Source organism: Arachis ipaensis, chromosome B10 (assembly GCF_059453495.1).
Source record: "Arachis ipaensis isolate K30076 ecotype BB chromosome B10, ASM5945349v1, whole genome shotgun sequence".
Classification (NCBI taxonomy): Eukaryota; Viridiplantae; Streptophyta; class Magnoliopsida; order Fabales; family Fabaceae; genus Arachis; species Arachis ipaensis.
This window is the reverse complement of record NC_142435.1, coordinates 87,596,333-87,740,511: the sequence shown is the minus strand read 5'-3', so window position 1 is coordinate 87,740,511 and position 144,179 is coordinate 87,596,333. Positions and strand designations below refer to the sequence as shown.

The 144,179-nt window shown below is 38.2% G+C and overlaps 4 non-coding genes and 1 pseudogene across 4 annotated transcripts; 3 read left to right on the top strand and 2 right to left on the bottom strand.

The window, feature by feature from the left end:
* Positions 1–4,041: 4,041 nt before the first annotated feature.
* On the bottom strand, positions 4,042–4,145 carry LOC148580766 (small nucleolar RNA R71). The gene has a single exon (XR_015899325.1). It is a non-coding gene; the product is annotated as a small nucleolar RNA R71 (small nucleolar RNA).
* A 10,501-nt stretch (positions 4,146–14,646) lies between these two features.
* LOC148580765 (small nucleolar RNA R71) lies at positions 14,647–14,753 on the top strand. Its single transcript, XR_015898551.1, has one exon. It is a non-coding gene; the product is annotated as a small nucleolar RNA R71 (small nucleolar RNA).
* Positions 14,754–40,411: 25,658 nt separating this feature from the next.
* LOC148580762 (uncharacterized) lies at positions 40,412–105,675 on the bottom strand (annotated as a pseudogene).
* On the top strand, positions 62,593–62,700 carry LOC148580764 (small nucleolar RNA R71). The gene has a single exon (XR_015895836.1). It is a non-coding gene; the product is annotated as a small nucleolar RNA R71 (small nucleolar RNA).
* LOC148580763 (small nucleolar RNA R71) lies at positions 84,132–84,239 on the top strand. The gene has a single exon (XR_015896840.1). It is a non-coding gene; the product is annotated as a small nucleolar RNA R71 (small nucleolar RNA).
* Positions 105,676–144,179: the final 38,504 nt, after the last annotated feature.

Below are 144,179 nucleotides of genomic sequence, written 5' to 3'. Positions count from 1 at the left end.
TCGGGCATTATCTTTTTGAGCTTGATCCGCTTAAATTCTCGTTCATGGAAGGCAGTTTTGAATCTCTTCTCATCAAAAGGAATGCTCTCCATTGGTTCCTTCCTCTTTTGCCTCTTGGAGCTTGATGCTGCCATGAATGAAGTTAATGCGAAAATGGTGTAGTGAACGGAAGAAATGTAGGATTTAGAGAGTGGGAAGTTGGAGAACTAGTTGCTGGAAAGTGAAGTGCAAGGGATAAGAATTTCGAATGTGGAGATGGTGCGGATTAGATCCACTTATATAGAGAAGTGATGAGTGGATCAAGGGTGTGGATTAATGGAGTGGTTGCTTGATGGACGGTTGGGGTTGTGCATGGATAAAGGTCAAGGATCACCACTTTATGATGGAGATTGCTCGGTCTTCAAGGGTCTCATTCTTTTGAATATTGCATGTCAACATTTTCCAATACATTTCCTTTTTAGAACAAGTGTGTAGTCCCTCCTTTGGTGGTGTCCGAGCCCTCTTCATTTAGTTGTCCAATCAATCCCCTTCAATGCTCCTCTCCTTTTCCCTATAAAATAAGAAAAATTAATGTCCTAAAAAGTATTTAAACTTTACGACTAAACTAATAAAAAGAAGAAAAGATTTTGTTTATTCATGAACTCCAACTAACTAACTAACTGTGTATCCTTATATGCACATTGGTGGCACCATGGGGTGACACCAAACTTAGTTTGGAGCACTGTGATGAAAAGTTCTGTTCAAAGCTCCAAGACTAGCATGCTCTCAGTTGCATGATGCCAAGGCATCATAGGCTAGTTTCACTAGCATTTTTCTGTTAGTTTTAGTTGTTTTATGCATTTTCTTGAGCTTAAAGTAACCAAAAATGGTTAAATGAAGAACAAAGTAATGAACCATCCAAACAATGTGATTTTGATGCAAATTCCATGAGTTTTAGTTATATTACTTAAATGCTATGAATGAAAGATTTCTCATGAAATTTTGCAAGACTTTGATGCAATTGTTTGGATGATTTCAGGGAAGAAGAGGCTAAGCAAGGAAGCAACAAAATCAATAAAGGAAGCTTGAATATCACATGTGGAGTTTAAGTTCCAGTTTAAGCCTAAACTGGAGCTTAAACGCCAAAATCATGAAGGATAAGAAATACTGGGATTGAAGTTTAACCTCCAGTTTGACCTCAAACTGGAGGTTAAACGCCAGAATGAAAAGCCTCACTTAAGGAGCATTCCACGTTTAACCTCCATTTTGACCTCAAACTGGAGGTTAAACGCCAGAATGAATATGCCACCCAGGGAGGAGTTCCACGTTTAACCTCCAGTTTGACCTCAAACTGGAGGTTAAACGCCAGAACCAGGAAGAGTACCAGGGAGCCATTCCACGTTTAAGCTCCAGTTTGACTCAAACTGGAGCTTAAACGTGTTCGATAGCTTTTCAACTCCAGGGTTGCTCTCTCCATCTCCACGTTTAACCTCCAGTTTGACCTCAAACTGGAGGTTAAACGTGTTCGACACCTCCAGGGCCACCATTCCAAGCTTCCACGTTTAACCTCCAGTTTGACCTCAAACTGGAGGTTAAACGTGTTCGACCTCCAGTATGCCTCCACCCTTTTCCACGTTTAACCTCCAGTTTGACCTCAAACTGGAGGTTAAACGTGTTCGACCTCCAGGGCTGCCTTTCCTATCTCCACGTTTAAGCTTCAGTTTAACCTTAAACTGAAGCTTAAACGTGTTCGACTACATGACTCTCCAGGGCTACCTTCTTCCATTTCCACGTTTAAGCTTCAGTTTAACCTTAACTGAAGCTTAAACGTGCTTCTACAAAAGGCCTCACTGGAAGTGTCTGGCGTTTAAGCTGCAGTTTAAGCTTAAACTACAACTTAAACGCCACTCTTGGAAAAGGTTTCTGGGCCAAAAATATTGTGATTTAAGTTAGTCTTTGAGCACAAATATTAACTTAAACTTACTTTGGTATGAAACCCAATTGAATATCATGGTTTATGGGATTGGGCCTGAAGGATTGATGAGTTTGAAATCTCAATTTATTGAGTCATGTGTCATTATTTGATTATCACTAAATTGGCTCAATAAATGTTACAGGATTTGGATCAACAACCTCATCAAGGTTATGGATCATAAACCCAAGTCAAAAGGAAAGCAAGGAGAGGCCTCAAAGCCCAAGAAGCACAACTGAAGCTCAATATAGAAAGTGTATAAATAGGATAGAAGTTAAGTTAGAGAGGACTTTTACTTTCACTTCTAGCTAGTTTTCCTTTTCTTTGTAATTGAATTCAGAGCTATGATTCACTAAACCCCCTTTCATTAGGTTAGGGAGCTCTATTGTAATTCAATGAATCAATAATAGTGTATCTTCTTCTTCAATCTTTTCTCTTGAATTTTGTTAGAAAGCTTCTCGATCTAATTCCATTGAGTAGTTGTCTTGGGAAAGAAACTACTCATACTTGGAATCCTTCGGAGCCTTGGGAAAGGAATGGAGGATTCATGCTAGAGAAGCTTTCTCACAGTGGATTGGATTGGGGTTTGGATGGATATTGTGACATGTAATCCTACCAAATTGTGGTTCATGAAATTGTGTGGTATAATCAGTGATCAAGCATCATCTCTTCTTATGAACATTTAAACCAAGGGATTGGGAATTTGTTTGTTTTTAGAGAGCATTGGTGAGCCAAGGAATTGGGATCCAATCATATAAGATTGCCAAGCAAAATTTAATGAACGCATTGGTTGAGGAAGAGATAAACATGTTTTGATTCGGAGATTTCAATATCTCCTAAACCCAATGAATTCCCCATTTCTGACTTCCACTTTCTATTTACATTCTGCAACTCCATTCTTGCAATCACCCCCATTCCCTTTTAATTTCAGCAATTTACATTCTGCTCTTTAATTCATGCAATTTAAGATTCAGCCATTTAATTTTCTTGTCATTTACTTTTCCCGCCAAATTTACATTCCGCAATTCTCATCTCAAATCTTGATTCCGCTCAACTAGAACACACTTCTAATCCGAATTGCTCACTCAACCAATCCTTGTGGGATTCGACCTCACTCTATTGTGAGTTTTTACTTGACGACGATAACCGGTGCACTTGCCGGAAGGAATTTTGCCGATCGTGCAATTTCCTAAATCGTAGCATAACAAGTTTATGTGCATCAAGTTTATGGCGCCGTTGCCGGGGATTGGTTTTCGATTGACAATTCTCAAATTGGAAGCTAACTAGATTGAGCAATTTTCTCTTGCTTTGTTAATTCTGTTCAAGATACTTGTTGAATTTTAATTCCTGCACTTGGTTACATGCTTTCCTTCTTTATGCCTTTAAACTCATGCAACTAACTCACTGACTCACTAACTGTTTGAATTAATTCCTCAATTGAGCTAACCATACTCTTCCATTAACCAAGAGTATTTCACTTGTTTGTGTTTGAGCTGTGTTCTTGTATGACAGGTAGGAGAGGAGAGACATCAACTCCTCCATATACCGAACCAGAGAGGACCCTTCATAGACTTAGAAGGGAAGCAAGAGGGAAGAGAGTAGTGGGAGAAGAGGAATCTGAAGGAGAATCTGAGGACAATTTTGAGGAAGCTTTAGATCTCAACATGGATAGAGAAGTTCACAACCATGAGAGAGCTGATGGAAACGATGCCATCCCTGAGAGGAGGGTTCTTAGTTCATACATAAACCCAACCTCTGGGAATTGTGGTAGTAGCATCCAGAAACCACCCATTCAGGCCAACAATTTTGAGCTCAAGCCACAGCTAATATCACTTGTGGAAAATCATTGTTCCTTTGGAGGAAGTGCTAATGAAGACCCAAACCAACATCTCACAAAATTCCTGAGAATTTGTGACACTGTGAAGTCCAATGGAGTCCAGGAAGATGCCTATAAACTGCTTTTGTTCCCATTTTCACTTAGGGACAAAGCAGCTAAGTGGCTGGAATCATTCCCAAGGGAGAGTCTAACAACATGGGATGAGGTGGAAAGCAAGTTTCTGGCACGTTTCTACCCTCCACAAAAGGTCAATAGGCTTCGATCTGAGGTTCAGACTTTTAGACAACAAGATGGTGAAACTCTCTACGAGGCATGGGAGAGATTCAAGGACTTGACAAGGAAATGCCCACCAAACATGTTCCATGATTGGGTGCAACTGCACATCTTCTATGATGGGCTCTCTTATGAATCAAGGAAGGCTGTAGACCATTCATCAGGAGGTTCATTGAACAGGAAAAAGACTGTGGAAGAAGCCATTGAAGTGATCGAGACAGTGGCTGAGAATGAGTACTACTATGCATCAGAAAGACACAACACTAAGGGAGTCATGGAGCTGAACCATGTTGATACAATTCTAGCCCAAAACAAGGTGTTTTCCAAGCAACTAGCAGAGCTTACCAGGCAATTAGAAACAAAGCAAGTGGCTACAATACACACACAAGATCAAGAGGAAGTAGGCATTGAAGGAGGTGATTGGGATGAGGCTAACTATGTGGGAAGGCAATCATATGATCCACATTCCAACACTTACAACCCAGGCTGGAGAAACCACCCAAACTTTGGGTGGGGAAACCAACAAACCCAACCACAAAACCACAAACCTTACAACCACAACCAACAAAACAATTCCACATACCAAAACTCCAACCAAAGATCATACCAAGCCACACAAAACACTTACCCCCAATCATCATATCATGGCCAAGATAATCAACATACCCAACCTAATCCGAACCAACAATTTCAAGATCAATTAAACTGAATAGAAGGAATTATGGCAACCATGAGTCAAGACATCATTGAACTGAAGAGCTTCAGGGATGATGTGAGAACTACCTTAAGAAACCATGGTGAAAAACTCAAAAGGATGGAATCTCAAGTAGGAGAGCTATCTCAACAGGCACCCAAATCAACTGCAGTGTTCCCTAGTGACACAGAAAAGAATCCTAAAGGGGAACAAAAGAGAGTAAGATGGGAAGAATGCAAAGCCATCACCATAATGAAGGAAGTCTCAGAAGAAGAAGGAATCAGGCCCTCAGAGCAGGAACCAGAAATCTTGAAGGAAGGTGTGGAAGAAGTTAAGCAAGAAGGTGGAACTGAGCAAGCCAAGGAACTGCAAAAAGGCATGATGGAAATATACCAACCAAAAGCACCTTTTCCTGAGAGGTTAGGAGGAGGTGAAAAAAGGAAAACCTACTCAAGGTTTCTAGAGACATTTAACTCTCTTCATGTCAATATTCCCTTTCTTGAGATTCTTCATCAAATGCCCACACACATCAAGTATTTAAAGGAATTGTTAAGCAAAAAAAGAGTTTTGAAGGGAGGACAAACAGTAACAATGAACAAAGAATGCAGTGCTCTCATCAAGAAGGACACACTCTCTAAGAAAACGGACCCAGGAAGTTTTCATATCCCTTGCATCATAGGGGAAACAAAAATTGACAGAGGATTCTGTGATCTAGGAGCTAGCATAAATGTGATGCCTCTAACTCTTATGAAGAGGCTACAACTGAATGAGGTGAGATCCACTGATGTAATCATACAACTGGCTGACAAAACTCAGAAGCAAGCTGAAGGGGTAGTTGAAAATGTGCTGGTGAAAGTGGGGGATTATTATTTCCCCACAGACTTTGTCATTGTGGACATGGAGGAAAGCTACTTACACCCTATCATTCTGGGCAGACCATTTCTAGCCACTACTAGAGCACTCATAGATGTAGAACAAGGAGAGCTAATTCTGAGAATACATGATGAACAGCTCATTTTCAAAGTCTTCAAACCTGCATCTGAGCCTGAACCAGAACCTGAAAAGCCTAAAGATGATAGTAGCCATCCGTGTTTGGAGGAAAGTAATCCAGCAGCTGAGACTCTAAAACAGTCATTGGAAGGCAAACAAGAGTTGCAAGAGTTAGAGCCACAAGAATCAGTGGAAACAGATCAGAAGGATCCTCCTGACATAAAGGTCAATGAAGAAATCCTCAAGAGAAAGGGAAGAGTGATAGGGAGATTGCCAAGAGGATGGAGAAACAAGAAAATTCCCACTGAAGGTTTTTCTCCGGGAGATAACGTGATATCAAGTCATTATCTGCCAATCCCACCTGGCCTCAAAACCATTCCTTCCCAGCTCCCTCAAGTGTTCACAATCAGGAAAGTTCTTTCTATGGAACATTTAGAGGTCATGAATGAATCAAGTGGGGACGTTTTCATAGTGAGAGGAGAGGACGTCAAGCACTACAATCCACCCTAACAAGGGACAACCGTCAAGCTAGTGACGTTAAAGAAGCGCTTCATGGGAGGCAACCCATGTTTTTAGTATCCTTAATCTTTAGTGCTTTGCTTTTCATCTAATAAAGCATGGTTTCTTATGCATGAACTTGAATCCTCAGGACAACTATTGATTAAGTGCACTAAACCTTGCATGTAAATTACGATGGGTCTCTAAGTTTGGTGTGCTTGATGGCACTCCCAAATCTTACTCGAATTGAATTCCATCTTTCATTCAAGGTGCACAACCAAACATTAAGTTTGGTGTTCTTTTTGAACACAGTTTATGAAAAGCAAGAAGTTCCTCTGGATCTCAAAATTCATGACAAGTATACCATTCACATGTTTTAATACTTTGGTTTCAATTACTTAGGTTAGTCACTTTGTTTAGAATCAAAGAGCCAAGGTGACTATGATTTATTAGAATTATGCACACTCATTAAGGACAACCAATATGGATTTCATGTCATCAGGAGACTTAACCAAACACTAAGTTTGGTGTCCAAATAATAAGTGTGCATACATGTAGAAGTCACGGCTATAAGCTCATAAAGACAAGCATTGATTTACATGTGCAAATACTATTCATAATTCACATGGACCGAAAAATGATAGCAAATTTGTTTGTTTGTGCAGGTACAAAAGAAAAGACAAAAATGGAGGAAAAAGACAAAGGGAGGTACGTGCTTGGTCAAAAAGAAAATTCACAAATCTTTGAAACTAACACATGGGAAAAGGAAGTTCTGCAAGAAAAGAAAGCTACATGTACAACCTAATGCATCCAGAATACTTCCAAGAAAATGAAAAGCCAATCGTCCTTATCTACAATTCATATATTTACCATCAAGCCACCCTTCACAAACCACCCTAGCCGTTCATTTTTCACTCTTGGGCACTATAAAGAACCACTTGGGGAACGAGTCCCACACCACCAATTCTCCTTCATACACATTTTCCTTCATCACAGCATAACTATCTCTTGCCGAAAACAACCTCACCACACCTCCAACAACACTTCTTGCTTCACCTTGTCAACTTTAGCTTGTCACTTACCAAAACTAAAAAAAAAAACCAATGGCAGCTTCATCTAGCCACAAAAGAAGAAAAGACAAGCAGCCAATGGAGGAAAACAGGGAATTCGATGCATGGAGATACAGATCAGTGTTCCATGAGATTCAAGCCGAATGGATGAGACCTAAAACGGTACTAGCTGAGGTTCCCTTTGACCTTGAAAAGGATGAGTTCCCAGGTGTTTGGGAAAAGATCAAAAAGAGGAAGTGGGAGCTCCTAACTAAGCCAATCACTAGAATCAACATCAACTTGGTGAAAGAGTTTTATGCAAATGCAGTAAGGGAGGATCAAACCAAGAACCCCACATACAAAAGCTATGTGAGAGGGGTGGAAGTTGACTTCAGTCCTAAAGCAATCATGAAAACTCTTGGCCTGAAAAACATACATTTCAGCCAAGCAAGTTATGAAGAAAGGATGATAGGAGAACCTGACTATACAACTATTGCTGAAGACCTTTGTGCCATCAGAGCTGAATGGGTGAGAAAAACAAGAGGGGCTCCAAGAGTCTTGAGAAGGGGAGACCTAACACCTGAAGCTAAAGGGTGGTATGCAATAGTTAGGAGATCCATCCTACCCACTGCAAACTCTTCAGAAATAGTCCCTAAAAGAGCCATCTTGCTACATTGCATTATGGTTGGAGGAGAGATCAAAGTTCATAAACTCATTGCTGAACAGATACAAGAGTTTAGTGAGAAAAGTGACCCTGAATCCTGGCTCCACTTCCCTAGCACTATCATTAGACTATGCATCGATGCCCAAGTACCACTTGAGGATGAAAGACCTAATTGGCTATATCCTGGACTGGCCATAACTGCGCACAGAATGACTCTTGGCCCAACTCCTCCAAGACATACAAGAAGAAGAAATGAAGAAGGGCAACAAGTGGAAGCCGAGCAAGAAGCAGAACAAGAAAGACAGGAAGGAGAAGATAGAGAAGAAGAGCAAGAAGAGCAAGCAACTCCTGAAAGAAGACAATGAATTCCCAGAGACCCCATGGATATGAGCAGAATGCAGGAAATCATGGAAGGAATGTCTCAACAATACATGAGGTCTCAGGAGAGACAAGAGGACTTTCATCTAAAAATGATGGATATGCAAAGGAACTTTGAATCAAGATTCTTCGATCTGCAAAGGGAACAAAATTTACACTTACAGGAATCCTTCAGCCACATATGCCAACACCAAGATGCCAATGTCTTGGCAATCAAGGAAGCCACCACTTTACAGAATGCAAGATACTCAGTCCAAGCTGATTACAACATCAGTTCGCAAATCAAGCTTAACTACATAGGGGAACATCTACACAAGATGGACCCAGCATTCCCAGCTTATGATGAGTATTTCAAAGGGAGGAAAGAAGGAGAAATAAACAAGGCAATGATCCTTGAAAAAGGAGTGGAAGAAACGATGAAAAAAGCTGGATTCTGGAAAAAGCTCATAAGAAAAGACAAGGGAGGCACAAGTGGTCAAAAAGAGGCAGGAAGCAAGAAGAAGCAGGATCCCAAGAATTAAGAAGAACCAAGCAATAAATAAGAGGTGGTCTCGTTCCTTAATAATCAAATGATAATTGGTGAATTGTCTTTATGAACGAGTTTTCATCATGAGTCATTTAAGTGTTATGTGGAGTTTTTTTTATGAGTCGTTTTTTTTAGTATGTGTGTTTGTTAATTGCTTTGAATAAAGTGAATGCCTAGATGTTTGGATATAACTTCACCTTCTTAAACAAGTGCGTGCCATGCTTGTTCTGTTTCCAAAAATAAAAGAAAAGTTTGAACAAAAGTAACTTGGCTAAATTAGTGACAATCAAGTAGAATTAAGTGGTGGTATGCATGCTTGATTGTTTAGTCAGATCACTAAAATTAGAGTGTAGAATTATCATTTTTTTTTATGTAGAAAGTGAACATTGTCTATGGATCTTGATGAATAAATGTCTTTGGCCATGAAAAAGAAAGAAAAAGAAAAAGAAAAAGCCACGGAAAAAGGCAACCAAAAAGCAAAAAAATTGAGAAAATAAGCTAGGTACCAATGGTTTGAACTTCTGAGACAAATGCCTGTGGTGTTTATGTATTAAGGATATGCTTGGATGAATAGGTTCTGAGGAGTGTTTCAACACTTGGTAACTTGGGTTAACTAACCCGGGATTATCAACCAAAAGTCCATTATCAAGAGCAACCTAAATACAAAACATTTAGTCACACAAAGAGGTGCTGGGCACCAATGTCTCAAGAAGAAATGTGAACTAAAATACCTAAGGTGGATATGTGTAGTGCACTGATAAGAAAAAGAAAATGCCAAAGGCTTGTGCAACACATGACACTAAGCAAACAAGGAGCAAAAGAAGCTCTAAGAAAAAGAAAAGAAAAACAAAGAAGAGAAAAGTGCAATTTTTGATAAGATGCAATGAAAAAGTGATAATCCTACCTGATAAGTATGAAAAAGTGATGCTGCAACTTTCTGCATAAAACCCTTCTGATGAACTTCAAATGCTTGCTAATATAGCCAATGTAATTGCTTTCTGTTTCATACTTTCTTCTCAAATAACTCAGGACTTGCTTAGGGACAAGCAAGTATTAAGTTTGGTGTTGTGATGCCAAGGCATCATAGGCTAGTTTCACTAGCATTTTTCTGTTAGTTTTAGTTGTTTTATGCATTTTCTTGAGCTTAAAGTAACCAAAAATGGTTAAATGAAGAACAAAGTAATGAACCATCCAAACAATGTGATTTTGATGCAAATTCCATGAGTTTTAGTTATATTACTTAAATGCTATGAATGAAAGATTTCTCATGAAATTTTGCAAGACTTTGATGCAATTGTTTGGATGATTTCAGGGAAGAAGAGGCTAAGCAAGGAAGCAACAAAATCAATAAAGGAAGCTTGAATATCACATGTGGAGTTTAAGTTCCAGTTTAAGCCTAAACTGGAGCTTAAACGCCAAAATCATGAAGGATAAGAAATGCTGGGATTGAAGTTTAACCTCCAGTTTGACCTCAAACTGGAGGTTAAACGCCAGAATGAAAAGCCTCACTTAAGGAGCATTCCACGTTTAACCTCCAGTTTGACCTCAAACTGGAGGTTAAACGCCAGAATGAATATGCCACCCAGGGAGGAGTTCCACGTTTAACCTCCAGTTTGACCTCAAACTGGAGGTTAAACGCCAGAACCAGGAAGAGTACCAGGGAGCCATTCCACGTTTAAGCTCCAGTTTGACTCAAACTGGAGCTTAAACGTGTTCGATAGCTTTTCAACTCCAGGGTTGCTCTCTCCATCTCCACGTTTAACCTCCAGTTTGACCTCAAACTGGAGGTTAAACGTGTTCGACACCTCCAGGGCCACCATTCCAAGCTTCCACGTTTAACCTCCAGTTTGACCTCAAACTGGAGGTTAAACGTGTTCGACCTCCAGTATGCCTCCACCCTTTTCCACGTTTAACCTCCAGTTTGACCTCAAACTGGAGGTTAAACGTGTTCGACCTCCAGGGCTGCCTTTCCTATCTCCACGTTTAAGCTTCAGTTTAACCTTAAACTGAAGCTTAAACGTGTTCGACTACATGACTCTCCAGGGCTACCTTCTTCCATTTCCACGTTTAAGCTTCAGTTTAACCTTAACTGAAGCTTAAACGTGCTTCTACAAAAGGCCTCACTGGAAGTGTCTGGCGTTTAAGCTGCAGTTTAAGCTTAAACTACAACTTAAACGCCACTCTTGGAAAAGGTTTCTGGGCCAAAAATATTGTGATTTAAGTTAGTCTTTGAGCACAAATATTAACTTAAACTTACTTTGGTATGAAACCCAATTGAATATCATGGTTTATGGGATTGGGCCTGAAGGATTGATGAGTTTGAAATCTCAATTTATTGAGTCATGTGTCATTATTTGATTATCACTAAATTGGCTCAATAAATGTTACAGGATTTGGATCAACAACCTCATCAAGGTTATGGATCATAAACCCAAGGCAAAAGGAAAGCAAGGAGAGGCCTCAAAGCCCAAGAAGCACAACTGAAGCTCAATATAGAAAGTGTATAAATAGGATAGAAGTTAAGTTAGAGAGGACTTTTACTTTCACTTCTAGCTAGTTTTCCTTTTCTTTGTAATTGAATTCAGAGCTATGATTCACTAAACCCCCTTTCATTGGGTTAGGGAGCTCTATTGTAATTCAATGAATCAATAATAGTGTATCTTCTTCTTCAATCTTTTCTCTTGAATTTTGTTAGAAAGCTTCTCGATCTAATTCCATTGAGTAGTTGTCTTGGGAAAGAAACTACTCATACTTGGAATCCTTCGGAGCCTTGGGAAAGGAATGGAGGATTCATGCTAGAGAAGCTTTCTCACAGTGGATTGGATTGGGGTTTGGATGGATATTGTGACATGTAATCCTACCAAATTGTGGTTCATGAAATTGTGTGGTATAATCAGTGATCAAGCATCATCTCTTCTTATGAACATTTAAACCAAGGGATTGGGAATTTGTTTGTTTTTAGAGAGCATTGGTGAGCCAAGGAATTGGGATCCAATCATATAAGATTGCCAAGCAAAATTTAATGAACGCATTGGTTGAGGAAGAGATAAACATGTTTTGATTCGGAGATTTCAATATCTCCTAAACCCAATGAATTCCCCATTTCTGACTTCCACTTTCTATTTACATTCTGCAACTCCATTCTTGCAATCACCCCCATTCCCTTTTAATTTCAGCAATTTACATTCTGCTCTTTAATTCATGCAATTTAAGATTCAGCCATTTAATTTTCTTGTCATTTACTTTTCCCGCCAAATTTACATTCCGCAATTCTCATCTCAAATCTTGATTCCGCTCAACTAGAACACACTTCTAATCCGAATTGCTCACTCAACCAATCCTTGTGGGATTCGACCTCACTCTATTGTGAGTTTTTACTTGACGACGATAACCGGTGCACTTGCCGGAAGGAATTTTGCCGATCGTGCAATTTCCTAAATCGTAGCATAACAAGTTTATGTGCATCATTGCATTCATGCTTTCTTGGCACGCTTTGAACACCAAACTTGTTCTTCACTATATATTGTAATATAAGGATTTCACCAAGTATTTGTCAAGTTTGGGTTGGAATTCATGAATATTGACTTATTCACTAGTAAAAGCTAATAAAACATGGGTTGCCTCCCATGAAGCACTTCTTTAGCGTCACTAGCTTGACGTTTCTCCTTCATCAGGGAGGTTGATAATGCTTCAAGTCCTCCCCTCTTGCCTTGGACTTATATCCATTGGTTGTATCAATGATCTCTACATGTTCCAAGGAGAGAACTCTGTTGATAGTGAAGACCTTAGGTAACTAAGATGGTACAGTGGAGAGATTAGGGGGGATATCTGGGAAGTAAGCTGAGATCACTTTATCTCCTGGAGAGAAGTCTTCCGTAAGGATCTTCTTGTTCCTCCACCCCCTTGGTACCTTCTTCTTTGTCCCTTTTGATGTTGCCTTGCTCTTGGTGACTTCTTCTTCTAAGAGAATTTTGTTGTTGTCTTCACATGTCTCTGGTGGTTTAGGTTCCTCCAGCTTTTCCTTGAGTTGTGACAACTGCTTATTTCCTTGTTCATCAACCAAGGGCTTTCCCAGATGGGCTGGTTGTGCTTCAGTGCTTGCTTCCTCTGTCAGCTCATTATGATCTTTGCTTGGTTCTTTGTTTTCTTGGTCTGCTTCTTGCGAGAGTTTGAAGACATTAAAACTGAGTCATTCATCATGGATCCTCAATATTAGCTCCCCTCGCTCCACATCTATGAGTGCTCTGGCTGTAGCTAGGAATGGTCTTCCCAATATGACTGGGTGCGTGTGACTCTCTTCCATGTCCAAGATGACAAAGTCTGTGGGAAGAAAGTATTTCCCAACCTTTAACAACACATTTTCCACCACCCCTATTGCTTGTTTTTGAGTTTTGTCAGCCAGCCTGATGACTACATCTGTGAGTAATATCTCATTGATCTGCAGCCTCTTCACCAGGGATAAGGGCATTAAGTTGATGCTTGCTCCCAAATTGCAGAGTGCTCTATCAAACATTGTTTCCCCTATGGCACAGGGGACATGAAAACTCCCTGGATCTTTTCTTTTCGTAGGCAACTGTGGTTGAATGAGGGCACTGCACTCCTTGTTCATCACTATAGTTTGGCCTCCCTTGAGTGAGCTTTTCCTGGGAAGCAGCTCCTTCATATACTTGATGTATGCAGGCATTTGTTGAATAGTCTTGATGAATGGTATGTTAACATGCAGAGATGCAAACAAATCTAGAAACCTTGAGTATATTCTCTTCTCCACAGCACCATTGAGCAGTTGGGGAAAAGGTGCATAGAGTCTCAGCAGCTCCTGTTGTGAGATTTCTGGTTCTTGATGATCTTTTTCCTTCTTCTCTAGTGAGGTATCTTCAGGTTGTTCTGACAGCTTGCTTGGCTTGTCGACAGTCTCCTTATCACTTATAGTGACCATCTTGCAATCTTCCCATCTTACTTTCTTTGTTTCACCTCTCGGATTCTTCTCTGTGTCACTTGGGAATCCATCTGTGGGTTTGGGAATTTGTTCAGAGAGATACCCCACTTGAGATTCCAACCTCTTGATTGTGTCTCCCTGGTTCTTGAAACTGGCTCGCACTTCCTCCTTGAACACCTTGTTGTCTTGAATCTCCTTGCCTATGCCTTCAAGTAGATTCTCAATCCTTGATATTCTGTCATCTAATGATGATAGGTCAGGCTTAGGAGGGTTATTTTGGCCTTGATATGAATGTGGAGAGGTGTTGTTATGGAAGTGTTGATATGGTCTAGATGTGAAGTGTTGGTGGGCTGCATTGTTGGGATTTGGGCATCTTTGATCAAGGCTTTGGTCTTGTTGATTTTCCCACCCAAAGTTTGGGTGATTCCTCCATCCAGGGTTGTAGGTCTTGGAGTATGGATCATGGTTTTGTCTAGGTGAATTCCCAATGTAGTTGGCTTGCTCCTGACTTCCCTCTGCTTCTTCATTCACTCCTTCTTGGGTTGTTGATGAAGTGGTGATTGCTGCTACTTGGTTCCTCTCTATCTTCTTGGTGAGGTCAGCCAGTTATTGGGTAATGAGCTTGTTTTGGGCCAGCAGAGCATCTACATTATTTAGCTCCATTACTCCTCTTGTGTTCCCTCTTTCGGTAGCATAAAAGTAGTCATTCTCTGCTACAGTTTCAATGACATCTATGGCCTCCTCAATGGTCTTCTTCTTGTTCAAAGATCCTCCGGATGAATGGTCTATGGCCTTCTTTGACTCATAAGAGAGCCCTTCATAGAAAATGTGCAGCTGCACCCATTCATTGAACATATCTGGTGGGCACCTCCGTGTTAGGTCTTTAAACCTCTCCCATGCTTCATATAGAGTCTCACCATCTTATTGCCTGAAAGTTTGGACCTCAGCTCTCAGCCTATTGATTCGTTGAGAAAGGTAAAATCTTGCTAAGAATTTGTTCACCACATCTTCCCAAGTTGTCAAGCTCTCCTTTGGGAAAGACTCCAGCCACTTGGCTGCCTTATCCTTGAGTGAGAATGGAAATAAGAGCAGTCTATAGGCGTCAGGATGAACACCATTAGACTTCACTATGTCACATACTCTCAGGAAGGTGGTTAGATGTTGATTGGGGTCTTCTTGGACACTTCCTCCGAACAAACAGTTGTTCTGAACAAGGGTGATGAGCTGTGATTTTAGTTCAAAATTGTTGGCATGGATGGTTGGCTTTTGAATGCTATTTCCACAGTTTCCTGGGTTTGGATTGATGTAAGAGCCTAAAACTCTTCTATCCTCCCCAGCATGATTTGCTCGTCCTCTTCCGCCATGGTTGTGAGCTTCTTCTTCACGATGGTTTTCCATGTTTTCTTCCATGTTTGGTTTAAAGTATTCCTCAAAGTGTTCCTCTTCTTCTTCAGCACCAACTACACGTTTTTCTCTTGCCTCCCTCCTTAGTCTAAGGAAGATTCTCTCAGGTTCAGAATCAAAGGAAGTTGAAGCCCCGCTTCTTCTCCCTGTCATACAACCAACAAGTACAAGCAAAGAGAATAGGTGCAGAAAGTATATCTGTCAGAATTATTGTTAGTGTGAGTGATGCAATATATCAAACAGTTAGTGGGTTAGTGAAATGAATTGTAAATAACAAAGAAAAAGTAGGGGGAAGGGAAGAAATTAACTAAAACAAAAAGTACACTACTCAAACAGAAAATTAGATCAAACAAAACAAAAATGCTCAATCTAGTTATCTTCCAATTTAATCATTGTTGATGCACAATCAATCCCCGGCAACGGCGCCATAAACTTGATGCATGGAAAACTTGTCTCATAACAAATTTCCTTCGGTAAGTGTACCGAATTTGTCGTCAAGTAAAAACTCACAATAGAGTGAGGTCGAATCCCACAGGGATTGATTGATCAAGCAACTTTAATTAGAGGAATGTTCTAGTTGAGCGAATCAGAATTTGAGTTGAGAATTGCAGAAAATTAAATGGCGGGAAAGTAAATAACAGAAAAGTAAATGCTAGAAATAAAAAGCTGCATGTAAATGACGGAAAGTAAATTGCAGAATCTTAAATGGGAATGGGGGAATTGCTCATAAAAGTAAATGACAGAAATTAAAGAGAATGTGTAAGATCAGAAATGGGAAGTTCATTGGGCTTAGGAGATGTTGCAATCTCCGGATCAATTTCATTTTCAACTCTTCCTCAATCAATGCACTCATTGATCTCCTTGGCAATCTTAAGTGATTGAATTACAATTTCTTGTAATTCAATCTCTCAAATCTTGATCAATAGCCAATTCCTTGGTCAATTGCTTATGAGAAGAGATGAAGTATGGTCATTGATTATACCACATGCATTTCCCAAATCAAGTGGTGAGAGGATTATAGTCACATATCCATCCAAACCCAATTTGGTCCAGCATGAGAAAGCATTTCTAGCATGATCTCTTCATTCCTCTTTCAAGGTTCAGAAGAGATCCAAGTATGAATAGCTTCTTTTCCAAGATAACTATCCAATTGGATGAAGATCAAAAGCTTTCAAGTAAAATCAAGAGAAAATATAGAAGAAGAATAATGAAAACTAGTATTGATCCATCAAATTACAACAGAGCTCCCTAACCCAATGAAAGGGGTTTAGTTGTTCATAGCTCTGGAAAATGAAAACAAAGATGGAGAATACATGATGAAACTAGAAGTGCAGAGAAAGTAAAATACAGAGAGTAGTTCTATGCCAAGAGGCTCCCTATAATTTTCCAATTCCCTAAATAATTCAAAGCTACTCCTATATATACTACTCTTCTACTCTTCTAGTTGGTTCTTCAAGTCTTGGGTCTGGGCCTTTGGATCTTGAGTTTGAAGCAGTTATCTTCTTCATTGGGCTTGGCTTTACTTGCAGAGAGAAAGTGTGAAGTGGGCAGAGACTTTAGCTCAGGACGTTAGTGGTGTTAACGTTCAGTGAAAATATGGGTTCGAGAACTTTAGTGACATTCAACTTTTTCACTAACGTTCCTCACCCAAGTAAGAGCCACGTTAACCTCAACGTTAGTGGCACAAACGTTGCCACTAACGTTGCCTCTTTGTCCATCGCGCACGTTATTGGGACTCAACTTTCCCAATAACGTTGAGAAGCCTCCCCATTCCCTACGTTAGAGTCCATGTTAACTTAGTTAACGTGGCTCTTTTAACGTAGGCTTGACAACCTTCGAGAACGTTAGTGACACTTAACATTGTCACTAACGTTCCAATGTGCCCCTTAGCTCCCACGTTTGAGTCCACGTTAACTAGGTTAACGTGGCTTCTAACGTGGCTGTGCTAGCCATCTCCAACATTAGTGACAAAGTTGAATGTCACTAACGTTGGCTCATCATCCCTCTCCTCACGTTAGCTTCCACGTTAACTAAGTTAACGTGGAAGTTAACGTGGCTCATTGTGGCTTGTGTTGGCTCCTTCCAACGTTAGTGTCAATGTTTGGTGTCACTAACGTTGTCGACAATCTTTCTTCTTCACGTTAACTTCCACGTTAACTAGGTTAACGTGGGAGTTAACGTTGCCTCTTGGGGATAGTGTGTGTTCATCCCAACGTTAGTGACAATGTTTGGTGTCACTAATGTTGTCGACCACCTAGTTTCTTCACGCTAGCTTCCACGTTAACTAGGTTAACGTGGGAGTTAACGTGGCTTCTTGGACTTGGCTAACGTTAGTGAGAATGTTGAATAACACTAACATTGGCGTCCCCCTTTTCTTCTTAACGTTAGAGGCCACGTTAACTAAGTTAACGTGGCAACTAACGTGGCCACTTATGAGCTTGGTCCAACGTTAGTGATAATGTTAAGTGTCACTAACGTTGGCTCCATTTCCTTTCTTCCACATTAGAGTTCACGTTAGCTTAGTTAACGTGACTCTTAACGTGGGCAATGATGGCTTCGAGAGCGTTATTGGCAATGACTTTTCTCATTAACTTTGCAACTTACTCCCATTCCACGTTAGTGTTAACGTTAGTGTAACTAACGTAGCTACTAATGTGGTTCTTCTTTGCTTCCATTGTTATGAAATCAAGCAATAAAGTGCATCAAAGTTCTAGTCCAAGTCATGGGAAATGCAACATCCAATTTGTCATTAAATTCATACAAAATCCTCATGAAATCATGTAAAGTGCACAATGTATGCTTGAATCAAGATGTAAATGAATATCTACCCCCAAACTAGCTTATTTTCTAAGGAAATGCATGAAGCTACCCTAAAAACAGTAAAGAAAAGGTCAGTGAAACTGGCCAAAATTCCCTGGCATCAACTACAGACCCTATGAAACTGCCTAAGCTAGGCACAAAACTCGGAATCAACCAAAGAGACACACATAAGAACCATTGAGTCCACCCAATCGGCCATGCCCTCAAGAACCTGGGAAGACATCTCTACAATGTTATTGCGAGAAGACATGAGACCAACTAATCCTACAATAAGAAAAGAAGAATGGATTACTAAAAAGCATCTTGGACAAAGGGTGAAACAACTCGACTAATATGATACAGAAGAACAAAAAGGAAAGGAAAACCCCAAGACTCAAACCAAAGTCCTGGGGCATCCTTTGGAGGCAGTAACAAAGCACCGTTTCAGGAAAAAACTACCACTTACATTCCAGCATCTCTCAAACAAGAATAGAAGACCTCAAACAGCGAGCATTTTCATAGGAGAAAGACAAAATGCAAAAAGCACAGAAAGTCATCAAAACCACTATTTTCCTACAGTCTATCAGTAAAGAACAAGCATGCATCCCCAAACATCAAAGCACGACAAGTAGAAAGCGTTAAAGATACTTCCTTTTTTAGGATCAAACAAAATTATCACTCAAAGCTTCGAAACCAAAAGCACTAACAATAGGCAGAAGCCCTAAAAACAGCAACCAACAGGAAAAGCGAAAAATCATGCAAAGAGGCAAAGAAACTACAGAACACACCACGATCAGGCATAAGCAAAGATAGAAAGATCCAAACTTTCTCCAGCCAAAATCAAAACTTTCTCAAAATAAATGGCGTAAAGGAAGGAAGGAAGAAGAACCAAACGTGGAAAATGGGAGAAAAGCTGCAAAAGAAAGCAGAAAAACGGAAGGCAAAATCCAGAATCACCCCTCTTCCACGAAAACAGCAACAAAGCAAGCATCGTAGGAAGGAGCTATGGACTCAAAGCCAGAAACAGAAAGCGAGAGAGTAAAGGGAGAAGTTACGAAGAAAGAGTGAAGAAGAGAAACCGTTTCCTGAGTGTAAAGTTCAAAAATAAAGAAGTTAAGGGAAACGGGGCAATTAATGCCAAATTAATTGGGGCATTAAACCCTCGCACGTTCCCCATAACAAGGCGCTAATACAAAAGCGTGCGCTTTTAGAGGAAAACGTTCTACATTCAAAAAGGTTCTACAAAAGAGGAAGTCGACAAAATGCTCGAGTTCGGTTTCACCCGAGAAGGATCGAAGTCCTAAAACCAAGACTCGACCTCCAAAAGAAAGACCGAGCTCGAGCAGGGGCACTGATCATACCCTGGGTCGAGCTATCCGACCCGGGATGATCGACGACAAAGCGACCGACCTCTTCAGGTCAGACTATCCGACCTCTTTCCAAAAGAGCTCGGCCAAATCGACAGGAAAGCCCAAAAAATGGGCCCAATTCAAGGAATACGACCTAGATCCAAAGGCAGTCCAAGCCTATAGAGATAAGGGCAATTCCGTTGAAGATAAGCTGACCTCACCCAAAGATAACATAACTAACTTATCTTATCTAGAAAGGTCACTCTACAACCATTATAAATACACTGGAGCACCCAGGTATAACTCATACTCTGATTCTACAAAAAACTTGCTTAATACCTGTGCTAACTTAAGCATCAGAGTCTCTTGCAGGTACCCCCCACCCTCTAGTGACCAAGGATCAGCAGTGCAGCAAGTCCAACAAGTCGGACACAACAGCTCTGGCTGCCACCAGCCAGCCGGACACGCCATCTCCGACCAGTACAGAAGATCTCATCCGAGATCGACCTCCAGTTTCAGGTAACCCCTGGAACACGTACGCATCGCCATGAGCTCACACTTGTGCGTACGCATACATCACTGTGTGTACACACGGATGTTGAAACTTCTAAACTCCATTTCTTCATGGTTTCTTTTCTTTTGCATGCTCATTTCTCACTTCTTCAACCTATACTTGCCTTAGAAACCTGAAATCACTTAGCAAACACATCAAGGCATCAAATGAAATTAAAGTCAATAAAATTTAGCAATTATATGGTCTAAAAAGTTTGTTTTTACTTTCAAGCCCAATTTAGGAAAAAATCATGAAACAATGATATTTCAATAGATAAATGCAAAAAAATTTGATTAAATCTACCCATATAGAGCAAATAAATATCATGAAATGTGGATTCGTCTCCCATCTAAGGGCACGAACTAAATGTGGCTACCCCAGGGATACATCACCCCAAGGCCAACAAAATAGATATCCAAATATCAAAATGGATATCCAAATAAGTAAACGACTACCCGAAAATTGATCACCCCGAGGCCAAAAAATAGATATCCAAATAACAAAAAATGGTGACCCGGGGATCGATCACCCCAAGGCAAACAAAACGGATATCCAGATAAGTAAACGACTACCCAGGGATCGATGAACCCGAGGCCAACGAAACGGATATCCAAATAACAAAACGAATATCCAAATAAGTGAATGGCTACCCGGGGATCGAGCACCCCGAGGCCAACGAAACGGATATCCAAATAAGTAAATGGCTATCTGGAGATCGATAACCCGGATGCCAACAAAATGAATATCTAAATAACAAAACGAGTATCCAAATAAATAAACGGCTACCCAGGGATCGATCACCCCTAGGCCAACAAAACATCCAAATAACAAAATAGATATCCAAATAAGTAAACGGCTACCCGGGATCGATCACTCTGAGGCCAATGAATCAGATATCCAAATAACAAAATGGATAACCACATAAGTAAACGGCTACCTGGGGATCGATAATCCCAAGGCCAACGAAATGAATATCCAAATAACAAAACAGATATCAAAATAAGTAAACGGCTACCTAGGGATCGATCATCTTGAGTCCAACGAAACGGATATCCAAATAACAAAACGGACATCCAATTAAGTAAACGGCTACCCGGGGGTCGATCACTCCGAGGCGAACAAAACCGATATCCAAATAAAAAATGGTGACCTAGAGATCGATCACCGGCGAAGCCAACAAATCGGATATCCAAATAAGTTAAACGGCTACCCCCAGAAACCGATCACCTCCGAGGCCAACAAAACAAATATCCAAATAAGCTAAATAAGCAAAGTATGGAAATCGGCCCACCAAGAAGCCTAAGAAAAGTTCACAATAATGGCTCAGAAAGGCCACACAAAACAAGCATGAGCTGACGGTCTTCCAACTCGCGGAAAGCCAAACTCACCAACATCCCACCAATCGGTACAAGATGAGGTCACGCCCTTTCCAGGCCGCTCATGGCATCCCAATAATAGAAAACCAAATTCGTCAATAAAAACGACGTTAAGGTCTAAGCTAATGACTTTCCAACTCGTGAAAAGCGGAACTCACCAACATCCCACCAATTGGGCAGGATGACGCCACGTCCTTTTCAGGCCCCTCACAGTCTTCCGGACTACAGAGAACCGGGCTCTCCAACAACTCAGCATGGAGACCAAGCAAGCATGCTCTCATGCTCCGGGGGCAACAATGTACTAGAAGTCTATTGTACGGGTTGTGAGGTGGATCGGGGACTTGCAAGTTGACGCAATTGTTGGATCGTCTTTTTGGAGCGGCAGGAGGTGGTACCTACAAAGACACTCTGACACTCAAGTTAGAATAGATATGAGAGATTTAAGGTGTGTGGAACGATTAAGTACCTGAGGGGCCTCTGGCTCCCCCTTATATAGTTTTTGGTAGTTATTTTATCTTATCTTTGTTTAGCTAAGATAAGGGATGGATTTGAATTTTAATGTTGAGTCATGATATTGGAAGTTATTGATCCGTTTTGGATATCGGAAGTTATTGATCCGTCTTTGGGTCGTGAGGATGGCCAATCTTAGAATTGCTGAGTTCAGTGACCGTTTCGAAGAAGGATTCGGAGATCGAATCTAAAACATATATTTTAAGATTTATATTAAAATATATTTATATTTTATCTATTTATTTATAATTTATATATTATTTCATTACATAATTTGATTATTTTGATTAAATTACGGTTAAAACGGTTGAATCCTTTGGTTGTTAGCATCCCTGGCCTGTTGCAGTTCTAATCTCCATTTTGGTTGTTCTTGTGCCCTCGTAGTGCCGTCTTATTTCTACTTCTCCATGTGCCCGCGTTAATTATTGGACCATTTGTAATTTCTTTAATTTTGACAAGTGAAATGTTTGACAAATAAAAAATTCACATTATTATCGCTATAACTAAATAATCTTTTCACAATGGTAATTTAAAGGTATAAATTTTTTTTATAAACATACGTATATATAAAAATCACAAGTTTATCACCAAAGGACAATAATCATTGGAATGGAATTATTAATTATGCTAAACGAACAATCAAGTAATGTGAAATTAGATCATTGCAGTACTTGCAAAATTGATCGATTAGGTATTATTTATTTGATATTAATTCTATTTATTAAAATATTACTCTATTTTTATATATTTTATATTATAAATAAAATAATCTATATATATTTTTTATAAATTGATTATATTAGTTTTAAGAGCTATAAAGATTGTTTCATAACTAATTATAAAATTTTAAATTTTTATATTTTCCTTTCAGAACATTAAATTTTCATATATGGTGCAAATCTAAATCTAATTACTATTACAAATATTTTCTACATACAAGTAATTATTCCATACAAGTCTATACAAGTCTCTTTAACCTAATTCACCACACGCGCCACTATCTAACAAATTTTTCAATCATCGCGCAAATATATAACTGCCTTTTTCGAAAGGATTTTGTTTCTATTTTCGAATTTTTTCAACGTTTTTGATCAACGTTCTCTTCCATCTTTGCATTCTCTCGTTTCTCTTCGTTCGTTCTCTACGTTTTCAAAATTAAACTCTAAAATCAGTTTTGAACAATTATTTCGTTGAAAATAATGAATAATTCAAGTTCAGATTGTCAATTGAACCAGAACAAAGTTGATTATTGTTTTGAATTCAATCAAGTGGCTGATGTGTGGTTCAATTCTAGTTAATATTTTCATTAGTAGTTTATGATTCTGTAGGTGAATAATGTTGTTTTTGTTTGTGAAAATTGTTATTTATCGTTAATGGTTTAAATTGAATGTAATGTAAGAGTTTTGCATGTATTTGCAGCAAATTTTGGTATAATAAGAAGATATTTAAGTGTATTGTTTAAGATTTTTTAGTGTATGTGTGCTGATAAGTTCTACATAATTCAAAACTCTTCTTCTCCCTCCTCCACATCTTCTGCTACTTCTTCTTCTTCTTTTTCATCATCATCATCATCTTCTTCTTCTTATTTTTTTCTTATTCGTCTTTTTTTCTTGTTTTATCTTCCCAAGTTTCTTCTTTGTTATACTCTCTTAATAAGAATAAAAGTAAAAAAATCAAACAAAGTAGAAGAAGAAACACATAATGTTACGAAATTACTTGGAAGAGGATAAACTTATATTCATTCAGCTAAAAGAAAGAAAGAAATAAGAAAAAAAGAAGAAAAAAATGCAGTATTAGAGGAAATATTTTTCTATATTTGCAGGATATTTAAGTGTACTATTTAAGATTTTCGGTATTTTTGTACCGATAAATTCAGCATAATTCAAAACTCTTCCTCTTCATCCTCCTCATCTTCTGCTGCTTCTTCATTTTTTTCATCATCAGCAGCATCTTCTTCTTTTTTTCTTATACATATTTTCTTTTTTGTTTTACCTTCTCAAGTTTCTTCTTGTTTTACTTTCGTAACAATAATTAAAACAAAAAAATCAAACAAAGAAGAAGAAGAAACACATAATGCTACAAAATTACTTGGAAGATCATGAACTTCTTTTCATTCAACTGAAAGAAAGAAAGAAATAAGGAAAAGAAGAAGAAGAAAAAAAATGCAGCATTAGCGGAAACGTTTTTCTGTATTTACAGCAAATTTTGATGTAACACAAAGATATTTAAGTGTATTGTTTAAGAATTTTCGGTGTATGTGTGCTGATAAGTTCTACATAATTCAAAACTCTTCCTCTTCCTTCTCTTCATCTTCTGCTACTTCTTCTTCTTCATGTTCTTATTTCATTTTCTCATAATTCTTTTCGAATTAGGCTTTGTAACTTCCTTCATTTTTCGCGACGATTTTGAGAGATTTTTGAGAGATTTTGATCCTTGTTTGAATTTTGAGGGGTACGGTTTTGATTGAGGGAGAAGAACCGTTTGTGCTATTCAAGACTTAGGGAAGCGCGTATTTATACGCAATCTAAATTGAGAATTGTTTTTGTTGAGTTTGGCCCAACTTGCATGAACTTAGGTAGCGTTTGTTTTGAGGTACTGACGTTAGGATTTTTGCCAGTAAAGAAGTTCATAAAAACAGTCGCGTTGTAGATATAGTCTCTAAACCGACAAAAATCCCTTTGTACAAACGTTTTGGTTGTCACAAGTAACAAACCCCTAAAAAATTGATAACCGAGTATTTAAACCTCAAGTCGTCTTCTCAAGGAACTGCAAGGAAGTATGTTCTTATTATTGGTTATGGAGGTTGTAAAATCGGGGTTGAGAGTGAAGAGTAGATATGACAAATAATTTGAATGGCAATTAAAATAAATAAATACTGTAAAGTAATCTTTTGGCAAGGTAAGAGAAATTAGAGGTCCAACATGGTTATCTCTCTCAACAATAACGAAAGTTGAATCTAAATTCCACTTAGTTAACCTTTACTAAAGTAAAGGAAAGTCAAGGGACTAATTAGTTTGACCTTCGAATCCTATTTATTTCCTAAGAAAAAGTTGGGATTATTGAAGTTCAGTTCAATTAGCAAGATAACGATTATCAATTATGCTGAGTTTAATAATGTTGAGTTACTGATTTCTTAACCAAGACCAAAAAGAGAAAAAGTAAATTGTTGGAATAGAATATCTTCAGATTGGAAACAATGGTAACACAAATTAAGGAGAAATCAATCAATAACTGAAATACCTCAAATAATCATGTATTCAAATCATAACATGGGAAGGATTCATAAGTCAAGTTGGCAACATTTATAGATACGAATAAAAGTATTAAAGTAAATATTAAACCTGGATCGAGAGTCACTCTTACAAACTAAGAGAAGTCCTAAATCCTAATCCTAATCCTAAGAGAGAGAGGAGAGAACATCTCTCAAACTAAATCTAAATCATGGAAAGTGAAAATTGGCGAGCTCTCCTTGAATGGATGCGTTCCCCCACTTTGTAACCTCTGGTCTATGCCTTCTGGACTTGGATTTGGGCCAAAAAGGGCTTCAGAATTCGCTATGAGCGTTTTCTGCAATTTCTGGTGCGTGGCCTCTGTCACGCGTCCGCGTGGGTCACGCGGTCGCGTCATTCGGAGCATTTCCTTGCCACGCAGTCACGTCAGTCATGCGACCGCGTCATGTGCGTTCTGCTTAAGGTGCGCGGTCGCGTCAGTCATGCGGCCGCGTCGCTGCTAATTCACGCTTGGCACGCGATCGCGTCGTCCATGCGATCGCGTGGATGCCAGTTTCTTCAGAAGCTCTGTTTTGTGTTTTCCTTCCATTTTTGTATGTTTCCTTTCCCATCCTTTAAGTCATTCTGCCTTAGAAAATCTGAAACTACTCAACACACTAATCAGGGCATCGAATGGAAATAAAGGTAATTAAAATAATTAGTATTAAAGCTTAGGAAACATGTTTTTCACATACATCACATAATAAGGAAGGTAAAGTAAAACCATGCAATTAATATGAATAAGTGGGTGAAGGATTGAATAAATCACTCAAACTAAGCACAAAATAACTCATGAAATATGGGTTTATCAGGTACTGAGACAGAGACTGAAAGACTGAGACTCAGTATCATGTTTCTTAGTTCAGAAACTGGTATTAAAAATTCTGTCTCTGTCTCTAAAATTTCAGTATTTCATACCTCCAAAAAGTGATGGGGACACAGGAGACTAAAATTTTTAGAGATGGAAACTAAAATTTTAATAACATTTTATACCTAAAATACCCTCATTTCAATTAATTAATTCTAATTTTATCCTTTGTGCAAATTAAATTAGAGTTTCATTCTTGTTTTAACTTCTATCTCCCATTTTACACTAAATAGAATACTAAAATTTATTTCAATTTCTATCTCTTAGTCTCTGTCTCTCAGTCTCAATCTTTCTGTCTCTGTCTCTCTACCAAACGCTACCTTATATATAAACAAAAAAGACTTGTATGTGTAGCAGCCCTCTTATTATTATTTTTATGGAAAAGTATAGGTAACCGTGTGTAACTAGCCAAGAATTACATAACTCAATCAATTATAATTATTAATAATTAATTTTAAATTTTTTAAATTCAAAATTTAAATAATCAAAAACTGATTAAGTAAACCTAATTAAAAACTATAAACACCTTCTCTTTCCACATCTGTAATACAAAAAATTCGAAAAATACATTCAAAAACATCTATTTAATATGAAAAAGAAACATCATAATCCTTAACAAAAGAAACATCTATATTTATCAACTTACCTTTGTTATGACAGATTTCAAAATCTAATTTATTAAAAAGTTGGCAGAAATTAGTTGAATCCTAATTGACTCCCTAGCAAAACTCTATTTTTATTCTTGTTATTTATGCATAGGATGGAAACTGTGATTCCACCTCGTCAGCATTAGTAGGGTACGCATTGTGTACTTCCACTTTGTTTGAAAAAGTTAATTAATTACAACTTCATTAGCATACATTCGTCAAAATCCATTAGTATTATTAATTCTTCTTTGAGGGAAAAAAATTAATAGGGAATAAAAATAGTTCCAGTTCTTGCTTTATGATCATGTAACAGAATATTTATCATGTCTGCCACTGCGTCATCATCATGAATTCATCATCCGCACTACTAAACAAAACACTGTTTTTATGTGAGTGGTGGATATTCGTGTTTGATTCAATATACCGTACGCGGAGAGTTATTCGTGTTGATTCAAGTGTTGTCAACTGTATGTGGCAATAAGCACCTGGTTCTTTCGTCATCAATAATCTTGATTTTTTTTTCAAAAAAAAAAAAAAACTCAATTAAAAAGACTCATAAAATAGAGCAAAATTTGTAAGTACCAATATTATACACCTAACATTTAACATAAAAAAAAAAATTAAAATTCTTAAAAATTAGAATATTTAAAATTTGATTTAAAAAATCTAAAATCTAAAACTCAACAAAAACTAAAATATTTGATAATCTACTAAAATATTGGCTGAATGGTTTCTGTAATATTAGTTTCCTAATAGAATGCAACCAAACAAAACCCCTCTTTCTTTATTTTGTAAAATGATATGGATCTTAAAAATTTAGCTAATTAGGACAAACAAGATGTACGAATAAGGTGGAAAGCTGCACGTAATTATATATAATAAAAACACAAAACAACAGAGTGTCTGGTTAGACTTAAGAATATTATTTTAAGAACATTTCAATATGGACCGGGGTGATGAAACTAAATAAAAATAATTTCAGAATATATATAAAATCAGAACCCAAAATTAGCACTATGATGAGTAGTAGAATTGGAAAATTAAGGTCCATGAGTTTTTAACTCTAGATGGATAATTATCCAAGAGTGAGACTTACATATAAACGCATCTATTATAGTGAAAGATAAAGTAAAAGATAATGACCACTTAACAAATCCACTCTCCTTAGTAGGCCACCGGTGATTTGATTTTGCTTTTTAGGTTTGGAAATGCCGTGTATGTATTTTTCGAAGATTGCACTAAAGCACATGTTTTCTTAGGAAGAAATATTAGTATATTCTTCTCGAATTAGTTACCAGTTGCTGTATCCTTTTGGAGGAATCTTATAATGTCAAGTGAATTAGCAAGCATTATCGATATGATAATGATTTATAATTAATAGTGCAGCGACGACGGTATCGACTTTTGCAAGTCTAAACCAACCAACCTGTCATTCATGAACTCATTCCTCTAAAACATTAAGCTATTGGGGATATTATATATATACTACCAATATTATACGGACATCAAATTATACAAAGGCTGTTAGAAAAAATAACTTTTTTATGTTAATTATATAAATAATCATAAAAAATAAATTTGATTGAATGATTGTTAAAAATATTTTGTATTATTAGACTTCAAAATAAACTTATATATAAAAGTTTAAAGATGTGAACGATGCATGAATCCATATCTTTATTTATGCTAAAATTTATTTATATTTTTATTCAAAAAAGGGATACCAAGAATTAAATCTTAAATCCTTCGGTAATGATGGTTCCAATATCACGTCTCTCCCAAAAATTTTCATTAAATTATTAGATAGTGACACTTATATATAATTTTGTGTGTAATATAACCCTAATAATCCTTCTTTCATGTACGTATGTATCTTTTTAAGTTTTACATAGGTGGCAGTCTATATATGGTAACCGCTTGTTTGAATGAGTTCTCTGAGAAAAAGTTCAAAAAGATTTTAAAAAGTAGAAGTTATTTTTGTTTTCTCAATTTTTAACAAATTGATGGTGTTCGATATCTAGTGGTCTGGGAGCGAAACCTACTCCTCTTTGCATGTATCAATTTTCTAAAAGTGCATTAAAATGTCTTCGATTAGATGGGATTTGGGAATAAAGACAAACTAAAATCTGTAATTCAAGATAAAAGATGAAAAAATAAAGTTTTCGAAAAGAAAATGTTAACTGGAATTGGAGAAATTGCGTTGAAATTAAACAAAGTAATAAAATGCCTTCAACTGAGTCAAAGGGCTTTAGCATGAAAAGTAAAAGTACTGAAATGTAAATTGAACATGGAAATTAAAGGTTGATTGAAGGATAATTTTACTTGAAAAAATAAAGTCTATAGAAAATGTAAATGGAAGATTAAAAACATGGAAGGAACCCTACAAAAATTGAACTCGAATGCAGACTCAGGAATTCTCTGAGGATGTGAGTGTGCTTGAGTGTATTTCTGAAACGAAGTTTCAACCCTAATCCCCTAAGACTTCCTAATATTTATAATCTACTTTTGGTAACTGAAAATTAATTACAATTAATTACAAATTTACAACTTTGAAATGCCTTCTCCTTGGTAACCGTTCCTGCTTAAACGTTTCCCATGATTTTCTCGTGTGATAGAAGCCACTGACTTCTCCACTTCCACAATTACTTGAATCACTTTATTCAAATAACTTATCTCGATTACCTGACTCGAGTACCTTGTTCGATTTGACTTGCTGGACTTATCGAAATGTCTTAAAATCGAATCTGTGTCGAGAATCTCCATCTAATGCTTGCGCGTGTGTCTTTTCAAAAATTGCTTATGTTTTTGACCGCTTTACCGATTTTAACAATTTACCTTCATCGAAAATATTTTTTCGATCAATAAATTGCTCCTTGGATTAATGTGTTTGTCTTTGATAACTTTGTTGGAAGATAAAACACTTGATCCAAGTTCAAACTTCAATTTTAAATCAGTAATAACTATAATTTAACTTCCCATTAATACTGACCCACTCGACACGTTTTCCGAGACCCACGCTTCTTCTTCCTTTCACTTCAACTTTCACGCGAAGTTATCCCTTTTCGCATTCTTTCTATAGTAACGGCTACAGTAACACTTTAAATTCACCAATCTCACCCTTATTCAAACTTTTCCTGAACTCATTGTTCCCTGCATCCCTTTTATATTACAAAATCTCTAACCTTTCATTTTCTTTCCTTTATTTTACAATGGCCGCTTCCTCTTCTTATGACACTGTTCAAGACAAAGGAAAAAGTCCTGCGGTAGCACCGCCGGCTCCACTAGCCCTTCGCATATTAAATCAAGTCAATGATGAAGTCATTGACAACCCTCGACTGCAAGCTAATGATACTAGAATCTTAATCCCCTTCACAATAGGCACAAATACCCATTGTTTCCTCGGACCGATTGAATCCCTAGAGAGGGCACACAAGAAACTTTCTTTCTTCCCTAGTGCCGAAGGAGAAGATCTGTTGATTAACCAAGCTTTCAACATCTCCCATTTCATTGATCAAAAACCCTTCAAAAATAATCCCAAGATTAATCCTCGTGGATTCAAATTCACAGCCTGGTACCAATGCCTTGAACCCACGAAAAACGCTGACTGGGGGCTTTAGGAAAACAAGAACTGCTAAGGCTCTCCCATTTCTAACTTATAACACTCCCTTGGATGATTGGGGCTGTAACTTGTTTTTGGAACCGAACAACTAACAACTTTCACCTCCCTTGTGGAATGATTGGAATGTCCCTTTTGGACGTAGCTACCATCACAGGGCTCCCAATAAATTCTCCAGATAGTACTCCTAACATGCAGCCTGAGCGCCAATACAACGTTACCTTAACCAATTCTTACAGTGATTTCATTGCTCACAATATGGGTGTAGAAGGCACTGATGTTACAAATAATGAACATGTAGCCTTCTTGTTCTACTGGCTGAATGTAATCATTTTCTGTTCTCGAAGCGTCCAGATGTACAAGCTCTTTCTTCCCTTGGCTGCTCTGCTTCACGAAAGGAAAGTTCTTAACCTGGCCAAGCTTCTCTTAGGGCACATTTTCGAAGAACTTGGCCAATTTGTTCAATGCCTCCAAGACAATAGTATAATCAGCACAGGTGGCCCTTTTTGGCTCCTCTAACTATGGCTCAATGCCATTTTCGAAAAGTTTATGACAAAACCTGGAAGTGGTGGCACTGATAAAGAGCACATCGAAGGTTTTTGATTAGCTGGTTATAAGTCCAACTCATTCAATTCATCGAATATTGCATTCCAGTAATCATCAATTGGTAAATCATTCTGCTTCGATATTCTTAAAGTATTTAGATTTACTTCTAATGGTAGCATTACATCATGACCATACACCAACTTATATGGCGAAGTGCCTGTCAAACCCCATGGTGAGTTTCAATAAGCCCACAATATTTGGCTTAAAGTTTCATGCCACGTTCGAGGCTTATTCCCGATATGCTTTTTGATCAAACTTATCAAAATTTTATTTGCTGCTTCTACTTGCCCATTAGCTTGCGCATAATAAGGAGTCGAAGTAACCATATTGATGCTCCTTGAAGCTGCAAAATTTTTAATTCACTGACCAGTAAATATTGCTCCTTGATCAGTACTTAATGTTTGAGGAATTCCAAATTGATGAATAATATGTTCCTCAATAAAATCTTTTATCTCACTTTGACTCACTTCTATCAGGGGAATCGCTTCGACCTATTTTGTGAAATAATCAATTGCTACCAAGATAATCTTGTGTTGTTTTGATGAAGGAGGGTGAATTAATCCAATTAAATCAAAAGCCCAACCTCCAAATGGCCATGGTTTTATTATCGAATGTAATTCGGATGCTGGGATTTGTTGAATCGAGCCATGTTTCTGGCATTCTAGGCATGCTTTTGCATAATCGATGCAATCTTTTATCATGGATGGCAAGTATACATGATTGCGATATAACACCCATCTCATTTTCTTTCCAGCCTGATGGGCACTGCATATCCCATTGTGAACTTTACCCAAAGCAATATTTTGGTGGTTTTGACCTAAACATCTCAATAAACTCCCATCGATATCTTTCTTATACAACTCATCAGCCATTAAAACAAAGTTCATTGCTCGCAATTTCATCTTTCTATCGACTGGAATATTAGGATCTTTCAAATACTGAGCAATAGGCTTCCTCTAAGCAATATCTTCCCATTCATCGATGCACAAAACTTCCCTTTCACTTGCAGGTACTAAAATCTGATGAATACTGGCCAATTTCTTAAGAGTTCCTAGGCCAAGTTTATACTTCGAAGCAATTTGGGCTAATTCATTAGCCATTTTATTTTGAATCCTTGGAATGTGAACCAAAGAAACTTTTTGAAAAGAAGTTAACAACTCCCAAGCAGTTGTCAAATACTTCTGTAACCTCTCATTATTACATTTAAATTCTTTCAATAACTGCTTCAAAACCAACAGGGAATCCCCTAATATCTGAACTTCTGAAACTCCCTTATCAATTAAGATTGCAAGGCCCAAAATCAAAGCTTCGTACTCTTCCTCATTATTCGAACAAAGATATTTTATTTCGAATAAAAATTTTGACAGAATTTCCTCTGGTGAAACAATTAAAATTCCAACTCTTGCGCCATCTTTATGTTTTGACCCATCAAAATATAACTTTCTATAACCGATTTTTACTTCGATTACATTTGCCCCCTGGTCATTCAGATCTTTCGAATTATCCACAAGAAAATCTGTAATGACCTATCCTTTTACAGCCTTGGCTGGGACATATTGTAGATCAAACTCTGTTATTGCTAGCATCCACTTTCCCAATTGCCCACGTAACATTGGGAAGCTTAACATATATTTGATTAAGTCAGTTTGCGCAATAACTTTTACTGATTTAGCCACCATATAACACTTTAATTTCATACAAGCATGATACAAAGACAAACACAATTTCTCTATCGGGGAATACCTTGTTTTGATATCCGTTAGAACTTGACTTAGGTAATAAACAGCCCATTCATGCCCGTTTTCATCATCTTGGGCTAACATACACCCAATGATGCTTTCAGATGCTGCAATATATAATTTCAGAGGCTCATGTGGATAAACATTTGCCATAATTGGAGCCTTAGACAAATAAGTCTTAATCGAATCGAACGCTAATTGATGCTCCTTTGTCCATTCGAACTGTGAATCGTTCTTTAATTTTACCAAAGGGGCAAACACCCGAGTTCGATCCGAAAGATTTGAAATAAATCTTCGAAGGTAATTTACCTTGCCCAAGAAAGACTGTACTTTTTTCTTCGATTTGGGTGCGGATAATGCCAATATTGCATCTGCTTTATTTTTATCAATTGCAATTCCTTTTTTATGAACTACAAAGCCCAAAGAATTTTCAGCCGATACACCAAAAGCACATTTTAAAGGATTCATTTTTAATCCCTTCTTTCTCATGGTAATAAACGCTTTTCTCAAGTGGTCGATATGTTGACTCACCGAAATCGATTTGACCATGACATCATCAATATAAACTTCCATAAATTTTCCAATAAACTCAAGGAAAATGGCATTCATTGCCCGCTGATACGTTGCACCAGCATTTTTCACGCCAAAGGGCATAACCACCCACTCATAAGTACCTAACGTCCTAGGACAACGAAAAAGTAGTTTTGGACACATCATCCTCTGTAATAAAGATCTAATTATATCCTGAATAACTGTCCATAAAAATAAAAATTTCATTTCATGCTGCAGAATCGATTAACATATCTGCAATCGGCATAAAGTATTCATCTTTTTAAGTACTATTATTCAAATCTCGAAAATTGATGCATACTCTTAAATTTCCGTTCTTCTTCATCACTGGGACTATGTTCGAAACCCACTCAACATATCGTGCAGTTCGAATAAACTTCACTTTAATCAAACGTTCTATTTTTCTTTAAGTTTCTCGTTTATCTTTGGAGCAAAATGTCTTGGAGTTTGCTTCACAGGTCTAGCATTTGGTTTTAATGCTAATCGATGTTCCACAAATGAACGATCGAGACCAGGCATCTCATGATAATCCCAAGCAAAACAGTCTTTAAACTCATGTAAAAGATTAAAAAGTTCAGTTCAAAAAGGGTCAACAAGATCTTTACATATATATGTAATTCGAACATCCTCAAGAGTCCCCAAATTTACTTCCTCTAAAGGATCTTGAGATTCAAACCCTTTATAATGATCATAATCTTTTACCAAATATTTCTCAAAACCTAATGGTTCTAAATCATAGATGCAATCAAAAGTGAAATCAATAATATCATGAGAAATAGAACATACTGAATTACTTATTTCATTAATATTACTTCGATTCTCAACACAATGCGCTTCTGCTATCAACTCAGCCATTGTACTCGAAGTACTACTTTCATTACATACATTTAAAATATCTGAACAAGACTCGACTGAAGAAATTGAGCTAATACAATAATTATCAGAATAACTAATAACCCTATGTGATTCAACTTCATCAGAAAAACCATCTTTATTTTCTACAAGATGAGAATTATTTAAATAATTACTTAAAGTTACCAAGTAATCAGAAACTCCCTCAATTTGGTCCATAGTTCTGCCTTCAAGAGATCTTCAAGACAGACAGTCCCAACCGGTTGGTTCAAATCCCAACTCTGGGTAACGCAACTTTATTGAGAGGCCTTCAGAGGACAGGTAGCAACCTTCACAATTATAAGAATTTAGTGTCCGATCAACATTCAGAGGTTTCAATTTAGAATTGTACATGCTGAAATCAACGTGCAGTTGTTCGACATAAAGGTTCAAATCTGCCTTGATGACTTCAGGTTTACCATCTTTTGTCTATAGAAGAACACTCTGATGCATAGTAGAAGGGACTGCACCTACACCATGAATCCAATCCCGCCCCAGCAAAGCATTATAGCTTGCTCTCGATGGAACCACCACAAACACAGTGTTGCGTTCAGACGAGCCAACCTTCACAGTCAGAGTAACCAGCCCTCTAGCCAGAGTCGAAGTCCCACTAAAATCTATCACAACAATACTTGTAGGGACTAAATCATTAGGATGCTTACCCACCTTGATTAACATCCTTTCAGGCAAAAGACTTATCGCTGCACCACCATCGATCAAGACTTTGTTTACCTTTATCCCACTCAAAGTAGTTGTTATATGGAGTGGGTGGAGATGAGACATTTGTTTTTCAGTAGGCCGCAAGAAGTACCCCGACTCATCTTCAATTCGGATGAAGGAAAAGACCTCTTCATCCTCCGAATCATAATCTTCATTGAGGTCACCTTCATACTCCCCCAGATATTCAGTTGGAATGATTGAGATCGTTCCCACCATATCATCATCCCCTTCATCAAAATACTCTTCATCGACATCAACTTCTTTATTCTTATTAACCCCAGAAGATTCGGCTATTGCTTTACCCTTTTTCATCTTCATGGGAGAAGGAATTCTTTTCGAGCAAGTCTCTCCATCAGAAGGGAAGACAATTCGAGAATGCACAAAGGGAGTTACCCCCTTGCTCACTTCCATCTGAGGCATCTTTTGCTGATTGGAATTTCTCCTGCCTCCTCTTCCTCTCGGATACCCTCTGGCCTGACCACGATAATAAGGGTACTGATTTCGAGGAGGCCCCCGATGTCCCAATTGTGGATTACGCCGATACAGATGATCTCTTTTCTAAAACTCCTGACAGTTTCGAATCCACTGAACACGTATAGCTTGAGATCGGCTTAAAGGTGTAGCAGTGCTCTATTGAGGGGTCTTAGAACTTTGACCCTCAAAATGCCGGATAGGTTGTCTCTGGCGCGCCTACTCTTCTTTGTGAGCCAATTCTTTCTTCATTCTCTCCTTCTCAAAAATTTCTGCTGCCTCGGCATCAAAGACGGCATTACACCGTCGACACAGAGATACGTCCCGGTCTTTGATCCTTTGCTGAACTAGAAAATCCAAGAAACCGTCTCTTGCTCGGGGATACACAGACCTAACCTGTGACTCAAAATCATCAAGAGCCACATCAAAATCATAGGACATGCCAACCATGTTAACCCCAAAACATGGTTCCACAAAGCTTGCATCTGCTTTGAAGGGATCAGTATCAACCTTTCTTTCCTTCTTGCCATCATCAAATTTCAACCGTCCTTCCATAATTGCTTCCTGAATTAAGTCCCTGAAACGAACGTAACTATTAGTCGAATGACTTGTTGCTTGGTGAAATTTACAAAAAGGCTTTCCTTTCAAATTTTTCACCGAAAGTAATGTTTTACCCTCAGGTAGAATTAACTGTTTATCTTTAAGCAACACATCAAAAATCTGATCAGATTTTGAAATATCAAAACTATATTTCTTTCCACTTTTTAGTTTTGAATCATTCGACTTCTCATTACTAGGAAGATTTTTGAGTAATGAACAAATATAAGGAAGGCCTTTCTTAAGTTCAGCCAAATCGACTTCAGTTTCGAAATCGAATTCCTCTTCGGAGGACTTCATAGTCACATAAGCAACTTTTTCTTTTCGAATAAAGAGTTTACGCTTCGTTCATTGCTCACTCCTATACTTCTCTTTCTCCTTTTTCATAAGTTCGGTTTGACGAACCCTTTCAGCCAAATGGGCTAAATCAGGGATATGGACATTAAGTAACTTCCTGTGCATATAAAATCCTAACCCCATAGTTGTTATTTTCATCACTTCACTTTCTGGTAATGAAACATAGCATCTGCTCCTAGCATTCTTGAAACGTATCATGTAATCATCGATGATTTCACTATCTTCGAATTTCAAGGCTACTAAATCAGTAACTACTACATTCATTTCTCCTCGATAAAACTGTGCATGAAAAGCAGTTTCTAATTGATTACATGTTGTTACCGAATTTGGTCGAAGATTCGAAAACCAAGTAAATGCATTCTTCGTTAACGACGAAGGGAAAAACTTCATTTTCAAATTTTCATCATTGGCTAAATTTCCAATCTCTACCAAATATCGGGCAACATGTTGAGTAGTTGATTGTCCGACTTCTGCAGCAATTTTTGTGATAATCTTTAGATTCTTCACCCCTCTTGGCACTTCAGCCATTTGAACAACTTGGGGAAAAGCAGACACCAAATGGGGTTGATTCATAAAACCAACATTCAAACTAATTCGGTTCAACACTTCTTCCACAATTCTGGTGACTTGATAACGTTCACCGCTATGCTTATTACATAATCTGGCTAAAAAATCATCAGCATTTTGATTCCAGGGAACTACATGAGGAATCTCTCTATTACCAACAACATTTTCATTTTGAAAAATATTTTCAAACCCCTCAATATTTCCCCTGGCATTATTCCTTTCACCATAATCATAATCAACAATTCGAGCAATTCGTTCAACGTCTCGAGCAAGGCATTCGAATTTCGATTCGTGATCAGCCATCATAGGGTTCAGAATTGTAGTCATTTGTTGAGTCAATAAATTAACTAAGTCATGATGACTTTCCTCTACTTTTTGTCGATATACTGCCAATGAATTCGCAGCATTCGAAGTAGAGCCCAGGTTATAATCACGAGAATACACGGAATATTGTTGTGGGTTTTGGGAATTACTCCCTCCATTTGTACTCCCAAAACGAATAGGTGGAACAAAACCACCCACTGGTAGTGTATAACAAGAAGGAAGACCATATGGAGGCCAACCAACGGTTAGTGGAGGCTGAAATGGTGGCAAAGTGCCACGTGGATAAGTATTATGTCCAGCATTTCCAGTTTGAATAGTCGTAACTGCTATACTCTCTATTCCGATTGCACTTTCCGAACATGAAGTTACGTCCGCTTGTTGCACAGACACTAGTATACTATCACTGGTGGTTGAACCACCATTCACATTTGACATTTCATCAGTCACGTGAAAGATCTTTCCACTTCGTAATTGCATACACTGAATGACACCACAAAATACTTATTGACACACTTCAAAATTTTTAAAACTGTGCCACCGGGCCTGCCAACTTGTTTTGTCGATTTTTAGCAAATCGATGATGGTTCGATATCTAGTGCTCTAGGAGTGAAACCTACTCCTCTTTGCAGGTACCAGTTTTCTAAAAGTGCATCAAAGTGTCTTTGATTAGATGGGATTTGGGAATAAAGACAAACTAAAATCTGTAATTCAAGATAAAAGATGAAAAAATAAAGTTTTCAAAAAGAAAATGTTAACTGGAATTTGAGAAATTGCGTTGAAATTAAACAAAGCAATAAAATGCTTTCAACTGAGTCAAAGGGCTTTAGCATGAAAAGTAAAGGTACTGAAATATAAATTGAACATGGAAATTAAAGATTAATTGAAGGATAATTTTACTTGAAAAAAATAAAATCTACAGAAAATGTAAATGAAAGATTAAAAATATGGAAAGAACCCTACAGAAATTGAACTCGAATGCAGACTCAGGAATTCTCTAAGGATGTGAGTGTGCTTGAGTGTATTTCTAAAATGAAGTTCCAACCCTAATCCCCTAAGACTTCCTAGTATTTATAATCTTCTTTTGGTAACTGACAATTAATTACAAATTTAAAACTTTGAAATGCCTTCTCCTTGGTAATCGTTGTCGCTTAAACGTTTCCCATGATTTTCTCGTGTGATAGAAGCCACTGACTTTTCCACTTCCACAATTACTTGAACCACTTTATTCGAATAACTTATCTCGATTACCTGACTTAAGTACCTTGTTCGATTTGACTTGCTCGACTTATCGAAAACCCTTAAAATCGAATCTGTGTCAAGAATCTTCATCTAATGCTTGCGCATGTGTCTTTTCAAAAACTGCTTATGTTATCGACTGCTTTACCGATTTGAACAATTCACCTTCATCAAAAATATTTTCCCGATCAACAATTTCATTTTATTTTCTTTTTGAATGAAAAAAATAAGATAACTTAAAGAAATAAATGGCTCCTGATCAAACATTAAGAAATTTAGAAAGCAATTTTTTTTTAGGTATTAGCAGCTCAATGAAAAAGAAGATCAAATTGCAGTGAAAGCATGCAAGTGAACAGAGAGAACAGAGAGAGAAGTAGAGAAGAAGAAAGGAAAACAGCTTTGCATTGTTGATAGAATGTGCAAAATTATAGTGATTGAAAAAAGTAAAAGTGGAAGATTACAATGCTGATATATATAAACAGAAGCTAAGTGACGTGTGAAAGGTGCGATGACACAAATTGGTTAAGGGTTTAATTAATTGAGGATGAGCTGGCATAACTATTTTTCAGTTTGCACAACTACTTTTCAATTTGGAGAAGGTTCTAGGAGGTACACTTCACTAACATGCCTCCTCAAGACAAGGGCCTTCTAGGAAGTATACTTCACTAACATGCCCCCTCAAGACCAGGGCCTTCTAGGATTCTACATCAAAGGCTCTTAGCAAGCTCCTAAACTTAAGAAAGGCTGCAGCTGAGACGGGTTTAGTTAAGGTGTCAGCTAAATGATCATGAACTGGGATGTGCTGAACAAAAATTTCTTTTCTTGTGACATAATCACGAACAAATGATTGGTTGAGGACAAAATATTTTGACTTGTTGTGAAAGATTGGGTTGGCAGAGAGGAGAACTACACTCTAGTTGTCACAGTACACCACAAGCTTAGTGGAGCAAAAACTCTGATTTTAGTCAGTAGATTTTGCAGCCAGATAATTTCTGTAACAGCATCTGCTATTCCTCTAAATTCAGTCTCAATACTATTCTTTGATACTGTTGTTTGCTTCCTGCTGGCCCAGGAAACTAAATTTGTTCCAAGATAGATACCATAACCATTGATTGATTTGCAATCATCAATGTCACTGGCCCATTCAGAGTCACAAAACCATATATTCTAAAGCTTGTAAACTTGCTGAACCTCAAACCATATTGTACAGTGCCTGCTAAGTACCGAAGAATTATTTTGACTACCTTCCAATAGGACTCAAAAGGTTTGTAAAGAAATTATGCCACCTTATTCACAGAAAAAGATATTTCAGGCCTTGTGATTGCGGCATATTGCAGACCACCTACGATGGACTTGTACAGGGATGGATTGCTAAATGAACCATCTCCAAAGGCAGACAGTTTCAGTGAGGAAGTCATAGGGGTGGGCACAGGATTTGCATTGCTCATTTTAGCTCTTATCAGAAGATCCTTGATGTACTTTGTCTGCTTGAGAGTGATTGATCCATTTGGGGTTATAACTACTTCAATGTCAAGAAAGTAGTGCATCTCACCCAGCTTTTTCAAGGAGAAGATGTTGTGATGTTGAGTCACGGGCTCCTTGTAACTAGATGAAGAGGAGGTGAATCTATGGTCAACCCTCCTTAAAATCGTGACCATAGCCCTATCTATGGTCACGGTTTTTCACCGTGGCCAAAGCCTCTATGGTCACCCTCCTTAAAACCGTGACCATAGCCCTATCTATGGTCACGGTTTTTCACCGTGGCCATAGCCTCTATGGTCACCCCTCCTTAAAATCGTGAGCATAGCCTTATCTATGGTCACAATTTTTTAAAACGGTGACTATAGCCTGTTGTTGTTTATAAGATTCAAGTTTTTTAAATTATAATCACATCCCAAAATGATAATAATCACAAAATAAATCTAAAAATAAGAAATTCAAGAAATCTAAATCATAAAATTTTCATTATAAGATAGATATGTTTAATTTTTAGTCTAAACAACACAAATCAAAATAGAGTGTAATTTTTCCAATTACATGTAATACCTCAAAAAAGTACATAACACATCAAAATATTACATTTACATAACTAAGGTCATTGTAAGACCCATCCCATGTGATATTTGTATGGAACATATTTTCTTCATCACATCATGCTTTCCTGCACATAAAAGAAATAAACATGTTAGATATCTTGCAAAAATGCTTTTGATGATACAATACATATGCAGCAAAAGAAGGGAAACATTCATCCACAACAACACTCAAGAATTATTCACAACCATCATTCACTTCAAACAGCAGCTATTGCAAGAATGCAGCAGTAGTGATAGCTTAGACTCAGAAATTCATCAAAGTTATCACTACTGCACAAATAATTCAGAATTTGTTCATTCCAGCAGCAGCTAACACAAGAATAAGGCAGCAATAATACTATGCAGCAGCATCATATAAACCAGTTTAGCACAAAAGTAAATCAATGAAACAGCAATATAGTATCAATAACAGTTTAAACCTAATCAATAGCACCAAGCAAACTAATTTAGCACAGGGCAGATCAATGAAGCAGCAGCAGAAAACTAAATTAGAACAAGGCAAGTCATTACCAGCACAGGAAAACCAATTTCAGATAGAATAAACATCAAAGTTCAAACCTAAATCCACTACAAAATCAATTGACTACCTAACCACCTAATTCAACTAAGCTAACCTAATCAAACAACAACCTAATCAACTAACACTAACAAGGAGTTTAATCAAAGGAAATTTTTAATAGAAAAACTAATTCCACTCAACTTTGTAAACTCAATCCCATTATTCTTGCAATTAGCTATCACTACGACAATTAAGTTCTCAAAAAAATACCAAGTGACAAGCAATTGAGACATATTCTTAATATATTCTTTCATTAACATAGAATAGAGAGCAACATATATACAGCCAATATCCATGCATAATTATAAATGATTCACAATCCTAAAAACTTAACTTTAACTCAAATTCATGATATATCATTTACCAAAAGCATACTATTAATTTAACTAGAAGTTTTGAACAATACTTCCTTCCATATCCTTTGATACATGGTTCGATCCAAGTGAAGGAGGAATGCTTCGCCGCGCATCATTTGGTGCACTACTCGCGTCAGGCGGAGATTGTTGGGCGGCTTCTATCATTACTTGCACTTGTTCTGCACTCATACCAGGATTGACTTGTTGCAACAACATTTTAATCAAGTTTGTTAAACCATCCAACTTGGAAGTTAAGTTATTTTGATTTTTCTCCATAGTTGAAACCACTTCATTATGTTGTTGCTGTATTTGTCGGATTTCCTTCTCCTTTTTAAGAGAGGATTTTATGACTGATCGACCATAGAAAAGAACTCTTCCATGTCTCTCTGACGATGCAGAAATTGGCAGATTAAGAAATTAATATAAGAGATACGTTGCAAGTACAGTTCTTAACCAACAAAAATCCGCTTATCAATTTAGAAGGGTTGTCACAAAATTAGAATTAAAATACTGGGAGTATGAATCCCAGGTCGTCTCCCAACGAGTTGCAGAAAGATATGCTATTTTATTAATCAGATGTTTTCGAAAATGGTTTTGAGTTTGATAAATAGGAAACTAAATCAGAGAATTTATGTAATTTAAATAAAAATCTTGACCGGGAGTAAATTAGTCGGAAAGTCTATCCTTGTTGGAGTTCTCCCAAGATTAATTTATAATTGAGGGTTGCTCTGCTTAGTTATCCTTTACCAGATAGAGGAAAGTCAAGAAAGTTGGAAGTCTATTTCTATTCATAAGTTCTAATCCTCTCCCTTGGGAAGGATTAGTGTCAGTGACTAGAGGACGATCCAACAATAAACCCAATTACAATTTTACTCTTGAGTATTCCAACTCAAGGTTCTCCTTTCAATCAACTCTCAATCAAGTGATGGAACTACTCGCTCATTATGAATGTAAACTTCACAAAATAAGAAAGGGAAATAAAGGAAGACATGATAAATAATAATCCAAAAGACCAATTAAAAATAAAAATAGTTCTTGTATTAATAAATTCTAAAAATAATCCAATAGTAACTCTGAACAAATTAAGGATATGAAAGAGTAAGTGACAAGTAAGGAAAACAAACTAGAGTGATGAAGTCTTGGCAGAGGTAATAACTCTTCTCAATATTCCAATCCAAAAAGCAATAAAAACAAAATCCTAAGAACTATGAATGTGTAGAGAGAAAACCTAGAGGAGGAGTAAATTCAGATCTAAAAACTTAAAATTATGTAGAATGAATGTCTCTTGGTCTCTGCATGTTCCCTGGCTCTAATCTGCTTTTCTGGGCCGAAAACTAGGTCAAAACATGGCCCAAAATCGCCCCCAGCGAATTCTGCAAATTCTACAGATCGCGCACGTCACGCGATCGCGTCATCCACGCGGTCGCGTCATCCAGCATTTTGCCTTGCCACGCGTGTGCGTCGTCCACGCATTCGCGTCATCCGTGCAGTTTCCAATCCATACGTTCGCGTCAGGCACGCGAGCGCGTCACTACGATTTCTCCGTTTCGCGCGGTCGCGTGAGCCATGCGTCCGCGTCGCTTCTCTCTGGTCATCTCCTTAATTTCTTGTGTTCCTTCCATTTTTGCAAGCCTCCTCTCCGATGTCCAAGTCATTCATGCCCTATAAAGCCTGAAACACTTAACACAGGGATCACGGCATCAAATGGAATAAAGGAGAATTAAAATACATAATTAAAAGTCTCTAGGAAGCAAGTTTTCAACCATGGAGTAATTTTGGGAAGGAATTGTAAATACATGCTAACCATATGAATAAGTGGGTAAAGATTTGATAAAACCACACAATTAAACACAATATAAACCATAAAATAATGGTTTACCAACCTCCCCACACTTAAACATTAGCACGTCCTCATGCTTAGTTGAAGGAGATAAAATAAATGAGTAGGAACATGTAAAGCTCATGCAATGCAATGCAACCTATATATATGAATGCAACTATATGGTTCTTGTCCACTTGGTTAAAAGTAAATAAGCTCTTCAAGACAATCACAAATCAAATTCCACTAACTCAATTCTTATACAGTAAGAACAGATAAAAATGCAAGAAGGTAGTTCATGAAAGCAGGGAACATAGAATTTAAGCATTGAACTCTCACTAATGATGTATGTACACTCTAATCTCTCTAGTGTATAGGGTAATCACTCTATCCTTCTCTAATCATGCTTTCTAATTTTTTTGTTCTTCACCTAACCAATCAACAATATTTAATGTACCAATACAAAATCATGAGGTCTTTTTAAAGTTGTGATGGGGCCAAGGTAAGGGTAAGGGTACATATATGGCTAAGTAAGCTTATAAATTGAATCTTTAATTAACCTAAGCTTTCACCTAACACATACATATATTTTATATAACTTTAAATTTCATACCTAGCTACCCAAAATATCCCTTTCACATTCCATACTCATGTATCAATTGTATTTTAATTTTATCATATATGCATTGATCTTTGAATTTTAACTTAGCATTGGAGTAATTTTGTCCCCTTATTTATTTATTGAATATTTTTGGATTATTATTATTTTTTATTTTTATTTATTTATTTATTTATTTTAAAACATGAAAATAAACATAGCTTACCAATGCACATGGATTTTTAATTTTTATAAGTTCACATGAGTAGGTACCCAAATTCCCATTATGTTATCATGACACATTCCCTTATTATCTTTTGTTCCCACAATCTTCCCATACTCAATTAACATATAATTCTATCTCAAGCTAACCAAAGATTCAATTGGGATATATAATTGTTTCTCTGCTTAAGTTTAGTAATGTGGTAAAATACAGAACAAATGGGATTTAAAGGCTCAAAGTGGCTAACAAAGGTAACTTAAGGGGTAGGCTTAATTTGGATAAGTGAGCTAAACAAATAATGGCCTCAATCATATGCAAGCATATAAATATATTAAACATTTGACATATAGGATGAAACAAAATATAGATTACAATCATAGAGAAGTAAACACACAAGAATTAAATATTTATGGTTAAATAATGTAACCATGTAACTAAGCTCAAATCTTACGGGTTGTGTGTTCTTAGCTTTTTGAAACTATGTTCCAAATACAACTTCAAGCAAATTTAAGATAAAAGTTTTGATTAAAATTAGTGAAATTTTTGTTCTAAAAAAATAGGGTCTTAGAAGAAACTTATTATCTTTTCAATCAAGTAGAACATGCATGCAACTAACCTATTACTATACAATTTATCCTATTATAGAAAAGAAAAACTAACTAAATATCCTATTTTATTGGTGTTAAGGAAGAGAAATTACCTTTGGAAGTCAGGTACTGACCGACCTCCCCACACTTAAGGCTTTGCACCGTCTTTGGTGCCATCTGTCAGGAAAAAAGGTGGGTTGGTAGCAGTATCTCCACAGTCGGGACCGTCGTGGCTCCCTGTGCTGGTAAAGGAAGTAGAGTCCGGGGTGTCTGGGTCTTTGTAGTTTCCCATAAGTAGCTCCTTGAGGATTGTGAATCGGCGCTTGTTACGGCGCTCTCGTAGCTTTGCTTTGTGTTCCTGCCGATCTAACCTTTCAAGTATCTGATAGAGCAGTTGGTTTGTTGTAGGTGCTTGTGGTGTTGAAGGAGGAATGTCTTCAGCCGGTTCAGTATATTGGCTTGTAGTGGCTGCTGGAGGTCTGATATACTTTCCGTTAGGGACGTATTGATCATCCCGTGGAAGCATGGCTTTGGTGTCTCTAGCTCTGTAGGAGACTCCGGCTGCTCAGACGAGATCTGAAACCAAGGCGGGAAAAGGTAAGTTGCCCGCAATTTGTACATGTCTCATGGCATTCCGGATGTGTCTTGGTAGGTATAGAGGCTAGTCTGTAAGGATGCACCAGAGTAAAACAGCCATGTCTGCAGTGAAGAAGGACTCGTGAGTGCTCGGAAAGACATAATGGGACATGATCTGTGCCCATACGCGAGCCTCCAAGGTAAGTGCAGAAGCTGATATTCCCTTAGGACGGGAACGATGGTATCCATAAATCCATCTGCTGCCAGGTAGTGCGATAACTCTAAGAACAACGTCCAAGTCAAATTGGTACGTCTGGCGCTTGAGTGCGGCCTCTTGAAATGCGTCTAGTCCTTCTGGAGTAAGGGGAAGATCTAGAGCTCGTTGAATGGCCTCTTCCGTAATGGGGACTTGCTTCTGCCGAACGTAGACAGACTGCAGGGTTGGCAGGTGGAAATTAGAGTAGAACTCGACTATCCAGGAAAGATTTACCTGCCGTGGCTGTCTTTGTAGGAAACCCCATTGTCGTTGCTCAATTCGTGGCTCAACAAATTCAGCAATATGGTTCGGAAGGATAAGAAGGTATTCGTTGTTGTAACTCCTTTCTGCCAGGATAGGGAACATCTGCTCACAGTAGTGGTTGGTAAAACGCGCAGTGTCCTTTACTGGGAAGGCTTTCTCTTTTTCATCAACCTTTATAATCCTCTTAATTCTTTTTGTTGAGGGCTTAACTGCAGTTGAAGATGGCTCTGCCACTAATGCTCTTTTTGTTCCTCTTCTTGCTGGTAGTTTGGGAGTAGCTTTTTCTTTTCCTTTCTTGGTGGCCATCCTAAAAGAAAGAAAAGAGAAAGTATGTTAAAATGTCAAGGGTTAGGGCAACGAAGAGGGCGGGAAAGGTGGTAATCAATGCACAGCAAGGAAGAATGACGTTAACACATGGTCATGACTACATGTGAAAAATCATCAATGGAAATATAGCAAGTGCATATGTTGACAATTAAATGCAAGGTGTTTATTGGCATGCTGGCAAAGGCATGAGTAGCATAGATCAAGCATTCAATGTCCAAGTTAGATTACCAAGCCTTTCAAACTAATAACCTGTTTGTAATAACAATTATATTTGAATAATATAATATAAAAAGGGTTTTGTGAAAAGCAAGCATTTAGAGTAGTAGAATAAAAGATATCGAAAAACAGTGCACAATGCCATACGGACGTTTTCACAAACACATAGCATGCATGGTAAATAAGCTATTGAAAGTATTAAATTGAACATGCAAGTAACCCTATAAAATTAATATATAATTGTCAAACAATTCCTTAACAATCCACAAGCATATCATAAGAAATAATAATGACGTAAATAAATTTCCAACACCAATTAAAAGAAAAAAAAGAAAAAGAAAACATGGATAATGAAATTAAAAAGAAAAAAGAAAAGAAGAAAACATAAAAACAAGAAGAAGAATAGAAAAGTAAGGAGAGAAGACGAAAAGGAAAACCTTGATAATGGTGGTGAGAGAGAGAAAGTAGAAAGTGACAAAGAAGGAAGAAGGAAGAAAGGGAAAGAAAGAAATAAGGAGGGAAAAGAAAAATAGGATTTGGGGAAGAGAAAGATAAGATATTTTTGGCAAATATGGATATGTTGTGCGGCGCTAGCGACGTGGACGCGTGAGGTACGCGTTCGCGCGAATGGCGCTTAGATGAAATGATGCAGACGCGTCAGTCACGCGGACGCGTGACTCGTTCTGTGCTACTGGCGTGAGGGCAGCCTCGCGCTCGCACAACTCTCTGTTTGAAACTCATTGTTGCCAAATTCCAGGGTGACGCATTCGCGTAGTGGACGCAATCGCGTGAATGGCCAAGATTGAGAGACGACGCGGACGCGTGGGGCACGCGTTCGCGTGGTAGGGCTTGTGCGTCTAGCGCCATTCCAGCCCTACTCCTTCACAACTTGCTGCCATGCACCCTTTCTTACGTCGATTTTTTGGGCACGCGTTCGCGTGGTTGATGCGGACGCGTGGGAGGCATTTTTCCCACATGATGCGGACGCGTCGACGACGCGGTCGCGTGGGTCAAATTGTGCCAAAGGCACGCCTCCAGCCACGCTCTCGCGTGACTTTCTGTTCGATTTCTTTTTCTTCCTTATGCATCTGTGACGCGGCCGCGTCAGTGATGCTATCGCGTCGCATATATATATATGCAAATGAAGATGCAAACTAAATGTGCTAATAATGAGAAGAGTTATTGAAAGAGAAAACTAAGAAGAAAGAAAGGAACGATCATACCATGGTGGGTTATCTCCCACCTAGCACTTTGCTTTAACGTCCTTAAGCTGGACACTCCACTAGCTCAGTCTTCTGCTGTTGGTGGATCCTCCACGAGGAAGATTTCTAACTCCTTGTTTTTCGTCGCCTTCTCACCATGATATAGCTTTAAGCGATATCCATTAACATTGATGAATTCAGAGCTTGAAGGATGACTCAGGTGGAAAACTCCGTATGGCTCAGCCTTCTCTACTCTATATGGACCTTCCCATCTTGATCTCAACTTGCCTAGCATGAGCCTCAGTCTAGAGTTGTAAAGGAGGACTAAATCCCCAGGTTGGAAATCTCTCCTCTTGATGTGCTTATCATGCATAGCCTTCATCTTTTCCTTGTACAGTCTTGAGTTCTCATAAGCTTCTAGGCGAAGGCTTTCTAATTCTTGCAGTTGCAAGTTCCTTTTAGCTCCGGCTTTCTCAAATCCCATGTTGCACTCCTTCACTGCCCAAAAGGCTTTGTGTTCCACCTCAACTGGGAGGTGACAAGCTTTTCCATAAACTAAGCAGAAGGGACTCATCCCAATGGGTGTTTTGTAAGCCGTTCTGTATGCCCAAAGTGAATCTCGTAGCCTGGTGCTCCAATCCCTTCTACGAGGCTTGACTATCTTCTACAATATAAGCTTTATTTCACTATTTGACACCTCGGCTTGCCCATTAGTCTGAGGATGGTAGGCTGTTGCCACTTTATGAATTATCCCATACTTCTTCAGTAATCCTGTTAGTCTCTTGTTACAAAAACGGGTGCCTTGATCGCTCACGATTGCTCGTGGTGATCCAAAGCGACAAATAATATGGTTTCTAACAAAGGAAACAACAGTGTTAGCGTCATCAGTGCGGGTAGAAATTGCTTCCACCCATTTAGAAACGTAATCTACAGCTAACAATATATAAAAATAACCATTAGAATTTGGAAATGGACCCATGAAGTCAATGCCCCAAACATCAAAAATTTCACAGAAAAGCATAATCTGTTGAGGCATCTCATCCCTCTTGGATATATTACCAAACCTTTGGAATGAGGAACAAGATTTACAAAATTCAACAGCGTCTTTAAAAAGAGTAGGCCACCAGAATCCACAGTCTAAAATTTTTCTAGCTATTCTTTGAGGGCCAAAATGTCCTCCACTCTCAGATGAGTGGTAGGCCTCTAAAATGGACTGGAATTCTGATTGAAGCACACACTGTCTAATTACCTGGTCAGTGCCACATCTCCATAAATATGGGTCATCCCATATATAATATTTGGACTCGCTTTTCAGCTTATCTCTTTGATGCTTAGTAAAGGTTTGAGGAAAAGTGCGGTTGACTAGATAATTAGCTACAGGTGCATACCAAGAGACTACTTCAGATACTGCTTGCAGGTTATCAAATGGGAAATTATCATCTATAGGAGTGGAGTCATCCCTAATATGCTTAAGGCGACTCAAGTGGTCTGCCACTAGATTCTGGTTACCACTCCTATCCTTAATTTCTGAATCAAATTCTTGTAGTAGCAGTATCCAACGTATAAACTTTGGTTTGGATTCCTTTTTAGCTAATAAATACTTTAGAGCTGCGTGGTCTGAGTACACTACTACTTTAGCACCAAGTAAATAGGCTCAGAATTTATCCAGAGCAAAAACAATAGCAAGAATCTCTTTCTCAGTAGTAGTGTAATTAGACTGAGCGGCGTCTAAAGTCTTAGATGCATAAGCAATTACAAAAGGATCCTTACCTTCACGCTGAGCCAGCGCCGCTCCTACTGCATGGTTGGAGGCGTCGCACATGATTTCAAATGGCTGGCTCCAGTCTGGTCATCTCACAATTGGAGCTTGAGTCAAGACGGTCTTCAGCTTATCAAATGCTTGTTTGCAATCCTCACTGAACTCGAACTCAATATCTTTCTGCAGTAGTCTGGATAATGGTAGTGCTACCTTACTGAAGTCTTTAATAAATCTTCGGTAAAAACCTGCATGGCCAAGGAACGAACAGACTTCCCTCACAGAGGAGGGGTAAGGTAAACTAGAAATAACATCCACCTTTGCTGGATCTACAGAAATGCCAGTATTAGACATAACATGTCCTAGTACAATCCCTTGTTTTACCATAAAGTGACATTTTTCAAAATTCAATACAAGGTTCGTACTAACACATCTATCTAATACTCTAGATAAACTATCTAAGAAAAGGCTAAATGAATCACCATAAACACTAAAATCATGCATAAAAACCTCCATACAGTTCTCAATAAGGTCAGAGAAAAGACTCATCATGCACCTTTGAAAAGTAGCTGGTGCATTGCATAAGCCAAAGGGCATTCTCTTATAAGCATAAGTTCCAAAGGGACATGCAAAAGTAGTATTTTCCTGATCTTCAGGGGCTATATGAATTTGAAAATAGCCTGTATAACCATCTAAAAAGCAATAATGGAATTTACCTAATAGGCAATCAAGCATCTGATCAATGAATGGCAAGGGGTAATGATCATTGCGAGTGGCTTGGTTGAGATGCCTATAGTCAATACAAACTCTCCATGAATTCTGCACTCTAGTTGTCAGAAGCTCTCCATGCTTATTTCTTACTGTTGTGATTTCTGACTTTTTGGGCACCACTTGTACTGGACTGACCCATTCGCTATCAGAGATGGGGTAAATGATATCTGCTTCAAGTAGCCTGGTCACTTCTTTCTTGACAACTTCTAAGATGGTGGGATTCAGTCTTCTTTGAGGTTGATGGATAGGCTTTTCTCACTCTTCTAGGAATATTTTGTGCTCACAAAGTTGAGGGTTGATGCCTACTATATCTGCTAGGCTCCATCCAATTGCTTTCTTGTGTTTTTTCACCACACTGAGTAGTTGTTCTTCTTGTTGAGAAGTGAGCTCCCTTGCAATGATAACTGGAAACTTCTGCTTGTCCTCAAGGTAAGCATACTTGAGGTGTGGAGGGAGGGGTTTTAATTCTAATTTCTGCTCATAGCCAGGTTCTGGATCATTTGGAGCTGGTGATAATGGTGAGGTGCTCTCATTATCCTCTGAAAATGTCCCCACACTTGGACCTTGTCCTATGTACTTCTCTTCTAATTCCTCCTGGTGAACTTCAGCCACGGTTTCATCTATGATGTCACACTGGGAGCTAGAATGATCATCCGGAGGGTGCTTCATAGCTTCATTTAAGCTGAATTTCACTATTCTGTCATCTATTTCAAAAGAATAAATTCCGGAAAATGCGTCCAGCTTGAACTTTGAAGTCTTCAGGAATGGTCTTCCAAGCAGGATTGACGATGGCCTTCCTGAGTCATTAGGGGGCATTTCCAGGATATAGAAGTCAATGGAAAATGTGAGCCCCTTAATGCTCACTAATACATCTTCAGCAATTCCAACCACTGTAATAATGCTTTTATCTACTAACACAAAACGAGTTGCCGACCTTTTTAAGGGAGGGAGCCTCAAAGTATCATATATAGACAAAGGCATTATACTAACACACGCTCCTAAATCACACATGCAGTCAGAAAATATCACACCTCCAATAGTACAATTAACCATACATGGACCTGGATCACTACACTTTCCAGGTATACCTCCCATTAAAGCAGATATAGAACTACCTAAGGGACTAGTTTCTAATTCATTAATTTTGTCTTTATGTATACATAAATCTTTTAGAAACTTTGCATATTTAGGTACTTGCTGAGTAACATCAAAAAGGGGAATAGTTACCTCAACCTTTTTGAATATTTCTACAATTTTGGGATCAAGTTCCATCTGCTTCCTGGGCTTCCTAGCAATTTGTGAAAATGGAATAGGAAGGGCGTTTCTACAGCGTCGGCAACCTTTGGTGCTTTTTTCTGTGGTTGAGCTTCTTCTTCTTCAACCATGTCTTGTACATCCTCTTCCTCTTCAGCATCTTCTACCTTCACTACCTCTTCAAATGAGGCGTGTTCTGGTAGGTTTGGCTCCTCCTGATTCCTCTCTTGCAGTGTGGTTCCGGACCTTAGGGTGATGGCATTGATGCCACCCTTTGGATTGGGTAGTGGTTGAGAAGGAATTCCACTGGAGCTTGCATGTTGAGTATTTGAAGTATTGGATGATCCTGACGTCGGGTTTTTCTTTGCCAGTAAAGAATGTCATAAAACCAGTCGCGTTGTAGATATAGTCTCTAAACCGACAGAAATCCCTTCGTACAAACGTTTGGGTGTCACAAGTAACAAACCCCTTTGAAATTGATAACCGAGTATTCAAACCTCGGGTCGTCTTCTCAAGGAACTGCGAGGAAGTGTGTTCTTATTATTGGTTATAAGGGTTGTAATCGGGGTTTAGAAGGTGAGAAGCAAGTAATTTAAATGACGAGTGAATTAAATAGCAAGTAAAAATAAATAATAACTGTAAAGCAACTTTTGGCAAGATAAGGAAAATTAGAAGTCCAACTTAGTTATCCTTCTCAACAATAATGAAAGTTGTATCTTAATTCTACTCGGTCAACCTTTACCAGAGCAAAGGAAAGTCAAGGGACTAATTAAATTGACCCTTGAATCCTAATTATTTCCTAAGAAAAGGTTGGGATTATTTAAGTTCAACTCAATTAGCAAGGTAACGATTATCAATTATGTTGAGTTTAATAACTGTTGAGTTACTGAATTCTTAACCAAAACCAAAAGGGGAAAAAGTAAATCGCTGAGATAATAAAAGTGTCCTTAGATGGGAAGCAATGGCAACTTAAATCAAAGAGAATAATCATAAACTGAAAGTACCTCAAATTATCATTAATTCAATTAGAAATCTGTAACATGGAATAATTCGTAAATTATAATAATCAATTCAAATGTTGGAATAAATAAATAAAAGTAAAACTAAAAGAACATTAAACCTGGATCCAGAGTTACTCCCAAAACAAGAAGAAATCCTAAATCCTAAAAGAGAGAGAGAGAAGATCTCCCTCTCAACTAAATCTAAATCATTGAAAGGTGAAAATATGCGAGCTCCCTTTGAATGGGTGCATTCCCACACTTTATAACATCTAGTCTATGCTGTCTGTACTTGGATCTGGGCCAAAAAGGGCTTCAGAATTCGCTGGGGGCGTATTCTGTAATTTCTGGTGTGTGGCCTCTGTCACGCGTCCGCGTGGGTCACGCGGTCGCGTCATTCAGAGCTTTTCCTTGCCACGCGGTCGCGTCAGTCATGCGGCCGCGTCGCTGCTGACTTGTGCTTGGCACACGATCACGTCATCCATGCGATCGCGTGGATATCGGTTTCTTTAAAGCTCCGTTTTGCTTTCTCCTTCCATTTTAGTATGTTTCCTTTTTCATCCTTTAAGTCATTCTGCCTTAGAAAATCTGAAACTACTCAACACACTAATCATGGCATCGAATGGAAATAAAGGTAATTAAAATAATTAATTTTTAAGGCTTAGGAAACATGTTTTTCACAACATGACATAATAAGGAAGGGAAAGTAAAACCATGCAATTAATGTGAATAAGTAGGTGAAGAGTTGAATAAATCACTCTAATTAATCACAAAAGAACTCATGAAATATGGGTTTATCAGATCCCATCTGAGAGATGAGAGCTTGTATAGCGGATGTTAGACCGTTAAGTAAACTTTCCATGTTCTTTTGTCCTTGCGCAATGGATTGAAACATCTCGTCATTCGGAGAGGAATTAGAGCAAGTGATCTGAGAAATTTGTTGTTGGTTGTGCTGTGGTCCTTGGGATTGCCTCAGGTGGGGTGCTCTGTAAGGCTGGTTCTGGTTCTGTTGCCTGTTGTTGTTATTATTCCACCTCTGATTTCCCTAATTTTCTCTGCCTCCTCTGTTATTATTGTCTCTCCAGCCCTGGTTAGAATTATCTCTCTAACCTTGGTTGGAATTGTCCTGCAATCCATAGTTGTAGCTACCAGCTTGATTGTATCCTTGATTGCGGCGGTCATAAAAGTTATGAGTGGCTGCTACAGTATTGTCTTCCTGTTGGAGGTGCGGACATTCACCAGTATAATGACTATAATCAGCACAGATTCCGCACACTCTCTGTGGAACCAACTGTTGGCTTTGCTGTGGTGGAGAAGGCTGAGCTTGCTGAGCTTGTTGTTGACTCAACTGCATCTGCTTCAGTAAGTTGGTCATTTCACATATACTCTGAGTTAGAGCAGCAGTTTCTCTGCTAGAGGATACCTCTGCAACAGCTTTTGACTGGCTTTGTTTCTGCCTGTGATTCCGAGTAGATTCAGCTAAGTCGCTGATCAATTGCCATATCTCATCAGTGGTCTTGTACTTTTTCATAGACCCATTGCTAGCACTTTCCAATGTGGTCTTATCTTGAGGCCTCATACCCTGTGTGACGTAGCCGAGCAACACTATCTTGTCAATCATATGGTGGGGCATGCTTCCAGAAGATTGTTAAAGCACTCCCAGTATTCGTATAGAGTCTCGAATTCGTCCTGAACAATCATGGAAATGTCTTTCCTCAGTTTATCAGTAACTTCAGCTGGAAAGAATTTTAATAAAAATTCTCTTTTTAGCGTATCCCAGTTAGAAACAGTTGCTGCGAGTTGAGTGTAGTACCACTCTCTCGCCCTTCCCTCAAGAGAGAATAGGAAGGCTTTTAACAAAATAGAAGTTTCATCTGCACCATCACGCCTGACAGTAAAACAGGCTACTTGGAAATCCCTAAGGTGCTTGATAGGCTCTTGAGCAGGTAAGCCATGAAACTTAGGCATCAAGTTGAGTAGTGCGGTCTTGAGTTCAAAATCCATAGCCACCGCTGGGTGATGTGCTTGATATGGTTGCAGTGAAAAATTAGGGGCTCCAGCTTCTTGGATAGTAACTCTCCTAGGTGCTGCCATATCACCTGCACGTAAATCAACCGAATCAGTAGAAAGGGAACTTGTTTCTTCCTCAAGTGACGTTTTAGATTCGCCCTCGGAGAGGACTAACTGACGCCGAGCTTGCCTTATACATGAAATAGTTCTTTCAATCTCAGGATCAAATACTGGCAAGCTTGGATAAGGAAGTGAACGCGTCATTTAATGAAAGAAACATGCAGCTCATAGTAGCAAAATAAAATAAAATGCAAATAAATAAATTCCAATCAATAACTTAGCACTCTACTGCACCTCCCCGGCAACGGCGCCAAAAATTGATGATGCGGAAATTGGTGGATTAAGAAATTAATATAAGAGATACGTTGCAAGTACAGTTCTTAACCAACAAAAATCCGCTTATCAATTTAGAAGGGTTGTCACAAAATTAGAATTAAAATACTGGGAGTATGACTCCCAGGTCGTCTCCCAACGAGTTGCAGAAAGATATGCTATTTTATTAATCAGATGTTTTCGAAAATAGTTTTGAGTTTGATAAACAGGAAACTAAATCAGAGAATTTATGTAATTTAAATAAAAATCTTGACCGGGAGTAGATTAGTCGGAAAGTCTATCCTTGTTGGAGCTCTCCCAAGATTAATTTATAATTGAAGGTTATTCTCCTTAGTTATCCTTTACCAGATAGAGGAAAGTCAAGAAAGTTGGAAGTCTATTTCTATTCATAAGTTCTAATCCTCTCCCTTGGGAAGGATTAGTGTCAGTGACTAGAGGGCGATCTGACAATAAACCCAATTACAATTTTACTCTTGAGTATTCCAACTCAAGGTTCTGCTTTCAATCAACTCCCAATCAAGTTATGGAACTACTCGCTCATTATGAATGTAAACTTCACAAAATAAGAAAGGGAAATAAAGGAAGACATGATAAATAATAATCCAAAAGATCAATTAAAAATAAAAATAGTTCTTGTATTAATAAATTCTAAAAATAATCCAATAGTAACTCTGAACAAATTAAGGATATGAAAGAGTAAGTGACAAGTAAGGAAAACAAACTAGAGTGATGAAGTCTTGGCGGAGGTAATAACTCTTCTCAAAATCCCAATCCAAAAAGCAATAAAAACAAAATCCTAAGAACTATGAATGTGTAGAGAGAAAACCTAGAGGAGGAGTAAATTCAGATCTAAAAACTAAAAATTATGCCGAATGAATGTCTCTTGGTCTCTTCATGTTCTCTGGCTCTAATTTGCTTTTCTAGGCCGAAAACTAGGTCAAAACATGGCCCAAAATCGCCCCCAGCGAATTCTGCAAATTCTGCAGATCGCGCACGTTACACGATTGCGTCATCCACGCGGTCGCGTCATCCAGCGTTTTGCCTTGCCACGCATGCGCGTCGTCTACGCATTCGCGTCATCTGTGCAGTTTCCAATCCATGCGTTTGCGTCAGGCACGCGAGCGCGTCACTACGATTTCTCCGTTTCGCGCGGTCGCGTGTGCCATGCGTCCGCGTCGCTTCTCGCTGGTCATCTCCTTAATATTTTGTGTTCCTTCCATTTTTGCAAGCCTCCTCTCCAATTTCCAAGTCATTCATGCCCTATAAAGCCTGAAACAGTTAACACAGAGATCACGGCATCGAATGGAATAAAGGAGAATTAAAATACATAATTAAAAGTCTCTAGAAAGCAAGTTTTCAACCATGGAGTAATTTTGGGAAGGAATTGTAACTACATGCTAACCATATGAATAAGTGGGTAGAGTTTGATAAAACCACACAATTAAACACAATATAAACCATAAAATAATGGTTTATCACTCTCCTTTTCGAAAACTGTTTGAATTGCTTCATCATCATTGTATCCTGCTTCTTTCAAATTTTGAAGATGTTCCTATTACACACAAATAGGATCAAAATAAATGCATGCACCCAACAGCTTTAGAATAAATAAAAATAGCTAACACATTTCTTGTTTGGTGTACTTTGCTAGGAGACCAGGAAACTAACAATTGTCTCTTGTGTTCCCGAATCAATCTCTCTTTTTTTGCTCGTATGAGTTACAACAAACATCTCAGATTGTGATGGATCTTTATTGTCCTCCTTCTTTGCACGCTACAAAGAAACCACCAACATGTGACTAAGTAAACACACATAACATGAAAGATGCAAAAATACTTAAAATAAAAAGCACAAAAAAATACCAATTCAGCACGTACTAATTCAAAACTAACTGGACCCATTCGATGATTTTATTTTTGCTTGGATCTGTTTTCATGATTTTTGTCAGAAATAACCTACATTTGTTGCAATATAAAATTAGATAGAGTTAGTTAAATACACGATACCATCATTAAAGCCAAGAGAGTTGTGAAAATAACTTACTTTGATGATATCAAGCCTCCAAAATTGAACTAATTTTTGAAAATGCAGTTCAGGTACAGTCATTAGACGATTTTTTATCATCTCTCTAAATGAGTTGTACGGTGTATAGTGATATTTCTTTATGCGTTTCTTAAATTGCTTTCATGCCTCTCCAATGGTATCTATCACCCAAGGCTCAGCATCACTAGGAATGTTATATTTAGACTACAAATTGGTGCACGAAATTGTGATCTCTGGTAATGGCTTCTTAGGCCAGATACTCTGATCTAGTTTTACAGTCTGTCACAACTTCGATACAACTAACCAGCAAGTGCACTGGGTCGTCCAAGTAATACCTTACGTGAGTAAGGGTCGAATCCCACGGAGATTGTTGGTATGAAGCAAGCTATGGTCACCTTGTAAATCTCAGTCAGGCGAATATAAAACAGTTATGTGGTTTTCGAATATTAATTAATAAAATAGGGATAGAGATACTTATGTAATTCATTGGTAGGAATTTCAGATAAGCGAATGGAGATGCTTTTCGTTCCTCTGAACCTCTGCTTTCCTGCTATCTTCATCCAATCAGTCTTACTCCTTTCCATGGCTGGCTTTATGCAAGGGCATCACCGTTGTCAGTGGCTACATCCCCTCCTCTCAGTGAATAATATGCTCATGCACCCTGTCACGGCACGGCTATTCATTTGTCGGTTCTCGATCATGCTGGAATAGGATTCACCCTCCTTTTGCGTCTGTCACTAACGCCCAGCAATCGCGAGTTTGAAGCTCGTCACAGTCATTCAATCATTGAATCCTACTCGGAATACCACAGACAAGGTTTAGACTTTCCGGATTCTCTTGAATGCCGCCATCATTCTAGCTTACGCCACGAAGATTCTGGTTAGGAGATCTAAGAGATATTCATTCTAGCTTAATTCATGTAGAACAGAAGTGTTTGTCAGGCACGCGTTCATAAGGGAGAAGGATGATGAGCGTCACACATAATCATCACCTTCATCACGTTCTTGGGTGCGAATGGGTATCTTAGAAGCGAAATAAGATGAATTGAATAGAAAACAGTAGTACTTGCATTAATCTTTGAGGAACAGCAGAGCTCCACACCTTAATCTATGGAGTGCAGAAACTCTACCGTATGAAAATACATAAAGGTCCAGGCATGGCCGAGATGGCCAGCCCCCAAAACGTGATCACAGGATCAAAATACAATCCAGGATTTCTAATACAATAGTAAGAGGTCCTATTTATAATAAACTAGTCACTAGGGTTTACAAGAGTAAGTAATTGATGAATAAATCCACTTCCGGGGCCCACTTGGTGTGTGTTTTGGCTGAGCCTGAGTGCTGCACATGCAGAGGCCATTTGTGGAGTTGAAAGCCAGTTTTTGTGCCAGTTTGGGCGTTCAACTCTGGTTTTGGATCCTTTTCTGGCGCTGGACGCCAGATTTGGGCAGAAGGCTGGCGTTGAACGCCAGTTTACGTCGTCAATTCTTGGCCAAAGTATGGACTATTATATTGCTGGAAAGCCCTGGATGTCTACTTTCCAACGCAATTAAAAGCGCGCCATTTCGAGTTCTGTAGCTCCAAAAAATCCACTTTGAGTGCAGGGAGGTCAGAGTCCAACAGCATCAGCAGTCCTTTTTCAACCTCTGAATCTGATTTCTGCTCAAGTCCCTCAATTTCAGCCAGAAAATACCTGAAATCACAGAAAAACACACAAGCTCATAGTAAAGTCCAGAAATGTGAATTTAACATAAAAACTAATGAAAACATCCCTAAAAGTAACTAGATCCTACTAAAAACATACTAAAAACAATGCCAAAAAGCGTATAAATTATCCGCTCATCACAACACCAAACTTAAATTGTTGCTTGTCCCCAAGCAACTGAAAATCAAATAGGATAAAAAGAAGAGAATATACTATAAATTCCAAACTATTAATGAAACATAGCTCCAATCATATGAGCGGGACTTATAGCTTTTTGCCTCTTGAATAGTTTTGGCATCTCACTTTATCCATTGAGGTTTAGAATGATTGGCATCTATAGGAACTTCAGATTTCGAATAGTGTTATTGACTCTCCTAGTTCAGTATGATGATTCTTGAACACAGCTTCTTTATGAGTCTTGGCCGTGGCCCTAAGCACTTTGTTTTCCAGTATTACCACCGGATACATAAATGCCACAGACACATAATTGGGTGAACCTTTTCAGATTGTGACTCAGCTTTGCTAAAGTCCCCAATTAGAGGTGTCCAGGGTTCTTAAGCACACTCTTTGTTTTTGCTTTGGACCTTGACTTTAACCGCTCAGTCTCAAGTTTTCACTTGACACCTACACGCCACAAGCACATGGTTAGGGACAGCTTGGTTTAGCCGCTTAGACCAGGATTTTATTCATTTAGGCCCTCCTATCCACTGATGCTCAAAGCCTTGGGATCCTTTTTATTTGCCCTTGCCTTTTGGTTTTAAGGGTTATTGGCTTTTTCTGCTTGCTTTTTCTTTTTCTTTCTATTTTTTTTTTCGCCTAATTTTTTTTTTCTGCAAGCTTTGTTCTTTGCTGCTTTTTCTTGCTTCAAGAATCATTTTTATGATTTTTCAGATTATCAAATAACATGTCTCCTAGTCATCATTCTTTCAAAAGCCAACATATTTAACATTCTTAAACAATAACTTCAAAAGACATATGCACTGTTCAAGCATTCATTCAGAAAACAAGAAGCATTGTCACCACATCAATATAATTAAACTAAGTTCAAGGATAAATTCGAAACTCATGTACTTCTTGTTCTTTTGAATTAAAACATTTTTCATTTAAGAGAGGTGATGGATTCATAGGACATTTATAACTTTAGGACAAAGTTACTAACTACTAATGATCATGTAATGAAGACACAAACATAGATAAGCACATAACATAGAAAACGAAAAACAGAGAAAGTAAGAACAAGGAATGAATCCCTAAACGAAAAACAGAGAAAGTAAGAGCAAGGAATGAATCCACCTTAGTGATGATGGCGTTTCAATGATGTTCTTGGGCTCTTCTATGTCTCTTCCTTGTCTTTGTTGCTCCTCCTTCATTGCTTTTTAGATCTTCTCTGATTTCATGAAGGATGATGGAGTGCTCTTGATGTTCCACCCTTAGTTGCTTCCAATAATTGTGTGGAAGAAAATGTATCCCCTGAGGTATCTCAGGGATCTCTTGATTTGCAGTCAAATGTTCTACCACTGAGCTATAGACCCTTGATGGAAGCTTTTGTCTTCCCTTTCCTCTTTCTATAGGTTTCTCTGGCCTTAGTGATGATGGCGTTTCAATGATGTTCTTGGGCTCTTCTATGTCTCTTCCTTGTCTTTGTTGCTCCTCCTTCATTGCTTTTTAGATCTTCTCTGATTTCATGAAGGATGATGGAGTGCTCTTGATGTTCCACCCTTAGTTGCTTCCAATAATTGTGTGGAAGAAAATGTATCCCCTGAGGTATCTCAGGGATCTCTTGATTTGCAGTCAAATGTTCTACCACTGAGCTATAGACCCTTGATGGAAGCTTTTGTCTTCCCTTTCCTCTTTCTAGAGGTTTCTCTGGCCTTAGGTGCCATCAATGGTTATGGAAAAAAACAAAAAAGATATGCTTTTACCACACCAAACTTAGAATGTTGCTCGCCCTTGAGCAAAAGAAGAAAGAATAGAAGAATAAGAAGAAGATATGGAGGAGATGGATGGGAGTGTGTATTCGGCCATATTGGTGGGATTGGGTGGGAGAGAGAGATGTTGAATTTTTGAAGGTAGTGGGTGTATGGATGTGAGTGGTAAATGGAAAAGAAGAAGGGATGATCATGAATGGAAAGAGAGCTGATGAGGTAGGTGGGGATCCTGTGGGGTCCACAGATCCTTAGATGATCCTGTGGGGTCCACAGATCCTGAGGTGTCAAGGTATTTACATCCCTGCACCAATTTAGGCATGTAAAATGCCCTTGTACACAACTCTGGGCGTTCAGCGCCAGGTTGGTGCCCATTTTGGGCGTTCAACGCCCCTTTGCTGCCATTTCTGGCGTTGAACGCCAGAACCATGCTTGTTCTGGGCGTTCAGCGCCAGGATGCTCCCATTCTGGGCGTTCAGCGCCAGAACTATGCTCTGTTCTGGCGTTTGAACGCCAGACAGATGCTCCTCCAGGGTGTGATTTTTCTTCTGCTGTTTTTGATTTTTTTGTTTATTTTGTGACTCCACATGATCATGAACCTAAGAAAACATGAAAAACAATAAAAATAAGAATTAGATAAACATTGGGTTGCCTCCCAACAAGCGCTTCTTTAATGTCAATAGCTTGACAGTGGGCTCTCATGGAGCCTCACAGATGTGCAGAGCTTTGTTGAGACTCTCCAACACCAAACTTAGAGTTTGGATATGGGAGTTCAACACCAAACTTAGAGTTTGGTTGTGGCCTCCCAACACCAAACTTAGAGTTTGACTGTGGGGGCTCTGGTTGACTCTGCTTGGAGAGAAGCTTTTTCTGCTTCCTCTCCATGGTTGCAGAGGGAGATCCTTGAGTTTTAAACACAAGGGAGTTCTCATTCCATTGAAGGAATATTTCACCTCTGTCAACATCAATCACAGCTCTTGCTGTGGCCAGGAAAGGTCTTCCTAGGATGATGGATTCATCCTTTTCCTTTCCAGTATCCAGGACTATGAAATCAGCAGGGATGTAAAGGCCTTCAACCTTTACTAACACGTCCTCTACTTGTCCATAAGCCTGTTTTCTTGAGCTGTCTGCCATCTCTAATGAGATTTTAGCAGCTTGCACCCCATAGATTCCCAGTTTCTCTATTACAGAGAGGGACATGAGGTTTATTCCTGAACCAAGGTCACACAGAGCCTTAAAGATCATGGTGCCTATGGTACAGGGTATTATGAACTTTCCAGGATCTTGTCTCTTCTGAGGCAATGTCAGTTGATCCAGATCACTTAGTTCATTGATGAACAAGGGAGGTTCAACTTCCCAAGTATCAATGCCAAATAATTTGGCATTTAGCTTCATGATTGCACCAAGAAACTTGGCAGTTTGCTCTTCAGTAACATCCTCATTCTCTTCAGAAGAGGAATACTCATCAGAGCTCATGAAGGGCATAAGGAGGTTCAATGGGATCTCTATGGTCTCTAGATGGGCCCCAGAGTCCTTTGGTTCCTTAGAAAGAAGCTCCTTATTGATCACTGGACGTCCCAGGAGGTCCTCCTCCTTGGGATTCACGTCCTCTCCTCTCCTCAGAGGTTCGGCCATGGCGCTTATGTCAATGGCCTTGCACTCTCCTTTTGGGTTCTCTTCTGTATTGCTTGGGAGAGTACTAGGAGGGATTTCAGTGATCCTTTTACTCAGCTGGCCCACTTGTGCTTCCAGATTTCTAATGGAAGACCTTGTTTCATTCATGAAACTTACAGTGGCCTTAGATAGATCAGAGACTAGATTTGCTAAATTAGAAGCATTTTGTTCAGAGTTCTCTGTCTGTTGCTGAGTTGATGATGGAAAAGGCTTGCTATTGCTAAACCTGTTTCTTCCACCATTATTAAAGCCTTGTTGGGGCTTTTGATCCTTCCATGAGAAATTTGGATGATTTCTCCATGTTGAGTTATAGGTGTTTCCATAAGGTTCACCTAAGTAATTTACCTCTGCTATTGCAGGGTTCTCAGGATCATAGGCTTCTTCTTCAGAAGATGCCTCTTGAGTACTGTTGGATGCAGCTTGCATTCCATGCAGACTCTGAGAGATCGTATTGACTTGCTGAGTCAATATTTTATTCTGAGCCAATATGGCATTCAGAGTATCAACTTCAAGAACTCCCTTCTTCATAGGCGTCCCATTACTCACAGGATTCCTTTCAGAAGTGTACATGAACTGGTTATTAGCAACCATGTCAATGAGTTCTTGAGCTTCTGCAGGCATTTTCTTTAGGTGAATGGATCCACCTGCAGAGGTGTCCAGTGACATCTTTGATAGCTCCGATAAACCATCATAGAATATATCCAATATGGTCCATTCTGAAAGCATGTCAGAAGGACACTTTTTGGTCAACTGTTTGTATCTTTCCCAAGCTTCATAGAGGGATTCACCTTCTTTCTGTCTGAAGGTTTGAACATCAGCTCTAAGCTTGCTCAGCTTTTGAGGAGGAAAGTACTTGGCTAAGAAAGCCGTGACCAGCTTATCCCAAGAGTTCAGGCTGTCTTTAGGTTGAGAATCCAACCATAATCTAGCTCTGTCTCTTACAGCAAAAGGGAAAAGCATGAGCCTGTAGACTTCAGGATCTATTCCATTAGTCTTAACAGTATCACATATCTGCAAGAATTCAGTCAAGAACTGAAAAGGATCTTCAGATGGAAGTCCATGAAACTTGCAGTTCTGCTGCATCAGAGAAACTAATTGAGGTTTCAGCTCAAAGTTGTTTGCTCCAATGGCAGGAATGGAGATGCTTCTTCCATGTAAATTGGAATTAGGTGCAGTGAAGTCACCAAGCATCTTCCTTACATTATTATTATTTTCGGCTGCCATCTCCTTTTCTTGTTCGAAAATTTCTGAAAGGTTATCTCTGGATTGTTGTATTTTAGCTTCTCTTAATTTTCTCTTCAGAGTCCTTTCAGGTTCTGGATCTGCTTCCACAAGAATGTTCTTATCCTTGCTCCTGCTCATATGACAATGAAGAAGGCACAAAAATAATAATAATAATAATGGAGATCCTTTATACCACAGTATAGGGATCCCTGTGTGAGTGGAAGAAAAAGGGGGAGACAAAGAATGTGATGTAAAGGAAGAAACACAACTGTACGGATGGAAGAGATGTGAGATGAGATGTTAGGATATGAATGAATAAATAGAATAGGATGGGGGAGGGATAATTTTCGAAAATTATTTTGAAAAAGAGTTAGTGATTTTTGAAAAATGGTTTTTGAACATTGTTAGAAATTTTCGAAAAATTTTAAAAATTTAAAAATAAAAATAATTAGTTAATAAAAAAGAAATTTTTTGAAAAAGAGGGAAGATATTTTCGAAAATTAGAGAGAGAGAGTTAGTTAGGTAGTTTTGAAAAAGTTAAGAAACAAACAAAAAGTTAGTTAGTTAGTTGAAACAAATTTTGAAAAGATAAGAAGTTAGGAAGTTAGAAAAGATATTTTGAAAAGATATTTTTGAAAAAGATAAGATAAGAAGATATTTTTGAAAAGATATGATTGAAATTAGTTTTGAAAAATATTTGATTTTTAAAATCACAATTAATGACTTGATTCATAAGAGATCACAAGATATGATTCTAGAACTCAAAGTTTGAATTTTTCTTAACAAGCAAGTAACAAACTTCAAATTTTTGAATCAAAACATTAATTGATTATGTTATTTTCGAAAATTTGGTACAAAAATAAGAAAAAGATTTTTGAAAAATATTTTTGGAATTTTCAAAAATAACTAAGAATTTTGAAAAAGATTTGATTTTTGAAAAAGATTTTGAAAAAGATAAGATTTTCAAATTGAAAATTTGATTTGACTCATGAGAAACAATTTGATTTTAAAAATTTTTGAAAAAGTCAACTCAAATTTTCGAATTTGATGAGAGAAAAAGGGGAAGATATTTTTTTTGATTTTTTTGAATTTTTATGAAAACATGAAAATTATGCAATGCATGAAATTTTTAGATCAAAACAATGAATGCATGCAAGAATGCTATGAATGTCAAGATGAACACCAAGAACACTATGAAGAACATGATGAACATCAAGAACATATTTTTGAAAAATTTTTAATGCAAAGAAAACATGCAAGACACCAAACTTAGAATTCTTTAATGCTTACGCACTAAGAATTCAAGAATGCATATGATAAACATGAAAAGGCACAAAACAAAAAATCATCAAGATCAAACAAGAAGACTTACCAAGAACAACTTGAAGAACATGAAGAACACCATGAATGCATGATATTTTCGAAAAAATGCAAGATGCATATGCAAGTGACACCAAACTTATGATATGACTCAAGACTCAAACAAGAAACACAAAAATATTTTTGATTTTTATGATTTTCTAATTTTTTTTTTTTGGATTTTTATTTTATGTTTTTCGAAAAATAATTTTGAAAAAGAAAATAAGGATTCCAAAATTTTTAATATGAATTCCAGGAATCTTATGCTCTAAAGCTCCAATCAAAGGGTCAGGCATGGCTTAATAGCCAGCCAAGCTTTAGTATGTAACTCAGACATGACACGCCTGACATTCCTTACATTCAACAGCCAATTGACTAAGAAAGATAAAGAAGCTCTTCTCTTGAGACATGGCTTTACAGCCAGCCAGGCTTCAACATGCTCCATGAAACACTAGAATTCATTCTTAAAAATTCTGAAAGGAAAATATATTTTTGAAAACATTTTTATTTTAAAAAATTTTTTTTTTTTTCGAAAACAAAGGAAGAATTTTTGAAAAATTTTTTGAAAACAAGACAAAAAGAAAATTACCTAATCTGAGCAACAAGATGAACCGTCAGTTGTCCAAACTCAAACAATCCCCGGCAACGGCGCCAAAAACTTGGTGCACGAAATTGTGATCTCTGGTAATGGCTTCTTAGGCCAGATACTCTGATCTAGTTTTACAGTCTGTCACAACTTCGATACAACTAACCAGCAAGTGCACTGGGTCGTCCAAGTAATACCTTACGTGAGTAAGGGTCGAATCCCACGGAGATTGTTGGTATGAAGCAAGCTATGGTCACCTTGTAAATCTCAGTCAGGCGAATATAAAACAGTTATGTGGTTTTCGAATATTAATTAATAAAATAGGGATAGAGATACTTATGTAATTCATTGGTAGGAATTTCAGATAAGCGAATGGAGATGCTTTTCGTTCCTCTGAACCTCTGCTTTCCTGCTATCTTCATCCAATCAGTCTTACTCCTTTCCATGGCTGGCTTTATGCAAGGGCATCACCGTTGTCAGTGGCTACATCCCCTCCTCTCAGTGAATAATATGCTCACGCACCCTGTCACGGCACGGCTATTCATTTGTCGGTTCTCGATCATGCTGGAATAGGATTCACCCTCCTTTTGCGTCTGTCACTAACGCCCAGCAATCGCGAGTTTGAAGCTCGTCACAGTCATTCAATCATTGAATCCTACTCGGAATACCACAGACAAGGTTTAGACTTTCCGGATTCTCTTGAATGCCGCCATCATTCTAGCTTACGCCACGAAGATTCTGGTTAGGAGATCTAAGAGATATTCATTCTAGCTTAATTCATGTAGAACAGAAGTGTTTGTCAGGCACGCGTTCATAAGGGAGAAGGATGATGAGCGTCACACATAATCATCACCTTCATCACGTTCTTGGGTGCGAATGGGTATCTTAGAAGCGAAATAAGATGAATTGAATAGAAAACAGTAGTACTTGCATTAATCTTTGAGGAACAGCAGAGCTCCACACCTTAATCTATGGAGTGCAGAAACTCTACCGTATGAAAATACATAAGTGAAGGTCCAGGCATGGCCGAGATGGCCAGCCCCCAAAACGTGATCACAGGATCAGAATACAATCCAGGATTTCTAATACAATAGTAAGAGGTCCTATTTATAATAAACTAGTCACTAGGGTTTACAAGAGTAAGTAATTGATGAATAAATCCACTTCCGGGGCCCACTTGGTGTGTGTTTGGGCTGAGCCTGAGTGTTGCACGTGCAGAGGCCATTTGTGGAGTTGAACGCCAGTTTTTGTGCCAGTTTGGGCGTTCAACTTTGGTTTTGGATCCTTTTCTGGCGCTGGACGCCAGATTTGGGCAGAAGGCTGGCGTTGAACGCCAGTTTACGTCGTCAATTCTTGGCCAAAGTATGGACTATTATATATTGTTGGAAAGCCCTGGATGTCTACTTTCCAACGCAATTGGAAGCGCGCCATGTCGAGTTCTGTAGCTCCAAAAAATCCACTTTGAGTGCAGGGAGGTCAGAGTCCAACAGCATCAGCAGTCCTTTTTCAACCTCTGAATCTGATTTCTGCTCAAGTCCCTCAATTTCAGCCAGAAAATACCTGAAATCACAGAAAAACACACAAGCTCATAGTAAAGTCCAGAAATGTGAATTTAACATAAAAACTAATGAAAACATCCCTAAAAGTAACTAGATCCTACTAAAAACATACTAAAAACAATGCCAAAAAGCGTATAAATTATCCGCTCATCACAAATAAACAACGAATTATGTTATTTTACCATACATGCTAAGCGTATTTGTAAACAATTTAAAAAGGGGAATGATCGACTAACCTTTGCATAATCTAACATTGAAGTTTTAGTCTCAATGGACACAACTTGCCAATTAGTATATAACAATGTGACCAAATTAGAGTTTCTTGCAAGTGTTCCCAAGAACCGACTAAACAATTGAATCTGTGTCTTTGTTGGGCCTATGGGTTTGTCATTGTACCATGTTAACTCTATTTGTGTCTCCAAAGCATGAATATGCTTGAGTTGGGTGGGACCACGAATTTTTTTCTTTTTGCTACCTATTTCCAATCTCAATACTAGAAAATATTAACAAGAATACTAATCTAATGAATAAAAGAGTAATCTACTAAATACAAGATTCAGGTTGGTGCCTTTCACTATTTGCTATTGAAGAAAGGGATAAAGGCATTACCGAGTTGACTGTCACTACTATCACCAATGGTTGGATTGAGCTCATCATAATCATATTCATATTCTTCATCATTTTCATCTAATGATATCCCATATTTTTCAAAAAAATCGTCTAAAGTCATAGCAGGGATAAGAGGCTCAATCTTATATTCTTCTTCGTTGGCATCTTCTTCATTCGATTCCTTCATCGGTATTTTATTGGTCGGCTTCTTGCTTTGACCCTCAGCGTCATTGGTATTTATCACAGCTTTATCAGTCTCCACCTTTGATTTTTTCATTGGTACCTTCTTCCTAGACGGCTTCTTCCTACCTTGATCCTCATGTTCAATGGCTTTCATCTTGACTAGATGATTTTTTTCGTTGGAATTCTTTGTTGGCATCTTGATTTGATCCTCACCGTCTTTGATGTTTATTATCTTCTTGATTACCATTTTGCTTTAACCTTCATCGTCACCTCTTGTCAGCACCTTTTTTGACATCTTGCCCTTTTTCCTTGTCTCATGTTTACTACTATTAGCCCCACATGCAGCTAAAATATGTTCCCTTTCTATTTGAAATTATTTTAGCAAGGAATAAGCACTTGTGAATTGAATTTTTCCTAATGCTAAGTCTAACAAATTGGTGTATGAGGCAAACTAATTTGCCACTCACACACTGCCTCGGCCACACTATTGGGCTTTAATTGTAATATAAACTTAATAGTAAGCAATGATGCTTCCCACGGTGTCCAAATTGAGCCCAGTCCACTGTGGCACTATCATAATTCTTTATTCTTATTCTTGCCCACAAGCATTAATTATTTCTCTTGTCAAAACTCAAAAGAAATGCCCTCATGCACTGAACAATTCCTCCACGCAGCAAATTTGGCAAAGAATCATGTTATTTTTATTATAAAGTTAACTATATCTTCACATAAAAGTCATAACTAGGACAATAACATATATTAAGTATATCAAATTATCAAACTATTGTGTTTATATTAAAATGTTTACATTTTTATTATTTTATTACCGCACTTAAAATTTTGATTCGCTGCACCATTTATATATTGAATTATAACCCAAAACGGTAATACATGAATAGACTAAACATAAAGCTGATTCACCTTCTTATTCTGCTCTCTCACCTCAACTTTAATTTCTTTATCTACATCTATCACCATACTTCAACATTGGCCGTTATTCCGTTAATAAACTTGAATATCTTGTGATTTAAAACTATTGGCCAGAACCAGATTCACTTCTAGAAAATTTTATCATTCTAGAAAACCTTAATTGTGTGATTATAATAGTTAGATATTCTTAAATCTTAATCATAGACTCATAGTGATGAAAGTTGTGAGATTATGATAAACGAAAATTACTATAAGTGAGATCTTTAGAATATTGATTACCTAAGGAATGTAAAATAAGCAATTTAACTTCACAAAATAACCAAAACACAAGCTCTATAAACTGTTAGAAGTTCTCAATACCTTGTACCATAGGCACCATGACCTTTGAGAAGACTCTGTGTGACCTGGAGTCAAGTATAAACCTCATGCCTCTCTCTGTAATGGAGAAGCTAGGGATCATTGAGGTACAAGCTACAAGAATCTCACTAGAGATGGCAGATAATTCAAGAAAACAGGCTTATAGACTTGTAGAGGATGTCTTGGTAAAGGTTAAAAACCACTACATCCCTGCTGATTTCATAATCCTAGACACTGGGAAGTGTATGGATGAATCCATCATCCTTGGCAGACCCTTCCTAGCCACAGCAAAAGCTGTGATTGATGTTGACAGAGGAGAATTGGTCCTTCAAGTGAATGAGGACTCCCTTGTGCTTAAAGCTCAAGGATCTCCCTCTGTAGTCATGGAGAGGAAGCATGAAAAGCTTCTCTCAATGCAGAGTCAAATAGAACCCCCACATTCAAACTCTATGTTTGGTGTTAGGAGGCCATTATCATGCTCTGAGTATCTGTGAGGCTCTATGAGAGCCCACTGTCACGCTATTGACATTAAAGAAGCGCTTGTTGGGAGGCAACCCAATTTTATTTAATCATATCAATTTATTTTCTATTGTTATTTTATGTTTTCTGTAGGTTGATGATCATGTGAAGTCACAAAAACCAACTGAAAGAGCAAAAACAGAATCAAAAACAGTATTAAAAATAGCACACCCTGGAGGAGAAGCTTACTGGCGTTTAAACGCCAGTAAGGGTAGCAGAATGGGCGTTAAACGCCCAGTCTGGCACCATTCTGGGCATTTAACGCCAGAAAGGGGGCACAGAGCTGGCGTTAAATGCCAGAAATGGGCAGCAACCTGGTGTTTAACGCCAGGATTGGCAATCAAGGGGGTGTTTACGCGCCAATATGGTGCATGGATGAGAAATCCTTGACACATCAGGATCTGTGGACCCCACAGAATCCCCACCTACCTTATCTCTCTCTCCCTTCTTCACACCTCAATACCTCTTCCCCAAAAAAACCCCTTACCTATCAAATCCTACCTTCTTCTCCATAATCTCTTCACCAATCCACATCCACCCATCATAAAACCCCACCTACCTCACCATTCAAATTCAAACCACTTTCCCTCCCAAACCAACCCATACATGGCCGAAACCTGCCCCTCTCTCCACTCCTATGTAAACACATCTTCACTCCTTCATTTTCACACAACGTAAACACTCCTTCTCCCCCTTAGCCGAACAACTAAACCCCCTCCATCTCCTCTATTTTTTCTTCTTCTACTCTCTTCTTTCTTCTTTTGCTCGAGGATGAGAAAACCTTCTAAGTTTGGTGTGGTAAAAGCGTTGCTTTTTATTTTTCTATAACCATTTATGGCACCAAAGGCCGGAGAAGCCTCTAGAAAGAGGAAAGGGAAGGCAATTGCTTCCACCTCCGAGTCATGGGAGATGGAGAGATTCATCTCAAAGGGCCATCAAGACCACTTCTATGAAGTTGTGGCCAAGTTATCTGTACCCTATGCAATTCAGCTGGAATTGACATAGAGGAGACATCCTCATTGAAGAGGACAAGCCCATCACTAAGAAAAGGATGGAGCAAACAAGAGAGCCCACTCATGGACCTCAACAAGAGCATGAGGAAATTTCTCATCATGAAATCCCTCAGATGCCTCAAGGGATGCACTTTCCTCCACAAAATTATTGGGAGCAAATCAACACCTCCCTAGGAGAATTAAGTTCCAATATGGGACAACTAAGGGTGGAGCACCAAGAGCATTCCATCCTCCTCCATGAAATTAGAGAAGACCAAAGAGTCAAGAGGGAGGAGCAACAACGGCAAGAAAGAGACATTGAGGAGCTCAAGCACTCCATAAGATCTTCAAGAGGAAGAACAAGCCGCCATCACTAAGGTGGACCCGTTCTTTAATTTTCTTATTCTTTATTTTTCTATTTTTCGTTTCCTATGCCTTATGTTCTCTCTATGTTTGTGTCTTTACTACATGATCATTAGTGTCTTAGTGTCTATGCCTTGAAGCTATGAATGTTCTATGAATCCATCACCTTCCTTAAATGAAAAATATTTTTAATTGAAAAAGAAAAAGAAGTACATGAATTTCGAATTTTAAAATAGTTTAATTATTTTGATGTGGTGGAAATACTTTTTGTTTTCTGAATGAATGCTTGAACAGTGCATATTTTTTATATTATTGTTTATGAATGTTAAAATTGTTGGCTCTTGAAAGAATAATGAAAAAGGGGAAATGTTATTGATGATCTGAAAAATCATAAAATTGATTCTTAAAGCAAGAAAAAGCAGTGAGCACAAAGCTTGCAAAAAAAATGCAAAAAAAAGAAAGAAAAAGAAAAAGAAAAAGCAAACAGAAAAAGCCAATAGCCCTTTAAACCAAAAGGCAAGGGTAAAATAAAAAGGATCCAAGGCTTTGAGCATCAGTGGATAGGAGGGCCTACAGGAATAAAATCCTGGCCTAAGCGGCTAAACCAAGCTGTCCCTAACCATGTGTTTGTGGCGTGAAGGTGTCAAGTGAGAAGCTTGAGACTGAGCGGTTAAAGTCATGGTCCAAAGCAAAAAGAGTGTGCTTAAGAGCTCTAGACACCTCTAATTGGGGACTCTAGCAAAGCTAAGTCACAATCTGAAAAGGTTCACCCAGTTATGTGTCTGTGGCATTTATGTATCCGGTGGTAATACTGGAAAATAAAATGCTTAGGGTCACGGCCAAGACTCATAAAGTAGCTGTGTTCAAGAATCAACATACTGAACTAGGAGAATCTATAACACTATCTGAATTCTGATTTCCTATAGATGCCAATCATTCTGAACTTCAAAGGATAAAGTGAGATGCCAAAACTGTTTAGAAGCAAAAAGCTAACAGTCTCGCTCATCTAATTAAGACCGATCTTCATAGATGTTTTTGGAATTCATTATATATTCTATTTTTTTATCCCACTTTGTTTTTAGTTGCTTGGGGACAAGCAACAATTTAAGTTTGGTGTTGTGATGAGCGGATAATTTATACGCTTTTTGGTATTGTTTTTAGGTAGTTGTTAGTATGTTTTAGTTACTTTTTAGTATATTTTTATTAGTTTTTAAATAAAAATCACATTTCTGGACTTTACTATGAGTTTGTGTATTTTTCTGTGATTTCATGTATTTTCTGGCTGAAATTGAGGGACCTGAGCAAAAATCTGATTCAGAGGTTGAAAAAGGACTGCAGATGCTGTTGGATTCTGACCTCCCTACACTCGAAGTGGATTTTCTGGAGCTACAGATACCGAATTGGCGCGCTGTTAATTTTGTTGGAAACTAGACATCCTGGGCTTTCCCGTAATATATAATAGTCCATACTTTGCCCGAGATTGGATGGCCCAAACCGGTGTTCCAAGTCAGCATAAAAATTATGGCGTCAAAACGCCAGAACTGGCATAAAAGCTGGAGTTAAACGCCCAAATTGACACAAAAGCTGGCGTTTAACTCCAAGAAAAGTCTCTACATGTGAAAGCTTCAATGCTCAGCCCAAGCACACACCAAGTGGGCCCGGAAGAAGATTTCAACATTAATTACCTATTTTTGTAACCCTAGGCTACTAGTTTTCTATAAATAAGACCTTTTGCTATTGTATTTCATACTTTTGATCATAGAATCTTTCAAACTTGTATGTTCATCTTTGGAAGGCTGGCCATTTGGCCATGCCTAGACCCTTTTGTTCTTATGTATTTTCAACGGTGGAGTTTCTACACACCATAGATTAAGGTGTGGAGCTCTGCTATTCCTCATGAATTAATGCAAAGTACTATTATTTTTCTATTCAACTCAAGCCTATTTCTTCTCCAAGATATTCATTCGCACTCAAGAACATGATGAATGTGATGATTATGTGACACTTATCACCATTCTCACCTATGAACGCGTGCCTGACAACCACTTCCGTTCTACATGCAAACAAGCTTGAATGTGTATCTCTTGGGTTTTTAATCTCAGATTAGAACCTTCGTGGTATAGGCTAGAATTATTGGCGGCCATTCCTGAGATTTGGAAAGTCTAAACTTTGTCTGTGGTATTCCGAGTAGGATCTAGGAAGGGATGACTGTGACGAGCTTCAAACTCACGAGTGTTGGGCGTAGTGATAGACGCAAAAGGATCAATGGATCCTATTCCAACATGATCGAGAACCGACAGATGATTAGCCGTGTGGTGACAGTGCATTTGGATCATTTTCACTAAGAGGACGGGAAGTAGCCATTGACAACGGTGATGCCCAACATACAGCTTGCCATGGAAAGGAGTATGAATGATTGGATGAAGGCAATAGGAAAACAGAGGTTCAGGAGGAACAAAGCATCTTCATACGCTTGTCTGAAATTCTCACCAATGAATTACATAAGTGTCTCTATCTTATTTTATGTTTTATTTATATTTTAATTATCAATTCTCCATAACCATTTGAATCCGCCTGACTGAGATTTACAAGATGACCATAGCTTGTTTCAAGCCGACAATCTCTGTGGGATCGACCCTTACTCACGTAAGGTTTATTACTTGGACGACCCAGTGCACTTGCTGGTTAGTTGTGCGGAGTTGTGACAAATAGTTGAGATTACAATTGTGCGTACCAAGTTGTTGGCGCCATTGATTATCACAATTTCGTGCACCAGTCTCAACAACAGTGTAGCATGATGAATGAACAGGAACAAAATTCAAAGCTAATTAAAGAATTTAAACACAAGGCAAGGCAAATACCTGGTGCTTAGTGAGCCTCTACGAATGGCTTTGGTCTTCTTACTTCTTAGGGTGGAGATTAAGAGCTTGACGTGTACTTCTTCTTCTTATAAACTTCCCTCAAGATAGCCTTCTACTTTTGAGAAATCACCGTCAACACTTGAGCAAAGGACAACCACACAACCTTGCTGCAAAAAAAACCCCCAAAATAAAAATGGCATTAACACAAACACCTGATATGCATAACAGCATAAGAAATCAAACTGTTAAAGAAAGAAAGCAACCCATCAAAGTAAATAGAGAAAACTCAGAAAGGCAACCCGCCGTAGACCGTACTCACCTCGCCATTGTTGTAACTGAAGCCACCGTAGTTAGGATTACATTTATAGAGAACTAAGTCATCATCTTCATATGGGATTACTTTTATAGAGAACTAAGTCATCATCTTACTTATCTTGATGTATATCTCAATACTTAGATATTTTTCAATCCATTCTACAATCTACATTCATCTTACTTATATTCTTACTTATTTAGACATCAAAATTTTCTGCAAGTATCTTTAATTCATTCATTTACTCAAAAACTGACGTGAACCCACTTCAAAGTTTTTACCACTGTCTATGACCTCTTTATAAAGCCCATTTACACATATACTATCTGTTTTAGTTGTAGGTACATATAAAAACATTTTAATCAAATTGAAAATAAATAAACCCGAAGGACAAAGCTGTTACTTTCTATTCCCCTTCAACGTGTTCTTTTTACTCTCTTATTTTTTTAAGTTCTTATTGCATACCCCACATATATAATATATGCTACTTGTTCTGATATAGTATAACCTAATATTGTTAATTTATACCCTAATAACCATTACCTGATTATTATCATGTGGCAAATCCAGAGAAATACTAAACTAAGAGCATAAACTTAAACTAAGGTATGTTGAATATATTTTACCAGGCCGTGGCTGAGAGCTGTGATATTATAACTTCTCCCACTTCAATACCAGTCTCCTCCCATGTTCTCTTCTCACATGCAGCTTCCTCTAAACTTTCTCCACCCTAAATACAACAAGTGGATACATGCAAATTAAACTTCTACATGTGTGTACAACTGATTAAAACTATAAAAACTAGGAAATGATCTATGCAAAACTAGGCCAATGAAACCTGGTTCCATTTCTGCCAATCCAATATGCTTACCACTTAATAGCATCAAAGGTATTAAAACCCTATTGCTGAACCTGAAAATATTTACATGAGCACCCAAACCCTATTGCTTCTGTTGAACTTGAAAAGAATACACAAGGTGAGCTCACGGTGACAGGGAGCTCGCAGTGAGGCAGAGACACGACGCAAAGCAGTGACAGCGACACACGACGCGAAATAGGGAAGCAACAGCAAGCCTCGTGAGGACGCAAAGAAGCAGCGACGACCCTCGGCTCACACAGTGAAGAGAGACAGAGTTCAGGTCCGCGATGGTGGGATTTTTGCCTTCGGCGATGGCTGGAGCTGGGAGAAAGGGAAACGGCGCAGTGGAGAGAGACTGAATTGAGCTCCAAAGGAGGTAGAAGAAGAAGAAGAACGAAACAGTGCACCACCACACACAGGGGTTTTGATGGCTAGCTAGGGATTTCTTCTTTTTCTTTTTTTCCTAAGTTACCAGCTAGGACTAATGGGGATTTTGGGAGGGAAGGGGGGATTTTGAGAGGGAGGAAAAACGGCCACGTTTTGGTTTTGGGGAGGGATGATAAAAATAAATGATAAAATGGGATTTTATCTAAAGAGAAGAAACGACGCAGTTTTGGGGATACCTTTAAAAACAAAATTAAAAAAACCGTGACTATAGGGTACTTTAGGCCACCCTCAATAACTGTGACTATAGATACTCTATGGTCACCCTTTTTCAGAAAACCGTAACTATAGATTCTTTTAGGTCGTCCCCCAAAACTGTGACCATAGATACCTTTAGGTCACTCAACAAAACCATGACCATAGACTCTTTTAGGTCACCATTTTGAAAAACCGTGACCATAGACCTTTTTAGGCCACCTCCCAAAATCGTGACCATAGACCCTTTTAGGCCACCCCAAAAACCGTGACCATAGACCCTTTTAGGTCACCCTTTTTTGAAAAACCGTGACCATAGACCCTTTTTGGTCACTGTAAAAAACCGTGACCATAGACCCCTTTAGGTCACCCCAAAACCGTGACCATAGACCTCTTTAGGTCACCACAAAAAACTGTGACCATAGACCCTTTTAGGTCACTCTTTTTTGAAAAACCGTGACCATCAATCCTTTTTTATCACTGTAAAAAATCGTGACCATAGACCCCTTTAGGCCACTCTTTTTTAAAAAACCGTGACCATAGGTACCTTTTTTAAAAAACTGTGAACATAGCTTTTTTTTGTCATGGTAAAAAATCGTGGCCATAGAAGGTCTATAATCATGATTTTTTACCGTAAAAAAAATCGTGTCCATAAACCCAAAATGTTGTAGTGGATAAACTTATACATACATATATATCCCCGTAAGACACATTTAATACTTGCTAGAAAATTTTGATAACTACGTAGGTTGGTTTAAAATATTAATCCTTCGATCTTAAAATAATTGTTCGAAAACAAGAACATACACCCATATTAAAAGAATGTTAAATGAATTTAGTAATTTCACAATTATACGAAAAAAAATACATTTGAACGAGTGGACGTATATAATTAATGTTTATTGTACTATCAAAACAAAATTAAAGAATGTTATTAGAATAAAATAATTGATCTCATCTTAAATTAAAAATTGACATTTATTTTAAAATAATTTTTTGGGATAAATATCCTGAAAAACAAAGAGTTTTGGATGTGATATAAAAGAATAATTGTTATGTACGCTCACATAACATGAATGCTTATAGGATTTAATAAGTTAACTTTTCTTTAAGCTAATATTGGCCAATATTTTTAATTCTAAATTTTATTAAACCTAAGCACTAAATTCTCTTAAAAGATAAAAGTTGAAAAATGATTTTATAATAAAAAAATTAAATAATATTACATGTCCAGTACATATTATTATGTTTGGCTAATACTTAGTCAACAATAATTTGCACTCATATTTACAGGTATTTTATATACAAAAAATATATAATTTACAACTATATTTATTAGAGTTTTACAAACATAAATCAATATATTTTGTACCTATGAAATCAATATAATTTGCATCCATATTTTTTAAAATTTGTACACATGAATTAGTAAAATGATAATTTAGTATTTTTTGCTAGTCAAATGATAGTCAAAAATAATAAAAATTGCTGACCCCAAGAGTTTTTCTAAAAAAATTATTGACGGTTAAAGATATAACCATTAATGTTGTCTTCTCTTATTAGTTTAAGTTTTTGAGGTAAGTAATTTTATAACATAGTATTAAAACTTCATGTTCAAAAAATATAGAATTTAATTTTTGGTGAATGTCAAAAATAAAAATTAGTATAAGGTAAATAAATGAAAAAATAATATCTACACAAAAATTAAACAAACTAAAAAAAAAATTGCTTAAAAAATATTCAAATATAATTTTCTTCTATTAACTTACTTTAAGATGGGTGATTTTATAATCATAACTACCTAAAATTAATATCCTGTAAATTGTTTTTGGGATGTATTATTTTTTCACATAAACAATTCATGACCGGAAAATGGTTATCCAAAATTAATATCCTGTAAATTGTTTTTGGGATGTATTATTTTTTCACATAATAAACAATTCATGACCGGAAAAAGGTTATCCAATTTATTGTTTCGTTCTCAGTATACATAAATTGGGACAACCAACTTGTATTGTTATTGATAATGGTGAAGTTCAGATGTTGCATGCTGATTGGGAATCAACTAAATCTTGGAATGTAGGAGAATATAAAAATATATAACTATATATATTAAGTAGAGGATGCTGAATTAATTAGGTTTCTGTTTTGGTAGCCCTAAGCTCTTTGCTTTCGTAGATTATTCTTTTTTAATTTTCTGGTGATTGTTTTAGCAGAGAAGCAGGGAGGGACAACGGGGGAGAACATACCCAACAATTACATATCGTTATATATTTATATGGTTAATTTTCTATATATATACTATATTTAGTGGTCTTTTATAACGTAAAGCAAGTTTTGTTACTCTTTATACCATTTGAAAGATCTAAAGTCAAGAAAAAAAAATCACCAACTCGTACTAATTTAGTAATTTTTATTTTAATAAATTAACTTTTACGTTATTGACTCATAAATTAAAAGATCAACGAATAAAATCTAAAACAATTGGACATTATTATCGTGTTAACTTATTTATTGCTACAATTGACACTTAATTGTAAGAATTTGATAATAGATTTAAAGACAATATCGTGGAATAGTTTTATAGCTATGAAATATTGTGAAAAAAAATAAGGTAGAAGATTAATTTCTTACCAATTATCTCATAATAAATATTAACAAAAATGGCAAGCTTTATGTAGGGCATCACCGTTGTCAATGGCTACATCCCATCCTCCTGTGAAAATGGTCCAATGCGCTGTCACTGCATGGCTAATCATCTGTCGGTTCTCGATCATACCGGAATAGGATTTACTATCCTTTTGCGTCTGTCACTACGCTCAGCACTCGCGAGTTTGAAGCTCGTCACAGCCATCCCTTCCCAGATCCTACTCGGAATACCACAGACAAGGTTTAGACTTTCCGGATCTCAGGAATGGCCATCCATGGGTTCTAACTTATACCACGAAGACGCTAATAACTCGGACTCGGTCCCCTGTATTAGATATTCAAGAGATATCCATTCAATCGAAGATAGAACGGAAGTGGTTGTCAGGCACGCGTTCATAGGGGAATGATGATGACTTTGTCACGATCATCACATTCATGTTGAAGTGCGAATGAATATCTTAGAAGCGGAATAAGTTGAATTGAATAGAAAAATAGTAGTACTTTGCATTAATCTTTGAGGAACAGCAGAGCTCCACACCTTAATCTATGGTGTGTAGAAACTCTACCGTGGAAAAATACAGAAATGAAAGGTTCAGGCATGGCCGAATGGCCAGCCCCCAAACATGATCTAAAGATGAAACTAAAGATGAAAACTCAATAGTAAAAAGTCCTATTTATACTAAACTAGTTACTAGGGTTTACAAAATTGAGTAAATGATGCAGAAATCCACTTCTGGGGCCCACTTGGTGTGTGCTTGGACTGAGCTTGAAGTTTACACGTGGAGAGGTCATTCTTGGAGTTGAACGCCATTTTGTAACGTGTTTCTGGCGTTGAACTCCACTTTGCAACTTGTTTCTGGCGTTTGACTCCAGAATGCAGCATGGAACTGGCATTGAATGCCAGTTTACGTTGTCAATCCTTATTCAAAGTATGAACTATTAAATATTTCTGGAAAGCCCTGGATGTCTACTTTCCAACGCAATTAAAAGCGCGCCATTTGAAGTTCTGTAGCTCCAGAAAATCCACTTTGAGTGCAGGGAGGTCAGAATCCAACAGTATCTGCAGTCTTTCTTCAACCTCTGAATCTGATTTTTGCTTAGGTCCCTCAATTTCAGCCAGAAAATACCTGAAATCACAGAAAAACACACAAACTCATAGTAAAGTCCAGAAATGTGATTTTTAATTAAAAACTAATAAAAATATACCAAAAACTAACTAAATCATAATGAAAACATACTAAAAACAATGCCAAAAAGCGTATAAATTATCCGCTCATCACAACACCAAACTTAAATTGTTGCTTGTCCCCAAGCAACTGAAAATCAAATAGGATAAAAAGAAGAGAATATACTATAAATTCCAAAATATCAATGAAACATAGCTCCAATCAGATGAGCGGGACTTGTAGCTTTTTGCCTCTTGAATAGTTTTGGCACCTCACTTTACTCATTGAAGTTCAGAATGATTGGCATCTATAGGAACTCAGAGTTCAAATAGTGTTATTGATTCTCCTAGTTCAGTATGTTGATTCTTGAACACAGCTACTTTATGAGTCTTGGCCATGGCCCTAAGCACTTTGTTTTCCAGTATTACCACCGAATACATAAATGCCACAGACACATAACTGGGTGAACCTTTTCAGATTGTGACTCAGCTTTGCTAAAGTCCCCAATTAGAGGTGTCCAGGGTTCTTAAGCACACTCTTTTTTTGCTTTGGACCTTGACTTTAACCGCTCAGTCTCAAGTTTCCACTTGACACCTTCACGCCACAAGCACATGGTTAAGGACAGCTTGGTTTAGCCGCTTAGGCCAGGATTTTATTCCTTTAGGCCCTCCTATTCACTAATGCTCAAAGTCTTGGGATCCTTTTTATTTACCCTTGCCTTTTGGTTTTAAGGGTTTTTGGCTTTTTGCTCTTGCCTCTTGGTTTTAAGAGCTTTTGGCTTTTTCTGCTTGCTTTTTTTTCCTTTTTTTTCTATTTTTTTTCGCCATTTTTTTTTCGCAAGCTTTCTGTATTCACTGCTTTTTCTTGCTTCAAGAATCATTTTTATGATTTTTCAGATTATCAAATAACATTTTTCCTGTTCATCATTCTTTCAAGAGCCAACATATTTAACATTCTTAAACAACAACTTCAAAAGACATATGCATTGTTCAAGCATTCATTCAGAAAATAAAAAGTATTGTTGCCACATCAAAATAATTAAACTAGTTTCAAGGATGAATTCGAAACCATGTACTTCTTGTTCTTTTGTAATTAAAATATTTTTTTATTCAAGAGAGGTGATGGATTCATAGGACATTCATAACTTTAAGGCATAGACACTTAAATACTAGTGATCATGAAGACAAAAACATAAACAAACATAAAGCATAAAAATCGAAAAACAGAAAAATAAATAAACAAGGGGATTAAGGAATGAGTCCACCTTAGTGAGGGTGGCGTCTTCCTCTTCTTGAAGAACCAATAGTGCTTTTGAGCTCCTCTATGTCTCTTCCTTGTCTTTCTTGCTCCTCCCTCATAGCTCTTTGATCTTCTCTAATTTCATGGAGGATGATGGAGTGCTCTTGATGTTTCACCCTTAATTGTCTCATGTTGGAACTTAATTCACCTAGGGAAATGTTGATTTGTTCCCAATAGTTTTGTGGAGGAAAGTGCATCCCTTGAGGCATCTCAGGGATTTCATGGTGAGGAATTTCCTCATGCTCATGTTGAGGTCCATGCTCTCTTGTTTGCTCCATCCTTTTCTTAGTGATGGGCTTGTCCTCTTCAATGAGGATGTCTCCCTCTATGTCAATCCCAGCCGAATTGCAGAGGTGGCAAATGAGGTGAGGAAAGTCTAACCTTGCCAAGTTGGAGGACTTGTCAGCCACCTTGTAGAGTTCTTGAGGTATAATCTCATGAACCTCCACTTCCTCCCCAATCATGATGCTATGGATCATGATGGCCCGGTCTATAGTAACTTCAGACCGGTTGCTAGTAGGAATGATTGAGCGTTGAATGAACTCCAACCATCCTCTAGCTACTGGTTTGAGGTCAAGCCTTCTTAGTTGAACCGGCTTACCTTTTGAGTCAATTTTCCATTGAGCTCCTTCCACACATATGTCCAAGAGGACTTGGTCCAACCTTTGATCAAAGTTGACTCTTCTAGTGTAGGGGCGTGCGTTCTCTTCCATCATTGGTAGGTTGAACGCCAACCTTACATTTTCCGGATTGAAATCTAAGTATTTCCCCCGAACCATGGTGAGCCAATGCTTTGGGTTTGGGTTCACACTTTGATCATGGTTTCTAGTGACCCATGCGTTTGCATAGAACTCTTGAACCATTAAGATCCCGACTTGTTGAATGGGGTTGGTGAGGATTTCCCAACCTCTTCTTTGGATTTCAAGTCGGATCTCCGGATACTCATTCTTTTTGAGTTTGAAGAGAACCTCAGGGATCACTTTCTTCTTGGCCACAACTTCATAGAAGTGGTCTTGATGGACCTTAGACATGAATCTCTCCATCTCCCATGACTCAGAGGTGGAAGCAATTGCCTTCTCTTTTCTCTTTCTAGAGGTTTCTCTGGCCTTTGGTGGCATGAATGGTTATGGGAAAATAAAAAGCAATGCTTTTTACCACACCAAACTTAAAATGTTTGCTCGTCTCCGAGCAAAAGAAGAGAGAAAGAAGTAGAAGAAGAAGAGAAATGGAGGAGAGGGAGAGATAGTTGGTTTCGGCCAAGGGGTGAAGAGAGGGTTGTGTTGTGTGAAAATGAAGAGGGAATGAGGGGTTTATATAGGAGTGGGAAGGGGTTAGGGTTCGGCCATTTAGGGTTGGGTTTGGGAGGGAAATTATTTTGAATTTAAAGGTAGGTGGGGTTTTTGGGGAAGAGAGGATGGATGTGAGTGGTGAAGAGGTGATGGGAAAGAGTGATTGAGTTGATTGGTGAGGGGTATTTGGGAAAGAGAGTTATGAAAAGGTGTGAAGAGGAGAGAAGAAGTAGGTGGGGGCTCCTGTGGGGTCCACAGATCCTGAGGAGATCCTGTGGGGTCCACAGATCCAATGGGGCCAAGGACTTTAATCATCCCTGCTCCAATTAGGCGTGTAAACGCCCTCTGTAGGCAATCCTGGCGTTTAACGCCAGACTGCAACATGTTTCTGGCATTGAACGCCAGTATGGTGCATGTTTCTGGCGTTAAACACCAGTCTGATGCTTGTTTCTGGCGTTTAACGGTAGCTTTCCTCTGGGTGCAATCCTGGCGTTTAAACGCCAGACTTCTGCTTGTTTCTGGCATTTAACGCCAGTTTCATGCTCTGTTCTGGCGTTAAACGCCAGCCAGATGCTCCAAACTGGCGTTTAAACGCCAGTTAGCCCTTCCTCCAGGGTGTTCTGTTTTTAATGCTATTTTTCATTCTGTTTTTGATTTTTCAGTAGTTTTTGTGACTCCACATGATCATCAACCTAATAAAACATGAAATAACAAAGAGAAAATAAAATAAAAATGATTAAATAACATTGGGTTACCTCCCAACAAGCGCTTCTTTAACGTCAATAGCTTGACAGTGGGCTCTCATGGAGCCACACAGGTGATCAGGTCAATTTTATAGACTCCCAACACCAAACTTAGAGTTTGGATATGGGAGTTCAACACCAAACTTAGAGTTTGGTTGAGGCCTCCCAACACCAAACTTAGAGTTTGACTGTGGGGGCTTTGGTTGACTCTGCAGTGAGAGAAGCTTTTCATGCTTCCTCTCCATGGTTACAGAAGGAGATCCTTGAGTTTTAAACAAAAGGTTATCCTCATTTAGTTGAAGGATCAATTCTCCTCTGTCTACATCAATCACAGCTCTTGCTGTGGCTAGGAAGGGTCTTCCAAGGATGATGGATTCATCCTCCTCCTTCCCAGTATCCAGGATTATGAAATCAGCAGGGATGTAAAGGTCTTCAACCTTTACTAACTTGTCTTCTACTAGTTCATAAGCCTGCTTTCTTGAGTTGTCTGCCATCTCTAGTGAGATTCTGGCAGCTTGTACCTCAAAGATTCCCAGTTTCTCCATTACAGAGAGGGGCATGAGGTTTATCCATGACCCAAGGTCACATAGAGCCTTCTCAAAGGTCATGGTGCCTATGGTACAAGGTATTAAGAACTTTCTAGGATCCTGTTTCTTCTGAGGCAATCTCAGTTGATCCAGATCACTCAGTTCATTGGTGAGCAAGGGGGGTTCATCTTCCCAAGTCTCATTACCAAATAATTTGGCATTCAGCTTCATGATAGCACCAAGGTACTTGGCAACTTGCTCTTCAGTAACATCTTCATTCTCTTCAGAAGAAGAATACTCATCAGAGCTCATGAATGGCATAAGGAGGTTTAATGGAATCTCTATGGTCTCTAGATGAGCCTCAGAGTCCTTTGGTTCCTCAGAGAGAAACTCCTTATTGATCTCTGGACGTCTCAGGAGGTCTTCCTCACTGGGATTCACGTCCTCCTCCTCTTTTGTGGTTTCGGCCATGATGGTCATTTCAATGGCCTTGCACTCTCCTTTTGGATTTTCTTCTGTATTGCTTGGGAGAGTACTAGGAGGGGTTTTAGTGATCCTTTTACTCAGCTGGCCCACTTGTGCTTCCAGATTTCTAATGGAGGATCTTGTTTCATTCATGAAACTTAGAGTGGCCTTAGATAAATCAGAGACTATGTTTGCCAAGCTAGATGGAGTCTGCTCAGAACTCTCTATCTTTTGCTGAGTGGATGATGGAAAAGGCTTGCTATTGTTAAACCTGTTTCTTCCACCATTATTAAAGCCTTGTTGAGGCTTTTGTTGATCCTTCCATGAGAGCTTTGGGTGATTTCTCCATGAGGGATTATAGGTGTTTCCATAGGATTCACCCATGTAATTCACCTCTGCTATTGCAGGGTTCTCAGGATCATAAGCTTCTTCTTCAGAAGATGCCTCTTGAGTACTGTTGGATGCAGCTTGCATTCGATTCAGACTCTGAGAAATCATATTGACTTGCTGAGTCAATATTTTATTCTGAGCCAATATGGTATTCAGAGTATCAATTTCAAGAACTCCCTTCTTCTGAGGCGTCCCATTACTCACAGGATTCCTCTCAGAAGTGTACATGAACTGGTTATTAGCAACCATGTCAATGAGTTCTTGAGCTTCTGCAGGCGTTTTCTTTAGGTGAATGGATCCACCTGCAGAAGTATCCAATGACATCTTAGCTAATTCAGACAGACCATCATAGAATATATCCAGGATGGTCCATTCTGAAAGCATGTCAGAAGGACACTTTTTGGTCAGTTGCTTATATCTCTCCCAAGCTTCATAGAGGGATTCACCTTCTTTTTGTCTGAAGGTTTGAACATCCACTCTAAGCTTGCTCAGCTTTTGAGGAGGAAAGAACTTGGCTAAGAAAGCCATGACCAGCTTATCCCAAGAGTTCAGGCTATCTTTGGGTTGAGAGTCCAACCACACTCTAGCTCTGTCTCTTACAGCAAACGGGAAAAGCATAAGCCTGTAGACCTCGGGGTCAACCCCATTGGTCTTAACAGTATCACAGATTTGCAAGAACTCAGTTAAGAACTGAAAAGGATCTTCAGATGGAAGTCCATGAAACTTGCAGTTCTGTTGCATTAGAGAAACTAATTGAGGTTTCAGCTCAAAATTGTTTGCTCCAATGGCAGGAATGGAGATGCTTCTTCCATGTAAATTGGAATTAGGTGCAGTAAAGTCACCAAGCATCCTCCTTGCATTATTATTATTTTCGGCTGCCATCTCCTCTTCTTGTTCGAAAATTCCTGTAAGGTTGTCTCTGGATTGTTGTATTTTAACTTCGCTTAGTTTCCTTTTCAGAGTCCTTTCAGGTTCAGGATCTGATTCAACAAGAATGTTCTTGTCCTTGCTCCTGCTCATATGACAAAGAAGGGAATAACAAAGAAAATATGGAATCCTCTATGTCACAGTATAGAGATTCCTTTGTGTGAGTAGAAGAAGAAAAGAATGTAATGTAAAGAAGAGAAGAGGGAAAACTCGAACACAGAGAGGGAGGTGGTGTTCGAATTTTTGGATGGAAGAGAAGTGTTAGTAGATGAATAAATAAATAGAAGGAGATGAGAGAGAGAATTTCAAAATTTAATTAAAATAAAAATTAAATTTGAAAGTTAGATTTTGAAAATAAATTTTAAAAAGGAGTTGATGATTTTCGAAAATTAAAGGAAGAATAAAATTCAAATTAAAATTTAAAACAATTAATTAATTAAAAAGAAATTTTGAAAAAGGGGAGAGGGAATTTTCGAAAATAAGAGAGAGGATTAGTTAGGTAGTTTTGAAAAAGATATGATTGAAACAAAAATATGAGATTGATTGAAAAAGTTTTGAAATTTGTTTTTGAAAAAGATATGATTGAAATTTAAAAAGATATGATTGAAACAAAAAGATAAGATTTGAAAATCAATTTTAAAAAGATAAGAAGTTGGAAAAGATTTTGAAATTGAATTTGAAAAAGATATGATTGAAATTTTAATTTAAAAAAGATTTGAAAAGAAAATTAAAAAGATTTGATTTTGAAAACTAAAGTTGATTACTTGACTAACAAGAAACTAAAAAGATATGATTCTAGAGTTTAAAGATTGAACCTTTCTTACTAGGCAAGTAACAACTTAATATTTTTGAATCAATCACATTAAATGTTAGTAACTAATTCAAAAATCATGAACTAAAATTAAGAAAAAGATTTTTGAAAATTAATTTGAAAAATTTTCAAAAATATTAGAAAGAAATTTAAAAAGATTTGATTTTTGAAAAAGATTTTGAAAAGATAAGATTTTTTAAATTGAAAATTTGATTTGATTCATAAGAAACAATTAAATTTAAAAACTTTTTGACTAAATCAAATCATATTTTCAAAAATTTTGAGTAAAATAAGGAAAAGATATTTTTTTATTTTTGAATTTTTAATGAAGAAAGAGAAAAACATGAAAAAGACTCATAACATAAAAATTATGAATCAAAACACACAATGCATGCAAGAACACTATGAATGTCAAGATGAACACCAAGAACACTTTGAAGATCAAGATGAACATCAAGACATATTTTTGAAAATTTTTAATGAAAGAAGAACATGCAAGACACCAAACTTAGAAATTTTCAAACTTCAGAAACTAACAAATTAAAAATGCATATGAAAAACAAGAAAAGACACAAAAAAAGAAAATATGAAGATTAAACAAGAAGACTTACCAAGAACAACTTGAAGATCATGAAGAACACTATGAATGCATGAATTTTTGAAAAATGCATAAATTTTTTTGAAAAAATGCAATTGACACCAAACTTAAAAATTGACTCTAAACTCAAACAAGAAACAAAAAATATTTTTGATTTTATGATTTTATTAATTTTTTTTATTTTTGTATATTTTTATTTTTTTGAAAACATATAGGGAAAAGGAAGCAATGAATTCAAAGTCCTCAATCAAGATTCCAGGAATCATACCAGGTTAGTTTAAAGCTTGATGGCCAGCCAAACTTCAGCATACCATTTTGAAACTTTAGAATTCATTCTTAAAAATTTTAAAATAATTTTTGAAAAGAAAGGGAATTTTTTTTTTGAAAAGAAAACGAAAAGAAAGTTACCTAATCTGAGCAACAAGATGAACCGTCAGTTGTCCAAACTCGAACAATCCCCGGCAACGGCGCCAAAAACTTGGTGTACGAAATTGTGATCATTCCATTCCTTGGTAACGGCACTAAAAACTCAATACGCACGTTCATAATCTTATATCTATTTCACAACTTCGTACAACTAACCAGCAAGTGCACTGGGTCGTCCAAGTAATAAACCTTACGTGAGTAAGGGTCGATCCCACGGAGATTGTCGGCTTGAAGTAAGCTATGGTCACCTTGTAAATCTCAGTTAGGCGGATTCAAATAGTTTTAAGAAATTATAGTGGATGAAAATTAAATAAAATATAAAATAGGATAGTGGTACTTATGTAATTCATTGGTGAGAATTTTAGATAAGCGTACAGAGATGCTTTCGTTCCTTTGACCTCTACTTTCCTGCTGTCTTCATCCAATCAATCCTACTCCTTTCTATGGCAAGCATTATGTAGGGCATCACCGTTGTCAATGGCTACATCCCATCCTCCTGTGAAAATGGTCCAATGCGCTATCACTGCATGGCTGATAAACCACTATTTTATGGTTTATCTTGTACTCAATTGAGTGGTTTTTATTAACTCTTTACCCACTTATTCATACTATTTGCATGGTTTTATATTTCATTCCTAATTATGTGTTTTGATTGAAAACATGCTTCTTTGATCTTATATTTGCTTATTATTAGTCCTCTCTTATTACCATTAGATGCCTTGATATGTGTGTTAAGTGTTTTCAGAGATTATAGGGCAGGAATGGCTCAGAGGATGGAAAGGAAGCATGCAAAAGTGGAAGGAATACAAGAAGTTAGAGAAATTGCTAAGCTGTCCAGCCTGACCTCTTCGCACTCAAATGGCTATAACTTTAGCTACAGAGATCCAAATGATGCGTTTTCAGTTGCGTTGGAAAGCTAACGTCCGAGGCTTCGATTTGATATATAATATGATATAGTTTCCTTGATGCTAGGCGATGCGACCGCGTGATCTATGCGGCCGCATCGCAGTGACGGAAATCAGCGTGTTTGAATTCTTCTCCAGCGATTTCTGGGCTGATTTTGACCCAGTTTGCGGCCCAGAAAATACAGATTAGAGGCTATAAAGTGGGGGAATACATCCATTCATGAAAAGGCTCTCAATTCATAATTTTAGGAGTAGATGTAGTTTTTAGAGAGAGAGGTTCTCTCCTCTCTCTTAGGATTAGGATTTAGGATTTCTCTTAGTTTTAGGAGTGATTCTCAATCCCAGGTTTAATATTCCTTTTACTTTATATTCCTCTTTTTACTTTCAGATGCTTCAATGCTTGTATTAGATATGTTGCCCAATTGCCTTATGAACTTTTCATGTTAAGATCTGCATATTTTATTTAATATTATTTGAGGTATTTCAGATTTAAGATTGCTTTGCTTTATTTATATTAATGCTTTTAATTTAATTTAGATATTTTTCTCCCTTTTGGCTTTGTTCAAGTGATTGGTAATACTTGAGTTATCAAACTCAGCAAGTGATTGAAATTGGAAGATTTTGCTTTAGCTTGGATTGCTCTAACACTAGTCTTTCCACAGGAGTTGACTAGGACTTGAGAATCAAGCTAATCAGTCCACTTAACCTTCCTTTGTTTAATAAAGGCTGACTAAGTGGGATTAAAACCCAATTCTCTTCACACTTGATAAGGATAACTAGGATAGGAATTCCAATTCTTATACCTTGCCAAGAGATTTTGTTATTATTATTTTATTTTATTTGTCATATAACATATTCCCACCTTACTTCCTAAACCCCAATTTACAAACTCATAACCAATAATAAGAACATACCTCCCTGCAATTCCTTGAGAAGACGACCCGAGGTTTAAATACTCGGTTATCAATTTTAAAAGGGGTTTGTTACTTGTGACAACCAAAACGTTTGTACGAAGGGATTTTTGTTGGTTTAGAGACTATATCTACAACGCGACTGTTTTTATGACATTCTTTACTGGCAAAAATTCCGACGTCAAAATGGCGCCGTTACCGGGGAATTGCAAACGTGTGCCTTATTATTGGTTATTGTAAATATTTTTTTTGATTTTTGCTTGTTTATTTGTTTTTATTTTTATTTTTATTTTTGCTTTTCCATAAATTAAGAGGTTATTTATTTTTATTTAGTTATTAAAAAAAAAATTTCAAAAATTTGTTCTTAGTGTTCATCTTGATCTTCAAGTTGTTCTTCCCGTTTATCTTGACCTTCAAGCTGTTCTTAGCTGTTTTCTTCGTTTTGATCTAAAAATTTGAAATTTGGTGTCATTTTATTGTTTTAAAATATTTTTAATTAATTTTTTCTAAAATAAAAAAATTTCAGATTTTTATTTTTAAATTTTTTATCTTATCTTATCTTATTTCAAAAATCAAATTTCAAAATTCAAATTTCAAAATTTAAATACTCTTTTAATTTAAAATTTAATTTAATTTTCATTTTTAATTTTTATTTGCTACTATGAACTCTCACCCCTTTGGCTATGAGTCTGGTTACAATTATGTTGCAGGAAGAAGAAATTACAATGAGAACAGGCATCAAGGTTGGAAGATTCAAAGATGGGAGGAGCCACAAGGATTTACTCAACCCTCATGGCAACAACCGCCTCCAACGGACTATCAACAACCATTCTGTGATGCATATCAAGGCAATGGCTATGGTGAGCGCTCTTTTGATTATCAACAACCACCACCATACGCCTATAAACCCCCTCCTCAACATAACTTTGGACCACCAAACTCACAAGCCCCTTTCCGCCATTCACCTCCATATGACTCTAACCCTCAACCACCATACCAACCACCTTATGAGCCATATGAACCATATATAGAACCACCCCAATTCCAATCCAATCACTCTCAACCACCACCACTTTCTTTTGTATCATGTCCAAGTTCGGCAACCCGAGAAGTAGAGGATCGCCTAAGGGAAACAGTAATTAAATTTCAAACAACCATTCAACAACTGGAGCAAGTAGTAATTCAATGGGTTTCAGGGCACTTAAATACACAAGGATCAGCCACAGCCCCATGTGGACAGTCTAGTGAAGAGCGTAGCATGAAGGAGATACTAGAAACCCCAGTGGACAAGACAAAGAATGAATTCGTACTAGAACAAGTAGAAGAAGCTGTCATTGTTCAAGAAGAAGAGTTGGTTGAAGATCTAGGAGATGCAGAACCTCCATGGGAAAGTCAAGACATAGAGCCTCCTTCCAAGACGGTTGAATTTGATGCTGAGGACGGTGTACCACCTCCAAAGCATATCATAGTTGAAGACTTGGAAGAGGTTGATCAAGAAATGGAGATTCAAGAAGAAGAAGCACAACCTCCCATGCCCTTGGAAAGCAATGAAGAGGAGATTAAATTGGAAGAGAGCTGCCAAGAGGAAGAGGTTGAAATTGAAGAAGCTTACAAAGAAGTGGTAATTATCAGAGAAGAGCACAAGGGAGTGGAACTTGCAATTTCATTAAAAATACCTCCCCCTAAGTTGCCATCATCCTTCACAATATTCAAGTGGGTAAAATTCATATCCCTTAGCTTTCTAATTCCACTTGAATATGGGCTACTGGAGATGGATGGTAAACTTAGAGCTCTTTGTGACATTAAGAGTAGGAGGAAGATGGCCAGTGGTAAAAATTGTCCTGCAAGGTTCATCATGGTTGGAAGCTTTAAGTTCAAACGCAAGGGTTGGTATAAAGCTCAACTGAATGGGTCTAGGAAGCTGTTTGGTCGCTGCAGTGAGAATTCAGATCACCTTTCACCCAGCTGGAAAAATGCAGATCGAGACAAAAACGGGTGTAAAAGTAAAGTTTGGGATCCTGGAATCTGTTCTGGCATTTGTCACCCCGTGAGCCTAAGAATCTGTTAGAAGCTTCTTAAGGGCTTTACATGCTTAGTTTGGGATCCCGGAGGTTACTGGAGATACAAACATTGGTGGAGATTCCTGGATGAATTCAAGCACAAGCCACCATAACAGGAAGCTCACCAAATGTCCAACTTAAGGACTCTAACTAAAAGTGCTAGGTGGGAGACAACCCACCATGGTATGATCGTCCTTTTTTATTTTTATTTAGTTTTATTTGTTTTTGAAATTTTATTTTATTTTATTATATTGAACCTGGAGTTTTGCATCACATTCATATTAACACTGCATTCTGCATATTTTCAGATTTAAAAAAAAAAAAAGCGAGCACGCAACGCGATCGCATCAGCGACGCGTCCGCGTCGCAAGGAGATGGGAGACAATATTAATATGAACAGAGAGTTTCGCAGGAGCAGCGCTGGAGGCGTGCCAATGGCACAAATCACCCCACGCGACCGCGACTGCGTCATATGGGAATAATGGCCTCCCACGCGACCGCGTCACCCACGCGGCCGCGTGACCTGAAATCGGCGTAAAAAGGGTGCATGGCTGAAAGTTGTGCTGAAGTTGGGCTGGACTCGTGCTGGCAGCCCAAGCCCTCCCACGCGAACGCGTGCCCCACGCGTCCGCGTGCCCCACGCGTCCGCGTCATATTAGAAATAAGGCCACTCACGCGATCGCATGCCCCACACGACCGCGTCACCCTGGATTTTGGCAATACTAAGTTTTGAACAGAGAGTTGTGGGACCGCGAGGCTGCACTCGTGCCACTAGCACAAATCGAGTCACGCGATCACGTGCCCCACGCGTCCGCGTCACCCAACCTTATCGCGCACCACGCGACCGCGTCGCCATCGTCGCACAACATATCCAGATCAGCCGACTTTCTTATCTTTTCTTCTCTAATCCTTATTTTTCTTATCTTTTCTTATTTCTTTCTTCTTCCTTTCTTAACTTCTTTCCCTTCTCATTCTTCTTATTTTTATTTTTATTTTATTTTAATTTATTTGCATACTTTCATTCATTGCATTATTTTCATTGGTGTTAGAAATTTATTTGACTCATTATTTTTATATATTTTTGGATTATTAAAAAGGTTTGACAATTATATGTTACCTTTTAAAGGGTTGCTTGCATGTTCAATTTAATACTTTCAAATAGCTTATTTACCATGCACGCTCTGTGTTTGTGAAAATGCCCGTATGGCATTGTGCACTATTTTTAAGATTTCTTTTAATTTACTATTATAAATGCTTGTTTTTTACAAAACCCCTTTCATGTTTTATTGATTAAATATAATTGTTATTACAAACATGTTGATAGTTTGAAAGACTTGGTAATCTAATTTGGACATTGAATGCTTAATCTATGCTACTCATGCCTTTGCCAGCATGCGAATAAACACCTTGCATTCACTTGTCATCATATGCACTAGCTACTTTCCATTGATGACTTTTCACATGTACTCGCGAGCATGTGATAATGTCAGTATATCTTAATGTGCATTAATTACCACCTTTCCCGCTCTCTTCCTTGCTCTAACCCTTAGCTTTAAAAAGTTACTTTCTTTTTCCCTTTTCAGGATGGCCACTAAGAAGGGTAAAGAGAAAGCTACTCCCAAACTACCGGCAAGGAAAGGAACAAAAAGAGCCCCAGCTGAGGAACCACAACTCCCGTCCACTTGCAAATCTCAGCATGCACCGAGGACGGTGCAATCTTTAAGTGTGGGGAGGTCGATACTGATCTCCATGGGTTAGTTACTCCTCTATCTCAACACCAATGATTTATTTTCCTTATTCATTGTTGCATTTGCATGTTTGATTGCATATTTGTTTAATTTTTTTGCATATTTTACCACTTGGTTGAAGTAATATTTTCTTTTTCAAGAAAATTTTTAGAGAATTTCACTAATTTGAATAAAATTTTATATTAAAACTTGTTTGAAGTTGTATTTGGAACATGGTTTTTTGAGCTATAGAACACACAACCTGTGAGATTTGAGCTTATTTATATCGTTACATTATTTAACCATAAATATTTTATTCCTGTGTGTTCCCTTCTCTATGATTGTAATCTTTACTTTGTTCCATTCTATATGTCCAATATTTAGTGTATTTACATGCTTGCATATGATTGAGGCCATTGTTTGATTTTAGCTCACTTATCCCAAAATTAGCCTACTGACGAGAGGATTTTTACCAGTAAAGAGATTCATAGAAACGGTTGCGTTGTAGATATAGTCTCTAAACCGACAAAAATCCCTTCGTACAAACATTTTGGGTGTCACAAGTAACAAACCCCTTTAGAAATTGTTAACCGAGTATTCAAACCTCGGGTCATCTTCTCAAGGAACTGCGATGAAGTATGTTCTTATTATTGGCTATAAAGGTTGTAATCGGGGTTTAGAAGGTGAGAAGCAAGTAATTTAAATGACAGGTAAAGTAAATGGCAATTAAAATAAATAAATACTGTAAAGCAGACTTTTGGTAAGGTAAAAGAAGTTGGAGGATCAACGTAGTTATCTCTCTTAATTATAATGAAAGTTGAATCTAAACTCCACTTGGTCAACCTTTACTAAGGCAAAGGAAAGTCAAGGGACTAATTAATCTGGCCTTTGAATCCTATTTATTTCCTAAGAAAAGGTTGGGATTATTTAAGTTCAGCTTAATTAGCAAGATAATGGTTATCAATTGTATTGAGTTTAATAACTGTTGAGTTACTAAATTCTTAACCAGAACCAAAAGGGGAAAAAGTAAAATTGCTGAAGTAATAAGAATATCCTTAGATGGGAAGCAATGGTAACTTAAATCAAAGAGAACAATCATAAACTGAAAATACCTCAATTATCATTAATTGAAATAACAATCTGTGATATGGAATAATTCATAAATCAAATTATAATAATCAATTCAAATGTTGGAATAAATAAATAAAAGTAAAACTAAAATAAAAGAACATTAAACCTGGGATCCAAAGTTACTCTTAAAACAAGAAGAAATCCTAAATTCTAAAAGAGAGAGAGAGAAGATCTCCCTCTCAACTAAATCTAAATCATTGAAAGGTAAAATATGCAAGCTCCCTTTGAATGGGTGCATTCCCACACTTTATAACCTCTGGTCTATGTTGTCTGTACTTGGATCTGGGCCAAAAAGGACTTCAGAAATCACTGGGGGGGCATTCTGTAATTTTTGGTGCGTGGCCTCTGTCACGCATCCGCGTGGGTCACGCGGTCGCATCATTTGGAGCTTTTCCTTGCCACGCGGTCGCGTTAGTCATGCGACCGCGTCATGTGCGTTCTGCTTAAGGCGCGCGGTCGCGTCAGTCATGCGGCCGCGTCGCTGCTGATTCGTGCTTGGCACGCGATCGCGTCATTCATGCGATCGCGTGGATACCAGTTTCCTTAAAGCTCTGTTTTGCTTTCTCCTTCCATTTTTGTATGTTTCCTTTTCCGTCCTTTAAGTCATTCTGCCTTAGAAAATCTGAAACTACTCAACACACTGATCATGGCATCGAATGGAAATAAAGGTAATTAAATTAATTAATTTTAAAGCTTAGGAAACATGATTTTCACAATATGACATAATAAGGAAGGGAGAGTAAAACCATGCAATTAATGTGAATAAGCAGGTGAAGGATTGTATAAATCACTCAAATTAAGCACAAAAGAACTCATGAAATATGGGTTTATCACCTACCTTTTACATCACCCTTGTTAACCCCCTTGAGCTTTTAAATCCCTTCTATTTTATAACCACATTACTAGCCTTAAGCAGAAAAACAAAATAAGAATCCCAAGTTGAATCCTTGGTTAGCTTAAGATAGATATTGTGTAAAAATTTAAGTGTGGGAAATTTTATGGGAACATGGGATGATATGAAAAAGTAGGGAATTAAATTGAATAAGTCATTTGAAAATTTGGGAAGCATGCTCATGTGAAATCAAAATAATTAAATTACCATGTGCATTGAAGAAAAATATATTAAGTAATTAAATAAGGGGATACAAAAAAAAAAGAAGAAGAAGAAGAAGAAGAAGAAGAAGAAGAAGAAGAAGAAGAAGAAGAAGAAGAAGAGAAAAATGAAAAAAATATATATTACCCCAAATGCAAAATAAAAAGAATCAATGCACATGGGACAAAATTCAAAAATAAGTTTGATACATGAGCATGTAATACAAGTGGGAAAAATTTGGGGTAGTTAGGTAAAGTATTTTAAAATTATATAAAGTATGTATATGTTAGGTGAGATCTTAGACTAGTCAAGGATTCAATTTGTTAGCTCACTTAGCCTTATATATATATATATATATCCTTACCCTTACCTTAGCCCCATTACAACCTTGAAAAGACCTCATGATGTTTGCATTGGTATACTAAATTTTGTTGATTGGTTAGATGAAGAACAAATTTTTAGAAAGCATGATTAGAGAAGACTAGAGTGAATTACCCTATACACTTGAGAGATTAGAGTGATATATACTTCCAGTGAGGGTTCAATGCTTAAATTCTATGTTCCCTGCTTTCATGAGCTGTCTTCTTACAAGTTCACTTGCTTTTTATTGTCTGATTTGAATTAGTAGAAATTGGTTTGTATTTGTCTTGGAGAACTTATTTACTCTTAACCAAGTAAGTAAAAACATTTAGCATGTAGTTGCATTCATAGGTTGCATTTCATACCATTCCTCTTCATCTTTATAGCTTCTCTTGAGCTTAGCATGAGGACATGCTAGTGTTTAAGTGTGGGGAGGTTGATAAACCACTATTTTATGGTTTATCTTATGCTCAATTGAGTGGTTTTTATTAACTCTTTACCCACTTATTCATACTATTTGCATGGTTTTATATTTCCTTCCTAATTATGTGTTTTGATTGAAAACATGCTTCTTTGATCTTATATTTGCTTATTATTAATCCTCTCTTATTACCATTAGATGCCTTGATATGTGTGTTAAGTGTTTTCAGAGATTATAGGGCAGGAATGGCTCAGAGGATGGAAAGAAAGCATGCAAAAGTGGAAGGAATACAAGAAGTTAGACAAATTGCTAAGCTGTCCAGCCTGACCTCTTCGCACTCAAACAGCTATAACTTTAGCTACAGAGGTCCAAATGACGCGGTTCCAGTTGCGTTGGAAAGCTAACGTCTGGAGCTTCGATTTGATATATAATATGATATAGTTTCCCTGACGCTAGGCAACGCGACTGCGTGATCTATGCGGCCGCATTGCAGTGATGGAAATCAGCGTGTTTGAATTCTTCTCCAGCGATTTCTGGGCTGTTTTTGACCCAGTTTGCAGCCCAGAAAACACAGATTAGAGGCTATAAAGTGGGGAAATACATCCATTCATGAAGAGGCTCTCATAATTCTTAATTTTAGGAGTAGATGTAGTTTTTAGAGAGAGAGGTTCTCTCCTCTCTCTTAGGATTAGGATTTAGGATTTCTCTTAGTTTTAGGAGTGACTCTCAATCCCAGGTTTAATATTCCTTTTACTTTATATTCCTCTTTTTACTTTCAGATGCTTCAATGCTTGTATTAGATATGTTGCCCAATTAGCTTATGAACTTTTCATGTTAAGATCTGCATATTTTATTTAATATTATTTGAGGTATTTCAGATTTAAGATTGCTTTGCTTTATTTATATTAATGCTTTTAATTTAATTTAGATATTTTTCTCCCTTTTGGCTTTGGTCAAGTGATTGGTAGTACTTGAGTTATCAAACTTAGCAAGTGATTGAAATTGGTAGATTTTGCTTTAGCTAGGATTGCTCTAACACTAGTCTCTCCACAGGAGTTGACTAGGACTTGAGAATCAAGCTAATCAGTCCACTTAACCTTCCTTTGTTTAATAAAGGCTGACCAAGTGGGATTAAAATCCAATTCTCTTCACACTTGATAAGGATAACTAGGATATGAATTCCAATTCTTATACCTTGCCAAGAGATTTTATTATTATTATTTTATTTTATTTGTCATATAACATATTCCCACCTTACTTCCTAAACCCCAATTTACAAACTCATAACCAATAATAAGAACATACCTCTCTGCAATTCTTTGAGAAGACGACCCGAGGTTTAAATACTCAGTTATCAATTTTAAAAGGGGTTTGTTACTTATGACAACCAAAACGTTTGTACGAAGGGATTTTTGTTGGTTTAGAGACTATATCTACAACGCGACTGTTTTTATGACATTCTTTACTGGCAAAAATCCCGACGTCAATGGCTAATCAATTGTCGGTTCTCGATCATACCGGAATAGGATTTACTATCCTTTTGCGTCTGTCACTACGCCCAGCACTCGCGAGTTTGAAGCTCGTCACAGCCATCCCTTCCCAGATCCTACTCGGAATACCACAGACAAGGTTTAGACTTTTCGGATCTCAGGAATGGCCATCCATGGGTTTTAACTTATACCACGAAGACGCTAATAACTCGGACTCTGTCCCTTGTATTAGATATCCAAGAGATATCCATTCAATCGAAGATAGAACGGAAGTGGTTGTCAGGCACGCGTTCATAGGGGAATGATGATGACTTTGTCACGATCATCACATTCATGTTGAAGTGCGAATGAATATCTTAGAAGCGGAATAAGTTGAATTGAATAGAAAAACAGTAGTACTTTGCATTAATCTTTGAGGAACAGCAGAGCTCCACACCTTAATCTATGTTGTATAGAAACTCTACCGTGGAAAAATACATAAGTGAAAGGTTCAGGCATGGCCGAATGGCCAGCCCCCAAACGTGATCTTAAAATGAAACTAAAGATGAAAACTCAATAGTAAAAAGTCCTATTTATACTAAACTAGTTACTAAGGTTTACAGAATTGAGTAAATGATGCAGAAATCTACTTCTGGGGCCCACTTGGTGTGTGCTTGGGCTGAGCTTGAAGTTTACACGTGGAGAGGTCATTCTTGGAGTTGAACGCCAGTTTGTAATGTGTTTCTGGCGTTGAACTCCACTTTGCAACTTGTTTCTGGCGTTTGACTCCAGAATGCAGCATGGAACTGGTGTTGAACGACAGTTTACGTCGTCAATCCTTATTCAAAGTATAGACTATTATATATTTCTGGAAAGCTCTGGATGTCTACTTTTCAACGCAATTAGAAACACACTATTTAGAGTTTTGTAGCTCTAAAAAATCCACTTTGAGTACAGGAAGGTCAAAATCCAACAGCATCTGCAGTCCTTCTTCAATCTCTGAATCTGATTTTTGCTCAGGTCCCTCAATTTCAGCCAGAAAATACCTGAAATCACAGAAAAATACACAAACTCATAATAAAGTCCAGAAATATGATTTTTAATTAAAAACTAATAAAAATATATTAAAAACTAACTAAATCATACTGAAAAGATACTAAAAACAATGCCAAAAAGCGTATAAATTATCCGCTCATCATACATGCTTTCTTCCACTTTTGCCTAGCCAATCTTGCCTTTAGGGCCTGAAATCACTCAACAAACATGTCATGGCATTGAATGGCATAAAAGTGGGATTAAAATCACTAATTTAAGCACAAAAATGCATGTTTTCACATTTAAGACTAATTTAGGGAGAAAACACAAAAGTATGCTATTTAAGTGAATAAGTGTGAGTATATGGGATGAAATTCACTCAAATCAAGCCAAAATATATCATCAATTATGGACTCATCAATTTCCTCACACTTGAGCAGTGGCATATCCTCATGCTAAACCAAACAAGGAGAATGATCAAAGGGTAATCAACTTATTGAATGCAACTATCTATATGCATGCAAGTATACTATATACTATCTATATATCTATCTATACTATAGTATCCTATGGATTTGGTGAAAACAAACAATCAAATTTTCAAGCAAGAGTATAGACATATAGGGCTAAGCGAAGAAATAATTCAATGCAATAAAAAATCTAAAGAATTGATTCAACTCATCAAAATGAAGGAACTTGCAAGAATACATGATAAGAGGTATGGAAAAATTAGAATTGAGTGATCAAACCCTCACTAGATGTGTATGCACTTTAATCGCTCGGTGTTTAGGTTTTAATCACTCAAGTCTCCTCCCAATAATGTTTTCAAGGATTTGCTTTTCATCTAACAATCAACAAACGTGTGATGCATTAATGCAAGTATCATGAGGACTTATTAGGGTTGTAATAATAGGGTTAGGGTCAAGGTGGGATAGATATGGCCAAGTGGACTAAGATTGCATCCTTGATTAGTTTAGGTATCCAACTCAACCTATCTCAACCCAATAACAAAAATATGCACTCCTAACCTTCAACATATGCATTTCTTATTCATTTTTTTTTCTTTGGGGCAACCTTTATCCCCTTTTTGCAATAAATTTTTCTTTCATTTTTTTTCTTTCTTTTTCAATTTTTTTTCTTCTTTTTCTTTGACGAATGCATATGGTTAAGGCAAATTGATACATGAATGTGCATCTATTTTTCAAAAATTTTTCTTTCAATGCATACCCCAAAATATATTTTTTCTTTTCTACCAAGTTCCTCCTAAAGATTCCCCCACAGTTAAATATAATACACTCCTCAACCTAAGCTAATCAAAGATACAATCCAATGTATATCATGGTTTTTCACTTAGGGCTATGATGTGGTGATATTAAAAACAATGGGGTAAGTAAGGCTCAAAAGGGGTTAACAAAGGTAGATGCAAGGATAAGGCTATATGGGTGAGTAAGTTTAATTCAAAAATAACTTCAATCATGCTGAATGCATTCAAACATCAACTATTGGAAATAAAAAATCAAGCAAAACCAAGATTACAATCATAGAAAGAGAAAAACACACTATGAACAAAATTGTGGTTAGAATGTGTAACAACTCATGAAAGCTCAAAAACTTACAAGGTTATTTGTTCTATATCTCTTCTATGTTCCATAAAAATCATTGAAGCAAGTTTAAAAACAATTTTCCAAATCAATTCAATAGAACGCCCTAAAAATAAAATTCTTGAAAATTTTTGTTGTTTTTCACCAAAATTATTTCCTATATGTATGTATGATGTGATGGATGCAATTTTCAAAATTTTCCTAGTTCTCTTCCTATTTTTCAACATCGCAAAAAAAAAAAAAAACTAACATGAGCAATTAGGACAAAATTGAACTAGGTGCTATACTATTCACAACCTACAATCACAACTTCTATCTATAAAATATATACCATGCAAAAATGCAAAATGCAATAACTAGAAACTATGAATAGTCTAAGATATATGTACTAGAAGAGAATGAAATGCAACAGTAAAAAACATTCCAAATATCTACAAGAAACATAATAAAAGAAAATAAAAATAAAGTGTAAAGTATTTGGAAAAAGAAAATTTATGCCCCACAAATGGCGAATCCTCCCCTACACTTAAGCGTTGCACGGTCCTCCGTACAAGAACACCATCCAGGGATAATGTCTCTAAGTTTTTCCACCTGTAGCTGGTGGATGCGGGGGGCTCGGGTTGCATGGGAATTTCCAAGTCCAATGCATGCTCAGCATCTCCATCCTCAGTGTCCTCCTCCTCTCCTGACTCCTTGCCTTTATGTCTCATCCTCAAAAAGAATGAATAAAGCATAATTAGGAATCATAGGACAAGTAGCACAAAAAGGTAAAGGAGGGAGCAAATACATTGTATGCTTGGAGCAAAAAGAAAATAAACAAGCATTTAATTGAGGAAGTTTGCATAGTGGTGTGGTATGATGAAAATGCGCCGTTTGTGTATTCTAATTATGCACGCGGTTAGAACACACATAACGGCTGGTTAAAACGGTCACCACACAATCAAAAAGTAACATGGGTTCCTCAATTAAATGGCCTAAGATGCAAGCAATGAATGAGCATCAATTAAAAAATGCAAAGTATTAACAAGGAACAAATACCTTGTTATGTGATTATATCGATTTAAAAACCATGATGAACAATCAATTCAATTTACTTTACTAAATTCAATATGTACTTGTTAAAAATTTCACCAATTAAGAAACAAATGTCAATTTTTATGTCATATTGGTGCTAGCAACTCAAAGCAATAAACAAGTACATTATGGAAAGTCCAATCCAAAATAATATCATAAACATTCAAAAGTGCACAATTCTATATTAGAATGCCAAACAAGGATATAGTTTAACACATATGGTCGCGACAACATATGAATTAAACAAAGAATTCATTCAGGCATTACGTCAAACACATGGTATGTAGTGCACAAATTTAACAAATTCAAGCCAAAATTCAAACATCAACAACCCATGAGTCAAATATTGAACACTTGCAATTATCAATAAACAAACTATGAAGTAAAACTTAAACAAGGTAATCAAAATAAAATAAGAAAAACAAAAATTAAACAAGAAAATAAACAAAGCAAAGAAGGGTAAGGAAAGAGGAAGAAGAAGAAAGAAGAAGAAAAGAGATGGAAGAAGGAAGAGAGAGAGAGAGAGAGAGAGAGAGAGAGAGAGAGAGAGGGGTAGTGATGGTGGTAGCTCCGGCGGCGGCGGTGGTTCCAGTGGTGCCGGTCAAACGGCGACGGTAATGGTCGCTGATAAACCCCGATTTCGTGGTTTATCTTGTGCTTATTTTAGGGAATTTTACCATCTTTTCCCACGTTTATTCAATAAAATAGCATAGTTTTGTAATTCTCCCTTGAATTGTGCTTAAGTATAAAAACATGCTTTTTAGGCCCTAAATTGGTGATTTTGATTCACTTTAATTCCATTCGATGCCTTGATGTGTGTGTTGAGTGATTTCAGGTTTATAAAGAAAGTATTGGATGGAAGAAATGAGTAGAAAAGCATACAAAGGGGAGAATGCATGAAGAAACAAGGATTGGGAATGCACCAATGGGCGCGCACGCGCAAAAGTGGTTTTTACATAGAGACGTGCACGCGTACATGCCGCGTCCGCGCGGATGAAGAAATAGCCAAATCGACGCGCACGCGCACATGGCGCGCACGCGCCAATACTCTCACAAGGCCCACTTAAAGGCAAAACGCTGGGGGCGATTTCTGAGCTGCCCAGGCCCAAATCCAACTTGTTTCTGAGTGTATTTCATGCAGAATTGAAGTCCAAGCAATGGGGGAGCAATTAGTTTAGCCAACATGAGCCTTTAGTTAGATTTCTAGAGAGAGAAGCTCCCTCTTCTCTCTAGAATTAGGTTAGGATTAGGTTAGATTATCTTAGATCCATGTTAATTACTTGATCTCATCTTGTTTCTTTTTTAATTTCTTATTTCTACATCTTGATTCTCTTATTTATTATGTTAATTTCTCATTTTGCTCTTTTTTGTGATGTTGAACTCATGTTGGATTTGGTTTACAATTAATGCAAATTGATGTTGATATTTCTTTTTATTGATGAATTGAGTTGTGATTTTATTTTCCTTGCAATTGATAGTTGGTAGATTTTACTATTCTTGCAATTTATGATGTTTATTTCTATTGCACTCTATGTGTTTGATGAAATGTTCTCCTTAGTTTTTGAGTATTTTTGCCAACTCTTGGTCTAAGCTAAGGGAATCGGGTAAATTTGAGTTATTGTGTATAATAAATTTGGTAAATTGAGAACTCTTAGTGATCAATTTGATACCCATTGACACTAACCCACTACTAAGTTAATTAGTAGGTAGGTTGGGACTTAAGGGTTGATGTGATCAAATCTATTTGACGTACTTCAAAGCTTAGGAGTAGATGTTACGTACTTAAAGCCTTTGGGAAGTAGACTTAATAGGTTGGCCTCTCATGATTATCAATATTTGGTTTGTTAACAAGGATGATGATCTCAATTACCCAAGTCTTAGCCAAGAGTTCTTTATCTTGTTTTCTTTAATTACTTGCCTAATTTACTTTTCTTGCCCTCTTATGAACCAAAAACCCCCTTTACCCCTTTATAGCCAATAATTGAGCATTCCATTATTTCCTAGGGAGACGACCCGGAGTCCAAATACTTCGGTAAATTTTCATTGGGGTTCGTTATTCGTGACACAAAACCCATATTTTGATTTGATGGCGAGGATTCTTTGTTGGTTTGGAGCTATGCTTACAACGAATTAATTCCCTTCCTTAGGAAGAAAATCTAGACCGACAATGATTTATTGCATCATCAAATTAATGGCGCCATTGCCGGGGAACACAATGGTTCTATGTTTTTGGCTATGGTATATATTGTGAATAGCTTGAATTCGGTTTGTTTGCTAGTTTTTGCTAGTTTAGGATTTTATTTTCTTTATTTCTCATTAATCTTTGTTTTTATTTCCTCTTTCATTATGAATTCTCAGCCTTTTGGCTATGAGTGTAGTTCAAACTATGTTGTAGGAAATGAAAGTTCCAATGAGGATATACATCAAGGATTTGGAAATCAAGGATGGGAGGAACCCCAAGCTTATGAACAACCTGCATGGCAACAACCTCCTCTAGACTCTTATGGGTATAATCCTGATCCTAATGTGTATCAATCCAATGTGTGTGATGATCCTCATTGTGGTTGTCAACCACAATCGTCATTTGCATATGATCCCATTCCTCAATATAGCCATACAACATACTCACAAGCCTCACACCACCATTCAACTCCATATGATCATAACCAATACCCACCATATCCACCACCGTATGAATCACATCTAGAACAACCACCAACCCAATACCAATACTCCCAAGAACCACAAATTCCACATACACCACCTCAAGAATCCTACCAATATGAGCCACTTTCCAACATCAACAATCTTTCCTCAAACACTGAACCCTATCTTCCACCATCACTTCCCGACGAAGCCTTCAAATTAGAACTGAGAGACCTTGAATCTCATATCTTAAGGCGACAAGAGGAGGATGAAACTATGTTTAAGGAGCTAAGAGCAAGGATAGCTAGCATGGTAGAAGCCGTGAATCACCTAACATCCCACCTAAGCTTATACACCCTAAGTACCGCCATTGTTGAATGTGGAGAAACAATCAAGGAGCTTAGTGAGGGAATGAACTTGAAGCTCCATGGTGAGGAAGAAGAGTTGAAGCAAGAAGTGCAACAAGAGAAGAAGGTAGGGATTAGCGAACACAAGGAAGTAGTGGGTGGATGGATGGGATATGTTGAGCACATAAAGGATGTTAAAGAGGAGAGTAAAGTTGCGGAAGTAAACAGAGAGTTGAAGGAAATTGATCAAGAAGTGGACTCCATCACTAATGATTTTTTGCCCACATTGATCGATCCCCTTGACAATCTTGTTGAACCTTCTCCCGGTGGACTAGAATGCAAGGTTGAGGAGGATGTGCAACCTCCAAGACCTATTGTGAGTGAAGAACTGGAAGAAGTGCTCCAAGCAATATGCCCTCCTATCTATGATGACTCCGCACAAACATACGATCCTTTCGAGTTTGAAGAGTCCTTTCCCAAAATGCTTAGACTTGATGACGAGATAGACTTCACGAGACCTCCCATCTATGATGAGAGTGATGGAGAAGAGACAGAAGAAATTGGTGAAGAAGAATGTGAACTTGAGGAAGCCTGGCAAGAGGAGAAACTTGAAAAACCTTGCCAAGTGGTGGAAACCTCTAGAAGAGGATGGACGGGAGTAGAGCATGCATTATCAAGATCTTTGGGAACTCCTTCACCTAGTTCACCATCCAATCCTTCGCTTGAGTGGGTAAAACTTCTAGCTCTCAACTTTATTATCCCACTTGAGTATGGTTTGCTTGAGACGGACGGCCAACTTAGGGCGCTTTATGGGATTAAGCGAAAGAGGAGGATGTTTAGTGGATGGCGTTCTAAATCTAGACTCATTATGGTTGGAAGCTCAAAATTGAAGGGCATGGATTGGTGTAATGCTCAATTAAATGGGTCTAGGAGGATAGTTTGGTGCTTCCATGAGAATTCTACCTTCTCGTTACCCAGACAAAATCAAGGCGATCAACTAGAAGACGGGTGCGAAGATAAGATATGGGATCCTGGATTACCCTACGGAAACCAATTTTGGGAGCTCATATCTTGGAGAGAACCTTACCAAAGCTTGGTGTAGATGGTTGGAACTTCTGACAACTGATTGAAGAACAAGCACTCTTGGAGGTTCAAGGATGGATGCAAGCATAAGCCACCTTGACAAGAAGCCTCCCAATTGTGCAACTTAAGGACTTAAACCAAAAGTGCTTGGTGGGAGACACCCACCATGGTAAACTCTTTCCATTCTATTGTAGATATAATGAATGAATGAATTGGGTTCCATTGTATATAATTTCTTTACTTCTTAGCATATTTTGCTTTGCTTGCTAAGGTGTTTATACATTCTATGCTTTAATTAGGGATGATTCTTTGAATTTGAGTTTTTGCTTAGATTGCAAGTTTCCTCAATTTGTTTGAAAAATCCCCAATATTTCAAAAGTGTGTTTAATTTTGCATCTTAGCTAGTTTTAGAATTTCAGAGAAAGATGGGAAGGTTATGAGCTCTTTTTAATGCTTATTAAAAATAAAGAGAGAGAAAGCCAAGCCACGCGCAAGCGCATAGCGCGCGCGCGTCGGCTACGCATTTTAGCTTTCTGAGCCAAGGACTAGAGAGTTGTGCCACTTTTGGGCCAACTCTGTGCCTCAACCCACGTGGACGCACGCTGTACGTGTCCGCGCCACTTCTTGTTTCCTTACCCACGCGTTGGCGCACCTGGCGCCTCCGCGCCCATTCAAAAAACTCAAGCCATCCACGCGAACGCGCACAGTGCGCGCGCGCGTCGATGCGTTTTAGCATCACCCAGGGAAAAAGGACCCGAGAGTTGTGCCAACTCTGGGCCCCCTTTGTGCCTCTGGCCCAGCATACCCGCGTGGACGCGCACCGTACGCGTCCGCGCCCATCGCCAATTTTCCCATCTACGCGCGAGCGCATGTGGCGCCTCCGCGCCACTTCCCTACTCTCTCATCCACGCGGACGCACATGGTGCACGCACGCGTGGATTCAAATTTTTACTTACCCCAGGGACGCGAAGCCCTAGCGCATTCGCGCAACCTCCTTTCGTCCCTCATCCCAACGTCTTTTCTCCTTCTCCCTTACTCACCAGAAACACCCTTCTCCTTTCTCCTTCCACAACCAGCGACCTCCGGCGACACCACGCCGTCACCATAACCCCCTCTTCCTCGCTCTCCCTCTCTTTCTCACTCCTCGGCTCTCTCTCTATATCAACCGCCCCCCTGCTCTACCTCCATTCTTACTCTCTGCTCCCCCAGCATCAAGCAACCGCGACACCATTGTCGCCGGAGTGGGCATCACCGCTGGCAGCACCACCTTTCTGCCTCCTCTGTCCTTTTCTCCCATTTTTGCTTCCGCTCTGCTTACAGGTTTCACAAACTGAACCTCTACTCTGTCTTTCTCTTACTGCTTATTGTTAATTTTAGTTTAGTTAAATTAGTTTAGTTAGAGGTAGTTTGATTAGGTGGTTAGAGAACCTGGGCTGAGTAGTAGATTTAGGCTTAATTGAATTTCTGCTGCTATGTGGATTTGCTCTGTTTCATTGCTTTGCTTGTGCTGCATGTTTGCCTTGCCTAATACTGCTGACTATTTTAATGCTACTTTGTGTTTAAATTATTGGAATTCGGATTACTTACCTATTGAATGGTTCATTGTTGATGGAAGCAATTCTATTTTTCTCAAATTCGAATTGAATTGTCAACTGCTCCACTTCAATTTTCCATTTTACTCTTGTTTCAAGACCCTTGTTGTTGCTGAATTCCTATTTTACTTTATTCTTAATGTTGTTCTGGTGCTGTGTTAAAACCAGTTTCTCTGTGCATTGTGTAAGGAAATAAGGCTTTTGTAGCATGCTAGTCTGGTTAAATTGTTTTCTGATGAACTGCTACTGAAATATTGGCTCATTTGTTCAATTCATATGAACTCATACATAATCTTTGTGTTTTTGATATTCAATGAATTCATATGGATTAGACTTGCTTGTTTGACTTTGGAAAATAGCCATTTTGCTGCTGAAATGCTGCCGGATTTTTCCTGACCATGTTCCGTGACATAACAATGTTTTAATTGTTGCAACAAACTTCTATTCGACGATTTCTGTGTCGATAGAACTTTGTTAGGTAATTGGTTTTGGAAACTCCTCAAGGGCATATTTACAGGTTTTTGGTCATGCTTATTATATTCTTTGCTTGTTATTCATGATGAGTTGCTTATAGGCATTGAATTGTTTGAATGAATTTTTAGATTGGCCATCACTTGTAACTCTTTTGAGATTTCATGCCTCTTTTGCATAAACACACAAGTTTGAAAATTTTTAATCTATGTGGCTGAATTGCTTCACCTTATTCATGCATAATTTGTATTAAGCCACATAGACCATAAGGTTTTCCACTATTTTCTCAACTTGTAACTTTTATGCATTACTGAATTTGGTGTTGAATGCTTCTTGATTGATTCATTCTTTATTGATTTGACTTTACCAACACAAATTTATTTGACTCTAGTGATCTTTGCATTGACTGATGACTTGTTCTCTCATTAGTTATTTTCTGGCTATATCATATTTCATCATTAATGACTTGATAATTTCATGATTGTGAATGTGCTTACATTCCTACTTTGTACATTCCCTTTTGGAATTGAGCCGGTAACCACCATATCACTTATTTTCAACTAATTTCTAACTCTAACTTGTTTAAACAACTAATTTCTTTTAGTTTTCAACTTAACTCTTTTGATCATTATTTTGGATATGGTGTTTCCTAGGCTTAGTAAACAAGTAATGTGCAAATGTGGTTTAAATTCTTAGTTTGAAGTTTGATTTGAATTCTGAATTCTGTTGCTTGCATTCCAAGAAATCTCTTTTCTTTCTTCACTTCATGAATATGCTTTGCTTTGAGTGCTTTATATCTGCTTGGCTATCTGCTTATATTATATCATCTCTGTTTTTCAGGATGTCAGACAAGGGAAAAGCTATAGCCACTACTTCTAAAAAGAGGAAGTGCTCTAAAACCTCTACCCCTTCACCTTATGCAAACTATGCTAAGAATCCCTTGAACGAAGAGGATAAGGAAAATCAGCTGCTGCCACCCACTGACCCAATTAAATTCCCAAAACTCTACTGTGAGCTCTGCTTCTCCGACTTTCGGAAGAAGAATCTAAACATTGAGAAGAAACTGCTCCTTCCTAATGATGTGAGGCGTGCCATTAACACCCGCATTCTGGAGTTAGGATTGGACTTTGTTGACAGAAATTTGGGGAGGGTGAACACTTCATGGGTGAGAGAATTTTATTGCAACTTCTTCCGAGCCACTCTTGATTTAGTGCAGCTGCGGGGTAGAGAGATTATGATCACTGAGGCTGCTATTGGGGATGCACTGCTTTGCTACCATCGTCCTAATGACACCTGCGCCTATAAGCAGGTAGAGGTAGCCATCCACTACATGACATTTGACTATGAGGCACTTAAGCGCGTGATTGCCACACCTGACGCCCCCTGCGGGATGGATTCTGGGAACAAGAAGCCCAAGGGGATGCGTTTCACATATCTGTCGAGGGAGGCTAGGACTTGGCAGCATATATTCGCCCACTATATCTTCCCCACCACTCACTTCTCAGAGATTCGGATGGATATGCTAGTTCTGATTGGATGTGTGATGGAGGGGAAGGAGGTAAACTTCCCCCGACAGATCAGGCAGAGTATGTGGCGCGCGCATAACTGTGGCCTGTTGCCATTCCCTACACTGATTACCAGCATGATCGAGATGGCTGATGTTCTGTGGGAGGATGATGACGTGACACCACCACCCCCAGATGATGACGAGAAGGAGGTTACCATTCCATGGGGTGGGTGGGTGCACGAGAAGCCCCCACCCAAATGCTGTTCCTGAGCCAGAGTAGTGGAGGAGGCAGCTTAGCCCTCGTCATCAGCAGCAGCAGCAGGACCCTCCTCTACTTCAGCTGTAGCAGCATCCTTATCACCACCACCAGCACTGGAGCCGACTTACCTATTGGTGCAGCACCTACTTTGCTTCATGGAGTGCCTCGAGCGTCGTGTTATGCAACGTCTCGACCGCATCGACCAGGTGTTTGTATCACAGGGCATCGAGCTACCGCCGCTCCCAGACTCTCCCACCTCCGACGAGCAGGATTAGGAGGAGGAGCATGGTGAGGAGAATGACGAGGAGCCGACTCATTAGGATGCTTCTCCAGAGACACAGATCACCACTGAGGTTCAGTAGGACACTCCACAGCCACAGCCAGAGCCACAGCCGATCCCAGTCCCACAGCTAGTACCTGAGCCGCAGCCCGGCGCGATTATTGACCCCATCCCAAGCTTCAGCAGTAGCATCGAGGACGATGCTTGATTCTAAAGTGTGAGGAGGTCACCGTTCGTGACCGGTGTTTACATTTATGTGGTGAACTTTCAGACATCTATTTCTAGTCTCTGCTACTTTATTTTATTTTGCACTTTATCTTTTAGATCATTTTCGGATTACTGTACATATTTGCTATTGTGGATACTTCTGTTTTAGTTGTTGCATACTTTTAGTATATATATATATATACTTTGCATCTTAGTTTTTGATTGTGATTAGAAAAATATTTTGGGATTGTTAAAAATCTAGTTAACACTTTTTATATAAGAATTGTGTTTTGACAGAAAAAAGGGGTAAACTAGGAAAAATTTTTAAAATTTTCTAAATCACAACATTGCATTAGAATAAGCTTTGTCAATATGATGAAAATTTCTAAGAAATTCATTTTTAGGGTACCACCCCAATTGGTTGAAATTTTTTTTAGAACTTGCTTGAAGTATACACTTGTGGATCATGTTTTGAGCAAAGAACACAAGCATGCAAAGAACACAAGCATGTTTTGAGCCTAATTGTGTGGTTACATCATACATGACCACTTACTTTCATTCTTGTGTGCATTATTCTCTTCCTATGAGTGTAATCTCTGATTTGTTTGATTCTTTATGTCTATTATTTTGTGTATACATGCATTTACATGATTGAGGCCATTGTTCAAATAGCTCACTTACCCAAATAGCCAACCTTTTATCTTCCATTGTTAAGCAATCTTGAGCCTATGCTTAACCCATTTGTTCATAATTGTAGCACATTACAAGCTTAAGTGAAAAATAATAAATGTCCCTTGTTTGGATCTTTGATTAGCTTAGGCTAGTGAGAGTGTTCATTACTTGATTTTGGGAAGGTTGGGTACATTGGGTAGAGATAAAAGTGTGTTTATGTTTTTGTTGAAAAGTTATCAAGAATTGGGTACACACTCATGTATTAATCATATGTAAACCATATGCATTGATGTTCTTGTATATATTTTATCTTGAAAATAAATAAATAATAATATAAAAATATTTTAAATTTACAATGCAACAAGAAAGGAACAAAATGTCCCAAAGTTTGAAGTTTCATAAATTCAGTGCATATGTGTGGTAATCAAAAGGAAATGCATGAGTGTGTGAAAGGTGAAGAATGGATAGCTAGGTTTGTTTAGAATTGTTTAGGTTGTCATAAGTTAGGTGGAAAGTTTAAGTTAATCAAAGATTCGAATTTTAAACTCACTTGACCATATGCACCCTACCTTGACCCTAGTCCCATTACAACCTATGGGAAGTCCTCATGATATTTGTATGCATGCATAAAGTAATTGTTGATTGTTAGATGAAAAATAAATTTTGGAAAGCATGATTAAGGGAGAATTGAGTGAATCAACCCCATACACTTGAGTGCATAGAGCAGATACACATCCGGCGAGGGTTCGATCGCTCCATTTACATGTTTATGCCCATGATTATCTTTTCTTGCAAGTTTATAATTTCTTTCAATGATTCAATCCAATTGTGGTTTGCTTTGATTGTTAATGTCTTAGCCCTTATGCTTGCATATGTATTCTTGGAGATTGAATTATTTTGACTAAGCCATTGCATCATGTAAATAGACTGCATATAGATAGATTGCTTTTAGTTAGTTGCATTGAATAAATGTTAATACCCTTTGCTTCCTTCTTAATTTTAGCATGAGGACATGCTTAGTTTAAGTGTGGGGAGATTTGATAAACACCGATTTCGTGGTTTATCTTGTGCTTATTTTAGGGGATTTTACCATCTTCTTCCACATTTATTCAATAAAATAGCATAGTTTTGTAATTCTCCCTTGAATTGTGCTTAAGTGTAAAAACATGCTTTTTAGGCCCTAAATTGGTGATTTTGATTCACTTTAATTCCATTCGATTCCTTGATGTGTGTGTTGAGTGATTTCAGGTTTATAAGGCAAGTATTGGATGGAAGAAATGAGTAGAAAAGCATACAAATGGGAGAATGCGTGAAGAAACAAGGATTGAGAATGCACCAATGGGCGCGCACGCGCAAAAGTGGTTTTTACATAGAGACGCAAATGCGTACATGCCGCGTCCGCGTGGATGAAGAAATAGCCAAATCGACACGCACGCGCACATGGCTCGCACGCGCCAATACTCTCACAAGGCCCACTTAAAGGCAAAATGCTGGGGCGATTTCTGAGCTGCCCAGGCCCAAATCTAACTTGTTTCTGAGTGTATTTCATGTAGAATTAAAGTCCAAGAAAGGGAGAGCAATTAGTTTAGCCAACATGAGCCTTTAGTTAGATTTCTAGAGAGAGAAGCTCCCTCTTCTCTCTAAAATCAGGTTAGGATTAGGTTAGATTATCTTAGATCCATGTTAATTACTTGATCTCATCTTGTTTCTTTTATAATTTCTCATTTCTACATCTTGATTCTCTTATTTGTAATGTTAATTTATCATTTTGCTCTCTTTTGTGATGTTAAACTCATGTTGGATTTGGTTTACAATTAATGCAAATTGATGTTGATATTTCATTTTATTGATGAATTGAGTTGTGATTTTATTTTCCTTGCAATTGATAATTGGTAGATTTTACTATTCTTGCAATTTATGATGTTTATTTCTATTGCACTCTATGTGTTTGATGAATTGTTCTCCTTAGATTTTGAGTAGTTTTGCCAACTCTTGGTCGAAGCTAAGGGAATTGGATAAATTTGAGTTATTGTGTATAATGAATTTGGTAAATTGAGAACCCTTGGTGATCAATTTGATACCCGATTGACGCTAACCCACTACTAAGTTAATTAGTAGGTAGGTTGGGACTTAAGGGTTGATGTGATCAAACCTATTTGATGTACTTCAAAGCTTAGGAGTAGATGTTACATACTTAAAGCCTTTGGGATGTAGACTTAATAGGTTGGCCTCTCATGATTATCAATATTTGGTTTGTTAACAAGGATGATAATCTCAATTACCCAAGTCTTAGCCAAGAGTTCATTATCTTGTTTTCTTTAATTACTTGCCTAATTTACTTTTCTTGCCCTCTTATGAACCAAAAACCCCCTTACCCCTTTATAGCCAATAATTGAGCATTCCATTGTTTCCTAGTGAGACGACCCGGAGTCCAAATACTTCGGTAAATTTTCATTGGGGTTCGTTATTCGTGACACAAAACCCATATTTTAATTTGATGGCTGATAAGCGGATAATGTATACGCTTTTTGGCATTGTTTTTACATAGTTTTCAGTATGATTTAGTTGGTTTTTAGTCTATTTTTATTAGTTTTTTATTAAAAATAACATTTCTGGACTTTAGTATGAGTTTGTGTATTTTTCTGTGATTTCAGGTATTTTCTTGCTGAAATTGAGGGACCTGAGCAAAAATCAGATTCAGAGGTTGAAGAAGGACTGCAGATGCTGTTGGATTCTGACCTCCCTGCCCTCAAAGTGGATTTTCTAGAGCTACAGAACTCCAAATGGCGCGCTTCTAATTGCGTTGGAAAGTAGACATCCAGGGCCTTCTAGCAATATATAATAGTCCATACCTTGCCTGAGTTTAGATGACGCAAACTGGCGTTGAACACCAGTTCCATGTTGCAGTCTGGCGTTCAGCGCCAGAAACAAGTTACAAAGTGGATTTCAACGCTAGAAACACGTTACACACTGGCGTTCAACTCCATGAATGACCTCTCCACGTGTAAACTTCAAGCTCAGCCCAAGCACACACCAAGTGGGCCCCGAAAGTGGATTTCTGCATCATTTACTCATTTTTGTAAACCCTAGTGACTAGTTTAGTATAAATAGGACTTTATGCTATCTTTGTAAGGGATCTTTGATTAGTTTTATGCTATCTTAGACTTTCATTGGGGCTGGCCATTCGGCCATGCCTGGACCATTATCACTTATGTATTTTCAAACGGTAGAGTTTCTACACTCCATAGATTAAGGTGTGGAGCTCTGCTGTTCCTCATGAATTAATACAAAGTACTACTATTTTTCTATTCAATTCAACTTATTCCGCTTCTAAGATATTCATTCGCACTTCAACATGAATGTGATGATCGTGACACTCATCATCATTCCCTATGAACGTGTGCCTGACAACCACTTTCGTTCTACCTTCGATTGAATGAGTATCTCTTGGATTTCTTAATCAGAATCTTCGTGGTATAAGTTAGAACCAATGGATGGCCATTCTTGAGATCCGGAAAGTCTAAACCTTGTCTGTGGTATTTCGAGTAGGATCCGGGAAGGGATGACTGTGACGAGCTTCAAACTCGCGAGTGCTGGGCTTAGTGACAAACGCAAAAGGATGGTGAATCCTATTCCAGTATGATCGAGAACCTCCAGATGATTAGCCATGCAGTGACAGCGCATCAGACCATTTTCACAGAGAGAACGGGATTTAGCCATTGACAACGGTGATGCCCTACATACAGCTTGCCATGGAAAGGAGTAGGAAGGATTGGATGAAGATAGTAGGAAAGCAGAGGTTCAGAGGGACAAAAGCATCTCTATACACTTATCTAAAATTCTCACCAATGAATTACATAAGTACCACTATCCTATTTTATATTTTATTTATTTTCATCCACTATAATTTCTTAAAACAATTTAATCCGCCTGACTGAGACTTACAAGATGACCATAGCTTGCTTCATACCGACAATCTCCATGGGATTCGACCATTACTCACGTAAGGTATTACTTGGACGACCTAGTGCACTTGCTGGTTAGTTGCGCGAAGTTGTAAAGTTATGTTTGGACCATGGTATTGTGCACACGTTTTTGGAGCCATTGCCAGGGAATCAATTTCGAACAACAATTTCACATCTAGATCACAATTTCGCACAATAATGGCGAGGATTCTTTGTTGTTTTGGAGCTATGCTTACAACGAATTAATTCCCTTCCTTAGGAAGAAAATCTAGACCGACAATGATTCATTGCATCATCAGTCGCCGGAAGAATGGGTAGGGCTGGGCAGGGATAGTGAAGAAGGAAGAAGGAAAGGCTTTGTGGGGGCTGGTGTAACAGAGCATCCTCTCTAATTAATGCCCTAACTGCGACTCGTGCGTACGCACAAGGAAGTGTGCGTAAGCATAGTAGAGAAAAGAAAGGGTATGCACACGCGTAGCAGCATGTGAGCACTGCGAACAGAAGAGATGGGATGGTCTCTGCGCGCGCACAAGGGCCTGCGCACATGCACACAACGAAAAACCAAGGGTTGTTCCCATGCACACTGGGTGCGAACGCTGCGAACAGTATGTGTGCCAGAGGTTGTGCGTGTGCACAAGGCAGTGTGCACGCACGGTTGTTTGTTTGTTTTTTTTTAATCAACCAGGGTGAAGTGTGCGTGCGCACAACGAGTGTGTGTACACACATTAAAAAAGAGGGTAGGGCGCACACGCACAAGACGTGTGAGCACTACGAACAGAAGCTGTGTTAAGGGGTGTGCGTACACACAGATTCGTGCATGCGCACAGGTAATGAAAAACAGGGGAAGTGTGCATTGGTGCACAAAATTGTGATTCACACTTTTCACAACTCCGCACAACTAACCAGCAAGTGCACTGGGTCGTCCAAGTAATACCTTACGTGAGTAAGGGTCGATCCCACAGAGATTGTTGGCTTGAAGCAATCTATGGTTATCTTGTAAATCTTAGTCAGGAGATTAATTATGATTATCAGTTCAAATTGTGAAAAAGAAAAGAGCATAAAATAAATACTTGTTATGCAGTAATTGAGAATATGTTGGGGTTTTGGAGATGATTTGTCTTCTAAATCTCTGCTTTCCCCCTGTCTTCTTCTTCACGCACGCAAGGTTCCTCCTATGGCAAGCTGTGTGTTGGTGGATCACCGTTGTCAATGGCTACCATCCGTCCTCTCAGTGAAAATGGTCCAGGTGCGCTGTCACCGCACGGCTAATCATCTGTTGGTTCTCACTCATGCTGGAATAGGATCCATTGATCCTTTTGCGTCTGTCACTATGCCCAACCCTTGTGAGTTTGAAGCTCGTCACAGTCATTCAATCCCTGAATCCGACTCGGAATACCACAGACAAGGTTTAGACTTTCCGGATTCTTACGAATGCTGCCAATGGATTCTGGCTTATACCACGAAGATTCTGATTAAGGAACCCAAGAGATACTCATTCAATCGAAGGTAGAACGGAAGTGGTTGTCAGGCACGCGTTCATAGATTGAGAATGGTGATGAGTGTCACGGATCATCACATTCCTCATATTGAAGTGCGAATGAACATCTTAGATAGAAACAAGCGTGTTTGAATAGAAAACAGAAATAATTGCATTAATTCATCGAGATACAGCAGAGCTCCTCACCCCCAATGGAGTTTAAAGACTCATGCGGTAGAGATACAATGTCAAAATGTGAAAATTGTCATGAAGTGCAAAATAAATCTCTAAAAGTTGTTTAAATACTAAACTAGTAACCTAAGTTTACAGAAAATGAATAAGCTATGATAGATAGTACAGAAATCCACTTCTGGGGCCCACTTGGTGTGTGCTGGGGCTGAGACTTGAGCTTTACACGTGCCTAGGCTGTTTCTGGAGTTAAACGCCAGGTTGTAACCTATTTTGGGCGTTTAACTCCAACTTGTAACCTGTTTCTGGCGTTTAACGCCAGAATGCAACATGGAACTGGTGTTGAACGCCAGTTTACGTCGTTTATCCTTGAGCAAAGTATGGATTATTAAATATTGATGGAAAGCCCTGGATGTCTACTTTCCAACGCAATTGAGAGCGCGCCATTTGAACTTCTGTAGCTCCAAAAAATCTATTCTGAATGCAGGGAGGTCAGAATCCAACAGCATCAGCAGTCCTTTTTCAGCCTGAATCAGATTTTTGCTCAGCTCCCTCAATTTCAGCCAGAAAATACCTGGAATTATAGAAAAACACACAAACTCATAGTAAAGTCCGGAAATATGAATTTTGCCTAGAAACTAATAAAAATATACTAAAAACTAACTAAAACATACTAAAAATTACATGAAATTACCCTCAAAAAGCGTATAAAATATCCGCTTATCACAACACCAAACTTAAACTGTTGCTTGTCCCCAAGCAACTAGACAAATAAAATAGGATGAAAAGAAATCAAGAAGCAATAATATCTAAGAGTTCTAAGTGAAGCTCAGATTCTAATCAGATGAGCGGGACTAGTAGCTTTTTGCTTCCGAACAGTTTTGGCATCTCACTTTATCCTTTGAAATTCAGAATGATTGGCATCCATAGGAAATCAGAATTCAGATAGTATTATTGATTCTCCTAGTTTAGTATGTTGATTCTTCAACACAGCTACTTTATGAGTCTTGGCAGTGGCCCTAAGCACCTTGTTTTCCAGTATTACCACCGGATGCATAAATGCCACAGACACATAGTTGGGTGAACCTTTTCAGATTGGGACTCAGCTTTTCTAAAATCCCCTAATTAGAGGTGTCCAGGGTTCTTAAGCACACTTTGTTTTTGCTTTGGATCTTGACTCTAACCGCTCAGTCTCAAGTTTTCCCTTGACATATTCACACCACAAGCACATGGTTAGGGACAGCTTGGTTTAGCCGCTTAGGCCAGGATTTTATTCCTTTAGGCCCTCCTATCCACTGATGCTCAAAGCCTTGGATCCTTTTTACCCTTGCCTTTTGGTTTTAAGGGCTATTGGCTTTTTCTACTGCTCCTTCTTTCTTCTCTTTTTTTTGTTGCTTTTTCTTGCTTCAAGAATCAATTTCATGATTTTTCAGATCATCAATAATATTTCTCTTGCTCATCATTCTTTCAAGAGCCAACAATTTTAACATTCATAAAATTCAATATCAAAAACATGCACTGTTCATGCATTCATTCAGAAGACAAAAAGCATTGCCACCACATATAATTAATTAGAATTTTCCTTATTAAAAACTCGAAAAAAAATATTGCCTCATTATTCTAAAAATCTGCTATTTTATTCATGTTTGATGATGATGAGAAAAATAAATTATAGCTTAATTAGAGATAAAATCAAAATATAGATACTAATTACTACTACTCATATATAACTTCTAAGGTAAATTTCTAATAAGAACAATTATCACAGAGTTAAGGCTAAGATTAGAACTCAACAACCTTGAATTTGGGATGTGGATGCCTCTTTAGTCTGTGGAGTGCTTGGCCCTTCAAGAGATAGCTTCTGGCGCTTCAATTCCTTCAGTTCACGCCCTTTCTTTTCTTGTTCTCTAAGCAGTTTACAGAGTATGCTATTTTGATTTTGCTGTTCTTCCTTCAGTTGATCCACAGCTTCTTGCAACTTGGTGACAGATGCTTCTAGGCGCTCCCAGTATTCAATTTGAGGGATTTTCGGGAGGAACTCCTGTGCTCTCCTCTTGATGGGGTCGTCCTGCACTTGTTGTCCTTCCATAGACTTTTTGGTGATTGGTAGCTCAACTGGGATGTACTCATCTACTCCCATTTTTATCCCAGCATCTTTACATAATAGAGAGACCAAGCTTGGGTAAGCCAATTTGGCATCTTTGGAGTTCTTGTTCACAATTTTGTAAAGCTCACAAGCAATCAGCTGATGAACTTCCACTTCTTTTTCCAGCATAATGCAATGAATCATTACTGCTCTTTTGATGGTGACTTCAGAGCGGTTGCTCTGGCAACTGGTTTGAGATCTCCTCTTTTGAGTTGGTTTGGGGCACCCTTTGTGTTGGTTGTCCCTTTGCCTCCAGGGAGACATATGTCCTCTAGGATTTTGTCCAAGCTCAGGTTTGATCTCATCATTCTCTTATTAAAGGAGTCTGGGTCATCTTGCAGTTGAGGCAGCTTGAAGATCTCCCTTATTTTGTCAAGGTGGGTGTGAACAATCTTCCCTCTGACCAGAGTTCTATAGTCATAGAATGCGGTTCCCGCTATTCTCTGTCTGTCTGTCTACCACAGATTTGCATAGAATTCCTGAACCATGTTTCTTCCCACCTTTGTTTCAGGATTAGCTAGGACTTTCCAGCTCTGTTTCGAATTTACTCTTGGATCTCCGGGTATTCATCTTCTCTCAGATCGAATTTAACTTCCGGGATCACTGACCTTAGACCCATTATTTTGTAGTAATGGTCTGAATGTTCTTTGGTTAAGAACTTCCCTTGATTCTAAAGTGATTTTGGAATATTCTCTTTCTTGCCTCTTGAGTTGGTTTGTTTTCCCTTAGGAGCCATGATCTTAGTGGGTATTGGCTTAGTGATCACGGATAGACACACTAAACTTAGAGGTTTGCTTGTCCTCAAGCAAAAGAAAGGAAAGAAGTAGGATATGAGGAGAGCCAAGCCGAATTGTGAAGGTGGGGGGGAAGGCCGAACTAGGATTTAAAGGTAGGGGGTGGGTTTTCAAAATTTTTGAAGAATATATGATAAAAGATATGATTTGTAAAAGATAAGTATGATAGAAAAAGGATGCAATTTAAAATTTAAAAGATATGAATATTATGGAAGATATTTGAGAGAGATAGCTTTGTTTTGAAAAAGATGTTGTGAAGATTTGAAAAAGATATTGATGAGTTGAAAAGATTTTAGAGGGAAAAGAGATAGATTTGTTTTGAAAAGGATTTGAAAAGAATTTGAAGAGGATTAAAGAAAAAGGGTTTATGAATTAGGATACATTTGATATTTTTTGAAAAAGGATTTGAAAATTTAGGATTTGTAAAAAAAATCATGAAATGAAACATGAAAATTGAAAAAATTTCAAGTGAAAACGAAATTGCCTACTCCCCACAATCCTGGCGTTAAATGCCCAACTGCTGCATGTTTTGGGCGTTTAACACCCAGTTGGTGCTTGGTCTGGGCGTTTAACGCCCAGCTTTTGCTTCTAACTGGCGTTAAACGCCAGAAACTCCTTTGTTATTGGGTATTTTTCTGAACGCCCAGGATGCGATGAATCTGGCATTAAACGCCCAGAAGCTGCTTCTTTCTGGCATTTAACTCCCAGATGGCTATCTCTACTGGCGTTAAACGCCCAGTAGATGCTCCTTTTGGGCATTTAACGCCCAATTGTCCCTCTTACTGGCGTTTTCTTGCCAGTGAGCTCCTTTTCCCTGTTTTGTGCTCTGAATCTTTCTGTGACCCTATGAACTTATGCAATTGATTCTTTACCTTGTTAATATTGAACTTATATACTTTAAAAATAAATAAAATGAAGAATAGAATAAAATAACATAACAGAAAGAGTTTTGCTAATGGCTGGGTTGCCTCCCAGCAAGTGCTTCGTTATTGTCTTTAGCTGGACCTTGCTGAGCTTTTTAATCTAGCCTCAGCCTTGAGCATTCTTGCTCAACATTGCCTTCAAGATAATGCTTGATTCTCTGTCCATTAACAATGAACTTCTTATTAGAATCAATGTCTTGAAGCTCCACATAGCTATATGGTGACACACTTATAATCACATATGGTCCCCTCCACCGGGATTTCAGTTTCCTGGGGAATAGCTTGAGCCTAGAGTTAAACAGCAGAACCTTCTGTCCTGGTTCAAAGACTCTAGATGATAGCTTTCTGTCATGCCATCTTTTTGCTTTCTCTTTGTAAAGCTTGGTATTTTCGAAAGTAGTGAGTCTGAATTCCTCTAGCTCATTTAGCTGGAGCAATCTTTTTTCTCCAGCTAATTTAGCATCAAAGTTTAGGAATCTGGTTGCCCAGTAGGCTTTGTATTCCAGTTCCACAGGCAAATGACAGGCCTTACCATACACAAGCTGGACGCGATGCATGGCTAGACGCGCGACGCATTCGCTGCACTCCACGCGCTCTGCTTGGAAGGCTGTGCGTACCTGTGTGCACGCACATGTCTCTGAGCTCACTCTGATTTCTCTTGCTTCCTCCACTTTGCATGCTCTTCTTCCATTTTCTCCAATCCATTCCTACCTTATACACCTGAAAGCACTTCACCAACAACATCAAGGCATCGAATGGAAAGCAAATGGAATAAAATATATTAAATTAAGTATAAAAGAGCATATTTTCATAATCAAGCACAAATTAGGAGGAGAGATCAAAAGCATGCTATTCAAGGGAATAAGTGTGAGTTTATGTGATGAAAATCCATTCAATTCTAACCAAAAATCATCATCAAATATGGATTCATCAATTCCCCCACACTTAAACACTAGCATGTCCTCATGCTAAACACACAAAGGAGATAGATGAAAAGGGAGAATGACTTATGCTATATACTACTTAAATGCATGCAACTATCTAAAAACTAATCTCTAATATGTATTATGATGAAAGTTGGTAGAAACAAAATATGAAATTCCAATCCATCACAAGAGAACTTTTAGGGCCAATGCAAAGGAGTCATGCATTAAGATCAATGTCCAAAGAATTGAATTGAAGTTATCAAAACTATCCAATCAGACAACTTGCAAGAAGACGCGATATGAGGTGTAAAAACATGGATTTGATTGATCGAACCCCTCACCGGATGTGTATCCACTCAATTCGCTCAGTGTTTAGGGTTTTACCACTCAATTCTCTTTTTATCATATTTTTCAAAGACTTGCAATTCATCTAACAATCAACTAGTATTAATGCATGAATAACAAATATTATGAGGTCTTTAAAGGGATGTAATGGGGCTAGGGTTTCGGTAGGATGAAGTTTGGTCAAGTGGACTTAAAGAATTAATTCTTTAGTTAGCTTGAATGTCCACCTAATCCTATATCACCTATATACACATAACAATGCAACCTTCTCACCCATTTCCTTTTTATATCTCATCTTACTCATGCATTTTCTTTTCAAACATGGCATATGCATCCTTTATTTGCGCTTTTTATTCATACTTTGTTATGCACTAGGTTTTTTTTTTTTTATAAATTAACTATGAATGCATATATTTCAATTAATGGAATGCATGAGTATTACCTAATTACCAAAAATTTTCACCAATGCTTCCTAAACTTCCCCCACACTTAGAATTTACACACTAATCCACCCAAGCTAATCAAAGAATAATTCAAGGATATCAATAGTTTTCCGCTTAAGGGGAGTAATGTGCTATCATCAGAACAAAAGGGGTTTCATAGGCTCAAAGAGGTTCACAAAGGTGAATGGAAGGTTAGCCATATAGGTTAGTGAGTTTATCATCAAAGATGGCCTTAATCATGCTAAATGCATCCAAACACAAATACAGGACATAAAGAATCATGCAAATCAATTATCACAATAAAAAAGGAGTAAAATCACACACAAGAACAACATTATGATTGAGAAAATTAACCATCTATTAAAGCTAAAATCTCACAAGGTATGTTGTTCGAGCTCTTCTTCTATGTTCTACAAACAAAATACTCCAAGCAAGTTGGTAAAACAAATTTTTTTTCAATTCAATCAATGGTATGCCCTTAGAAAAGGATTTCATGGGAATTCCTTGGTGTTTCCACACTTATTCATCATATCATGCAAGATGCAAACATTAACTACTAAATATTCATAAATGATAAAGAAATATTTACAACAAACCAAACAAGATGCAATAGAAATAAAACTACTCAAAAATAAAGAAAAAGTACTATAAGAGACAATGAAAAGTGTCTTTAAGAAAGAGATTTTTACCCCCCTTGAGGTCATCGATCCTCCCACACACTTAAATTGTGCACGGTCCTCCGTGTATGCTCACGATCCGGGAGGATGAAGAGGGGGCCACCTTCAGCTCGTGGGCTCAGAAATGGGATGGTCAACTACATCAAGCTCTTCCCCAGCTAGCTCGGACAAAGGTGTAGGAATTGGGCCGGGGTCTCTTCCTTCTAACCTTACCGCTATCCACTCAAAATGCTTCTGCTCCAAATGCTCCATGTGGTGGATATCGTGCAAGATGTCGCGGAATAGATCCGGAAGAGGACGGAGAAAAGGTAAAGCAATTGATAGGGTCGGTGGACTTGATGGTGGTGCTATGGGTGCCTTCCTCTTGGAGGGGGTTATTTTTGTTGATCTTTCCAAATCTCCCCTCGGAATGAATTTGTTGCCTCTAGGAAGCTCAAGCATTCTATCCATTGGTCGCCTCTCTATCCCCGCTGCATTTGCTGAACGCATCACCATCGATGGAAATGGAATGCTGACATTCTTCTTCTCAATCAATTTCCAAATCGATTTGCGCAATAAGGGCAAGATGGCTATATACTTCCCTTGCATAATAGCCCATAGTAGCAAAGCAGTTCTAAATCTCACATGGGTGGTATGGGTGCTCGGGTTGATATAGTTCGCCACAATTTGGTGCCGTATACGAGCTTCAACATTCAAATCAGAGTATGCAATACTGGTGGGAACATAATTCTTCCCTTTGCTATACTCCCAAGATGCACCAAGACAGCCTATTTTCTCAAGAATGGGAGTCAGAGATATTCTTCTTTCGAAGACATCCTCCTTTATCTTGGAGTATCCGTCTTTCTCAAAAGCAATGTGGAGGATGTTCAGGATAGCTTCCAGAGCTTGATTGGAGGTATCCAATATCTTACCCCGGAGGAAGACTGACTCTGTTTCCCAAGCTTGGTAGTTTGCATAGAATTCCCGCACCATATTCTCATTGGCTTCAATGGGTTCTCGCTCGAGAAACTCCCAATGAAGTGAGGCGATCCTTTGGTGAATAATCGCCTTGTATTGGCTTGGAACCTTCAACGGTCGCTCCCAATGGATTTTACGTTTCTCAATAGCCTCGTATTGAGAGTCAGCTCTTCGGTTAACCAAGGTATCCGATTTATCACCCCGGCAATTCCACCAAATATCAGGAGAGCGAGCAGTAGTTTTCCCAACCAGCGAAGAAGTCGGTGCTTTACCCTTCTTTCTCATCCTGAAAATACAAACAAAAGAATTTTGAGATCATAGGGCAACATTAAAGTTAAAATCATTGAGGAAGCATTAATAACTTTGAAAGAGGCTTATATAAGTGGTGTGATTTACAAAAACACGGTGTGTATATTCCAATAATGCGCGCGGGTGGAATACACACACCGGCCGATCATTACGGCAATCACACCCTTAAGCAATTAACAACTCGAAGCTTTAAGCAAGCATAAAAAGGGAATTAACAATTGTTCATTCTCAAGAAGTGGTAATCATACATACAATGGTCTTAATTTGAGTGCAAAAGATGATTGATCAAGACATCAACTAAGGTTGAGCCATTGTACAGGGGTTACGATATCAAAAAATTTTTATGAACAATGACAAATGAATTCAGACCACACAATGCATTTGCAACCAAGAATTGCACATGAACAAACAAGAAAATGCATCGGTGAATTTACTTAACAACCATCAAAAGTCATTATAGAAGTTGCACAATTCATACAGTATGCATAACAAGAGATAAATCGAACACATATGATGGCCAAGTCATATGAATCAAACAAAGTGTTCATTGAGGCATTTTATCGAACATGTGGTATGCAATGTGCAAGTTCATCACAATTAAGCTCAAATATGCTCATAACCAATACCAAAAATGAAACAACAACACTTTGCAAATCAAGGAAACAAGAAAGAAAGCAATTAATAAAATCTAAGCAATAAAAAAGGAATGGAAACACTTGCACAGAAAATATTAACATTAAGAGAAAAGGAAAACAAGAACCTTAGATATAAAGGTTGAGAAGACAAGAATGAGGTGGGAAACAATGTCACTTCTTATAGCCACTGCGAAATCACGGCGGTTGGGTTTGCCGGAAAAGAAAGTAACACCGGAAGAGGGAGAGCTCACCAGTGGTGTATATAGAAAAGAGAATGAAAGAAAGAAGGAAAAGAGAGAAGAGAATAGAAGAAAGGGGAAAAGAGAGAGGTCGCCGGCGGTGGGCTGGCGGTGGCGGCCAGGACCGGCGGGTTGGGCAGAGAAGAGGGAGAGAGGGCAGCTGTGAATAAAGAAATTCCGGTTGTAGAACAATGAGTATGCAATTCCGGTTGTAGTGATCAATGGGTTGTGAATAAAGAAATGAACATATAAAGCAATAAAAGAACATGCAAAATTGTAATGATTGAACGCATTAAGAAATTAAAGAACCGACTATGTAATATAAACAAGTAAAGTATGAAAGAAATCAACACATAAAGGTATAAAAGATTGAAAGCATAAAGAAAAAGAGTCTTGGCTTGGAGTGAGCTAAGGGTCCTTTCCTTGTTGGAACCATAACTATGACTATTATGATGGATTAGTCTCACTTGATCAACCCTCAGATCGAAAGGTAAGTTAAATGAGCATAAGTGTACTTAACCCACAAATCCTAACTTGCTTGCTAATTATCTTAGCAACAAATTAGCGTTAGTGGGAACAAGGACAATTAACAACCCAAGAATTGAAACTAAATGTTGGACTTTCCAACTCTAGTTACCCAATTGCTCACTTTCTCCAAGCCAAGAACCAAAAATTTAGGCTAAAACCATGTTTGACATTTTGTCAAACACTTGGTGGGCAAAAAGCTTAAACATGAGGAAAATGAGTAAAGACTTAAAACTAAAGCAACAGTTGATCTCAATCAACAAAGATAACACAAGAGAGCATATAATCAACATCCAACATCAAATTCATTAACAAGAAATTGAAATTGCAAGAGAAAATCAAAATTAAACTATAACTTGAATTAGAAGAAAGAGCAATGACAATGTAACTATAAAGAGTAATAACAAGAAATTACTTACAATGAGAGCTTGTAAAATCCAAGATCAAAAAATGGAAATGAAACTTGAATGTAAAACCCTAACATAAACCCTAATAGAGATGATGAAAAACTTAGAGAAAAACTAAACTAAAACTTCCTACCACTACTCCTAAACTATACTAAAATGATATAGTATATTCTGGCTTCATTCTCCCCTCCAATATGAGCTAGAAGACTTTAGAAATGGGCCTCCAAAGCCCTCAAATCCCGAGTCACGTGCAATTTTAATGAAGTCATGTGCGAATACCTGTGCGGATGAACAGACGCATGCGTCCGCACACTTCGCGAAAAATCCAGGCCTGTGCGGATGCACAGGAAGGTGTGCGCATGCACACTACGCGATACATGGCTGGACGCGCGATGCGCTCGCTGCACTCCACGCGCTCTGCTTGGAAGGCTGTGCGTACGCATAGGTAGCTGTGCGGACGCACATGTCTTTGAGCTCACTCCTTTGATTTCTTCTGCTTCCTCTACTTTGCATGCTCTTCTTCCATTTTTTCCAATCCATTCCTACCTTATACACCTGAAAGTACTTCACCAACAACATCAAGGCATCGAATGGAAGGCAAATTGAATAAAATAGATTAAATTAAGTATAAAAGAGCATATTTTCATGATCAAGCACAAATTGGAAGGAGAGATCAAAAGCATGCTATTCAAGGGAATAAGTGTGAGTTTATATGATGAAAATCCATTCAATTCTAACCAAAAATCATCATCAAATATAGATTCATCAGCTGCCTCCAATGTCCGCGATGCCAAGCCCAGAAATTGGAGTTGAGAATTTTGAATCGATGCACGTACGCGCGGATGAAGAAAATACCAATGTACGCATAAGCGTACAGTGCGCGTACGCGTGAAAACACCAACGTTTGAGGGAACGTTGGAGGTCCAATGCTGAGGCCAACGTCTCCTGCCTTGTTTTTAATCTGTAAATGAAAATCTTGCATCCACGCATAAGCGTACAGTACGCGTATGTGTGGATGAGCATTTTTGACCCTTTTGCTCGGAAGCGCACGATACGCATACGTGTGGGTTAGCTGACGTTGGCCCTCTACTGTTGAGTCAAATGCCAATGATAGCAAGCTTTCTGGTTTTACTGGTTTTGTTCTAAATGGCATTTGAGTCAACGTTGGCCCTCAAACGTTGACTCAAACGTGAAGCATCAGGATTCAAATTTTACACAGATCTCTTCTCAACACCAAGGGCATCCAATTAGATCCATCTCAACCCAATTCAATCAAGGCAAAAAGCCCAATTCAAGGCTTGAATATCAATGGAAGAAAGTGTATAAATAGCTTAGAATTTAAGTTAGACAGATCTTTTTCCCAATTTTGGAAATTTTAAACTTACTGCACTTTTAGTTTCAGAATGTATCTTACAATTTCAATTTCTATTTTGAGAGCTATGAGCAACTAAACCCTTTATATTAGGTTAGGGAGCTCTATTGTAATTCAATGGGTCAATAGTAGTTTTCATCTTCTTCTTCTTTCTTTTCTCTTGGTTTTTGTTAGAAACCTTTTGGTCTTAATTCAATTGGATAGTTGTCTTGAGAGAGAAGCTATCCATAATTGGAATTCTTTAGAACCTTGAGAGAGTAATGAAGAATTCATGCTAGAATTACTTTCTCACATTGGATTAGATTGGGGTTTGGATGGATATAGTGACATGTAATCCTACCAACAATTTGATCTATGAATTTGTGTGGTATAGTCAGTGACCGAACTTCAACTCTTCCCATGAGCAATTAAATCAAGACATTGGGCAATTGTTCATGCTTAGAGAGATTGGTGAGTCAGGACATTGGGATCCATTCATCTAAGATTGCCAAGCAATGTCAATGAATGCATTGATTGAGGAAGAGGTGAAAATGATTTGATCCGGTGAATTCAATATCTCCTAAAACCCAATGAATTCCCCATCTCTGATCTACCCATTCAATTTTACTTTCCACATCTTTAATTTCATGCTTAATTCCCCGATCTCATTTAATTTCCAGCAATTTAAGATTCTATCATTTTAATTCCCTGCAATTTAATTTTCTGTTCCTTTAATTTTTTGCAATTTAAGTTTCCCACCATTTTACAATCTGCAATCCCAATTTTAATTCTGATTTCGCTCAACTAGTATAATTCACCAATTTTAATTGCTCGATCTACCAATCCCTGTGGGATTCGACCTTACTCTTTTGTGAGTTTTTACTTGACGACAATCCGGTGCACTTGCTGGAGGGAAATTTGTTGAGAGGCAGATTCCCGCGCATCAAGTTTATGGCGCCATTGCCGGGGATTGGTTTTGTATTGACAAATATTAAATTGGAGGAAAACTAGATTGAGCAATTTTTCTTTTCTTTTGTTAATAGTTTTTGTTTGAGTTTGTTACTTCTATTTTCTGCACTTTGAGTTGTTTTTCTTTGATTCATTTACTTTTTAGCACACTAACCACTTACTGTTTGTAATATTGCCTCACTAAGAGTTTCTCATTAATGACAATGGAGATTCCAATATCTTTTGGTGATTATTGTTTGAGACAGAGCCTTTTGCAAGAAAGAAGGAAGCATCCATCATATTCTGGGCAATCAAAATTCATGAGAAACTCCCCACCACCACAAAATGATTCATGTTATTATGCTCATGGTTGGTGGGAGCATCAAAAAGCTGAAATGGGATACTTCCCAGAGCCACAAAATGGTCCATATTTTGGTGAAATTGATCACTATTCAAGTTGTGGCTGGGAAGATCATAACCAAAGAGATTTCACTTATTCATATCCCATTCATCAAGAGCCATTACCTCTCAATTATCCAACCTCACCTCCTAGTTTCACATATCCAAATTCTTTACCATTTGAGTATGCCTCAACACAAAATTCCTTCCCAGATTCATACAATTCTTTTCACAGTCCACAAAACTCATTTCATTACCCACAAGAGCCGTACCACTTTCAGAACACATAAACACAAAATAACCAATTCTATTAACAAGCCAATCACCCTCAATACCCCACTTCCAACCAACTATCACCACATGATGATGACAGAATGGCAAGAATGGAAGCTATGCTTGCAAACTTTTGCAAGGAGTGTGAAGACATGAAAAAATTATGGGAAGAAGTAAGATCCAATCTACAAATCAAGATGCTGTAACTCAGAAACTTGAAGCACAAATTGGATACTTGTCCAAGCAAGCTCCTAGCCACAGTTCACGTAATACCACCAAAACAAGTACCGGGGAGGAATCAGAGGAACAAGAGAAAGAGGTACCCATACCAAGTGAGATTCCTATGAAGAAGGAGGAGGTTGTGAGAGTATACAAGCCTAAGGCTCCATACCCACAGAGGCTACTAGGGGTGGCAAAAGAACATGAAAACTCACTCCCAACAGACTCAATGCAACATCATGTAGAAGAAGGGGAGGAAGTCAATCAAGGGAGTTCACACTCCCATGAAACAGAAAGTTGCATAGAGGGTGAGTTCATTGAACCACCAATTCAGGAAGCTCTTGATGTAAAACATGCTCCAATTGTCCAACAACACCCAAGTTCTGAAATCAAAGATGTGAAGGAAGTAGAAACAAGCACCAAAATGAGGATTGTGACCAAGAAACAAAGGATCATATCCATGAAAAAGAGAAGGTCAAAGGACAATCTAACTGCTGATCCAATAAGCAAGTTCACTCAAGCCAATAACAAAAGAACGCTTGCTAGAAGGAGTCACTCAAAGCAATGGGCATTAACTGGTCCCTCTTTACCTTTAAGATCATTTCTCTTAACAAATTGGAAGAAAAGGAAGAAGTTCATGACCAAAATGTCAAGCTAATGACATTAAAATAGCGCTTGTTAGGAGGCAACCCAACCAGAGGTAGTTTTCTTTTCCTAGTTATTTCAATAAAAGAGTTAAGTAGATTTTTCTGTATTGCAAGGATATAAGTTTGGTGTTGCACACCAAAACAATTCAAAGGGTGAATGTAAGATTCAAAGTTTAGTGTTCCACCAAAAATTTCATTAAAAGCACATTTCAACCCTTGGTATTAATAGTCATGAACTCCAAACAATCAGGGAACTTACTTAACAATTATTTGCTTTCTAGTTTATAGTCGTTTTATTAATAGAAGCACATGAGGTTTCTGCATGTATTCAATCTGGTGCATTAGGCAAGGAACTAAGTTTGGTGTTCGCACACCAAATTAAGTTCAGGACTTCACAAGCATACATGCATGCTAACTTTTTCTCAAGTGCTTAGGAAACAAGCAACTTCCAATAACTTGTAGGAATTCAATCAATATCTTAGGAGGACTACACACCATCAGCTGAGAGCAAGAAGAAGATGCCATCAAGAGGTTGTATTGTTACTTAACTCCATCAGCTTTGAAATGCTCTAAATTGGAAGTCTGAATGTGCCCATTTTTAGTTTCAGTTGTTTTGCATCCTGTTATGTTTAGTCTTTGAAATAAGTATGCTAGCCTAGATATATGTGCTATCACTTTCACTTGTTAAATGCTTGTCTTGTTCCCTAAGTCTTTTCAATTAAATAAAAGAAATGTTTGAACAAGAAGTGGAATAGTTCTTTGATAACAAGTAGTAAAATAACAGTAAGTGGTGGTAAATATGTTTGATTGTGTAGTATCTCACTTGTAATGAATAAAAGGATAGATTGTTCTTTTTCTAATTGAAAACTAGCATGTTGTCTATGAATCTTAGTAAATAAAATTCCTTGGAGAAAAAAAAAACAAATAGAAAGAAAGAAAAGAAAAGCCAAAAGTGGTAGCAAAAACAAGGGAAAGCAAAGAATAAGGCTAGACACCAATAGCTTGGACCTTAGGACATATGCCTGTGGTGTCTGTGTACTAGGATCTGCTTGGATGATTAGGTTCTATGGAATGCTTTAACACTTGGTAACTTGGGTTAACTAATCTGGGATAATCAACCAAAAGTCCATTATCAAGAGTAACCTCGTTACAAGACATTTAGTAACCCAAAGAGGTGCTGGGCATCAATGATCTAAGAAGAATTGTGAGCTAAGTGTCTGTAGTGAATAATGTGTTAAGTACAAATGAGATAAGAAACTGCTATAACACATGACACTGAGCTAAAGTTTACAGGAAAAGAAAATGAAGAAAAGCAATTACAAAGGATAAGTAAATAATAAGAGGTCATAGCAGTGTATTAATTGATGCTTGAAGGAGACATTTTATGCTTAAAGATCAATAAGAAGTTAGCTACTGCGTTGTCTGCATAAAACCCCATGTGCTACTAATAATGCTTTGCTGATATGAATACTCCCTTCTGTTTCATTCTTTCTTCTTAATAATTCAGTACTTGCTTAGGGACAAGCAAGATTTAAGTTTGGTGTTGTGATGCCAGGGCATCTTAGACTAGTTTCACTAGCCTTTTTCTTTGTTTTTGATAGGTTTTATGCACTTTCTTTAGTTATAAGAAAGCCATTTGAGTTGAAATTCATGCATAACTAGAATCATCCAATTATGAGTAATTTGATGCAATTTCATGAGAATTATGCTATAATTACTTGTGTGCTAAGAATGATAAGAATTCTCATGACTTTAGAAAGGCTTTGATGCATTCATTGGTTGATGATAGGTGAAGGAAAGCATGGAGGAAGGTTAAAGGAGCATGGAAAGGATAAAGAGGAAGCAACGTTGGTGGCCAAGTTGGACCACCAACATTGCCTCAAACATTGGAAGAGAAATAGAGCACTTCTCTGCATAGTGGCTGATGCTCACGTTTGAGGTAGCGTTGGACATCCAACGTTACTCCCAACATGGTGATAAAAACTTCAATTCTGGAGCTGAATGAATTTTGAGTGGCGCTAACGTGTGTATGGCGTGTACGCATCTATGACGCGTGTGCGTAAAAAAGCAAATTTTGATATCCGCGCAGAAGCGTGCATCACGCGTACGCGTAAATGAGTATTTTTGAACCTTTTGCGTGGAAGCACACGGTATGCGTATGCGCCAAAACTGAACGTTGGAGGTCCAACGTTGTCTCAAATGCTGCTTCCAACGTCCGCGATGCCAAGCCCAGAAATTGGAGTTAAGAATTTTGAATCGACGCATACGCGCGGATGAAGAAAATACCAATGTACGCATAAGCGTACAGTGCGCGTACGGGTGAAAACGCCAACTTTGGAGGGAACGTTGGAGGTCCAATGCTGAGGCCAACATCCCCTTCCTTGTTTTTAATCTGTAAAATGAAAATCTTGCATCCACGCGTAAGCGTACATTACGCGTACGCATGGATGAGCATTTTTGACCCTTTTGCGCGGAAGCGCACGGTACGCGAACGCGTGGGTTAGCTGACGTTGGCCCTCCAACGTTGAGTCAAATGCCAATGACAGCAAGCTTTCTGGTTTTGCTGGTTTTGTTCTAAATTACATTTGAGTCAACGTTGGCCCTTAAACGTTGACTCAAACGTGAAGCATCAGGATTCAAATTTTACACAGATCTCTTCTCAAAACCAAGGGCAACCAATTGGAGCCATCTTCAACCCAATTCTATCAAGGCTAAAAGTCCATTTCAAGGCTTGAAGATCAATGGAAGAAAGTGTATAAATAGCTTAGAATTTAAGTTAGACAGATCTTTTTCCCAATTTTGGAAATTTTACACTTACTGCACTTTTAGTTTCAGAATGTATCTTACAATTTCAATTTCCATTTTGAGAGCTATGAACAACTAAACCCTTTTTATTGGGTTAGGGAGCTCTATTGTAATTCAATGGATCAATAGTAGTTTTCATCTTCTTCTTCTTCTTTCTTTTCTCTTGATTTTTGTTAGAAAGCTTTTGGTCTTAATTCAATTGGATAGTTGCCTTGAGAGAGAAGCTATCCATAATTGGAATTCTTTAGAACCTTGAGAGAGGAATGAAGAATTCATGCTAGAATTACTTTCTCACATTGGATTAGATTGGGGTTTGGATGGATATAGTGACATGTAATCCTACCAACACTTTGATCTATGAATTTGTGTGTTATAGTCAGTGACCAAACTTCAACTCTTCCCATGAGCAATTAAATCAAGACATTGGGCAATTGTTCATGCTTAGAGAGATTGGTGAGCCAAGACATTAGGATCCAATCATCTAAGATTGCCAAGCAATGTCAATGAATGCATTGATTGAGGAAAAGGTGAAAATGATTTGATCCGGAGAATTCCATATCTCCTAAAACCCAATGAATTCCCCATCTCTGATCTACCCATTTAATTTTACTTTCTGCATCTTTAATTTCATGCTTAATTCCCTGATCCCATTTAATTTCCAGCAATTTAAGATTCTATCATTTTAATTCCCTGCAATTTAATTTTCTGTTCCTTTAATTTCTTGCAATTTAAGTTTCCCGCCATTTTACATTCTGCAATTCCAATTTTAATTCTGATTTTGCTCAACTAGTATAATTCACCAATTTTAATTGCTCGATCTACTAATCCCTGTGGGATTCGACCTCACTCTTTTGTGAGTTTTTACTTGACGACAATCCGGTGCACTTGCCGGAGGGAAATTTGTTGAGAGGCAAATTCCCGCGTATCAATACTCTTGCCTCAGACCTCACATCTCAACGTAAGCAGGATTAACCACTGTCCTTACGCCGCCGCCGGTACCTCGACAGGCGGGATTAACCACCATCCCTTCCGGGCGCATAGTGTCTCATAATCTCAATATAAAATGATACATCAGTTGTTTTCAGAAAAACATTTTCAGTATAGCATGGATCCATCATCTCATTAAGAATCCTCGACTCATCTCAACCACTATAAATTCATATTTCAGTTTCCAAATTCAATAGATAATCATTTCTCACTTCACATATCAATCTACCTTCACACACCATCAAACCATCCTCAGTACACCCGAAACCTAAGCCTCCATTTTCTAAATTTTTCACAATACTCATCAACTAAGCCCTTAGGTTATTTCCCATATTCCCATACTCAAAATTAAGCCCGAAAAGTCTTAAAATGGTGTTATAGAAGCTTACAATCTTGTTGGAAAAGTGAAATAGTTGAAAACAAAGTTTAAAATTGAGAAACAGGGCGTGTGCATCCGCACAGGGGTGTGCGTGCGCACGTCCAGAAAGATTTTTAAACGTGTGCGTACGCACAGGTACAAATATTCACAAGTCTGTTCACTTGCAGATGCTATGCTAGCGCCCCCAACAGACTGACATTCCCAACGTGTGTGTACGCACATGTTGCAAATCCTCGTTGGTGTGTGCACGCATATGCTGTGCTAGCGCTGCAAACAACAGGTCCTTTCCTGCCTGTGCATGTGCACAGATTTAAAATTTCCAATGTTGTGCATGCGCACAAGGCTGTACGTGCGCATATACCAGAAATCATAAATTTCTCCAACCTTGCAAAACTTTAGATTTTTAACACCACCTTTGAATGATCATAATTTTCTCTACAAAATTCCAAATTTTACAAACTGTATATCGATTCGAAGTGTTTTCAATAAACTTTAATTCTAAACAACTTTCAATTAATTTTGAAAACCAAGGCAAAAGTTATGATTAGATAAAATTCACTAAAAATTCCTTTTTTCCAAAATTCACAATTCCCACAATTTCTTGTAGAACACAACCAACACTATACCAAACCATTACAAACTCCATTTCTCATCAAAATTTACCATTTGTGTCATATTACACTCATCTCAATATCACATATTCGCCAATCATCATTATATCACTATAAATTTTCATCATCAACTCAACCATTTTTTATACTAATAAGCAACGATATTCATTCATCCAAATCCATCATATCTCAACTTCATTATTAACCACAACAAGAACATCAATTCATTACACATCATCAACCCAAACAATCATCAACAACATATAAATTTCCAATCCTACCCTATCGGTCACTAGCCGAAGTGTCCATGAATATTATATACTACATAGAGGAAACCGAAACCATATCTTGGTTGATTCCCAATATGCACCAAAACCCTAAATTGAGCACAAGCAAGCTTTCAACCACAAGCAAGCCTCATGACTTTAGAAAGGCTTTGATGCATTCATTGGTTGATGATAGGTGAAGGAAAGCATGGAGGAAGGTTAAAGAAGGAGCATGGAAAGGATAAAGAGGAAGCAACGTTGGTGGCCAAGTTGGACCACCAACGTTGCCTCAAACGTTGGAAGAGAAATAGAGCACTTCTCTGCATAGTGGCTGATGCTCACGTTTGAGGTAGCGTTGGACATCCAACGTTACCCCCGACGTGGTGATAAAAACTTCAATTCTGGAGCTGAATGAATTTTGAGTGGCGCTAACGTGTGTATGGCGTGTACACGTCTATGACGCGTGTGCGTAAAATAGCAATCTTGATATCCGCATAGAAGCGTGCATCACGCGTACGCGTAAATGAGTATTTCTGACCCTTTTGCGCGGAAGCACACGGTATGCGTATGCGCTAAAACTGAACGTTAGAGGTCCAACGTTGTCTCAAACGCTGCTTCCAACGTCCGCGATGCCAAGCCCAGAAATTGGAGTTGAGAATTTTGAATCGACGCATACGCGCGGATGAAAAAAATACCAATGTACGCATAAACGTACAGTGCGCGTACGGGTGAAAACGCCAACTTTGGAGGGAACGTTGGAGGTCCAACGCTGAGGCCAACATCCCCTGCCTTGTTTTTAATCTGTAAAATGAAAATCTTGCATCCACGCGTAAGCGTACATTACGCGTATGTGTGGATGAGCATTTTTGACCGTTTTGCGCGGAAGCGCACGGTACGCGTACGCGTGGGTTAGCTGACGTTGGCCCTCCAACGTTGAGTCAAACGCCAATGACAGCAAGCTTTCTGGTTTTGCTGGTTTTGTTCTAAATTACGTTTGAGTCAACGTTGGCCCTTAAACGTTGACTCAAACGTGAAGCATCAGGATTCAAATTTTACACATATATCTTCTCAAAACCAAGGGCAACCAATTGGAGCCGTCTTCAACCCAATTCCATCAAGGCCAAAAGTCCATTTCAAGGCTTGAAGATCAATGGAAGAAAGTGTATAAATAGCTTAGAATTTAAGTTAGACAGATCTTTTTCCCAATTTTGGAAATTTTACACTTACTGCACTTTTAGTTTCAGAATGTATCTTACAATTTCAATTTCCATTTTGAGAGCTATGAACAACTAAACCCTTTTCATTGGGTTAGGGAGCTCTATTGTAATTCAATGGATCAATAGTAGTTTTCATCTTCTTCTTCTTCTTTCTTTTCTCTTGATTTTTGTTAGAAAGCTTTCGGTCTTAATTCAATTGGATAGTTGTCTTGAGAGAGAAGCTATCCATAATTGGAATTCTTCAGAACCTTGAGAGAGGAATGAAGAATTCTTGCTAGAATTGCTTTCTCACATTGGATTAGATTGGGGTTTGGATGGATATAGTGACATGTAATCCTACCAACACTTTGATCTATGAATTTGTGTGTTATAGTCAGTGACCGAACTTCAACTCTTCCCATGAGCAATTAAATCAAGACATTGGGCAATTGTTCATGCTTAGAGAGATTGGTGAGCCAAGACATTAGGATCCAATCATCTAAGATTGCCAAGCAATGTCAATGAATGCATTGATTGAGGAAAAGGTGAAAATGATTTGATACGGAGAATTCAATATCTCCTAAAACCCAATGAATTCCCCATCTCTGATCTACCCATTCAATTTTACTTTCTGCATCTTTAATTTCATGCTTAATTCCCTGATCCTATTTAATTTCTAGCAATTTAAGATTCTATCATTTTAATTCCCTGCAATTTAATTTTCTGTTCCTTTAATTTCTTGCAATTTAAGTTTTCCGCCATTTTACATTCTAGAATCCCAATTTTAATTCTGATTTTGCTCAACTAGTATAATTCACCAATTTTAATTGCTCGATCTACTAATCCCTGTGGGATTCGACCTCACTCTTTTGTGAGTTTTTACTTGACGACAATCCGGTGCACTTGCCGGAGGGAAATTTGTTGAGAGGCAAATTCCCGCGTATCAATACTCTTGCCTCAGACCTCACATCTCAACATAAGCGGGATTAACCACTGTCCTTACGCCACCGCCGGTACCTCGACAGGCGGGATTAACCACCGTCCCTGCCGGGCGCATAGTGTCTCATAATCTCAATATAAAATGATACATAAGTGGTTTTCAAAAAAACATTTTCAGTATAGCATGGATCCATCATCTCATTAAGAGTCCTCGACTCATCTCAACCACTATAAATTCATATTTCAGTTTCCAAACTCAATAGATAATCATTTCTCACTTCACATATCAATCTACCTTCACACCCCATCAAACCATCCTTAGTACACCCGAAACCTAAGCCTCCATTTTCTAAATTTTTCACAATACTCATCAACTAAGTCCTTAGGTTATTTCCCATATTCCCATACTCAAAATTAAGCCCGAAAAGTCTTAAAATGGTGTTATAGAAGCTTACAATCTTGTTAGAAAAGTGAAATAGTTGAAAACAAAGTTTAAAATTGAGAAACAGGGCGTGTGCGTCCGCACAGGGGTGTGCGTTCGCACGTCCAGGAAGATTTTTAAATGTGTGCGTACGCACAGGTACAAAAAATCACAAGTCTGTTCACTTGCAGATGCTATGCTAGCGCCCCCAACAGACTGACATTCCCAACGTGTGCGTACGCACAGGGGTGTGCGTACGCACAGGTTGCAAATCCTCGTTGGTGTGTGCACACATAAGCTGTGCTAGCGCTGCAAACAACACGTCCTTTCCTGCCTGTGCGTGCGCACAGGTTTAAAATTTCCAAGGTTGTGCATGCGCACAAGGCTGTGCGTGCGCATATACCAGAAATCATAAAATTCTCCAACTTTGCAAAACTTTATATTTTTAACACCAACTTTGAATGATCATAATTTTCTCTACAAAATTCCAAATTTTACAAACTGTATATCGATTCGAAGAGTTTTCAATAAACTTTAATGCTAAACAACTTTCAATCAATTTTGAAAACCAAGGCAAAAGTTATGATCAGATAAAATTCACTAAAAATTCCTTTTTTCCAAAATTAACAATTCCCACAATTTCTTGTAGAACACAACCAACACCATACCAAACCATTACAAACTCCATTTCTCATCAAAATTTACCATTTGTGTCATATTACGCTCATCTCAATATCACATATTCGCCAATCATCATTATATCACTATAAATTTTCATCATCAACTCAACCATTTTTTATACTAATAAGCAACGATATCTTGGTCATTAGAGGAAACCGAAGTGTCCATGAATATTATATACTACATAGAGGAAACCGAAACCATATCTTGGTCGATTCCCAATATGCACCAAAACCCTAAATTGAGCACAAGCAAGCTTTCAACCACAAGCAAGCCTCCAATACCACTCCAACAAGCAACAACAAGCTCCAACAATATCCAATAATTCACAGCTTCAAGCTATAATACATAATTTACAATAATTCAACCTAGGGTTCATCAAATCTACAAAACCACAAGAGAGTTGATTTGCTCACCTTACCCAAAGTTGATTGAGATAAAATTGACTAAGTACCCGGTGCTAGATTGTACCTAATTAATCAAAATCACAAGAACCACTCATTCACCATAGCCAAAAACCGAATCTGTTATAGAAGGAAGAACTGGGCAAGAAATTTTAAATTCCTTACCACTTTGTTTAGATGAAATCGAAGAGCTCGACAAGAGATTCGCGTGGCAACTAACGGCATGCGAATCGGAGCTCCAGAGAGTGAGATATGGCTCCAAGAAAAGGATGATGAATAGTGAATTTTTTGGAACCCTACCTCTCTTCTCTCTTGTCACGTTGCTGCTGCTTGTGTGGTGTTTAAGTGGCTGAAGTGGCCACTTAAATGGACTTATATAGTGTTGCTCTTGGGCTCAACTTGGGCCCGGTCCAACCCGTTAGCGTTTTTAGCTCGTTTGGCCTAACTTCGGGCCAAACCGTTAAAATTGACGCCCAATTTTTTATTTCTAACATTTTTATAAGGTTTTTGACTGTTTTCACTTTTCCTCGTGCGGTACTAGGCAGACTTGAACCGGTTGAACCAGTTCAACTGCCGGTTCACATTTTTTCACAGTTTTTCGCAAAAAACACATTTTATGACTCAGAAAGACCTACTGAGTCCCAAAATCACATTTAGATCCTCAAATTCTCACTCTAACTTTCCAGAACCTAATCAGGGCAATATTAATTACTTAATTAAGCGGTTAATTGAGCTTGGGTCTTACATCCTCCCTACCAAATAAGAAAATTTTCCCTCAAAATTTGAATTACCTGAGAATAGCTCGGGATAATCCTTTCGCATCTCGGACTCCAACTCCCAAGTATGCTCTTCAACTCCTGCTCATTCCCAAGCTACTGCAACCAATGAGATTTCTTTTCCTCGCAACTTCTTCACACTAGTGTCATCAATTTTCAATGGCGTTACTTGGAAACACAAGTTCTCCCTCAACTCGACCGACTCAGGTTCCAACACATGAGCAGCATCCGACGTGTACTTGTGGAGCTGTGACACGTGGAATACGTCATGTAAGTTAGACAGATGAGGTGGCCACGCTACTTGATATGCCATCGGCCCAAATCATCTTAGAACCTCAAACGGTCCAATAAACCTCGGATTCAACTTCTTGGTCTTAATGGCTCTTCCAATCACAGTTGTCGGTGTAACTCTCAAAAATACATGTTCTCCCACTTCAAACTCTAACGGTTTTCTTCTCTGATCCGCATAACTCTTCTGTCAGCTCTGGACAGTTAGAATTCTCTCCGGAATCTTTTTAATCTTTTCCGTAGTCTCTGCTACCAAATCGGGACCCAAAATGCTCACTTCATCTGACTCGTATCAACAGAGTGGAGATTGGCACTTTTGTCCATACAAGGCTTCATACGGAGCCATCCCAATGCTCGCATGAAAGCTATTGTTGTACGCAAACTCCACCAATGGCATGTAACGATTTCAACTTTCGGGTTGATCCCATACACACACCCTCAACATGTCTTCCAACAACTGAATAGTTCTTTCCAATTGTCCGTCCGTTTGTGGATGATATGCAATGCTGAGACATAGTCTCGTACTGAAGTCTTTTTGAAATGATCTCCAAAACCTTGATGTGAATCAGGGATCACGGTCCAACAGTATGCTTGATGGCACACCGTGCAACCTTACTATCTCTTTGATGTACAATCTTGCCAACTGATAAACCACTATTTTATGGTTTATATTGTGTTTAATTGTGTGGTTTTATCATGATCTTTACCCACTTATTCATATGATTAGCATGCATTTATATTTCCTTCCTAAATTTATTACATGATTGAAAACTTGCTTCCTAGAGACTTTTGATTATGTATTTTAATTCTCCTTTATTCCATTCGATGCCGTGATCTGTATGTTAAGTGTTTTAGGCTTTATAGGGCATGAATGAGTTGGAGATTGGAAAGGAAGCTTGCAAAAATTGAAGGAACACAAGAAATTAAGGAGATGACCAGCGAGAAGTGACGCGGCCGCATAGATCACGCGACCGCGCGAAACAGAGAAAATCGCATTGACGCGGTCACATGGCTCACGCGACTGCGTGGATGGAATAGCACAAGCGACGCGGAGGCGTGGACGACGTGCCCGCGTGGAGAAGCAAAACGCCGAATGACGCGTCCGCATGAATGACGCGATCGCGTGACGTGCGTGATCTGCTTAATCTGCAGAATCGCTGGGGGCGATTTTGGGCCCTGTTTCGACCCAGTTTTCAGCCCAGAAAAGCAAACTAGAGCCAGGGAACATGCAGAGACAAACAACAACATTCATTCCACATAGTTTTAGTTTTTCAAATCTAGTTTTCCTCTCCTCTAGGTTTTCTCTCTACACATTCATAGTTCTTAGGATTTTTAATTGCTTTTTGCATTGGGATATTGAGAAGAGTTGTTACCTCATCAAGACTTCGTCATTCTAGTTCATTTTCTTTACTTGGCTTTACTCTTCCATGTCCTTTAATTTACTTAATTTTACTATTGGATTATTTTAGAATTTATCAATACAAGAGTTATTTTTATTTTTAATTAATTCCTTTGAGTTTTATTTATCATGTCTTTCTTTAATTCCCTTTCCTATGTTATGAATTCCACATTCACAATGAGTGAGTAGTTCCCTAACTTGATAGGGAGTTGATTGAAAGAAACCCTTGAGTTGGAGTGCTCAAGGGAGAAATTGTAATTGGGTTTATTGTTGGATTGCTCTCTAGTCACTAACGCCAGTCCCTCCAAGTAAGCGGACTGGGACTTGTGAATAGAAACAGCATTCCAACTTGTTTGACTTTCCCTTACCTAGTAAGGGATAACTAAACAGAACAACCCCCAATTATTAATTAATCTTGAAAGTACTATAACAAGAATAGGGCTTCTAACTAATCTACTCCCAGTTAAGGCTTTTATTTAAATTACATTAATTCTCTGATTTAATTTCCTGTCATTCAACTCAAATTTTTTTTTTTGAAATCCATCTGATTAATAAAATAGCACACTTTCCTACAACTCGTTGGGAGACAACCTGGGATTCATACTTCCAGTATTTTAACTTTAATTTCTGTGACATCCTTTTAAATTGATAAGCGAATTTCTGGTTAGTTGAGAACTATACTTGCAACGCATATCTTATAACAATTCTTAACTCGCCAATTTTCGCCACATCAATTTTTGGCGCCGTTGCCGGGGAGTTGCAATAGAGTGCTAAAGTTATTGATTGGATTTTATTTATTTGCATTTTATTTTATTTTGCTACTATGAGCTGCTTGATTCTTTTGTTAGATGACGCGTTCACTTCCTAATCCAAGCTTGCCAATATTCGATCCTGAGATTGAAAGAACTATTTCACGAATAAGGCAAGCTCGGCATCGGTTAGTCCTCTCTGAGGGTGGATCTGAAACGTCATTTGAGGAAGAAACCAGCCCCCGTTCTACTGATTCAGTTGATTTACGTATAGGTGACATGGCAGCACCTAGGAGAGTTACTATCCAGGAGGTGGAGCCCCTGATTTTACAATGCAACCGTTTCAAGCGCATCATCTAGCGGTTGCTACAGACTTTGAAATAAAGATCGCACTGCTCAATTTGATGCCCAAGTTTCATGGCTTACCTGCTCAAGAGCCTATCAAGCACCTGAGAGATTTTCAAGAAGCCTGTTCTACTGTAAGGCGTGATGGTGCAGATGAAACTTCAATTTTGCTGAAAGCCTTCCCGTTTTCTCTTGAGAGAAAGGCAAGAGAGTGGTACTACACTCAGCCCGCAGAAACTGTATCCAACTGGGATACACTCATAAGAGAATTTTTGGAAAAGTTCTTTCCAGCTGAAGTTACTGATAAACTGAGGAGAGATATTTCCATGATTGTTCAGGATGATTCTGAAACTCTCTATGAGTACTGGGAGTGCTTCAATAATCTTCTAGAAGCTTGCCCCCACTATATGATTGATAACATAGTGTTACTCGACTACGTCACACAGGGCATGAGGCCCCAAGATAAGACCACATTGGAAAGTGCTAGCGAAGGGTCTATGAAAAAGTACAAGACCACTGATGAGGCATGGCAATTGATCAGCGACTTAGCTGAATCTACTAGGAATCACAGGCAGAAACAAGGCCGTGCAAAAGCCGTTGCAGAAGTATCCTCTAGCAGAGAGACTGCTGCTTTAACTCAGAGTATCTGTGAAATGACCAACTTGCTGAAGCAGATGCAATTGAATCAACAACAAGTTCAGCAAGCTCAACCTTCTCCAACACAATAAAACCAACAGTTAGTCCCACAAAGAGTTTGCGGAATTTGTGCTGATTATAGCCATTTTACTGATGAATGTCCGCAGCTATAGCGCTCCAGCAGGAAGACAACACCGTGGCAGCCACTCATAACTTCTATGACCGCCCCAACCAAGGGTACAATCAAAGTGGCAATTACAACCATGGATGGCAGAACAATTCTAACCAGAATTGGAGGGACGACAGCAACAGAGGAGGCAGAGATAATCAGGGAAATCAGAGGTGGAATAACAACAACAGGCAGCAGAACCAGTACCAGCCTTACAGAGCACCTCACCTGAGGTAATCCCAAGGACCACAGAATATCCAATAGCAGACCTCTCAAATTACTTATCCTTCTTTTTCTGCTAATGATGAATTACTACAATCTATTGATCGGAGACAGCAGACCATAGAAAATAACATTAATGCCACTCTGAATGGTCTGAACGCTACTTTGCAAGCTCTTGTCTCCCAGATTGGATCAATGAATAATTCCAATAACCAACCTTTGAGCTCCAGTGGAATTTCCTCTCAACCATTACCGAATCCCAAGGGTGGTATTAATGCCATCACCTTAAGGTCCGGAACCACACTGCAGGAGAGGACTCAGGAGGAGCCAAGCCCACCAGAACACACCTCAGCTGAAGAGGTAGTGGAAATAGAAGATGTTGAAGAGGAAGAAGACATACAGGACATAACTGAAAAAGAGGAAGTTCAACCACAGGAGGAAGCATCAAAAGGCACAGACACTACAGAAGACACCACTCCTATTCCATTTCCACAACATGCAAGGAAGCCCAGGAAGCAGCTGGAACCTGATCCAAAAATGGTAGAGATATTCAAAAAGGTTGAGGTAACTGTTCCTCTATTTGATGTTATTCAACAGGTACCTAAGTATGCAAAATGTCTAAAAGATTTATGTATACATAAAGACAAAATTAATGAATTAGAAACTATTCCTTTAGGAAGTTCCATATCTGCTTTAATGGGTGGTTTACCTGAAAAGTGTAGTGACCCAGGTCCTTGTATGGTTAATTGTACTATTGGTGGTGTAGTAATTTCTGATTTCATGTGTGATTTAGGAGCATGTGTGAGTATAATGCCTTTGCCTATATATGATATTTTTGAGGCTCCCTCCCTTAAAAAGGTTGGCAGCTCGTTTTGTGTTAGCAGATAAAAGCATTATTACAGTGGTTGGAGATGCTGAAGATGTATTAGTGGGCATTAAGGGACTCACGTTCCCCACTGATTTTTATATCTTGGAAATGTCCCAAAATGAGTCAGAGAAGCCATCATCAATCCTACTCGGAAGGACATTCCTGAAGACCTCAAAGTTTAAATTAGATGCTTTTTCAGGAATATACTCTCTTGAAATAGATGGTAGAGTAGTAATCTTCAATCTGAATGGAGTTATGAAGCATCCTCGGGATGATCACTCTATCATCCAGTGTGACATTATAGATGAGACTGTGGCTGAAGTCCATCAGGAGGAATTTGAAGAGAAGCACGCAGGACAAGGTCCAAGTGTGGGGACATTCTCAGAGGACAATGACAGTGCTTTGCCATTGTTACCAGCTCCAGACAACGCAGAGCCTGACCATGATCAGAAGTTAGAGCTAAAACTCTTCCTCCACACCTCAAATATGCTTACCTTGAAGACAAGCAGAAGTTTCCAGTTATCATTGCAAGGGAACTTACTTCTCAACAAGAAGAGCAGTTACTTAGTGTGCTGAGGAGGCACAAGAAGGCAATTGGTTGGAGTTTGGCAGACATAGTAGGCATAAACCCTCAAGTCTGTGAGTATAGAATATTTTTAGAAGAGGGAGCAAGACCTGTCTATCAACTCCAGAGGAGACTGAACCCCACTATCTTAGAGGTTGTCAAAAAGGAAGTGACCAGACTACTAGAGACAGATATCATCTATCCCATCTCAGACAGTGAATGGGTAAGCCCAGTACAAGTGGTGCCAAAGAAGTCTGGAGTCACTGCAGTGAAGAATGAGCATGGAGAGCTCCTGACAACCAGAGTTCAGAACGCCTGGAGGGTCTGCATTGACTACAGATGCCTCAACCAAGCAACCCCCAAGGATCACTATCCTCTTTCATTCATTGATCAAATGCTGGATCGCCTGTCAGTCCATTCGTTTCTTGGCCATGCAGGTTTTTACAGGAGATTCATTAAGGACTTCAGTAAGGTAGCACTTCCCTTATCCAGACTACTGCAGAAAGATATTGAGTTCGAGTTCAGTGAAAATTGCAAACAAGCATTTGATAAGCTGAAGACCGCCCTGACTCAAGCTCCAATTGTGAGAGGACCAGACTAGAGCCAACCATTTGAAATAATGTGTGATGCTCCCAACCATGCCGTAGGAGCAGCACTGGCTCAGCGTGAAGGTAAGGATCCTTTTGTTATTGCTTATGCATCTAAAACTTTAGATGCCGCTCTGTCCAATTACACTACTACTGAGAAAGAGATTCTTGCTATTGTTTTTGCTCTGGATAAATTTTGAGCCTATTTACTTGGTACTAAAGTAGTAGTGTATTCAGACCACGCAGCTCTAAAGTATTTATTAGCTAAAAAGGAGTCCAAACCAAGGCTTATATGTTGGATACTGCAATTACAAGAATTTGATTTGGAAATTAAGGACAGGAGTGGTAACCAGAATTTAGTGGCAGACCACTTGAGTCACCTTGAGCATATCACAGATGACTCCACTCCTATCACTGATAATTTTCCATTTGATAACCTGCAAGCAGTATCTAAGATAGTCCCTTGGTATGCACCTGTAGCTAATTATCTAGTTAGCCGCACCTTTCCTCCGAACTTTTCTAAGCATCAAAGAGACAAGCTGAAAAGTGAGTCTAAATATTATATATGGGATGACCCATATTTATGGAGATGTGGCGCTGACCAGGTAATTAGACGGTGTGTGCCTCAATCAGAATTCCAGTCCATCTTAGAGGCCTGTCACTCATCTGAGAGTGGAGGACATTTTGGCCCTCAAAGAACTGCTAGAAAAATCTTAGACTGTGGAT